Here is a 144179-nt window from a genome sequence, read left to right as displayed (position 1 = left end):
GTCTGCCATAGAGAGGGAGGCATTTGCTGTGATCTGGGCCTTGAAAAAGCTAAGACCATATCTCTTTGGTACTCACTTTATTGTTCAAACAGACCACAAGCCTCTAGTATGGCTTAAACAAATGAAAGGTGAAAACCCTAAATTGTTGAGGTGGTCCATCTCCCTACGGGGAATGGACTATAAGTGGAACATAGACCTGGGAGTACCCACTCCAAAGCAGATGGACTCTCCAGATATTTCCACTTAGACAATCTGGGCAAGGTTAGCCTTATTGTCCCTCGTTTGGCGGGGGTTGTGTAGGAAAGTACCATCTTGCCTGGCATGTTACCCCCATTTTTACATGTATGCAAGTTTGTTTTTGCCTTTCTCACTGGGATCCTGCTAGCCAGGACCCCAGTGCTCATAGTTTGCGGCCTGAATGTGTATACCTGTGTAGTGACTAACTGTGACACTGAGGCTCTCCTAACCAGAACCTCAGTGCTTATTCTCTCTCTGCCTTTAAATTTGTCACTATAGGCTAGTGACCACATTTACCAATTTCAATTGGCACACTGGAACACCCTTATAATTCCCTAGTATATGGTACCTGGGTACCCAGGGTATTGGGGTTCCAAGAGTTCCCTATGGGCTGCAGCATTTCTTTTGCCACCCATAGGGATCCCAGACAAACCTTTACACAGGACTGCCACTCCAGCACGTACACGTTATTTCACAGCCATTTTCACTGCACTGAAGTAACTTACAAGTCACCTATATGTCTAATCTTCACTTGCTGAAGGTTAGGTGCAAAGTTATTGGGTGTGAGGGCACCCTTGCACTAGCAAATGTGCTCCCACATAGTTCAGGGCCATTTCCCTGGACTTTGTGAGTGTGGGGACATCATTACATGCGTGCACTACATATATGTAGCTTCACATTGGAAACTCCGAACATGTCCATGTAACATGTCTAAGATCATGGAAAAGTTCCCCTTGCCAAATCTGGTATTGGGGAGCCAATTCCATGCATTCCTAGGGCTTTGTGAGTGCAGGGACACCATTACACGCGTGCACTACATGTAGGTCAATACCTATATATAGCTTCACAATGGTAACTCTGAACGTGGCCACGTAACATGTCTAAGATTATGGAATTGTCCCCCCATGCCAAATCTGGTAATGGGGAGCCAGTTCCATGCACCCCCGGGCTCCACTATGGACCACAGGTACTGCCAAACCAGCTCTCTGGGGTTTTCTCTGCAGCTACCGCTGCTGCCACCCCACAGACAGGGTTATGCCCTCCTGAGGTCTGGGCAGCCCAGTCCCAGGAAGGCAGAACAAAGAATTTCCTCTGAGAGAAGGTGTTAGACCCTCTCCCTTTGGAAATAGGTGTTAAGGGCTGGGAAGGGGTAGCCTCTCCCAGCCTCTGGAAATGCTTTGAAGGGCACCGATGGTGCCCTCCTTGCATAAACCAGTCTACACCAGTTTAGGGAACCCCCAGTCCCTGCTCTGGTGCGAAACTGGACAAAGGAAAGGGGAGTGACCACTCCCCTGTCCATCACCACCCCAGGGGTTGTGCCCAGAGCTCCTCCAGTGTGTTCCAGACCTCTGACATCTTGTTATCAGAGGTGTTAAGGCACTCTGGAGGCCTCTGAGTGGCCAGTGCTAGCAGGTGACGTCGGAGACCCCTCCTTATAGGTGTTTACCTGACTAGGTGGCCAATCCTCCTCTGAGGGTTATTTAGGGTCTCTCCAGTGGGCTTGTCCTCAGATAATGACTTACAAGAATTCACCAGAGTTCCTCTGCACCTCACAGTTTGACTTCTGCCAAGGATAGACCACTGACTGCTCCAGGATGCCTGCAAAACAGCAAACAAAGTAGCAAGAAGACTACCAGCGACACTGTAGCGCCTAATCCTGCTGGTTTTCTCGACTGTTTCCTGGTGGTGCATGCTTTGGGGGCTGCCTGCCTTCATCCTGCACTGGAAGCCATGAAGAAATCTCCAGTGAGTTGACCGAATCTTCTTCCTGCTTCCGCAGACACCAAATGTCAGCATCACCGGCACACTGGGACCCCTCTCATCCTGAAGAACGTTGCCCCTGGAAAACAGGTGATGGACCCAAGTGACCCAGACTGTCCAGTCGTCCAACTATCCAGATTTGGAGGAGGTAAGTCCTTGCCTCCCCTCTCCAGACAGTAATCCTCTGCACCACATGAACTGCAGCTGCAAGGGCTTCTGTGCGCATTTCCAAGAAATCCTGCATGCACAGCTGAACCTAGGTCCCCAGCACTCTGTCCTGCAATGCTTAGCTCCCTGAGTTGATCTCCGGTGTCGTGGGACCTCCTTTTGCAGTGTTGAGACAACCGCTGTATTCAGACTTCTTGAACCCATGTTCAAGGATTTCTGCGGGTGCTTCCTGCTTGTGCATGGCTCTCTACTTTGCTGAGGGCCCCTCTGTCTCCTCTCCCAAGTGGCAACATCCTGGTCCTTCCTGGGCCCAGGCAGCACCCTTTTTCTCCAACTGTGACTCTTGCAGTTAGCAAGGCTTGTTTGCGGTATTTTGCCAAGAAAACAACTCTGCATCCTCCAGCACTTCGTGGGACATCTTCTGCATGAAGGAGAACTTCCTAGCACCTTTCATTATTGCAGAATCTTCAGCTTCTTCTATCCAGAGGCAGCCATTTTGCACCTTCATCAGGGGTTTAGTAGGCTCCTGCCCCCCTGGACACTTTCGCAACTCTTGGCCTATTGCATCCTATTGTATTCTATTGTGTCCTACAGCAGTGGTTCCCAAACTTTTTCGATCCCCGGCTCCTTTGACCTATTGGCCGTGTTGGCCACGACTCCCCATTATGTTACTTTTTTTTGGCGGGTGGGGGAACGTAATCCCAGCCTGTACCTGTACCTACACTATTTACAGTTTGTCTTCTTTATTCTCTCCTTCAGGTTGCTGAAAACCATTTATTGGAAACTATTTTTGTCATAGGGATATTATTAATGGTACTTTGGCGCCCTCCGCTGGTCACAATAATTAATGCAGGGGGTTTTGTTTCCAATACCACGATGAAAAGCTACCGATTCAAAGCACCTCCGAGTGGTTTCCAGACTGTGCGCGGCGCCCCTGGCTAGTTTTGACGGCGCACCAGGGAGCCGCGGCGCCCTGTTTGGGAACCACTGTCCTACAGTGTTTGCACTACTTTTCTAACTGTTTACTTACCTGATTTTGGTTTGTGTGTATATTTTGTGTATATTACTTACCTCCTAAAGGAGTATATCCTCTGAGATACTTTTGGCATATTGTCACTAAAATAAAGTACCTTTATTTTGAGTAACTCTGAGTATTGTGTTTTCTTATGATATATTGCTAAGTGATATAAGTGGTATAGTAGGAGCTTTGCATGTCTCCTAGTTCAGCCTTGGCTGCGCTGCTATAGCTACCTCTATCCACCTAAGCTGCTAGAACACTACTACTCTACTAATAAGGGATAACTGTATCTGGCACAAGGTGTAAGTACCATTGGTACCCACTATAAGCTAGGCCAGCCTCCTACAATGTTGTTGTGGTGGAATAGGGTGCAGGTAGTGGAATAGGGTGGTCCTTCTTTTCTGTCGGTGGCACACTGGCAGCTCTGACGGGTGCCCCCTTAGACTGCACTGGACTAGCAGGGACCACAGCGGATGCAGATTTGGTGGCTGAGGTGCTGGGCTGGGATCTAGACATCCTGGCCCTAGGGGAAGGACGGGGACGATGTTTAGGAAAGAGGTAAATGTTAGCTAGGAAAAGTTTTTTTGACACACTAGGACGGGAAGATGGAGGTGGTGTGGGATTGGAGGAAGAGGTAGTGCTTGTAGGAGGTGTACGTCTGCTGAGTTTGGGTGAAGGTGCATGGGTTGGAGACTGCTGTGAGGTGGATGGCTGTTGAGTGGGTGTGTGCCTGTGTTTGTGTACTTTGGGAGGAGGGCTTACAGACACACTGGGAGAGGACACAGGGGACCTGTGAATGGTAGTGGGGGTGGTGATTGCACGTGAGCGGTGTGTAGTGATGGGCATGCTCGTGATGGAGGCAGTGGCTAATGATGTAGTGCATGCAGGTGTGAGTGGAGACAAGACTTGGAGGGAGGTGGAGGACATGGAGGAGGGGGACACAGTGGAGGAAGTGGATGTTGGTATGTGCGCATGGGTATGGTGCTTGTGTGAGTGCCTGTGAGATGTGTGGTGCTTATGTTTGCTGAGACACTTTTGTGTGTTGATGTGTGTGCATGCTGGTCTGATGGTGTGCTTGGGATGGGCTGAGGTAGGAGGGATTGGGTCTGGGTAGTGGAAGTTGGAGGGGGAAGGCTGGACACAGGGACAATGGCTGCCATCAATAGTGAGGCCAGAGCCTGAAATGCTCTCTGTTGGGCCGCCACGCCAGAATGAATGCCCTTCAGGTATGCATTTGGTTGCTGCAAACGCCTCTTAACACCCTGGATGGCATTCAGAATGGTTGACTGCCCAACAGTGAGGGATCTCAGAAGGTCAATAGCCTCATCACTGAGGGCAGCAGGACTGACTCGGGCAGGGCCGGAGGTGCCTGGGGCGAAGGAGATGCCCACCCTCCTGGGTGAGTGGGCAAGGGAAACACGCTGAGAGGCTGCTGGGAGGCAGTGCTGGTGGGGGGGTGGTGGCTGTACCTATTGTTGTGGTGGGCACAGAAGTGTCCACCACCACCAGGGAGCTTCCATCAGAGGAGGAGTCGCTGTCACTGGTATCCCTTCCTGTCCCCGTCGCGGAGCTCCCCTCGGCTTTCCGTCCCACTGGTGCCTTCACCCTCCATGGATTCACCCTCCAGGGCCATGTGGGATGCAGCTGTCTCCATTTCGCGGCTGCCTCTGCTCCTCTGCCAGATGATGCTAATGCACAAAAGGACAGGGTGACAAAACAAGAAGGGGGAAAGACAGAAAACACACATGGTCAATGCCAGCAAAACCACTATCGTTGGCGGACACAACACACAGGGAGCAGCCCTATGCACTAGGCCACGCACTAGCAGTTAGTAGGAAATTCACCAGGCCATGGGGTTCAATGCCTAACACCATTTGCTGCACACCTGGAACCCACAGGAGCCTGCCCAGTTGTAGATGCCTGCTAAAAATATTAGGGTTGGAGTGCCTCAGAGCCTGCCCAACAAGGGACCTACCCTGCCAAGTTCGCCCTGGCTTAGGGGAACCCACAGCCCACATCCCCCACACAGACACTTCGTAAAGCACGCAGAGTCAGCTTAATGACACTGTACTCACCCCCTTGTGGCTGCTGTGATGGCCTCAAGTGACCATCCAACTCCGGATATGCCACCGCCAGGATCCGGAACATCAGGGGGGTCATGGTGCGACGGGGACCCCTTCCACGTTGGGAGGCCAGCCCCAGCTGGGCCTCTGCCATCTTCTTGCTCCAGCGGTACAGGTCCTCCCATCTCTGGTGGCAGTGGGTGCTCCGTCTATGATAGACCCCCAGGGTCCGCACTTCCTTTGCAATGGCAACCCAAATACCCTTCTTCTGGTGGGCGCTGATCTAGAGGAAAGGTACAGGAGGAAAGGAAATTACTCACCCGTTCGGACCATCATACTCATTGTCCACCAGTTCCGACCCATGCCCTGACGCACATACACTCACCATCCTCACATGCAGGCCTCAACTCCCACCCACATGTATCTTCCATCCACACCACTCCAAACAGGCATTGCCCATGCATCATGCTCACAGTGTACTCACCTGTTTGTCTTGAGGATCGTAGAGTAGCATGTACTGGGGGAGGACCCCATCACCAGTTTGTCCAACTCCTCCGTGGTGAAGGCAGGGCCATTTCCCCAGACACTGGAGCCATTGTCGCTTCCAGACTCAGCTCACAGCAGCACTTGCAGTGTAGGTCCTCTCCTGTTGAAGGTCAGGTATCAAGTGAGTGAACATATAGAAAATGGAGGTCACGTCCGTGGTGGTGAGTACCGTCACAACCGGCGTACATCGTCATTGGTTCCTGGAACCCATATGGCCCAATGATAACCAATGCTGAATTGCGCAGCGGTCTTTGACCGCCTACCGCGACGCTGCACAATGCCAGCGCAGTTACCTCATTTCCCCTTGTCCCTCCTCACAAGTCAGGCAGCCGACATTTCAGGGGGTCACACGGCATGGCACCTAACTTCATCACAGTACAATTTGGCAGATATGCGGACAAACTACGCCACACACGGATTTACTCACATTACTGCAAACACACTTGTGCAACCTATGTAGTACATGACCCTCTGTTCACCATTCTCCTCCACAGGCCACATCCGCTGGGGAGGATGATGAGATGGCGTCATCCTCCGGTGTACAGACCTGTTGACAATGGAAGACAGACACATCATTATCACCTACAGACTTGATTGTGCCACAATCCAATACCTGTGTGCCCAATTGGAGCCAGACCTGATGTCAGCTATCCGCCATTCAACAGGAATCCCCCCTCTAGTGCAGGTCCTGTCAGTGCTCCATTTCCTGGCAAGTGGGTCCTTTCAAACTACAGTGGCCATGGCATCTGGGATGTCTCAGCCAATGTTTTCTAACGTGTTGACCAGTGTGTTGTCTGCCCTGCTGAAACATGCACAGCTACATCGTGTTTCCCCAGGTGGAGGATTTGCCCACAGTGAAATCTGACTTGTATGCCATTCGACATATCCCCAACATCATTGGTGCCATTGATGGTACACATGTGGCATTTGTCCCCTCCCTCGCATAAATGAACAAGTGTACAGAAATCAAAAAAGATACAGTTCGATGAATGTGCAGATGGTGTGTTTCCTCATCCCTCATGTGAATGCCAAGTATCCTGGCTCTGTGCATGATGCCTACATTGAGGAATAGCAGTATCCCTTATGTGATGGGCCAACTCCAGAGGCACTGTAAGTGACTAATAGGTGAGCCCAAGGTCCCCACTCAGTATGAGTAGGTGTCTGGGTATGGGGTAGTCCCTAAGGGTTAGTGTATGTGTAACAGTTGTCCCTCGACATTTGCAGGTGACTCTGGTTTCCCCAACCTCTCATGGCTACTGACCCCAGTGAGGAATGCCAGGACAAGGGCAGATGAATGCTACAATGAGGCACATGGGCGAACTAGGCCTATTATTGAGAGGACGTTCGGCCTCCGGAAGGCCAGATTCCGGTGCCTCCATCTAACAGGTGGCTCCCTATACTACTCAACGAAGAAGGTGTGCCAGATAATCGTGGCATGCTGCATGTTTCACAACCTGGCATTGCGACGCCAGGTGCCTTTTCTGCAGGAGGATGGGCCTGATGATGGTCTTGTGGCAGTGGTAGAGCCTGTGGACAGTGAGGAAGAGAAGGCAGTGGAAGAAGATATTGACAACCAAACAAACATCATCATGCAGTACATCCAGTGACATACAGGTAAGAGACTGTGGGCCTGATTCTAACTTTGGAGGACGGTGTTAAACCGTCCCAAAAGTGGCGGATATACCACCTACCGTATTACGAGTTCCATAGGATATAATGGACTCGTAATACGGTAGGTGGTATATCCGCCACTTTTGGGACGGTTTAACACCGTCCTCCAAAGTTAGAATCAGGCCCTGTATCTGCTCCTCACATTTCTGAATACTGTAGGACATTGTCGAAGTCAGCCTCTTCACCTCTGTTTATGGACACTGACAGTTCACTTTGGCTTTAACATTTTCAGATCTAGGTACCACATTCTGCCTTCTGCTATATGTACTGCTGCCCAACAACTGTCATACATTGGTACGAGCAAATGAACATTTACATTGATATTTGTTGGTGACTTTGTAATAATACATTTGTGGAAGATCAGATTGACTCCAGATTGGTTTGTGATTCAAGTGTGTTCATTTAGGGGCTAATGTGTATAGTGGTATGTGGAAGGGGCTGGGGTGATGGTGGGGGAAGGTCCATAGTAGAGTCCAGTCTCTTAATATCACAGGTGCATTGTCCAATGGGGCATAGGAAGGAGAGTAATGGCAGTTCAAGGTGGACAGGGTGGCATAGTAGGACAGAAGGGTGACAATCAGGAGGGTCCTATTTCCTGGTGGGGGCCTTGGCAATATTCTCTGTCTTCTGCCTGGATCGCAGGGACCGTTTGCAGGGTGGTTCTCCTTCGATTTGGCTAGTGTCAGGGGCCCTTTGTTGTGCCATTGCCTCCCTCGTGGTCTTTCCTATGTCAGCCAGCACCCCTGCTATGGTGACCAGGATAGTGTAGATGTTGGTGAGGTCCTCCCTGATCCCCATGTATTGTCCCTCCTGCAGCAGCTGGGTCTCCTGAAAGTTGGCCAGTACCGTGACCATGGCCTCCTGGGAATGGTGATTTCTCCCATGATGTTTGGTAGTGCCCCGTGGAGGGTCGGTTCCCTGGGCCTGTCCTCCCCCTGTCACACAGTAGTCCTCCCAGCTTCCCTGTTGTCTTGTGCCTCCGACCCCAGAACCGTGTGCCCACTTCCACTGACCCCATGCCCCTGATCGTCCTGTGTTAGTGGGGTTGCCTGGGGTCCTTGTAGTGGTGGACACACTGCTGATTGACGTGTCCTGGGGACAGTGGCATGGGCCCACTCGGTGGGTGCTGTAGTGGGGTTTCCTGAGGGGAGAGGTTCTGTGGTGGCTTGGGACTGTGGCAGGGGAACCGACTGTCCAGAGGTCCCTGATGGGCCAGACTGGTCATCTTGATCCAGGTGTGCAGAGGTCACTGTGGGCCTCTTCTGTGGGGGGGACTGGATATGGCGGCACCTCCTGTCTGATGATGTTGGCTAGGGGTTCTGTTGGGGTGTAAATGCATTGTTATTTTATCTGTGTGTGACATCTTGTGCAATGGGTGTGTTTCCCTCTATTACTGTGCGTGCACTATCGCCTTGGCCCTTGTGTGAGTGGTGATTGTGTGTCCTAGGTGAGTCTCTCTATTGGACATGCTTTGGTGATGGGTGTCCATGCATGTCTGTGATGGGTGTCCATGCATTGTTGTTGCATGCAGGGCTTGGTTGTGGGAGTGGTGGGGCGTGATGGTGGGGTATGTGGGAGATGGTGGAGTCATGGGAGTGAGGGTGAGGGTGGGAGTATGTGACGGCATGGAGGTAGGGTGGGGGTGATATAGTAGTAAAGATATGACTTACCAGAGTCCAGTCTTCCTGCTACTCTGCGAGGCCCTCAGGATGCATTATTCCCAAGACTTGCTCCTCAAATGTTGTTAGTTGTAGGAGAGGAGGTAGGAATCCACCGCCAGTCCTCTGTACGGCTACCTGGTGTCTGGATACCATGGAACGTACCTTCCCCCATAGGTCGTTCCACCTCTTCCTGAAGTCATCCCTTGTTCTTGGATGCTGTCCCACTGCTTTGACCTTGTCGACAATTCTCCGCCATAGCTCCATCTTCTTTGCAATGGATGTCTGCTGCACCTGTGATCCGAATAGCTGTGGCTCTACCCAGATGATTTCTTCCACCATGACCCTGAGCTCCGCCTCAGAAAACCTGGGGTGTCTTTGAGGTGCCATGATGTGGTGTGAGTGATGTGTGAGGTGATGATTGATGTGATGTGTGGGGTGATGTGTTGGGGTGTGTGATGTGATGTGCGTGGATGGTGTATGAGTGATGGTGTTGTGTGCCTCTGGATTCTGGTGTGGTCTTTGCTTTTCTCTCTCTCGGATTCCTTAAACTTTTCGGTGTAAGGGGTTGTGGGTAATGTGGGTGTATGTTTTATAGTGTTGACATTGTGTGGGTGTGGTGTGTGTATGGGTGTCAGGTGTGTGTAGTTTGAATTGTCCAATGTGGTGTAGTTTTGTAAGTGTGTGTGTATTTTGAGCGCAGCAGTGTGTACCGCCAATGGATTACCACTTGCATGACCACCGCGTTGATTCATGGGTCATGATGCTGTGGGCATATTTCTGTTGGAGTAACGATGTGGGTTTTGCTATTGCCAGTTTATCACTGACCTTTGATCTGGGGGACTTGTGTGGGTGTCTGTATAGCGATGGAATTCTCAGTGTGGGTCATATTACCATTGCGGATTTCCGCAGCGGAAACGGTATGTTGGCGGCCGTCGGCTCAGCGGTCAGCGTGATTTACCGTCAGGGTTGTAATGAGGGCCTATGTGCTTGAAGAAGGAAAGGGTGATCTGATACTGGGGGGGAAGGGCATGTAACTAGTTAGCATAGAGGAGTCTCGTTTGTTATAAGAATTAACTATTAATGCGACCCCCCTGGGCTCCTTATAGTTCTATTTTCTTCTGGTAAGATTCTGTGTTACTTGGTTCCCATTTGACCATTTGTTAAATGTAGTATGCCCATGCAAGATTCCTTGTCATCCAGCTTGTAAGGTTGTTCTCTGTTTTTCTTATCGACTACCTTCCAGGCCAGATCACCCTTCCCTTCTTCACCACATAACCTTTTTTACAGTGACTATAATGGGATGAGTCAGAAATAAAATAGGCTGCAGGATATGTATAGTTATTGATGTTTGTTTCTCCTCGTTGTATTCTTCCTGCCCTTGCTTGTTCTTTTGATATGCTTCCAAATACTATAGTGAATCTCGACATATGTGCACCCCACTGGATTCTGTATGTATTTATATCGTTTTGCTTTTCTTGCAACTTAACACCGACTTGGTACATATATAAATTTATGATATGTCAAGTTAATACCTACATGCTATGTACGTGTCTGTGTGTTATGATTGCTTTGGGATCACTGATAACATGGCACGTTTCTAGCTAATACCAATGTACAATGTGTTACGAGCCTACTATGGATGTCCACTGGTTATTTGCAATTTTTTTGGTGTGAATCTTGCTTTGCCCCTATGTCTTTCTATTTTCATTTGGTGATTTCTACTATCGTTGTGTATATATTACATGTATTTTTCACCTTTATTTACTTCTCCAGCCTTAAAAAAGCTCCGGACCTGCACGTTTAAAAGGGGAAAATACATGTTGGTTGATGTGTTTCTCTTTAAATCTGGTTCAATGTATGAATCTGCAACCTTTGTCATTTATTCTCTAAAAAAGCTGTATGTTTGCAACAGAATGACACTGCCTGAACATATGATTCTCTATGGGTGGTATGACCTCAGGACAATAATAAATCTGACTGGACCTTTAACCCCTCATTAATTATAAGATTGTTGGGTTTATGGGTTTTATTGGATTTTGGGTAGCTAGTGATTTAGAATAATATTTTTTGTTTTAATAATTGAATCCTGATTTATGGTAATTGTATTATTCTATATGAAATGATATATTATTTCTAGTTCTTTGTTTTTATAGGGCTTTTAGGTAGGTAATTTATGTTTTATTTTTTTGAAAAACGTCTTTAAATTTGTAGATAATATTTAAGTAGTAAAACATATTTAGGTTACACATCATTACAGAGATTTTAGATTGTTGCTATTTTAAGATTATGCATGAATATTGTTTTTTTCATTGTTATATATTTATTGTATTCTGAATTATAAAATGCTGTAATCGTATCATTTGTGAAATACATTTTATTTTGGGTTTTTGGGTTCTGTGGGGTTTTTGAGTTGGTAGTATCATAAAAATATTTGTTCACATTTCTTTAATATATTACTTTAGTTGTAAGTTATAATAATTATGAATTGGAAATGTTTATTTTAGTTTTCACATTTTTGGGGTTTATATCGCTTTTGGTTGTGGTGAAAAAAGTATTGTTTAAGAAAATAATGTTTCTAACTGTAAAAAAAGTCTGTTTTTGAGTTGTTGGGTTTTGAAATATTGCTTAAAGCTTTGATATTTTTCACTTGAAATGTTTTAGAGAAAAAGTTTAGATTTATTCTTTGAAATTATTTTTATTTATAATAAATGATATATTTTTATGCTTTAAACATGCATTGGTTAGGAATCATTATAAGGATTACATTTATTTTTTTCCAATGTAAGTTGTTTAAGATTTTATTGTAAAATATTTATATAAAATTATTATTATGTAAAATAGATTATTAAACATGTTAATGCTCAGTTATATGAGAAAATTAGTTTTTAATTATATTTTTTATGTTTTTTTATTTTTCAATTTGTTATGTAACATAAAAATAAAAAAGTAGAGACGAATACTTTAATCAATGTTGTTTAGTGTGAAGTGGAAATAGTAAATCACACATTCACCAGAGTCTAACACTTTTCGCAATTCACTCAGTATGGAGTGGGAATACTAATTTTGAGTTTTCCAGAATGCAAAATTACCCCCATGTAGGTAATTTTTGAGTGGGAATACCATACATACTCTCTTCAGAAGCCAACTCTTTCCCCAGTGTTTTGTTTGTTTGGAGTGGGATAAGTAAATTAACCCTCCCACCACTCAGCATCAAATGCTTGCCCAAGTGTTGCTTGGTTTACAGATGGAATAGTACATCGGGCCCTCCTCCCAAAAAAAAGAGTAGAACACTTTCCCCAGTGCTGCTTAGTTTGGAGAAACAATAGTAACTCTTGCTCCCTTACCCCCAGAGTCCAGTGTTTTCCGCAGAGTTGGTTAGTTGGGAATGGGAATAGTAAATCTGACCGTCCCATTCACCCTAGAGTCCAACACGTTTCCCAGTATTGCTTAATTTACAATGAGAATAGTAAATTTTACCTCCTGGATCCAATGCTTTCCCTGTGTTGTTTAGTTTGGAGTGGCAATATTAACACTGACTGCTGCAGAGTCCAGCACTTTCCCCCTTGACGCTTAGTTTGAAGTAGTAATAGTAAGTATGACCCTGCCCTGAAGCATTATATAATTTATTAAAAATGTAAATGTATTACAATTGTTTCATATGTTATAGATATAAAATAAACTATTAAATACTTCTAGAATAGTTAAAAAGAAATTGATTTTTCAGGATTTTCAATTTTAATTTTGTTTTTGGGTAGAGTGAGATTTACAATAAAATGAACATATTTTATCGAATCTATCTAATGTAAACTAACTATTTGTATGTATAAGTGTTAAATTATTTTATTATACATATTCTAAGAATAATTACAAAATACATGTCAAAGATTGCAACTTAAAATCTTATATTAATTTTAAAGAAATACATTTAATATTTTAAACTTATATTTTCAACACATTCCATACTATATGTATGTTTTGATACTTTTAATGATAAATTTAAAAGACAATTTTATTGTAAGCTGTATTTTTGCTTTAGATGTTTTTATCTTGAGATATTTGTGTAGGACGATATTTTGGAATCAATATTTTTGTTTTTAATTATACGTAGAAGGTGGTCAATATTGTGGTTGTCTTCAATTTGATCTCGATAATAATGTAAGGCAATATTTTTGTAGCTGATATTCAGTACTACAAACCACTGTTAAATACAATATTTCTGACATCAATGAGAGATTTATGTAAGAAGCACAAACAGCAGAACCTGGCAGCAGTGTAGCTCCACTGACGTGTTAGAGAAAAACATTTTGGCCTCCCTGGGCCCTCTTTCTTACCTCAACCGTTGAGCTCCGTGGGCAAGACACTACAAGAAGCTCATTGTATCCCTAAAGTAGGCTCCCCTCACGCTGGACCTTCTGCTGTAGGGAAGTTGAGAATCACATGGTCCTCGGAACCAGACAGCTTCCAAAGAGGTGTGCCTTGAATTTGAAGAGCAGATCACTCACCCATTCATAGCAGCCACCTGTGCCTGCTGCATTACAGAGAGGCGCTCATGGTCAGACACTGTTAGTATGGTCAACATTGTGTCCCTTTAAAAAATGGGCAGTACCTGCCCATAAATTTGTGGTCAGGTTTGAAATTAGAGATGAGAAAATTCCAAAGGTGGTGCACACCGACCTGTGCAAAACACAAACTAGGTACACAGCCCCATGCCTTCAACACACAGGGAGGAGTGGTTTATTTGACCATTTATGAACAGCAAAGTAGCACCGTTCTCTCACATAATCAGCTCTGACTGGGCTATGCCTTTCTGCAGTCTAGAGTCACTAATGGGACCATGGCTGCGGCACCCCAATTACTTACTCTCAGGCCCCTCAACCATGCAAAGAGACCACGAGCTGAAAGGGAGTTATAGCACAGAAAACCAGCCCTCAGGTAAAGAGAATCCCTGACACTGCAGCAAAAGGTTTTGGGCTGCTCTGTGCCAGGCCGATTCTCACTAATAGCAGCTATGGCCCGAACAAAGTACAGCACCCCAGTATTTGTCATGCCAATGCCAGATCCTTGCTGCGTGCTAGTAACAGACGTATGAACATAGTGAAATAAGTATTTACCAGCAATCACAGAGCAGTTCGCAAAATCCCAGCTCCCCTGCTTCCCACATGACCCCGTCAAAATCAGAACCTGAGACCCCACCTGCATAGAACAATAGCGCCCTTTCTACCCAGGATTCCAGGAAGATGATAGTTCTAGACTCCGAGAAAAGTTCAAAACCAGGGTGGTACTGGAAGCCGTAGGCTAATATAAACCTTCAGCTAAGAAGGATGAATTTAAAGGTGGATTGTCCTGATGGAAAAGTGAGAGATGTTGCACCAGGCTGGGACAGACTGACACAGAAAATATGTCTGGGCACCAAATTATAAATGGCCCTCTTTAGAGAATCAGACACATAAAAAGTGGCCCAGATGTGCAAATTTAGGCAGGTTTCAATTTCTAAAGACACGTCGTATAAATGTTTTGTTTGTTTATTTATTTATTGGCTTGGTTAATAAAAGCCATTGCAATAAATATGCACCATGGAACACGTGTAAAAAAACTCTACAAATTAGAAGCAGACATTAAAACTAAGACCACTCAACATTTTCGCTATTAGGCTATTATATATTACATTTTAATGAAAAGGAAGATACAAATAAAATAATAAGAATAGCAGAAGCAATGCCTGTGTGCCCCTATGAGCGTAGCTGTACCAAGAACGTACCCTGTAACTATATTGTATAAGAGTATGTTGGTGCCTCCTAAAAATAGCTATTCATATTGGAAATTATTCAATAGGAAGCTGCACTATGATGGCTTCCAATTTGAACAGGCAGTTCTGCTAAATTTGAAGTAGCAATTAGCAACAAGAGTCGTGCTATAAAAAAAGTAATCCCAAAGTAAAGTGCTATTATGCCAGATGCCAGCCTGTTACTTCTCTTTAGAACTATTCCTAAACGGTGGTGTTCAATGCAATTAGCTAGCGAGTGCCTCTCCTTTGCTGACAAAATGCTAGTGTACCCAATCTCTGCCAGATGCAACTCTCCTAGAATAATCTTAGAATGCTGTTTCCCTAACTTTCAACTGTAGGAAAGAAGCCTCTTTCTAGCCTTGTTGCCGCCCACTTTTGGCCTGTTTGTGACTATATTTCAGGGTGTTTTTACTGTCTCACTGGGATCTTGCTAGTCAGGACCCCAGTGCTCATAGTGAAAACCCTATTTGACAGTGTGTTTTATACGTCTCACTGGGACCCTGCTAGCCAGGGCCCCAGTGCTCATAGTTTGTGGCCTAAATGTGTTCCCTGTGTGGTGCCTAACTGTGTCACTGAGGCTCTGCTAACCAGAACCTCAGTGCTTATGCTCTCTCTGCTTTTAAAATTGTCACTGCAGGTTAGTGACCATTTTCACCAATTCTGATTGGCACACTGGAACACCCTTATAATTCCCTAGTATATGGTACCTAGGTACCCAGGGTATTGGGGTTCCAGGACTTCACTATGGGCTGCAGCATTTCTTTTGACACCCATAAGGAGCTCAGACAATTCTTACACAGGACTGCCACTGCAGCCTGAGTGAAATAACGTCCACATTATTTCACAGCCATTTTACACTGCACTTAAGTAACGTATAAGTCACCTATATGTCTAACCCTCACTTAGTGAAGGTTAGGTGCAAAGTTACTAAGTGTGAGGGCACCCTGGTACTAGCCAAGGTGCCCCCACATTGTTCAGGGCATTTTCCCCGGACTTTGTGAGTGCGGGGACACCATTACACGTGTGCACTACATATAGGTCAATACCTATATGTAGCTTCACAATGGTAACTCCAAATATGGCCATGTAACATGTTTAAGCTCATGGAATTGGCCCCCCATGCCAAATTTGGTATTGGGGTGCCAATCCCATGCATCGCCGGGGTTCCAGCATGGACCCCGGGTACTGCCAAACTAGCTCTCTGGGGTTTTTACTGCAGCTACCGCTGCTGCCAACCCTCAGACAGGTTTCTGCCCTCCAGGGGTCTGGGCAGCCCAGTCCCAGGAAGGCAGAACAAAGGATTTCCTCTGAGAGAGGTTGTTACACCCTCTCCCTTTGGAAATAGGTGTGAAGGGCCTCAGAGGAGTAGCCTCTCCTGGGCTCTGGGAATGCTTTGAAGGACACAGATGGTGCCCTCCTTGCATAAACCAGTCTACACCGGTTCAGGGATCCCCTAAGCCCTGCTCTAGTGCGAAACTGGACAAAGGAAAGGGGAGTGACTGCTCCCCTGTCCATCACCACCCCAGGGGTGGTGCCCAGAGCTCCTCCAGTGTGTCCCAGACCTCTGCCATCTTGAATGCAGAGGTGTGAGGGCACAATGGAGGCCTCTGAGTGGCCAGTGCCAGCAGGTGACATCAGAGACCCCTCATGATAGGCTCTTACCTGGTTAGGTAGCCAATCCTCCTCTGAGGGCTATTTAGGGTCTCTCCTGTTGGTTTCTCTTCAGTTAATGAATGCAAGAGCTCACCAGAGTTCCTCCGCATCTCTCTCTTCAACTTCTGCATAGGATCGACCGCTGACTGCTCCAGGACACCTGCAAAACCTCAACAAAGTAGCAAGACGACTACCAGCAACATTGTAGCGCCTCATCCTGCCAGCGTTCTCGACTGTTTCCTGGTGGTGCATGCTCTGAGGGCTGTCTGCCTTCACCCTGCACTGGAAGACAAGATGAAATCTCCAGTGGGTCGACGGAATCTTCCCCCTGCTAACGCAGGCACCAAACTTCTGCATCACCAGTCCTCTGGGTCCCCTCTCATCTTGACGAGCATGGTCCCTGGAACACAGGAGCGGGATGCAAGTGACCCCGACAGACCAGAGATCCTTCTGTACAAATTTGTTGGAGGAAAGTCCTTGCTTTCCCATGTCAGACAGTAATCCTGTGTACTACGTGATCTGCAGCTGCTGGGGCTTCTGTGCACTTTTGCAAGGAATCCATTGTGCAGAGCATAGCCCAGGCCCCCAGCACTCTGTCCTGCATTGTTCAACTTGCTGAGTTGACCACCGGCTTCGTGGAATTTCGTGAATGCCTGTTCAAGTGCTTCTCCGGGTGCTGCCTGCTTCTGCGTGGGCTCTCTGTGCTGCTGGGCGCCTCCTCTGTCTCCTCCTCCAAGGGCGACTGCCTGGTCCTTCCTGGGCCAAGGCAGCACCCATTTTCTTCAACTGCAACTCTTGCAGCTAGCAAAGCTTGTTTGTGGTCTTTCTGCGTAGAAACAACTCTGTATCCTCCAGCACGCCATGGGACATCTTCTGTGTGAAGGAGAAGTTCCTAGCACCTTCTGTTGTTGCAGAATCTTCAGCTTCTTCCACCCGGAGGCAGCCAATTTGCACCTTCATCCGGAGTTTAGTGGGCTCCTGCCCCCCTGGACACTTGCATGTCTCTTGGACTTTGTCCCCTTCCTTTACAGGTCCTCAGGTCCAGGAATCCATCTTCAGTGCTTTGAAGTCAGTTGTTGTCTTTTCAGAATCCCCTATCTCGACTTTACTGTCTTTCCAGGGTAGTAGGGTCACTTTACTCCTACCTTTCAGGGTCTTGGGGTGGGGTATCTTGGACACCCTTAGTGTTTTCTTACACTCCCAGCGACCCTCTACACACTACACTAGGCCTCCGGTCCATTTGTGGTTCGCATTCCACTTTTGGAGTATAGGGTTTGTGTTGCCCCTAAGCCCCTTGTCTCCTATTGCATCCTATTGTATTCTACAGTGTTTGCACTACTTTTCTAACTGTTTACTTACCTGATTTTGGTTTGTGTGCATATTTTGTGTATATTACTTACCTCCTAAGGGAGTATATCCTCTGAGGTACTTTTGTTATATTGTCACTAAAATAAAGTGCTTTTATTTTTAGTAACTCTGAGTATTGTGATTCTTATGATATAGTGCTATATGATATAAGTGGTATAGTAAGAGCTTTGCATGTCTCCTAGTTCAGCCTAAGCTGCTCTGCTATAGCTACACCTATCAGCCTAAGCTGCTAGAACACTACTAATCTACTAATAAGGGATAACTGGACCTGGCACAAGGTGTATGTACCATCAGGTACCCACTATATGCCAGGCCAGCCTCCTACAAGAAGGAGATCCGAAGAGAGGAGGCAAGAAGTGGAGCCTTCCAGGCAGCACAAGGTGGCTGTCAGGATTTGCATTCAGAGAACCCTCTCCACTTCTTTGTCAGTGTGAGTGTTTATTGCAGTCATTGAACACATTATATCAAATATATTAATTTGGTTCCAATATTATGGACACTGTTTCACTTGTAAGTGGATTATGTGTAAAGCACACCTTCACACTTTTGGGCTTGTGTGCGCTATATGAAACTACTAATAAATAAGTCAATACCAGAAAAAGAAATATTCCTTCCTCTAAGAGTGGATTAACCCCTTACATCTCTTACAACATTGGTGCCTACTGATGGAAAACTCAGTTCCATTTTTTTTTAAATCAGGTTGTTTACCTCTCATGTTGTAAATGCAAGGTCCTAAGTCTTTCATAGTCTCCATGTTGATCTCAATTGTGGACACTTGACTATGTTTTGCTATATCGCAGGGTGCAGCTCCTCCTGTGCACTGCGCAGACACCTTTAGTGATAATAATTTATGTAAAAGACAAAAGCGGCTGGATGAGTGTCTCTTAGGAGGTTTGACTGGAAATGGTAAGTGATATGAGGCTTCCAGTGACAGGCAGTGAGAGAGGCAGCTCCCCCCTTTCCTGTCAGAAATACATTTTCACGCTGCATGGAATGCCTCTCACAAGCTGGGTCCGGTGGAGGCTGAAGTGAAGAGGGAGGCAGCAGTTATGCCTTTGTTATATGATGAGCTCTGCTGTAAGAAAAACATAAAAGGAAAGGAAAAAAAGCAAGATCATAAGTGAAAAGTAACAAATCCAATAAGAAGAGAAGTCCTGAAACCAAAGCGGATGAACACAGTGCTGGGGCCCTGGGACACTGATAAGAACAAACACACTTGGAACAAGCATTGGTAAATGCAAGAAGATAGGGCTTGAGCCAACAGAAATGGAGGAAAAGTAAGTGGCAAGCACAGGAAGCAAGGAAAGCAAGGGTGGCGGGATGCAAGCCCTTTTTAAGATTTATATTGAATACAATTGATTTCACAAACACAGCACCAGCACTGTGCAGGCGAAACCTAAAAATAGTCCATTGCAATATAAAACAGGCTCATAAACAGACAGAAAGCCAGCACATACACTGATCTGTAATGCCAGCCCTTTAGGCACTGGCATACTGCCCTCTTGGCAAGTCTAACCCTGGACCCAGGCTAGAGACATCAAAAAGTGTTTTGTAGCGCTAGTGCTGAATTTGTTTTGAGAACTTCATACACGTTCTAAGCCTTAAATTTATGAAACATTCCGTTCGTTTGAAGTGTACATATATATAGTCTGGGCCATGATCCGAAATAGTGAGGTGAGAGGTCAGTTTTAAATCAACCAGTTTGAGCACAGTCAGCGGATGAAGGGACTTGGAGATTTTTGGGGAAGTAATATTTTTCCCTCAATTGAAGGATATTTCTACCTGAAACAACAGGGCGTTAAATATTAAAAGCATAACAACATATTAAACTCGTAAACTACATGACTAAGAAATGTTCAAAAATTCCTGTTGTTTAAAACGTCCTCAGCTTTACTCAAGCATCGATATGTAGTTAAGGAAAAGCATTGGGTGGCGCCACGGTTGAGGTAAAGGCACAGGCAGGCGCCATAAAATTAACCTTCCCTCATCTCCACCCTGACAGGATGTCAATTTTAACCCTCTATACTCCCTTGTCCATGACTTTGGAGGAGCAACTGTGTTTGTTGTTTCTGGTGCTGAGCACTGGCACTTATTTTTGAGGGCCGGCACTTATTTTTGAGGGCCAGCACTTATTTTCTGCCTCAAGCATTTGCTGCGAGCAAAAGACACATATGGGAAAGACGGAGGAAGAGAAAAACGAAAAAGCGTCACATTGGGAGAAAGCAGCTGCAAGAGTGAGCCGAAGGGACAGGGAGTGGCTGTAAATGAATTGAAGAGGCCCGAGATGGCTTCAGGATCACGCTGCCTCAGTATTCTGTGTTCGCACATTTAATAGCAGCAGCCACGTCTTTCAAAGGAGAGGTTTGAGCACCGGCACATCTTTATTTACAAATTAAGCACTGAACAGGAGTGGCTGTGGTCTCAGTTTGCAGAGATTTTAATTATTTGAGAGCTGTCAGCATGATGTATACTAAATGACTACTAGAGAGGGAGACTTCATGCCAGACCTAGAACTGTTCATCAGTGTTTCGTGTAAATTCAACTCTTTGCTGTAAATAGAGCACTTAAAACTTAAGTTACAGTATTTCGTACCTGACTATTAGTAATACATATCGGGGATACTGTGTGACACTGATTGTTGCAACATTTTTGAGTGCGTATGAACATCTTCAGCCTTTAGCAGGAGCAGCATTTTCCGGGTGAAACAGAGAAAAATTGCCCATACAAAGACTGAATGAATAGTATTTATCTCACAAGAGGTGCAAAGTGGAAGCATGGGTGCAACAAATCCATGTCCATTTTCTTTTTTGTGCCCAACTTGCAATGAGGTTATTGTATTGGCATTCAAGTGTACAAGTGTCTGATAGGCTTGATAAACATGGTATCAGTGTTTTGGAGAACTCAATATGAACAGTACATTTTTGGGGGTAAGACTGCCGGAACATTAGTTCTCTAACGGGACATTTATTGTTAAAATACATTTCTTGGAATGGCATTGGTGGGGCACTTACTTTGGGGTATTTTGCTCAGACAACAGTTCTAATGGGGACAAGTTTATTGATATAAAAACATGATAAAAACTTAAGAGGGACTACATATCTCAAGCTGCTTTGAGGCCCCAGGAGGTGGCCATTTTCACGAGCACCTGCACCCTATTGACACCAACGAGCGCTATAAAGCGCGTGGGGGCACTTTGCGATGCGGGACACGCTATAGACTTGAGAGGGACTACATGGCCCAAGCTGTTTTGAGGCCCCAGGAGGCGGCCATTTTCAGGAGCACCTGCACCCACTTGACACCAATGAGCGCTATAAAGCGCATGGGGGCACTTCGCAGTGCAGGATGCGCTAAAGACTTGAGAGGGACTACATATCCAAAGCTGCTTTGTGGCCCCAGGAGGCGACCATTTTCACGAGCACCTACACCCACCTGACACCAACGAGTGCTATAAAGCGTGTGGGTGCACTTTGGTGCGCGGGACACGACTGGGTGAAGCTCGGGCCAAGGATGGGCCCGTCCCCGTCTGTTGGAGCCTGGAAGAGGCTTGGCTGGGCCACCCCCCTAACATTAACCTTTCAAGTAGGCATCACTGACCCACGCTTTATATAGTATTTTAATACTGTACCACCCTGTAGTTTGGATCGTTATATTAATACTTTACAGAATATTTGATCACCAACCACAGTCCCAGATGGGTAAAAGGAAAGCAATAGAGGCTGGGTCAGCGCTAAAAACTAAGCATAAAAGGCACAAGCATGCAGCTAGTAACTGCGTTATGGACAGAATTGACACTCTTCTTGGTGAATGCGAAGGAATTTTAACCGCTTCTCAGTGAAATGACTCTAACGGAATTGGGGGAGAGTGCTCCCCGACCAAGAGGAGGGCAGGCCCAAAGAAAATTGCTGAGATATTTGTAAACCGTGGACAACAGGACACAGCTACTATAGGGCAGGGAGAGGGCAGGGGTGTCATCACCCATGCTGTTCCATCTTCAATGAACTACTGGGGTCTAACAACTCCATCCAATGGAGCAACCGCTTTAGCCCTTTAATTAATGCCCCAGACCCACATGATGACCCCGACCCAGTCCCAGGGTGGGTGGGCTAGTAGCCGCAAACACACACCTAACTCACATAAACACACAGCACATTAAATGCATACAAGAACTAAAAAGGGAGGTATCAGAACTCAAGCTTATGGTTAACTCCTTAACTGCAACAGTAAAGCAGCTAATTCCTCCAGATGCCACGGCCACCATGAACTACATCCAAAGCCCAATTACAACCCTATCAGGCATCTCAATGAAGTTGCCCAATTTACCAGCACCCAGTTGTGATGGCCTCCTCTCAGCCGGCGCTAAGACCAAGAACTTCTACAGGCCTCCTTCACATAACAGCTTAGGCGCAGGAACCGAATTACACGACTATTACAAAATCCCCAAACTCATGAGCGACGCTGCCCCAAAATACCCTACTTAGCCTGCCATTGATCGGTTTCAATCAGGAAATTTAGTTCTAATGGTCAACGTTCCCAAGTTAAACTCACCGACACAAAGGGAAGGGGCAGACCCTGTTAGAAACAAGGCAATTCACTGGATCCGCCACATAAGAGGCTGTCGCTCTGTAAAACGTGAGGATATAATTAATGTAGCAAGAAGGCCTGACCTGGGGACACATTTTGACATCTTAAAACTGACACTTAGGGACAGTACCATGGTGGACAATTTGGTGGCCCCAGATGCAAGAACAAGTCCACCAGGACACTCGGGCATCCAGTTCAAATACCCTAGGCCACACGCGTACCACGAGGTTTGCCCCAGCCACTGCCTAGCAAACAATTTATCTGCCCTCAGTGAGAACGATTGACTTAAAGCTCCATCTGGAACGTATGCTGAAATACCGTGCAACTCACAAATATCAACTGTCTCTGGGTCGGCTGCAGTCTCCAACACTCTCATTGCAAGTACTCATGTTCCCCCTCATGACATATCCCCTCAGACCTCTGTCGACTTACTGTGCAAACACGACAAAATTGCATCTCTCACCTTGCAGGAATATTATCCACCAAATCAAGAACCGATAGCTAAGCCTGCAAGCACTTCCCCCATCAGGGCCAGGCCAATCCACCAGAGAATAATCACCACTTACCCCAGGTTTCACTGGGCAACAGTGGCATTGATCACCCTCCTCCCACTCAACTTCACCTGCCAAACCAACCCCTGGTAGCCAATCCTGTAAATACTAGGCCATTGGACAGGACAGCTCCTCCACTCACTAGGGTACGACTTGCCTCATGGAACGTGTCTGGTTTGAAATATATCCTCACTCTTCCATCTTTCACCTCTTTTATCGAAGAACACGACATTTGCCTTCTTCAGGAGGCATGGTCAATTGATCCACTTTTCCAAACAGGCTATTCAAATTTCTATATCCCTGCCTTTCCCAGCACCAGGGGCAGGCCTTCTGGGGGCTTGACCACCTGGGACAGAACATCACTTAACTGTCGTATATCACAGTTATCCACTGATTCCTCCGACCTGTTAGGTCTTCGCCTATCATCCGGGCCTGACACAATTGTGAACATTTTTAGCATCTACACCCGAGGGGTCGGGGGGGCCAAGTCTCCAAAACCCTTTGTGTCCTGGCAGCTTTTCTGCAAAAGCATGCACTCCGCCATCATAAAACCATTGTGGCAGGTGACCTTAATGTCACATTCGAACCTCTAGACTGGGACGATAGCAGGTCCAAAGACGAGGAGTATGGAGCTTGGCTTATCCCTGCCCTGACTATCCCACCCATCAAGAGATGGACGCGGGCCGATGTCCAAGTAAGATCGCTGACCATGGAATTTGGGCTCAGGGCATGAAATGGCAGAACCAAATCAGATGCCAAAGGCCATCACACATTTAACAAAACCAACCACACCAGTAGAATCGACTACTGTTTAGTCGATATAAGATTACGGCCCCTAGTCATCGACATGACGATCATTGAGAGAACTGAAAGTGACCACAATCCTCTCTCTGTCCATATGGTAGCTCTGGGTAGCTACCCGGCCATGATTAACTCCTCAGCTACAGCACCAGAGGGCATTAGTCTGGTTAACGACAAACGTCACCTAAAGTGGGACAAGGTTGTGGCTCGGCCCGCACTCATTAATGCAGCTAATAGCACCTCAAAGACTGCATTAATGGTGCTAGAAGAGGGTCCTGCAATCCCCAACCAGGAAATAAGTTTAACCCACACCTCATGCTTCAGGGACATCGCAGCCCACTTCTCAGTATCCACACCCATGATGGCAAGAGACCAAAGGGTAGGCATCGCTGGTTTAATAAATGGGCCGTCCTCAAACAAGCATTTAATCCAAGCTATCAAATCCAAGGATGCCAACGCCATCCGCTTAGCTAGGAAGTCCTACAAGCTAGTCATACGCAAAGCCAAGCATGACCAAGATGATAAGTGGTGGACAGCACTCAGCAACGCTGCACGTGAGAGGAATTGTAGTCTGTTTTGGTCCCTGCCAGCACGAGGCTCAGAAAGCAGTGGATTGAACATAACAACTAACATCGCCCTAAAAGACTGGGTAGACCATTTCAGTGGGCTGTACTCTCACGATCATGATAGCCCCATTCTTGATCACATGGACCCTTGCTTAAACATTACTTCAGCACCCACCACTCAAGTGCCTCAGCTGTTTTCCCAAAAAGACAAAGTATATTCCCTAGGCACTATAAAGCGTGGCAGGGCCCCTGGCTCGGATGGTGTTCCAGCAGTCCTGTTCTCAACTGATATTGCAACCTGGTCTGGATACATCACCATCATAGCGAATACAATAGCATCTGGAGTGCCAATCCCTGAGTCCTGGAAAGGGGCTATTATCCCGATCTTTAAAAAGGGCGACAGATCACTCCCCTGCAACTGCAGGCCAATCAGTCTAATCGATTGTGCGCAAAAAGTGTTCTGCCACAGTCTCTTGGGGAAGATCGAAGACTGGATGACTGAATATGATATCCTTAGTCCCCTCCAAGCTGGTTTCCGGGAAAAAATATCTACCACTGAGCAAGCCCTCAGGTTCCTATTTTTATACTTGAAAACGATGCTCATTGGCTAAGAGAGCTTATATGTAGCTTTTGTGGACCTAAAATCTGCATTTGATCTAGTACTCCGCAATAAACTATGGGACACTCTTTCCCGAATGGGAATTCCCGAGCACATCCTAGCACTATTGATACGGCTCCATGAGGGCAACTATGCACGCATCAGGTGGGACAACAAGGGGCAACTAACTGATAGAATCCAGGTATCAAGGGGTGTGCGTCAAGGGTGTGTCCTTGCCCCTACCCTCTTCTCCTTGTATATCAATAACATCGTCCCCTCTCTATGCTTAGAGTGGAGGCTGACGCACCATCACTTGCCACACAAAAAATCCCTGTATTGCTCTTTGCAGATGACACTCTCCTGATATCCAAGACCCCTAGTGGATTAAGGAAACTCCTCACGTGCTTTGAGGAATTGTGCTCCATGTGGGGACTTGAAATCAACGCCTCAAAAACGAAATTAATGACCCTCAATCCCCATAGATCCTTTAGAGGGAAGTTCACACTAGAGGGCACCATGCTTGAGAAGGTGGGCACCTTCAGCTACCTGGGTATAGCATTGACTGGTAACATGTCTTGGAAACCACACATAGGAAAGCAAGCTTTAAAACTAAAGCAAACAACGGGGGTACTAATAAAGGATTTTCACCTCTCACATACAAAACCAATTTGCCCAGCAATCCAGATATACTAAGCCCAGGCCTGTGACCTCATCGCTTTACAGGGCTGAACTATGGGGCTATGCTAAAATCCAAGATATAACCATCCCCGAAAACAACTTCCTAAAAAACCTTGTGTCCCTCCCGCCAAGCACCCCACTGGTCCCCCTTTTTAAGGATCTTGGTATGAAACGCATTGGTCACAAAGCCCGCCTATGCCCTCTTCTGTACTGGCGGCGTCTCTGGACTACCCCAGAGCTCGAATCCTTTACTGCAGCCCTGCAGGTCACTTTAGAAGCTGACCATCTTCATAGCATCCCCTGGTTTAGATGCATCAAGGGGTTACTCTACTCACTTGGGCTTAGAGAACTCTGGAATTCACAAACTACCTCCTCCTTTCCCTCAAAAAGCGAACTTAAAAAACTGTATTGGCACATGGTAGACTCTGAAGATCTGGGGGCCGCACTTCACACTACATTATCTTGGGACTTTGTCAACCTAAAAGAGACATGCAAGTACGAGGCTTTCTGGGATATAATCATGGTACCAAGGGAAAGGAAACTGTACTTTCAGTACTGCATTGGCACACTGCCACTAAGACCGTTTACCAGCTGCTGGTCACACAAAGAATCAACCACTCGCCCAGCCTGCAAAGCCCCCATTGAGAACCTCCCTCATGTCCTATTTGCTTGCCCGGCGTACACTGCCTGACGTAAGAAATGGCTGGCCCCGGCATGCAGACTGCTGGGAGTCCGCAGTTCTAAAATAGCTCTCTGAATCCTCCAATCAGACACTCGGCCAAAGTTAGTGATCACCGTCGCCAAGTTCCTCGGAGCCAGTTGGATTGTTAGAGGAAATTTGTTATCTGTTTAATGGTTCCAATAAGATTGTTCCATCACACTATGTGAGTGTATTTTATCTTTATTTCATTCTTATTTTATCAGCCATACGTATTGTTATATTTATGTAAAAAGTGTATTTATTTGTATTTATTGCTGCTATGTGCTTTTATGGCTCTTGTAGCCGAAATAAAGTTCTTTTGACTGACTGACTGACTGATATAAAATCCTTCACGAAAAATTGTGCCAGTTATAAGCATACTATGTAGAAATAGCTATCAGGAGAAAAACTTCCATATTAGCCTGATCACTGGAGTAGTACCAATCAATCAAAACATGATTCTATTATAAGATATATGATTATAAAAGAACAAGTGCAGTAATCATACGATAGTTGTATGCATTTCTAAATTTAAATGTATTGAAGTAAGGTCGGTAGACCACTATAAACCCCCATGCTATTATTGGAGTCACATAGGTTTCTCAGTGCATGATTACTGGCACAATACTGACTTTCAGCATCATAACATGAATTAATATTAATTCGAACAGGCGCAAAATAATCCATTGAAATAAAATGTCTTGCTTCCTAATGACAGACGCACATGTTCCTTACAAGAAAAGTAGATGAGAATATAAACATTGGTACGGTAAGTATATTTGGTACGGTAAGCATATTTCAGTATGACAATAGGTATGAGAACACAAGTGGAGGAATGGTTACTGGAAAAATTACTTTTGGTGCATGATTCCTGGCACAGCACTGTATCCTATACAAAAGATAACATGCATGTCCACTGACAGTTGTAGTGGTGTACTAACCTGCGAGTCATTTAGGTACATCAAGAGTTTTGGTAGGTTGGACTTTCTGAATTATTAAAGTGCAGTTGACGGGTGTGAAGTGATTATAGTCTCTATATGTGTGTGTTTGAAAGAGCTTGCAATTTCTTGAATAAATTGCTAATGTTGAGGTCTTGGAACTAGCCTCCACACAAGGAGACTTATAATGCGCAGTGTGTGAAATCTCATAATTGTTTTACCAAATTTCTAGAAATTCCATGAAAATTTCCAAAAATTACATCTTCAGAGCAAAATGTGGTTTGCAGGACTCCCATGTGGCTTTTTTTCAGTTGAGCACTCTATTTTCATAAAATGTCTCGCAAGATACCAACACGGAAGTAAATGGATCAGAAAATGACTGTGAGATATTCCCATTCATGAACGAGTCTCCTACATACAAAAATGACATCCAAAATTTCACATAATGTAAAATTCAAGCCCATGCCACCTATAAACCCTATCAATGGTTATCCTCTTTCGTATCATTGTGGAGAGTGGAGCTGAAAGTGTTTACAACCCACTGCAGAAAGATGGTGCAAAAGCCCAGCTCAAAATGGCATTTGACGATCACCACTGAAGCCATAATCATGGCCACGAGCTAAAGAAAATAACCAGGAAATATTAAGGCCCATATTTATACTTTTTGACGCTAAACTGCGCTAACGCAGTTTAGCGTCAAAAAATTTTGCGCCGTCTAACGCCATTCTGAAGCGCCATGCGGGCGCCGTATTTATGGAATGGCGTTAGCCGGCGCAAGCAGACCGGCGCTGCCTGGTGTGCGTGGAAAAAAACCACGTAGACCAGGCAGCGCCGGCGTTGGGCAAAAATGACGTTAGGGCGTCTTAAAATGGGGCAAGTCAGGTTGAGGCAAAAAAATCATCTTAACCCGACTTGCGCCATTTTTTAACGACGCCCATCCCCCATCAACATGACTCCTATCATTGTAAAGACAGGAGTCATGCCCCCTTGCCCAATGGCCATGCCCAGGGGACTTCTGTCCCCTGGGCATGGTCATTGGGCATAGTGGCATGTAGGGGGGCACAAATCAGGCCCCCCTATGCCAAAAAAAATTATAAAAAAAAAAAAAAAAATACTTACCTGAACTTACCTGAATGTCCCTGGGGTGGGTCCCTCCAGCCTTGGGTGTCCTCCTGGGGTGGGCAAGGGTGGCAGGGGGGGTCCCTGGGGGCAGGGGAGGGCACTCTGGGCTCATTTTGAGCCCACTTGTCCCTTAACGCCATGCCTGACCCAGGCGTTAAAAAGCGGCGCAAATGCGCCGTTTTTAGCCACGCCCACTCCCGGGCGTCTCTTTTGCCCGGGAGTATAAATACCACGTAAAGGCCTGGGAGTCATTTTTTAAGACGGGAACGCCTCCCTTGCATATCATTAACGCAAGGAAGGGGTTCACGCTAAAAAATGACGCACATTCCGGGAACTTTGGCGCTAGACGCCTCTAACGCCATAGTATAAATATGGCGTTAGTTGGCGTTAGTTTAGCGTCGAATTTGCGTCGAAAAAAACGACGCAAATTCGGCGCAAACGGAGTATAAATACGGGCCTAAGCCACCTAGTCATAATTGTTCTTTTTCTGCTCAGAGAACATGAGCCAGAATTCCTTCAACCTCGCCATTCATAAACCTGTAATTGCAGTTGTTATTAGTCACTTTTCCATTTACGATACAAACTCATCATGTATGCTACAATGATCACAGCCAGATCCATGAAAAATCTGAATTGTTTGTTTTTCTTTGGCCACATCCAGTTGGACCTATTAAATTTCTGATGTAACAGCATTGGCATACTGGCTCAACATATAATCCAGGAGTATTTTCCATTCAGTTTTGGGTATCTACAAAACATCTATACAATATGTCAGAATTGAAACAGGAAGGACCTGTGAGTTTGATCAGAAAGTTATCTGCTTTAAGCCTGACTGCTTTTCTGCCAGGCTATCAGAGGGTTGAGCACAGATTTATTCAGTGGCTTTTGGTGGTTCACTCTGACACGAATCGAATCGTAGTTGTTTCCTGAGTGGGGCTTTCAACCACCTCAACCAATATACCAATTTCCCACAGTCAGCTAGCTGGTTAACACATTCTACCTGTGACTTCGCTGATGTAACATTGATGGCAGCACCCTCTTTCTGAAAATTGTTCTGGCACCACTGTGAATGAACTGCGACTTATTGTTATCCTCAGACGTTGACCAAGTGCAAGACAGACAAAGGCAGAAAAGAGAGGAAGCTAAAGATTGCGTAACATGCAAAAGAAGGAAAACAGGGATAAAATGGAATGTGCTAGAGTGGGATAAAGACAGGAAGTGTAGGATGGTGGCAGAAAGGGACACGAGCCAGAAAGAATCTAGACAAACTTCGTGTTCAGTAACTATGGCATATGGCGCCCCAACTTTGGGTTACTAAAAAAATGTTTGGGCGTTTGCACTTATATTTACACACATTAAGCACTGTCGAAGTGACAGACGTTATTTGACATATTTTAATGTCAACTTCACAATCAGTCAAGTCTCACAGTTTGAGGTGACAGCCATTGCCTTTGTTCTGGCACTGAAGGCTACTCTCCCTCATTCCTCTGTTCTCTTGGCTGTCTCACAAAGAACACACCGAGAAACCCAGGTAATGAGCTGGCAGTGTGCTTCTTTTGTTAAATTGTCATTTAGTGGTCTGACACGCCTCAAAAGACATACAGTACATTGCTTCCCTCAGCAACAGAGATGTCATTTGCTGTTTCTGCTGGTTCAGCAGGTTGGGTGGTTCAAGGGGTTGTATTACACCTGGTTGGATGTCGTTTTACCAAATAAATGCAGACATCTTACTAATCTTTTGAAGCCTAAAGCACACTAACGTCTGCTAGATTCCTACAAATAGTAGGTGATTCATAGCAACGGGTCGCAGTTCGCAATCATCCTCTAACAATACAATATAACATTACAGGCAGAGTTTTCCAGGAACTTCCAATGTGATGCAATAGGTGCAATAAAGACATCGTTAGGATATATTTGCATTGCTACCACATTAGTAACATCCCTCCAAACATGATAAAAGACATGCATGTCGTATTTTATCATTTTTGGATGGATGTTACTAATGTGGTAGCAATGAAAATCATACTGATGTCTTTATTGCACTTCTTGGTTTTAAAATTATATGTACTGACTTTGGTATATGGGTTACATGTATGTTTTTTGTATGTTTGCAGCCCTGAGGAAGCCTTTGAGAAGGTGAAACGCATAGGCTGCACTTGTGCTTTTGGATGAAGAATTTGAATAAAAAACATAAACAAATGAAAGGATCTACTCGTCCTATTTTGGATGATCCTTGATATTTACACAATTATCTGTTCTCTCTCTTTTTTTGTGTTTAAGGGGATCCAAAGATCACTGCTTACTTTCTCTAACGTTTTTGCTAACAAGAAACATTTTATACAGCAGCGCCTATCCCTTTCAATGGACACAAGTTGCTTTCTGTTTGAGAAAGCAAATAAATGAAAAACGGCCTGCTATCCTTTGCATGTCTCCAGACTTAATCACAACCACCCACAGGGGGTTGGAAATTGTGATCCACCTACTTTTCGTTTGTCAGGTGATTTTACAACGACCTGCAAATATACAATTTGGGAGGTGAGCTCTTTGTATTTAGGTTGCATCAAAAATGTCATGCCCATTCACAACCCTGTTGCTGTCAGGCACATTGCACATCTCTGGTTTATAAATGCGTATGGTATAATGGGTCGTTAGTCATTTATAATGTTAAGCAATTTATACTACAGGCCTGACCATGAAAATAAGCCACTGTTGATGCTGAGGCACAATAATATTGACCTAATGATTACTGTTAGCCCACGACGTTGCTAAGCTAATGATTTTACTGGATCCAGGTGTAGCTTGTGTGTTTTTGTAGAGTTGGCTGTATATAACATTTCTATTGGAAAAAATATCAACTGAAAACGCTAAATCCCATCGGACAACAAACACCAGTTAAAAAAACTGCATTCAAATGGATTTTCTTTTGAAGCAGTTCATTGAGCGTTGAAACTTACAGATGGTGGAATTTTCACAAGAAATGGTACTACTTACAAGGAAGCATTTAATGGTAGTTCCAAAGGCTTCTGGGTATTGTTGCCCTTAATCCCCACCCCACTTCAGACATTCCTCGTAATGATTACTTTCTATGCTCCACACACTATATCTGTGCCAAACGTTAAGAGTTATGCTCAGTCTCTAACACCCGACCCCTTATGGTGGCTCCAAAGGGGTTCAGGCATAGTTACTCTTCATTCGTTACCCTATAGAAGTTCAAAGGGGTCGTTTTAAGGTTGTCCTCTATTCCAAAGCCCTCGAAGTTGTTCCAAAACTTCCAAGCATGATTGTTTCTATTCCCACTCATCGTTGTGACCTCAATTGTTCCTGAGCAGGATCGGTTTCTGTGCCCTAAGAGTCATGGTGGCACCAAAGGTTTCTGTGTAGACTCACTCTGTATATGGCCACTTGGTGACCCTAAAGCTTTCTGGGTATGATTACTCTCTATCTAAATTCCTCATAATAACATTTAGATTTAATAACACAAGAGGCACCCTAGCTCCCAGGATGGCACCATTTCTCCATGCAGGATCCCTTTATATCACCCCACACACTCATTGTGCATCCAATGATTGCTAGGTGTGATCACTCCTTGTCCCAACTACTCATAGTGACACGTAAGGCACCTAGGTCCATTCACTCCCTATCTCCTATCCCTCATGGTGGCACTGCAGGTTCCAAAGTGTGGTAATCTCCTTAATCCTCGACTCACTTAGGTACAGCTCCTCTGGTTACCATCACTCTCTGTCTCCCATTTTGGTGTAGAAGCAAGGGTTCTGGTGCACGGTCCCTCTCTATCTCCTCACCTCCCATGGTCACAACAATGTTTCTGGTGCATATTCACTCTGTGTCCCTGCCCAAGGGTTAACACGGAAGATTCCTAACTATACCCCCGCTCCTGCCTCTCTACACTGGTAGACGGCCACTGAAGATGCTGTATGGTTTTTTTCAGGTGTGAGCCAGGGGTGGATATGAAGGCGCTGCTGGGCCTCGCGCTGCTCTTCGCCTGCTTTGGAGACTCGAATCCAGACAGTAAGTGCCAAGCTCAATAATGCACCCTGACCAACTGTGCCTCTGGGATGCCAAGGGTAAGGGTGGTGCATGTGACTATTAACTGACGTGACCTTCGAGAGGTACGTGACACCTGAAATATAATAGGTGCCCCATAAATACACATACATTAACATACAAGATGGGCACATGTGCTTGACATTAGACCGACTCTGCCACGTCCCGCAAATGCCTTTCACAAGGTTGCCGGACAAATACCTGAACTACCACAGCGCCTACCAACCTACCAGACCTGTGATATGTACTAATTGCCCTAGCACTACTGTCCTTTCACAAGTGTCTGAAAGTGACTGACGCTGCTCCAGCTCGTGCTCTCCTCTCAGAGGTGCACCTGACTTGACTGATCTGTCCTGTTCCCGCCGACCTTAAAAGTATCACAGAAGTAGCACACTATCTTGCCCTCACCTTTTAAGAAAATGGCTTACATGTCTCCGTGTGACTAAGACCTACTTAGCTTTTGCCTGTCTGACACGGTTTCTACTCCACCCCTGCATCACTGCCTTCTTGTCCGTGCTCTTCACATTGGAGTGTCTAATGCAGCCCTGCAGCTATTCAAAAATACTCGATCTATAAATTACTCCAATACAGCCCAGCACGACTTTCTGTCCTGCTCCTGACATATGATGTAACTGTTGCAGACGACTAGGGATCTAGGCAACCCTAACTTTTCACTACTGTGGTCCTGCTGCTTCTCGAATGCGTGCCTGATATGATGCTACCTACTCCCTCTCCACTGACCTTTCAGTGCTGCGACTGGCAGGTATCTGGCTCTAGCCCATGGGTACTCACAAACATTTTCACAGGGGCCAAAAAGTTTGGTCTGTGATGTGCCCGAGGGCCGCATGGATTGCCAGAGGAAAGGCGGTCAAGCGAGGGAATTAGGGGGATTGGCTGCTAGCTATGGGTAGGCGAAGTGAAGGATATACGCTTAGTGACTGATTTGAGCAATATGAAACTACGAAACCTGAGATTAATCTCCTCTTCCCCACTTTTACAAATTGTGTGATCCTAGACAATTGCTTACTTTCACTTTCCCTCCTTTTTGTCATTATCACATATGAGGACAGCAAAATATCAGCATCTACACTGTAAAAATATGCTCCTGTGCTTGATTTAAAAACTATAACATTGTTCATGTACAGTAGGAACCCAGGCCACTCAAAAAGTGCACAGAACATCTGACTTGCCTCTTTAATTCACTAAGGCATATTTGTCAGGGTAGGGTAAGAATTAATATTTCTGAATTCATGTTTGAAAACTATCACTTTTAAATTAATACTTCTCATTGCAATGATAAATTAATTTGTACTTAGGTTGAAAGGTTCATCATGTTAACATAATAAACTTTTGAGTTTTGAAGCAACTGTTGTATTTTTATACTTTTCCTGCAAGATGTCTTTAAAAATGAACCTGTTTCTTAAGTGAAGCTAAGGACTCTCTAGTTACTTCCTTTCCACCAGTTAACCACAAAATATTTAAGATCTTTTATTTTTAGAGCTGGATCCAATGAACAGCAGCCCTTTACTCCTGTTGCCCAGGGGGCCGCATGTAAAGGTCAGGGGGGCCACATGCGGCCCCAGGCCCTACTTTGAATATCCATGCTCTAGCCCATCCCTTCCTACCAGCCTTTTGGTAATTCGATCCTCTGAACAAATCTTTTGTTTTACTGTCTTCCACGGTACTCGTTTCATCAAACTTAAAATGATGAAAGGTGATGCTGTGGCCGACACATGATTGAATCTTTCATGTTCCCTAATGGCCTTCCAGCGGCCCTGGCATTAAACCAGATGACATTGTATGCATATCACTATGTCTAAAAATTCTCATAAACTTTATTCAAATATTAATTGGTTAATAAAGAGTACAAAAACAATTGGGCGCTGGAAAAATTGGTATAAAGTGGTGAAACAATATTGGGTCCATTTAGAGGTTGGAATACTAAACCTAAAAGATGACTTTTTTTTTTTTTTTAAATGTGTCCTAAGTTCAAAGTCTAGCATTTCCAGCACATGTTTTCAAAGAAATCTAGATGAAAAACGTATTTGCCCTTCACCAGCAGTGGATGGGAGTGGCCATCACCAACCTTTTTCTTATTTTTTTCTCTCCCCTCTAGATGCACTGAGAGCCAGTGACTGCCACCCAATCCTTGCTAATATTTACGAAAATAAGGGGTATGTGACATGTATATGCAAACCTGGATATTTTGGTGATGGCTTTAAATGCACCGCTAGGTCCAACTGCAAGAATGACGACTGCTGTGCCTCGGGGTACAAATGGGATAAGAAGAGTAAGGACTGCGTGGATGTTCAGGAGTGTAATGACGTCACCATGAACAAGTGCGCCCCCAGAAACACCTGCATAGACTTCAGGGGCAACCACCTGTGCATGCAAACTCACCCAGCAGCATGCGGCTCCACCATCTGTAACCCTGACCAGGACTGTCTCCTTGTTAACGAGATCCCTCAGTGTGTTGATCCCTGCAGTAACTACCAGGAGATATATGGCCCCAGTCGGCTTTCTACAACTAAATCCAAAGGCCAGTTCTCCACTGACCGCTACCTTTTTGGCTGGTTCCGGTACATCGGTGGAGAGGGAGTGAGAATGCAGGAAGGTTGTGTGGCTGGCGGCCTTAAATGTGGCTCAGCAGAGCCCTATACTCTGCAAGTTGGAAGCCATCCAGCTTTGGGAGATGGGATTCGGTCTGTGCCGATGTTCAAGAATACAGTGTGGTCAAATTCAACAAACTGCACAAGAAGTGATTTGATCAAAGTCAAAGCCTGTCCAGTGCCCTCATCCAAATCGAGCCACAACGGATTCTTCATCTACAAGTTCAGCGGGATGCTCCACTTTGACGTTTACTGTACAGGTAAGAGCCCTCTCTCCTAACCTTCTGATTCTACGGCAGAAGGGCACTAGAAGACCGTCTCAAGGAGTATAAAGCAAAGTAGTGCAGTCAGATCTTCTGAACAAGATAGTGCATTGTAGATAAAGACAGGTAAAAGCTGTGGGTCAAATGTACAAAGATCCCTAGATCAGCATCTATCAGAACAAAAATCACCAAAGAGACTTGGCAATTTGTAGGGTGTTTTAGGGGGTAGGCTCTGATGTGTAAAATTTGCAAAGCTCATTGGAGCAGGCGGATATCTGACTATAGTGAGTGTTGATATTGTGAATGCCAAACCTCTGTAGGCTCGTATTTCGACTGTTATATTTTAGACTCCCTGAAAAAAGTTCATATTTTGTTTTTTTCACAAGGGTATGGCATGGTTGTCACTAATAAACATCCCCACATCGTCTTCTTATATTCCATATTACTGCATCCTCAGATACTCTGTAGGACACCCCTAAAACCATATAAGCACCATTTGATTTACCCACGCACGCTAAACACCCAAACAGAGCTTCAAATACTTAGATCTCAGCCATAGGGAACACTCTGAATTTTTCTGCCAAGGGAATGAAGGAACAGTCTGCAATAAAGCTTTCAGCATAACCAATTATTTTGATTCCTACAGTCCACTTTTACACTTTACAGCAATCATGGATTGACCCTATACACTTGCTGCTCCAACCACCCTGCACATCTACTGTGCCTCCTTCATTCAAACACCACGAAAGCAACCCTCAGTCTCTTCCACCACTCTGCTTACATTCTTTGAAATTCGTTCCACTCCTATATTTCTCCATTCAAAGAAAACATTGTAGCTCTCTATCACTTACCAGACACAATTGGCCCATCCTTTGAATACCTTAACACTGTCAGTGGCCCATTTCAACTTGCTCTCCTTCTCATGCTACTTGGCAATTCAATATCTACCTAAACTTCACCATTCAACAGCAAAAAATCACCTCTCACAGCGACTCTGAGACCACTCACTACTGATGACAAACACCACACTTACACAAAAAAAGTGGAAATCATTGTACCTCATCCTTATAGTTGATAATCTTTCTTGGTGAATATAGCTTGTCACCAAACAATCACAAAAGATGATGGAGAGAGCACTTGCAATTTGTCTAACTACTGACAATCGCTTGGTGCAGCATTCCAACTCAAGCTACAGTTGTCTGACGTACCCAATGACATCAAAACCGATCTTGAGTTGTTTGTGTTCTGGTTCAGGCAGGACCCGGCCTGGCAGTTTGGGTGACTGTTTCTATTAAACCAAGGTTAAGACTGATTTGTATATGGCTGGGTCCAAACTGAGGATGTATGCTGGGCAAAAGAATGATGAGTTGGATTGTAACTCTGAGTGATTACCAATGGTTGGACTCATTGCAAGGATTTCTCCCTTCAGCTTCTGTGTGTTTGAATATACTGTCTCCCCACACACGCATCACTCACTCTGCTTTACCAAAAAGAAAGCATTCCTCACACTTTCTACCTTTCATCTTATAAGTTACCTTACACCACTCCAGCACTCCACATCCTTTGCTTTGTTCAACAAAACAAATAAACAAGTATTTGGTACACTCAGTCCCCTGTATAAATTCTCTCCAACTGTCCATGTCCACAGCCCTGGTGCACACATGTGCACGCTGAAAACCAAGATGAGGACACTCCTACTCAAAAGGCATGAACATATTCTTCACCCATAAAACCTTGATATCTACGGACTTTCTTTGAACAGTCTCTAACTCTGGGCAATGCCAGATCTGCATACTCTGAAAGCCTAATCGCATCACTACATTCACATCCCCACTTCATTCATGCTTTATTAATAAATTCATCCCCTCATAATGTTCTTCCACCATACACTCCACACTGTCGGCCACAGATTTTGCATTATGCTTTGTCTCCAAGATAACCAAAATCAGAGACACCCTTTCTACTTTACTTACTCATCTTCTACCTCCATCCTTCACCCCACCGTACTCCATCACTCTCTTACACTTCCCTCCATCGTCTCCTTTGAAACTCTTCAATAGTCTGAAATAAGCTAAGTCATCTTGTGCAACATCCAATCTCTTCATCTCTCAAAATGGTAACTATTTAGCTCTTTCCCGGATAGCACTCCTCTGTCCAACAATGTATTTCAATTGCTCCCTCCTAACTACCATATGCCCATAGTGTTTTAAATCTACTCTGAGCCTGATTCACAAAGAACTCCTCACATGAAAGAAAATGGCATGCCTATATTTGTATGTGCGGAGTTCTCCGCCCCGACTGCGGAGTCTCTGAACTCGTAAATGTACAATTAAAATGTAGTTTCATAAATTGCAAACAATGTAAACTCAAGCAAAACTGTAACTTTACCTTTGTAAATCAGTTCCTCTGTTTTTACCTCTACCAAAACACTTCTGAACCTTACTCACATATAACACCCAGGTTTACTTTCCAATCTGGATTCTTGCCATTGATTCTACAGAAACAGCATTCTCCCACATTGCCAACTTAATCTTCTCTGCTTACCACAACCACTTATCTTCCATCCTTTTTCTTTTTAACCTGCAGTTGTTTGTACTGTGGATCATTCCACACTGTCCTGTTGCTTCAAAGCCATTGGTGTCAATTATACAGTTCTTCAGCAGTTTTCCTCCTACATATCTAGTCACTCATTCATCATGCAGTGGGACTTCAAAAGAGCCACACTGACAAATCTTCACTAAAAGTTCCCCACTAATCGTTAGAGTCCTCTCCTATTGTGTTTCTTCATCGCCTCACTTGGTGACATAATTTTCTCTTGTGGTTGCTCATGCCTTCTCTGTGCTGAAGACATACAAATATTCATTTTATTCCCTACTTCCAATCTTGCACTTATGACTACCGTTCTACTACTAAACAAAAGATGGCCTTTCAGTCTCTTATTCCTGACTCTTTCAAGATGGAAGTAAGTCCTCAATTTTGCCTTCTTCTCTACTCTCATCACATATCTAACCTCTGTGTTCTACCTCCTGAGAGCTTGACCTTTGCCTTGACAGGTAGGAATTGAGGCATAGTGTTTAACCATTTAATGCACATGAAAGAATTCATTACCATAAGCAACACAGCAGTACAATACCGGGTCATAAACAATCAAAAAACACAACCATACCTTCTTTCCATAAATTGCCTACTACTTAGAAACTAGACTGCAACAGTCTGTTGATGGGCTTGCCTCAGTATCCCTTAACTCTGCCAGATGAGGTGCCTAATTGTATAACTAGGGCCATTTCCGACTTGCTAAGACACCCACCCTAAACTGCCTTGTCACCATAAGCTTGATAGTTGACATCTACAAACATGGCTCTTTCCAAGTTTTGCAAGCTAGTGAAAATTGTGTTAAAATTGGCTCATGCCACTTACTTTTACTACCTCACTGACAGTGGCCTACTACACATGTTAGTTTAGGTCACACCTAAACTACCATGTGGAGCCTCGAGATGCTAGTCTCTTTATTTGGTATAACCCTATCACATCAATTCCCTATGTCCTGATATATGAGCCACATCCACATTCAACAAGTTTAAAACCAGTCTCAAGAGCCATCTTATGAAATCGTAAAGGAAGAATGTATAAAAATTTACATTGCATCCAAAATAAAACAAATATATCTTGGGAACATTCAACCCAATCAAGACTAGAGAGAAAACTGTACCCTAAATATATGATTGAGTTATTGTGGGCTTTGAGCCTTACCACAGAAAAAAATATTTATACAATGTAGCAAAGGTGGGATACCACAATATAATTGCCAGGATATTGTCGGACATACATCTTGTGCCCTTAATATCATCTAGAAAATATTTCCCCAAGAGAGTTAATAATGACTATTCTACCAAACACATTAGCAACACCAGTAGTTCCCACCTATGCAAGATCCATTGGCTTTGCCAATATGTTTTAGCCATGTTGCACACCAGTATGGCTGCTGTTCAGCATGGCTAAATGTTAGAGAGTGAAAGGAGAGTGGAGTGGAATGGAGAGTCATAAAGAGGAGTAGAGTGGAGTGGCGTACAGTGGCGTAGAGTGGAGAGGAGTGAAGTGGTGTGTCATGAAGTGGCATAAAGTAGTGTGTTGGTGTAGAGGGTTGTGGATGTCACAGGAGTTGAGTGTCAGAGTGGGAGGGCATAGAGTTGAGTGGCATAGAGTGGACTAAAGTGTCAAAGTGGAGTACAGTGTCTTAGATTGTTGTGGCATAGAGTGTTGAGTCGTGTAGAGAAGAATGAGGGGCATAGAGGGTGTTGTGTAAAGTGGAGTAGAGTGTTGCAAAGAAGAGTGATGTAGAGCAGAGTAGAATGTCGGAGAGTGAAGTGGCATAGAGTGGAGTAGAGTGTTTTAGAGTCAAGTGGCATAGAGTGAAGTGACATAGAATGTCAGAGAGGGGAGTGGTGTAGAGTAGAGTGGCTTAGAGTGTAATAGTGGAGAGGATTAGAGTGGAGTAGTGTGTCATAGATGAGAGTGGAGCAAAGTGATATGGAGTGGCATAGAGGGAGTTGGATAGAGCACAGTAGAGTGGAGGAGTTTGTAGAGTGACATAGAGTGTTGTGGAGTGAACTGGCATAGAGTGGAACAGAGTGGAGTGAAGTTTAATGGAGTAGAGCTTCACAGAGTGGAGTATCATAGAGTGTAGTGCCGTAGAGCAGCCTAGAGTGAAGTGGTGTAAAGTACAGTAGGGCAGAGTAGATTTATGTAGAGTCCAGTGGCTTAGAGTGCATTGGTTGTAAGTGAAGTGGTGTAGAGCACATTGGCATAGTGGTGCAGAGTAAATTGCATTTACGTAGAGTGCAGTGGCGGAGGGTAGATTGTTTCAGAGTAGACTGAAATGTTGTAGAGTGGAGTGGCCCAGGGTAGAGTGCAGTGGCATAGAGTAGAGAGGTAGACTTTATTGGTGTAGAGAACAGTAGAGCAGCATAAACCGGAGTGGTGTGGACTAGATTGGAGTGGCCTTGACCGGGGAGGTGTAGACTGCGGTTGTGAAGAGTAGTGGTACATAGTAGAGGGGATAGAGTGCACTATCATAGAGCAGAGTGGTGAAGAGTAGAGTAAAGAGCAGTAGAGTGCAGTGGCATAGAGTACAGTGTCATAGGGTGCAGTGGTGCACAGTAGATTATAGTAAAGTAGAGTGTAGTGGCATAGAGTACACTGGAATAGGGTCCACTGGAATAGAGTGCATTCGTGTAGAGTGAAGTAGAGTGATACAGAGTAGAGTGCAGTGGCATACAGTGAAGTGGTACAGAGTAGAATGTTACAGGGTAGATGGGCATAGAGTTTTGGTGGTAGAGTTTGGTGGTAGAGAGTAGAGTGCATTGGTGTAGAGTGCAGAGGCTAGAGTGGTGCAGACTACAGTGACAGAGTGCAATGCTGTATATTAGAGTGGCATAGAGTGCAGTGGCATGGAGTAGAGTGTTGAGAGTATAGTGGTGTATAATGCAGTGGTGCAGAGTAGATTGGTGTAGAGTGCTGTAGCGGAGCATAGGGACTTTGGGTAAAGTGTTGTAGAGTGCATTTGCCTTGAGTGCAGTGGCATAGAATAGAGTGGCATGGAGTGGGGGGGTGCAGGGTAGATTGCAGTGGGCTGGAGCAGAGTGGTATAGAGTAGAATAGTGCAGAGCGGAATAGAGATGTGTAAATTAAATTGTTTAAAAGTAGAGTGTGTAGGAGGCTGACCCGCAATGTAGTGCACAAAACTAGGTACACTGTGAAGGGGGTCCAGGCAAACACACTTTGGTTTCCAGAGGCAACAACTAGATCACCTAATGCTCTAATGTCTGGGGTAGCTTGGTCAAGCAGTTAGGCTAATCTTGGAGAAGTGCTAAGCATTTGTTGTACTCACACTATCAATTATGCACCACACACACTCAAGGAATAACTTGAGACCAATTTTATAAAAATACTTCACATTTTTATATAATTTTTAAAGTTAAGATGGTCAAGATACATTAAGTACTTTTTGAGCTATGAGTTATCATTTTTAAAAGTTTAAATAAAGTTAGTCTTTCTGTGCGTTTTTACCCACCATAGGAATCAATAGGCAGTCACTTTTAAAATGCATTAAAAAATGGTACAATTGGGTTCCACTTTATTCTTTTGCAGAATGGTCAAAGTAGTCAGTGGGCACCTTGTGCCAGTTGGAGAGCCTCTGACGGCTCCCGGTTGGGTGGGAGCAGACCAGGAAAGTCTCTTAGAACAGGCACAGGGCCACTTGGAGGGGCCGCCTGGAAAAGGAGATGGTTTGCAAACTTAAAGGTGGTTCCCTGGGGTCCCCTTGGGCTGTTGAGGTCGCAAGGGGTTAGGGACCCGTTGAGCACAGCTGGTTCCTCATTGCAAGGGGCAGGGCGGCTGGATGCAGGGTGAGTTGGTGATCCAGGAGCTGTGTGCAATGGAGCCCTTTGGAGCTGGAGGTAAGGTTCTTTGGGGGGGGGGCTCACAGGACAACTGTGCCACTCTAGTGGAAGATCTAGGTGTTCCTGAAGTCCCTTGACTGGGGCTTCCTCTTGCTCCATTTGCAGCTCTGGGGGAGCTAGTTTTCCTGGAGTCCGATGTGCACTGGCCAGTACCTGGGGTATTGGCACAACTCAACCACTGGAGGGCACAGTGCCACCAAAGCTGGCACACTTGTAGGTCTTGTGTGGGCTGTTGTCGGTGTTTTGTTGGGTCTGGCCACAACTTCTATTTGCAGAGATATCAGCCAGTCAGTGAAGTGACCCTCACTTGCTTGTTGGTTCTTGCTGCTTTCTTGAGTGGTGCCTCCACTCAGGAGGGAGATCTCAGGCTATTTGCAAATCCTGGAGGTCCCTGGGGTCTTTTGAGGTCAGTCCAGTGGTCAGCTCCTCTGCAGCGGTGATTGTCGGGACACAGAGGCAGGGTTTTAGCTCTTCTTCTGATGCAGCAGGTCCTCAGTTCTCTTGCTATGGTCTTCTTAGGAGCTGTTTTCTTCTTTGTCCTTTTGAATCTAATTTCTTGGTCTAGGGATGCCCACTAAATATTGAATTTAGTGGGTGTTTTAGGGGAAAACTAGCAGTGTCCAATGGGACACTTCCGTTTGGGTGGCTACACCAACTATAGTGACCACTTCCTGTGGGAAGGGTAACTTCCCTGAACTTTATTGGTAAATTTCCTCCATTCGAAGATGGAGGAAACTGAAAAAGAGGGTCTACCTCGCAGGCAACACCCTGGGGTGGTGTTTGCCAGATGAGGCCACTCCTCCTAGCCTTTGTCGGCTTTACCACCTTTGCTCCCTCTAAAAGTGGTAGTTTGCAAGGGGGAAGGCCATCCACTGCTAGCAGCAGGTCTGGAGGTTGAGTTTCAAGGGCGATAGCCCTTTGAAGCTCACTGCCAGGGCGATATACATTCCTGAGGGAGGGGGTGTTAGCTCCTCCACCCAGGAAGGGCATTGTTTTACAAACCAGAGAGCCAGGGCTCTCCCCGAAGGTTTGTATATTAGTTGCCTGGAGGTGGCAGGCTGGTTGGAAGCAGTCAGCTTCCATGCCAGGTTAGTTAGCCTTTGCAGGGGGCACCTCTAAGGTGGCCCCTGGGTACATTTCATAATAAATCCAGTACTGGTTCCAGTTTGGATTTATAATTCTGAGTTGTTTGAAACCAAACAACCCATGGTTCAGAGTAGCCATTATGTAGCTGGGAAACTCGTGTTGACCAGTGTCCAGCACATATATTAAAATGGCTGTTCTGGCAGGGACACAGTGGGGGCATATTGCTCATGTAGCTATGCCCTCACATATAATATGGAGCACCCTGCCTTAGGGCTGTAAGGCCTGCTGGAGGGGTATCTTACCCATAGTAAGTGCAGTGTATGGTGGACAGGGCACACAGGTACTGTTCCAAGTTGAGTTTGTGTTTTAGGTTTGCACCAGGACACCCAGCCTGCAGTGAAAGGGCTGGGTGTGTCTGGATGCATGGCCCTAGGAGGTGGCACAATCAGTGATGCCGCCCTCAGGGGCCTACTCATACTACCCATGGTACCTCAGTACCTTTTACTAGGGACTTATAAAGGTAGATAAAGGTGTATCCAATTACCTCTACAATGTTTTAGGGAAAGAACATTGGCACTGGGAACCTGGTTAGCAGGATCCCAGTGCACTCTAGTTCAAGTTGCATTCAGAAATTAGGCAAACAGTGTGCGTGGGGGGTACTGCAACAAGGTGCCGATTTCCCACAGAGTGAAGTGGCTTGGAGTGGATTGACATAGAGTGTGGTGGTGTAGAGTGGGATGATGCAAAGCAGAGTGGTGTAGAGTGCAGTGGCATATAGTGCATTAGTGTAGAGTGACAGTAGAGTTGGATAGAGTAGATTGGTGTAGAGTAGAGTGCAGCGGCATAGAGCACAGTGATGCAGAGAAGGGTGGCATAGGATTCAGTGGTGGAGACTGCAGTGTTGCAAACTAGAGAGGTGTAGAGTGAAGTAGCATAGAGTGGAGTTGTGCATAGTAGAGTGGGGTGGTGTAGGGTAGAGTGCAGTGGCACAGAGTGGAGTGATTCAGAGTGTATGATGTAGAGTGGAGTGGCATAGATTGCATTGGCATAGTAACATAGAATAGAGTGCTGTAGAGTAGGGTACAGTGACTTAAGGTGCAGTGGCTCAGAATGGCAGAGAAGGGGTGTAGAGTACACCGTCGTAGAATGCAGAGGTGCATATTTGAGTGATGTAGAGTGCATTGGGTTGGAGTTCAGTGGTGTAGAGTGGTGCAGGGTAGAGTGGGGTAGAGAGCTGTAGCATAGAGTACAATGGTGCACAGTAGACTAGAATGGTGTAGAGTGCAGTGACATAGAGTACAAAGCCATAGAGCGCAGTGGTATATAGTGCTGTGGCATAAAGTGTTCCAGAGTAGAGTACAGTGGCATAGAGTAAAGTGGTGTAGAGTGCATTGGCATAGAGTGCAGTGATGCAAAGCAGAGTGCAGTGGCACAGAGTAGAGTAGAGTGATGCAGAGTGGAGTAGCACAGAGTGGAGTGCTGCCCAGTGCAGTGGCACTAAGAGCAGTATTCTAGAGTAGACTGTTTCACAGTAGAGTGGGGTGGTACATAGTAAAGTACAGTGGGGTAGCGTAGAGAGGCATCGAGTAGATTAGGGTAGATTAGAGTGGCTCAGAGTGGATTGGTATAGAGTGACCCAGCAAACAGTGGAGTGGTACAGAGTGCATTGGCATAGAGTGCAGTGACATAGAGTGCAGTGCTGCAGAGTAGAGTGGCATAGAGTGGAATAGCACAGAGCGGAGTGGTGTAGAGTGCAGTGGCAAACAGTGCAGTGGTACATAGTAGAGTAGTGTGTGGTAGAGTGCACTGGCATAGAGTACAGCGGTATAGAGTAGAGCTGCATAGAATTAAGTGGCATAGAGTGGAGTAGTGCAGAGTGGAGTGTAATGATGCAGTTTGTAATGGCATGGAGTGGATTGGCGTTCTGTGGAATGTTACAGAGTGCACTGCAGTGGTGTGGAATGGTGCAGAGTAGAGTGAGTGAGGTAAAGTAAAACATGCATGGTGTGGTAGTGTACTGCCATTACAGGCACAACATTACATTGACTCCCTTGCACACTCCACCTGGAGATTCCCTTATATGATGGATTCAAGGACATTTTAACCAGGCGAGACTCTATGTCAAAATTTGTTGTAACAGCGAGTGATGCATTGGATGAAACACAACGATTGGCATTAGGAGGAGCAATCTAGGAAATACCAAGCTGGCCAGAGCGTTGATTTTGTTCAAAGGGAAGGCTTGACTGATTCTCCAATCTGAGGTCGCTGAGTGATGTTCTCTGTGAAGGCTTGTATACGAGCTCGTGAAAACTGGCTATGGGGTTGCTCCTGGGTTCTTCATCAGAGATGCTTACTTGAGGTTGATTTAGTACAGAAATAGAGCTAGACTGGTTCTCCAATTTAGCAGGACTGGGCGATGTTCTCTGGGAGGGCTTTGTCATCAACACTTGAGGATTGGCTGAGGTGCTGCCCTTGATTTCTGCATAAGGGGTGCATGCTTAAATAAGAGATGTTTTTAACAAGGCAGTCCCGCTTTGGCCATCCAGATAACCTATCTGTGACCCTGTCTGTGACCCTGGGGGTGAGCTGGATGGCATTTTAGTCCGCCCGCTTGGTTGTTAAAGGAGATAATTGCCTTCTTCTCGAGTGCTTTCAACCTGTGCTTTCGCCCTTTCCATTGGCATGTAACCCGGGGTGTAGATGTCAAACAATTTATGACTGCAGTGCCACTTGTGATAGGGAGAGAGGCCCCAGAGCTGATAACTGGACCTGAATACTGTTTGTCAGAAGGACTACTCGATGAGTTAGAGACCTGTGTCTCAAGGTGTTTTAGGGGACTCTTCTTTTTGGTTGATTGCTGGGGTTCGATGCCCATGTATAGGTTCCTGTTCATGTGACTTAGGGGACCCGGAATGCTCCCCGCAGAGGGAATCGAGTGGGAGGGCATGTTGTTTGAGGCTGCGGTGAATTGCCGCTCCTGATATCGCTAGCAAACCTGGAGTTGGCTACCACATTTTGGGTCAGAGCTTTTTTCATATCCTCAAAGCCGCTACTTAAGATTTCTGGTAAGGATCTTAGCTTATCTAGGATTGGAGAACAAGTGCAAGAACAGACTGGTAGTCAGGAGTCAGCAGATTTCTGGGCTCTGACTATCAGGTTATTAAGGTCTACAATTGTTGAGTTAGTTCCTGAAGTAAAAATTGCCAGTGTGTTTAACAGTTTGATTTGAGTGTCCATTTTTGTAGGCTGGGAGTTAAGGGCTTCAGCGGTGAGCTGGAATGTGCTTTGTATAATGTTCAGAACCGTTGGTATATCTGGATCTGTGGTAGTACCAATGTGTGTGCAGATGCCAAGTCGGTTCCTGGTGCCGGAGCAAGATACTGCAGGTGAGAGCGGAGTGGAACAGGTACGGTTCTGCCCTAAGGCTCCGTCTCTGCCACCATAATTTGCCACTATTGCCTCTGATTCCAGGGAAGTGAGCAAAGAAGGATTCTGCTGTGTGTGGGTCACTAGTTAACCTTGGGGTGCCGAGCTGTCGAGAAGGGGCTTGCTTAGTCAAGATCTGTCCATTGAATACTTTAGCAAATGTTGGCAGGCACTAGGTCTACTTGATCTGTGCTGGGAGTAATATAATTGAGGCAGACTCTCAATCAGTAGTCTTGATTCAGGCCTGGTGATAGAGAGTGATTTGAACTTGCCAAATTTGCTGGCTGCCTTGGTTCCAATGAGACCAGGGAGGAGGGAGAAAAATTAGTGGATTTTGCTACTATGGGTTTTTCTGCCCAACTGCCAGCTTCGCCTGCACATGGGAACTCTATTCCAGGGCCATTTGGATGCACCTGTGTCACTGTAGAAGACTTAGGGGGTCATTTTGACCCTGGCGGTCCGAGACCGCCAGGGCTAAAAGGACGGAAGTACCGCCAACAGGCTGGCGGTGCTTCCAGCCCTATTACGACCGCGGGGCCGGCAGTTTCCCGCCATTTTAGCCATGGCGGTGATAATCCGCCAGGGCAGCGCTGCAAGCAGCGCTGCCCTGGGGATTATGACACCCCTACCGCCAGCCTGTTTCTGGCGGTTTGCACTGCCAGGAAGAGGCTGGCAGTAAGGGGTGTGCTGGGGGCCCTGGGGGCCCCTGCACTGCCCATGCCACTGGCATGGGCAGTGCAGGGGTCCCCTAACAGGGCACCGGCCAGCTTTTCACTGTCTGCATTGCAGACAGTGAAAAGCGCGACAAGTGCAACTGCCGGCTCCTATGTTGCGGCCTCATCCCCGCTGGGCCGGCGGGCGAAAACTTGGTTTGCGCCCGCCGGCCCAGCGGGAATGTCATAATGGGGGCCGCATGAGTGCGGCTGCATTGGCGGCCGCACGACGGTTACCGCCTGGCAGGCGGCGGTAGCCGTCCGCCAAGGTCGTAATGACCCCCTTAGTTGCTGCTTGAAAAGCCAATGACTTAACTCAGGTAGTGAGAGAGTTAGTGGGCTTGGTTGATATCCAGTGGTCTTTAAGGCTACATCATATGTTTGCAGCTAAACCGAAGGCAGCTACTTGACTAATAATAGTTGGCTCCAGAGGAGATGGGAGGCCAGCAATACGTGAGTCTGCTGCGTAGGTAGTTGAAACCGGATCCTTGAGAAAAATACATTTTGCATCAATTTTAGACTGACGCTTAGTAGCTGTGAGGATTTCTTGCACAGACCTGGAGCCTAATTGATTAGTCCTGGTGTGTGGCTCCACCTGAGTTGCTGTGATTGAGCTACTGCCCTGCGAAGGCCCAGCTGGATCAATGATGTTTGCTAGGGCTTCAGGTATTTCAGCCCCCCTTCCCTGACTTGGCTTCTTTCTCTGACGGGAGTTTGGGGAGGGTGCTAGTTTTTTCAGACCACATTTTAGCCGATTCGGCCAGATGTCTTCCTTTCTGCTATCCTTCATCTTTCTGGTCCTTACCACCTTGTTGAACTCTTGCCATGTAATTGCTAGGTCAGTGATTTCAACGGATAGCAGGGTTAGGTAACCTGGTAGGACTCTGCTGTCTGCAATCTTTCAATGGGTATCCTGGAGAGGACCTGGAGGACCTGGAGTAGTGCAGACATGCATTTGGACAGGCAATTGGAAGAAAATGGTTCACAAGCAGGTCTCACCGGGACCCCACAAGCCACACCCAGACCTAGCTGGGCTGCCTCCGTGAGAACCCCGGGACGCGCTCTCAGCAGCAGCCCACTACTACTGCAGCGCTCGTGAATTACCCTTTGCAGACACAGAGCACAAGCAGGTTTCCCAAGCTGCACGGGGCTATAGTGGACTGCACTACTGCTAGGAGGCGTAGAAGGATGCTGGGTTCCTTTTAGACCCTTAACCACCATCCTACCTGCCCACCTACTCACCGACCCACCCAGACCACAGCCAAGGCAGCCTGAGCAGCAGCGGCCGGCAGCACGGGCAAAGGCAAGGGCAAAGACAAGGCAAAGGCAAAGGTGAGAGCTGGTTTTGATGGCAGCGGATAGGGGGAGGTGGAAGGGGGGAAGCAAGGGAGGCAAGGAGGAAAGCAAAGGAGGGAGCAATAGTATGGTGGACAAGAAAGAGAGGGAGCAGAGGGCCGGAGAGCAGGCCATAGCCTCAGCCCTATCAAGCCCTATCCAGCCTCCACCTTGTCCCTGCCTCGCTGAACTCTCCCCTCACAGCTCTGATGATCAACCGACCTCACCCTCGAAACTAAACACTGTACCCCATCTCTCCCCACTTCCTGGCCACTCCCCAACGCCGTACCGCCACTCACCTCTGGCACATCGTGCAAGCAGACCACGCAGAGCAGCGCAGCTTCGCGGAGCAGCTTCAATATCCCAGTCTCCCAACTCATTTGTCCTCACGTCTCTGCTCCTCACTCACTCCCCGCCCTCTCGCTCGTCCATCCGAAATGCGAGATGCAAAACCCCAAAAAACTCTGCAGTGCTTGTAAAAATTGTTTGGTAGGAAAAAGGTGACCTACTTTGTTGTGGCATAACAGGAAACCTCCAGGTGAAATGTGCAGGGCAGCAACCATACATTTTCAGTGCCAGCAAATCAGGAGGTTACTAGATTTCAAACAAAGACTTGCAGCAAGATGCCCTCCCCTTAGGCCACCCCCGCGGTTCCAGCACCGACTTTCTGTAACTGTGGCATAAGCACTAAAGCGTCTTTGATGCCCCTGGAATATAAATCGAGGGGAACATTCGACCTGCTGAACCGGGAGAACATTCTCTGTCTACTGAGTCTGTTACTTTCAGATATGGTATCAGTGAATTCATTCCGCCTTCTGCTTCCCAGATAAATGAAGCAACCAGAGTGACATGGATCTCTGCTGAAGTAGCAGAGCAAGTACTTCGACAATTGAGAGCGTACTCGCTCGGCATCAATTCAGACGTTGGCAGGAGATAAATAACAAATTGAAATTAAACTCTAATACAACCTGTAAAGATTGGACAAGTGCAGAATTTATTATGTGAACATTAAAGATAACTGAAATACTTTTCAAGGAGGTCCTGAGGAAATCCAGGGGTACTCCCCGGATCATGTTGACGGACGGACCAATAAATATATTAGTGGTCTGTTTGTTTGGAAGAATTGGAATGCAAAAAGAACTCTTGAGATAAGTTCGGACCTGACGGACGGACGAACTAACGTACTAGTGGCCTGTTTGCTTGGAAGAATTGGAATGCAAAAAGAACTTTTGAGATAAGTTCGGACCTTCATCTGGATTCTACATGAGATATTATTTAATGATTTAATTTATGGACACTAAGAACATTGAACTCTGGTACAAGTTTGAATGTGTATGACAATATTTGTTGTAAGAAAGGATAACAAACTGGATTTGAATATAATTTTCCCTTGTTTTTAAGAAAACACACTGAGTTTAATTTGTTTACATGTGCGATTACTTCATGTGTATGTTGTGGTAACATTGTGTTACTAAGTTAGGGTTATTGGAAGGTGTAACCTCAGTAATTGCACTGTACACCATAATACATATTATATAGCTATTTATGAGAGTGGAAGCGCCGTGCACTCAGTAATCACCTCCTCTTTTTCTTAGTACTTGGAGTTGGAGGGTCTTTCAGGAACTGGGGAATTCACATCTCCCTCGTAATTGACCCTGTCTATCCATATCTTCTACTGTCACGAAAGGATAGCAGGGGGACTCAGGCACTGCCCCGTGTCCCTAGAGACATTTCAAGGAACTCTCAAAGCAAGTTGTTATCCCTCAAACAGCACGGGCAACCCAAGCACCCTTGCCTTGCTCCAAAGCTCCCTCACCCTTTGATGACTGGAGCTGGCTACCTGGTACCCTGAGCACAGTACCAAGACAATTATGAGGGAGCAGGCCAACTCCCAGCAGCTCAAAAGATAAAACCAACCCCGCAATATGCTCCTGAAATATCAATGGGCTGCCAGAAAAATAGGATATGAACCTGTTGAACTACCTAACATCCCTTCCAAATAATAATGCTGCAGGAGACCTGGACAGAAACTCCGCCTGCAATCCCAGGATTCGTGAGTTATCAAATTCCGGCAACAAGGAGAGCCCGCTTCAGGCGTTTGAGTGGTGGGCTCATCATATATCTCAGCTCAGCTATGAAGGGGCACCACTATATGTCCCCAGTCATGTACGAAAATTTAATGACAATCTTTCTCTCCATGTCACAAGGCCCCTCCATCCTCCATCTAGCTCTAATGATTATCTGTATTCCCCCAGAGAAAAGCTTGTAAACTGTAGGGTGCACAGCAACTTAAAGAGAAAGTAGAAACGCTTCTAGGTAATGTTCCTTGTCCCGAGCTGATTCTATTTGGTGACTTAAACATGAATCTATTGGGTACGGAGCTTCCTGAAGAGGCCATTATGGCACAGAACACTTTTTGGCAGGTCCCTGATCAACTCTTGCCCAGAACATACAAAAGTGACAGGTTATGGAAATTTCTAATAAAAGACCTCTAAGCAATGGGTGTTCGATCCACTAATGGCCATTACAGCACGGGTCAACCTCCCTCATTTATGTTTTTTAATCAGAAAGCAAGAGTGCTAGTAGACTTCATGATTCTATCATCCTCCTTGTTCCGCTGAATATCGAAATTCCAGGTAGCAAACAGAGGCAAAAGCGATCATCTAGCACAAGAGCTACACTTTACTCATCCAATTGACCATCATGACCCTACAGACCCGCTGCAGGGTTCAAGGTATACAAACAAAAGGAGGAAACTCAAATGGTCACCAGATACCATAGCAGGCCTGGCAAGAAAAGCCAAGCGAATGTGGTCTTTTAAACTGAATCACACTGACCTTGAAGAAACAGCACAAGTAGCCTGGGATGAGTGTGCACATAAATTTCTGGCTTCTTGTCAACAACGATCTCAAGGCACAAAACATTGCAGTACTCAAGCAACTCCATTCAGGTGGCAAACAAAGATACTTAAATGCAACTTAAATAGCGCCCTCTGCCTCCTTCAGGAAGGGCCCAGAGATGAGGCATTGAGAGCGCAGGTGTCCATTTCCAGAGCTGCCTACAGAGACCACCTCCGGGTGTAAAAAAGAGACATGGCAGCCAGGTTAGCAGCAAAGCTCCTGTCTGCACTGAAGTCAAATAGGCATGAGCAGTTTTGGAAACATATAAAAAGCTTAAATTCTGTAACGTACCCTCACTCCACAATTAACATTCTCAGAGTCTACCTTTTATCAATATCTCTCCTGTCACTTTGGCCCCCGACTCAGGGGACGCAAGTGAGGGTCTTCAAACTCAGGAAAACAGTCAAGTTCAGGCCCAAAGTATTGCTCACTTTTTTTCACAGCCACGCAGCTGCCCTCAAATTCTCTCAGACACAGTGAGAAAGGGAATCATTAAGTGACGGAGGGAGAGAGCCCCAGGACCTAATTGTGTCCCTACTGTGTAACACAAAGAGGAATTGGACTTTCTGGGAAAAACATTTAGGAACTCTATAACAGCATAATTGCCACCAATATCATTCCGCAATCTTGGAGAGGCTTAATCATCTCCCCAATTTTCAAGGGGGCTCAACTAACAATCCATCAAACTACTAACTGTAGTTAGTAGACGTTGAGTCCAAAATCTTTGCGGGGATCCTGTTGGAGGAACTTGAAACCTGGGCTGCTGACAATAACTTGATCCCGTTCATTTAAACGGGCTTCTCCAAAGGGGTAGGCACAACTGCTAACCCTCTGGCTGTATCGTTATTTTTCGACAAATGTCAGTGTAAAGCCTCTCTTCCTCTCTTTCATAGACTATAAAGTAGCATTTGATTGTGTAGACAGAAGAAAATTATGGTCTAAGCTTGCAAAATGGGGCATCCCGGGTCACCTGTTAAAAGCAATAACCCTTCTGCATACAAATACTTGAGTGAGGGCCAAATTAGTGACCTACCAGGGTCTGCGGCAGGGATGCGTGCTCGCACTTCTTTTCAACCTCTTTCTGGCTGATTTACCAACAAGACTGGACAAGGTGAACTGTCACCCACCAAGATTAAGAAAAACGGCTACGGCATGCTTGATGTATGCTGACGATCTTATTCTTTTTAGCCACACCAGAATAGGACTCCAGAGGCTACTTAATGCAACAGCTGAATTCTCAGACAAAAATGCTCTTCTCAATTTGAGGAAATCAAAAATCATGGCCTTTAGGTTGACAGCGCGGCCGAGGCACCTGTGGTACCTGGGCAACAGCAAAATTGAATTTGTGCGCGATAACAAATACCTAGGTGTCCTTCTTGATTGCAATGGCTCCTTTAAGACCCATCTGGAAAGTCTCAGCCAGAAATCCATCTCTCTTACTTTTGCATTTAAGCACGTTAAAAACGCCACTGGTTGTTCAACATACCTCCCCTACAGAAGGTCATTCAAGCCAAACTAGTACCCACAATAACATACGGCATTAAAGCATTGAGATGTAGAGTCCTTTCTGTCTTTATTTTGAGTCCTCTCTGGTGGCACTGGGCTTGGCAGACCAACTATTCCAACTCAGCTCATATCAATTCAAGCGTGTGATGAAAGAAAGTGCCAAATCTTTTTCACAGTTCATGGACAAAGAAGCCCTATCAAAACGAAGCCAAGCGTGGCTCGTCTTGTCATCGTATGACAGCCTTGCCCGACAGTTTTACCTGGGAGTAGCAGTCAATCCACAGATTAAAACAACCCTTATGAAATACCGAATGGGCTGTCTTCCAACGTATGCTCATCTCCCCAGGTGGACGCAAAGCAATATGACGTGTATCTGCCGGCTCTGCGGGCTGGCCTAGGAAAAACTGATCCATCAGATATGCCTCTGGAAAAGTACTATGGTGGACCGTGAAAGGCTCCAACCAGCAGCATAGCTTCAAAGGGGGCTACACAGGTGCAGGCTGGTGCTTTTGGCTGGATTTAAAGGGGACTATGTACAGTTCAGTTGCAGATTTGTGAAATTTTTGGTCAAACTACAGAGCCAGCTCCCAGAGATTGGGAACTTACGACATGCATGCATAATTACTTGGTTATTGTTTGGTTTTAATCAACCGAACACTGTTAAATAGATAAACTGAAACTGAAACAGGCACAACATTTTCAACTCAAATTACCATTACATTTACACAAACATAAAGTTGTATTGATAAAAGTATAACTCACAAAGACAAGTGGAAATGTCTTCACCTATTGTATTGATTTGTTTTGATTGTATTAAAATACATGTTTTCACCACACTTCAAGATGACCAAAAATGGGCTTCATTTGTGTTTCTCTAATTCTGATGCTTTCTGACGTATATGCACAGTTGATTTCCAAACATTTACATTGTTTTTGAGTGCTGGAAAAAAATAACATTGTACAGCCTTCTTCAAGTACACCTCTAATATCCAGCATGATTGTAAAATAAATCCTCTCACTTTTACGTCAGAGAAAGAAGTGAACACCAAGCTTCCTTGAAGACATAGGCCCTCATTCTGACCTTGGCGGGCGGCGGAGGCCGCCCGCCAAAGTCCCGCCGTCAGATTACCGTTCCGCGGTCGAAAGACCGCGGCGGTAATTCTGACTTTCTCGCTGGGCTGGCGGGCGGTCGCCTTCAGACCGCCCGCCAGCCCAGCGGGAAAGAGGCTTCCACGATGAAGCCGGCTCGGAATCGAGCCGGCGGAGTGGAAGCTGTGCGACGGGTGCAGTTGCACCCGTCGCGTATTTCACTGTCTGCGCAGCAGACAGTGAAATACATGTAGGGGCCCTCTTACGGGGGCCCCTGCAATGCCCATGCCAGTGGCATGGGCACTGCAGGGGCCCCCAGGGGCCCCGCGACCCCCCCTACCGCCATCCGGATCCCGGCGGTCCGACCGCCGGGATCTGGATGGCGGTAGGGGGGGTCGGAATCCCCGCGGCGGTGCAGCAAGCTGCGCCGCCGCGGAGGATTCAATGGGGCGGCGGTACACTGGCGGGACCCCGCCAGTGGTGCCGGTCCGACCGCGGCTTTACCGCCGCGGTCGGAATCCCCATTGGAGCACCGCCGGCCTGTCGGCGGTGCTCCCGCGGTCCTCCGCCCTGGCGGTCAAAGACCGCCAGGGTCAGAATGACCACCATAGTCTGATCTTCTGTTTTAGAATGCACAGGAAATGTGACAAGATAAAATAGGATTTAACTGCCTGGTTTCAGAAATCTAGTATTGTTGGAAGAATACAGTAGACAGAACAAAAGCAAATGTGAGTTATAAATGAAAAAGCCAATGGTAAGCAATGGGCAAAATGCATTCCCAGGGAAACTTCCATAATGTCACCAAGACATCTTTAGAAACCTGACAGCTGCACTTTCTTGAAGACATTTGTTGGACATGGCCATTTTTGCAGGGTTATCTCCAAACTTTTTGCCTTTTTCTTCCTATTTTTTTTTAACCTGTTTTTGTTGTATTTAGGACTCTGGGCACTTAACCACTGCTAACCAGAACTTGTCCTTTCTTTTACACACCTTGCACCCTGCCCATGTGGGAGCCTTGGGCATACTTTAGGGATGATGTGCAGGTAGTAAAAGGAAAGATTTGGGCCTGGCAAGAGGGTGCACCTGCCAGGTCTTAATGGCAGTTTAGAACTACCCACAAAGGCACTGCAGTGGCAGGATTTATAAATTTTTTAAGGGCTGCTCATATGAGTGGCACAATCGGTGCTGCAGTGCCACTGGTAGTATTTGATTTAAAAGCCCTGGGCACACACTGTGCACTGTATTAGGGACTTACTACTAAATCAAATATGCCAATCATGGAGAAACCAATCACCAATATAATTTAGACAGAGAACATATGCACTTTAACACTGGTTAGCAGTGGTAAAGTGCCCAGAGTCCTAAAGCCAACAAAGACAGGTAGGAAGGAGCAGCTGCAAAAGTTGCTGAGGTCTTGGTTGGCTGCAAGAAAGGTTGGTGAGCACACAGAGGGTGGGAATAAAGTTGTGGGGAAGTAGGAACAAAGTCTGCACCTGGGAGGACTGGTGGGACCGCCATCGCCTGTGGGATGGGGGCCAGCCTGCATGGTGGAAGAGCTCCCTCCAGAGCTGCCAGCAGTGTCTCCTCTCAAGGTCAGTCGTCAGAGAAGCAAGAAGCAAAAGCACCATGTCCAGTACTGAAGAAAAGGTTGACATACCTGCAGACTTGATTTCTAAGGAGGGGGTTGAAATACACCAGTGGACTCAGGCATATGAAGTAGCTCCAGAGGTGTGTAGGGACCTACGGAGAATTTGGGAACTGACACGGGAAGCCATATTCCTGATTGTGGGAGGGACTATCTACTGGCTCTAAAAGGGAGTGACAGGGAGAGGTTCCCCCCCATGGAGAAAGCCTTTATTAGGGAGTACAGAGTTGCCCCAGAGGAGGGTAGGCTGAGTTTGGGGAGCAGTCAGCTCCTGTCTCACCATATGAAGGATGATTTGAGGTACCGCTTCAAGGAACTGGATGGTTGATGGCAGTATGGCAAACACACATGAGGGGCTGTACAATTTGATTGCTGGAGAGCATATTGTTAGTCATGGTTTTGCAGAGCTATGGCAACACCTGGGGGAGAGTAAATTCTCTGCCCCTAGGGAACTTGCACTGGAGGCAGAAATCTGAGTGGTGCCAGATGGTCTGAAGAGGCACTGGGGAAAAATCCTGAGGGGAGTGGCTCAACGTTAGGAATTGGGTATCTAGTTGGCAGTGGTTTGCACCCTGTCCAATTAGGGACCCTTAATGTAGTCGGAGTAAGGGATTCACACGGCTAAGATGACCTTTTCTCACCCCCTTGGTTACTTGGCACGGGGAGTGTAGGACGCTGGCCTGGCTTATAGTGGGTACCTTGTGGTACTTACACCTTGTGCCAGGTCCAGTTATCCCTTATTAGTAGAATAGAGGTCTTCTAGCAGCTTAGGCTGATAGAGGTAGCTATAGAAGAGCAGCTTAGGCTGAACTAGGAGACATGCAAAGCTCCTACTATACCACTTATATCATAGAGCACTATATCATAAGAAAACACAATACTCAGACTTACCAAAAATAAAGGTACTTTATTTTAGTGACAATATGCCAAAAGTATCTCAGAGGATACACTCCCTTAGGAGGTAAGTAATATACACAAAATATATAGAAACAAACCAAAATCAGGTAAGTAACAGTTAGAAAAGTAGTGCAAACAATGTAGAACACAATAGAATGCAATAGGGAGATATAGGGCTAGGGGCAACACAAACCATATACTCCAAAAATGGAATGCAAACCACAAATGGACCCCAGGCCTAGTGTAGTGTGTAGAGGGTTGCTGGGAGTGTAAGAAAACACTAAGAGTGTCCACGATACCCCACCCAGACCATGAAAAGTAGAAGTAAATTTACCCTACTACCCCAGAAAGACAGTAAAGTCGAGATAGGGGATTCTGCAAGGACAACTGACTGCAAAACACTGAAGACGGATTCCTGGACCTGAGGACCTGTAAAGGAAGGGGACCAAGTCCAAGAGTCACGCAAGTGTCCGGGGGGCAGGAGCCCACTAAACCCCAGATGAAGCTGCAAAAGGGCTGCCTCTGGGTGGAAGAAGCCGAAGATTCTTCAACAACGGAACAAGCCAGGAACTTCTCCTTTGGTCAGAAGATGTCCCACGGCGTGCTGGAGGATGCAGAGTTATATCCATGCAGAAAGACTGCAAACAAGCCTTGCTAGCTGCAAGAGTCGTGGTTGAGGATTTTGGGTGCTGCCAGGGCCCAGAAAGGATCAGGAGGCCGCCCTTTGGAGGAGGAGACAGAGGGGGTGCTCAGCAACACAGAGAGCCCATGCAGAAGCAGGCAGTACCCACAGAAGCACCTGAACAGGCACTTAGAAGATCCGAGGACAGCGGTCAACTCAGAGTCACAGAAGAGGGTCCCACAACGTCGGAGTCCAACTCAGCGGGTTGGGCAATGCAGGAAGGAGTGCTGGGGACCTGGGCTAGGCTGTGCACGAAGGAAGTCTTGCAGAGGTGCACAGAAGCCCGAGCAGCTGCAGTTCATGCAGTACACAGGATTACTGTCTAGCATGGGGAGGCAAGGACTTACTTTCACCAAATTTGGACAGAAGGGCCACTGGACTGTCGAAGACACTTGGACTCAGCTCCTGTGTTCCAGGGACCACGCTCGTCAGGATGAGAGGGGACCCAGAGGACCGGTGATGCAGAAGTTTGGTGCCTGCGTTGGCAGCGGGAAGATTCCGTCGACCCACAGGAGATTTCTTATTGGCTTCCAGTGCACGGTGAAAGCAGACAGCCCTCCGTAGGAAAGTACCATCTTGTCTGGCATGTTACCCCCTTATTTAACTGTATATATGTTGTTTTAGTCTATGTGTCACTGGGACCCTGTCAGGCAGGGCCCCAGTGCTCATAAGTGTGTGCCCTGTATGTGTTTCCTGTGTGATGACTAACTGTCTCACTGAGGCTCTGCTAACCAGAACCTCAGTGGTTATGCTCTCTCTGCTTTCCAAATTGTCACTAACAGGCTAGCGTCCAATTTCACCAATTCACATTGGCATATTGGAACACTCTTATAATTCCCTAGTATATGGTACTGAGGTACCCAGGGTATTGGGGTTCCAGGACATCCCTATGGGCTGCAGCATTTCTTTTGCCACCCATAGGGAGATCTGACAAATCTTACACAGGCCTGCCAGTGCAGCCTGCGTGAAATAATGTCCATGTTATTTCACAGCCATTTACCACTGCACTTAAGTAACTTATAAGTCACCTATATGTCTAACCTTCACCTGGTGAAGGTTGGGTGCAAAGTTACTTAGTGTGTGGGCACCCTGGCACTAGCCAAGGTTCCCCCACATCGTTCAGAGCAAATTCCCCGGACTTTGTGAGTGAGGGGACACCATTACATGCGTGCACTATACATAGGACAGTACCTATGTATAGCGTCACAATGGTAACTCCGAACATGGCCATGTAACATGTCTAAGATCATGGAATTGTCACCCCAATGCCATTCTGGCATTGGGGAGACAATTCCATGATCCCCGGGTCTCTAGCACAGAACCCGGGTACTACCAAACTGCCTTTCTGGGGTCTCCACTGCAGCTGCTGCTGCTGCCAACCCCTCAGACAGGTTTCTGCCCTCCTGGGGTCCAGGCAGCCCTGGCCCAGGAAGGCAGAACAAAGGATTCCCCCTGAGAGAGGGTGTGAAACCTCTCCCTTTGGAAATAGGTGCGATGGCTGGGGAGGAGTAGCCTCCCCCAGCCTCTGGAAATGCTTTGATGGGCACAGATGCTGCCCATCTCTGCATAAGCCAGTCTACACCGGTTTAGGGATCCCCCAGCCCTGCTCTGGTGCAAAACTGGACAAAGGAAAGGGGAGTGACCACTCCCCACTCCCCTGACCTGCACCTCCCAGGGGAGGTGCCCAGAGCTCCTCCAGTGTGCCCCAGACCTCTGCCATCTTGGAAACAGAGGTGTTGCTGGCACACTGGACTGCTCTGAGTGGCCAGTGCCAGCAGGTGACGTCAGAGGCTCCTTCTGATAGGCTCTTACCTCTCTTGGTAGCCAATCCTCCTTCCTAGGTAGCCAAACCTCCTTTTCTGGCTATTTAGGGTCTCTGCTTTGGGGAATTCTTCAAATACCGAATGCAAGAGCTCACCAGAGTTCCTCTGCATCTCCCTCTTCACCTTCTGCCAAAGGATCGACCGCTGACTGCTCAGGACGCCTGCAAAACTGCAACAAAGTAGCAAAGACGACTACTGCAACCTTGTATCGCTTCATCCTGCCGGCTTTCTCGACTGTTTCTTGGTGGTGCATGCTCTGGGGGTAGCCTGCCTCCTTTCTGCACCAGGAGGCAACAATAGACTGCATCACCGGTCCTCTGGGTCCCCTCTCAGCACGACGAGCGTGGTCCCTGGAACTCAGCAACTCTGTCCAAGTGACTCCCACAGTCCAGTGACTCTTCAGTCCAAGTTTGGTGGAGGTAAGTCCTTGCCTCCCCACGCTAGACTGCATTGCTGGGTACCGGGTTATTTGCAGCTGCTCCGGCTCCTGTGCACTCTTCCAGGATTTCCTTCATGCACAGCCAAGCCTGGGTCCCCAACACTCAAACCTGCAGTGTACAACCTTCTGAGTTGTCCTCCGGCTTCGTGGGACTCCCTTTTGTGACTTTGTGTGGACTCCGGTTCACTCCTCTTCTAAGTGCCTGTTCCGGTACTTCTGCGGGTGCTGCCTGCTTCTTTGAGGGCGCCCTGACTTGCTGGGTGCCCCCTCTGTCTCCTCATCCAAGTGGCGACATCCTGGTCCCTCCTGGGCCACAGCAGCACCCAAAAACCCTAACCGCGACCCTTGCAACTAGCAAGGCTTGTTTGTGGTCTTTCTGCGTGGGAACACCTCTGCAAGCTTTTTCACGATGTGGGACATCCATCCTCCAAAGGGTAAGTTCCTAGTCCTCTTCGTTCTTGCAAAACACCAAGCTTCTTCCATCCGGTGGCAGCTTCCTTGCACCCTCAGCTGGCATTTCCTAGGCTCCTGCCCACTCTCGACACTGTCGCGACTCTTGGACTTGGTCCCCTTGTCTTACAGGTACTTAGGTCCAGAAATCCACTGTTGTTGCATTGCTGGTGTTGGTTTTCCTCGCAGAATCCCCCTATCACGGCTTCTGTGCTCTCTGGGGGTTGTAGGTGCACTTTACACCTACCTTACGGGGTCTTTGGGTGGGCTATTTTCCTAACCCTCACTGTTTTCTTACAGTCCCAGTGACCCTCTACAAGCTCACATAGGTTTGGGGTCCATTCGTGGTTCGCATTCCACTTTTGGAGTATATGGTTTGTGTTGCCCCTATACCTAAGTGCTCCTATTGCAATCTATTGTAACTTTACACTGCTTGCATTACTTCCTTTTGTTATTACTGCATATTTTTGGTATTGTGTACATATATCTTGTGTATATTTGGCATCCTCATACTGAGGGTACTCACTGAGATACTTTTGTCATATTTTCATAAAAATAAAGTACCTTTATTTTTAGTATATCTGTGTATTGTGTTTTCTTATGATATTGTGCATATGACACCAGTGGTATAGTAGGAGCTTTACATGTCTCCTAGTTCAGCCTAAGCTGCTTTGCTATAGCTACCTTCTATCAGCCTTAGCTGCTAGAAACACCTCTTCTACACTAAGAAGCGATATCTGGACCTGGCACAAGGTGTAAGTACCCCTGGTACCCACTACAAGCCAGGCCAGCCTCCTACACCCTCAGAGCATGCACCACCAGGAAACAGTCGAGAAAGCCGGCAGGATGAGGCGCTACCATGTTGCTGGTAGCCTTCTTGCTACTACTTTGTTGCGGTTATGCAGGTGTCCTGGAGCAGTCAGCGGTCGATCCTTGGCAGAAGTCGAAGAGGGAAGTGCAGAGGAACTCTGGTGAGCTCTTGCATTCCTTATCTGGTGAGATACCCACAGGAAAGACCCTAAATAGCCCACAGAGGAGGATTGACTACTGAGAAAGGTAAGCACCTATCAGGAGGGGTCTCTGACGTCACCTGCTGGCACTGGCCACTCAGAGCTGTCCAAGATGGCAGCGGTCTGGGACACACTGGAGGAGTTATGGGCACCTCCCCTGGGAGGTGCTGGTCAGGGGAGTGGCCACTCCCCTTTCCTTTGTCCAGTTTCACTCCAGAGCAGGGCTGGGGGGATCCCTGAACTGATATAGACTGGCTTATGCAAGGAGGGCACCATCTGTGCCCTTCAAAGCATTTCCAGAGGCCAGGAGAGGCTACCCCTCCCAGGCCCTTCACGCCTATTTCCAAAGGGAGAGGATGTAACACCCTGTCTCAGAGGAAATCCTTTGTTCTGCCTTCCTGGGACCAGGCTGCCCAGGCCCCAGGGGGGCAGAAACCTGTCTGAGGGGTTGGCAGCAGCAGTACCTGCAGTGGAGACCCTGGAAAGTTAGTTTGGCAGTACCCAGGCTCTATGCTGGAGACCCAGGGATGCATGGAATTGTCCCCCCAATGATAATTCCATGATCCTAGACATGTTACATGGCCATGTTCGGAGTTACCATTGTGACGCTACATATAGGTAGTGACCTATATATAGTGCACACGTGTAATGGTGTCCCCGCACTCACAAAGTCTGTGGAATTTGCCCTGAACAATGTGGGAGCACCTTGGCTAGTGCCTGGGTGCCCACACACTAAGTAACTTTGCACCTAACCTTCACCAATTGAGGGTTAGACATATAGGTGACTTATAAGTTACTTAAGTGCAGTGTAAAATGGCTGTGAAATAACGTGGACGTTATTTCACTCAGGCTGCAGTGGCAGTCCTGTGTAAGAATTGTCTGAGCTCCCTATGGGTGGCAAAAGAAATGCTGCAGCCCATAGGCATCCACTGGAACCCCAATGCCCTGGGTACCTAGGTACCATATACTAGGGCCTTATAAGGGGGCACCAGTATGCCAATTTTAGGTGAAATACTGAGTTAACAGTATGCAACAACAAAATTTAGAGGAGAGAAAGCATAATCATTGGGTCCTAGTTAGCAGGATCCCAGTGAACACAGTCAAGCACACTGACATCAGGCAGAAAATGAGGGTATCCATGGCAAAAAGAGGGTACTTTCCTGCAAGCACTTCCTTTAATTCTGCAAACCAGCTCCTTTTCCAGTTGGCCCCTCCAAGTGGCCCTTTGCCTGAGCCAAGACTTTCCAGCACTGTTCCCGCCGGAACTGGGAGCCGCCCGAGACCCTCCATCCTGGCACGGGGTGTCACCAACCTCATTGGTGATCCTGAAAAAGAAAAGACCGCTAACTCATCTGTTTAATTTTATATGCAGTTTTATAGGTGGCCTCCCATTGATTCCTATGGTGCATAACTACGCACAGAAAGACTAACTTTATTAAAACTTTGAAAAATCATAACTCAAAAAGTACTTAACGTATCTTTACCATTTTGTCTTAAAAATTATATAAAAATCGGAAGTATTTTTATAAAATTGGTCTTGAGTTATTCATTGAGTGTGTGTGGATGCATGATGGATACTGTGAGTACAACAAATGCTTAGCACATCTCCTGGATTAGCCTAACTGCTCGACCAGCTACCTCAAAAATTGGAGCATTAGGTGATCTGATTTTTACCTCTGGAAACCAACATGTGGTTGGTTGCCTGGAACCCCTGCACAGTATGCCTAACTTTGAACACTACATAGAGGGCCATCAGCAGTGGGATAAAGACTTTGCATTTGCTGATACAATTTTTTTCAATTGTGTAAACACATGAATTTCTATCTAAATTTTCTTTAGGTAATTACTATTAATTTTCTAATTGACTAACAATTTTTTACAAATTTGTAAAATAATTGTTAGGGCCCTGGTTAGGTCCCCACAACTCTAGAAAAAAGTTTTACAAGTCTTTGCTTTAGTTGGTTATCCAAAAAGGGGAATTCTAAATTCTAAAAAGGTCCCAACTTTAGTATGATAAAAATGTCAAAAGTATTGCAGAACCCAGGAGCTTAACCTGGCACCTTATGAGGCATATAGCTATGACCAATTAACTCTGAAACTCTGCAAGCTGTACAAGATTCATACTGGTAAAAGCCCCAAAACAGAGAACCTTAGGTTTCTGATGGCCCAGCATGAAAGAGATCATCCCCAGGTGAGGATGAAGATGATGGTTCTGAGGTGGATGAAATCCTGTAGACGATAGGGATGAGGGTAGCTCGTCTCCCCTCAGAACCTCTAGAGCACCCACAGACACAGACCTGGACATTAAAAGGCTGAACAAAAGACTGGCTTTACAAGGTCGGCTTTTGGAGATAGAAAAGCAAAGAAGAGTTGGGCTTGGCGCCTATCTCTAATGGCAGCATTCAAGTATTGAAATAAAAAGCTTTCAACATCAAACTCCGAAAAGGAGTTGTCCCTCCCTTCACTGAAGGGGGTAGTGAAATTGTTTTCTGCCTTCGAAAGAGCCGGCATTGGTTGGGAAATTGAGAAGAAACACTGGTGCACACTTCTGTGGGAGTTATTCTCAGGAAAGTGAAGGGGTAGGCTCCTGAAACTGAATGAGGCAGATTCTAAATCGTATGACCTCATGAAGGGTACCCTGATTGAAGGCTTTGACTTCACAATTGTAGATTACAGAATAAGGTCCAGGGAGGCTTGAAAATCCCAGAGTCAGATCTGGGATGACTTTGTGGACTTTTCAGTAAAAATGCTGGGTGGTTGGTTATCTGGGAACAAGGTACAAGACTATGATGGACTGTATAATGTATTTATGAAAGAGCATTTGTTGCGTAATTGTTCCAATGATAGGCTACATCAATATCTGGTAGACCTGGGTCCACTTTCCCCTCAAGAGTTGGGGAGGAAGGCAGGCCACTGGGTCAAGACAAGGGTGACCAAAACTACCACTGGTTGGGGAGACCAAAAGAAAGAGGCCAAAAAGCCCCTCCAATGGAAAGATAGGGGCCAGGGTAAAAAAACTAAGAGTCTTATCAAGGCCCCTAAAAATCTGCACAGGAGGGTGGGCCCAGAGACTACTGACAGTCCAGGGGTGGGTAAACAGGGAAACATTTGACCCCAGCAAGCCTCAGTGCTAAGGTTGTAGAATCAAAGGGCACCAAACTGGAGACTCTCGCTGTAGAAACAAAAAGAATTCCTCAAGCCAACCTGCAGTAAATACAGTTTCCAATATCCAGATGGGGCCAAAGGTGTGGCCTGACCATGTCAGTATCCCCACAGAGTCACTGAGGGAGGGGCACATTTATTCTGTGCTGCCTGGCCAAGTAACATGAAAAAATACAGGCAGCACTCTGTGATTAATGGGGAGAAAACAGAAGCCTTGAGGGATACAGGGGCTAGTATCACTACGGTATCTCAGCACCTGACTCCCTGAACTCAGTTCCTGGTAGGGAGGTCGTATCCTGTCACCAGTGCTGACAATGAGATCAAGTTCTACCCCATGGCTATGGTAAACTTTGAATGGGGAGGAGTAGCAGGGATAAAATAAGTGATTGTGTCCTCATCCATCCCTGTAGATTGCCTGCTTGGAAACAACATGGAGGATTCGCCCTGGGCTGAGGTAGAGCTAAAGACCCATGCAACAATGCTAGGGATCCCTGAGTGGGTATGTGTCAAGATTAGAGCACAGAGAAAACTTCAGAAAGAAAAAGGAGAGCTGGATCCTGAAGTAGTGGACCAGCCTCCCAAGTGAAACAGCAAGAAGACTGGGGGTACCAGCTTCAAAACAGATCCCAAGTCTAGACCTCTCTCCTTAGGGAGAAGAGTCACCCACCTTGGAGGGAACTGAGCCTGAAGAGCTTGGGCCTTACTACCCACCCACAGCTCTTGGGCCCAGGGGGACCCTCTAGGGAAGATCTGTGCCAGGGCCAAAAAGAGTGTCCCACTCTTGAAGGCCCGAGACAGCAAGCTGCTCAGGAGGCGCTAGGAAATGTCATTAGTATCCACCGGGTCTACTGGGAAAAGGGGCTCCTGTATACTGAGGCCAGAGAGCTCAAGCCTGGTGCAACCAGGAGGGTGGTAATACCATAGATGTGCAGGGACTTCCTTCTCACTTTAGCCCATGATATCCCCCTAGCAGGGCATCTGGGCCAGAATAAAACATGGAGTAGGTTGGTTAACCTCTTCTACTGGCCAGGTATGTCTCAAAAGGTGAATGGTGATGGACTTTTGTCAGTCCTGTCTCTCCTTCTAAGGCAGTGGCAAGGCAGGTGGGCACTTAAAGGTCCCCTTAATACCACTACCTGTGGTTGGGGTTCCCTTTGAAAGGGTAGGGGTTGACATTGCTGGCCCCCTTGACCCTCCAACAGAATCAGGACATAGATATATCTTAGTGGTAGTGGATCATGCCACTAGGTATCCTGAGGCTATTCCTATTAAGACAATCACTGCACCTCCAGATGCAAAAGTCCTCCTGGGTATCTTTACAAGGGTTGGGTTCCCTAAGGAAGTAGTATCAGACAGGGGGTCAAACTTCATGTCTGCATACTTAAAACACATGTGGCAGGAAAGTATAGTGACTTTTAAATTCACTACCCCATACTATCCACAAACCAATGGGCTGGTAGAAAGTTTCAACCTGACACTAAAAGGTATGATTGCAGGACTGCCTGAAAAACTCAGAAGGAGATGGGATGTCCTACTTCCTTGTCTGCTGTTTGCATACGGTGAATAGTCACAAAAGGGGGTAGGTTTTTCTCCTTTTCAACTTTGTTTGGGAACCTTGTTCGGGGACCACTAAGTCTTGTACGGCAAGGCTGGGAGAGTCCTCTCAAAGAGCCCAAACAAGATATTGTGGACTATGTGCTTGGCCTACGTTCTAGAATGGCTGAGTACTTTGAGAAAGCCAGCAACAATCTTCAGGCAAGCCAAGAGCTTCAAATGCTTTGGTATGACTAGAAAGCTGCTATGGTGGAATTCCAACCAGGGCAGAAAGTTTGGGTGTTGGAGCCTGTTGCTCCAAGGGCCCTCCAGGACAAATGGTCTGGGCTCTATCCCTTTCTTGAAAAGAATGGGGAGGTCACTTATCTAGAAGACCGAGGTAGTTGCAAGAACCCCAAAAGAACCATACATGTCAACCACCTAAAACCCTTTTATGAAAATGATGATGTGGCCATGCTCATGCTTACAGGTGAGGGATAGGAAGATGAGAGTGACCTCTCCCTGATCTCCTCTCTAGCAATCCCTAAGATGGTTCTGTAGATGGAGTTGTCTTGTCAGACACCCTCTCAGAATAACAGAGGACTGATTGCAGACAAGTCCTCAACCAGTATCCTGGGTTATTTTCTCTGACCCCTGGGAAGACAAAACGGTGTACCCATGATGTGGACACTGGTGACAGCCTGCCTGTCAAGAAGAAAATGTACAGACATTCTGACCATGCAAGAGAAAACAGAGAAGCTGAAGTCAAGAAAATGTTGGATTCGGGTGTCATTGAACCCTCAGAGAGCCCCTGGACTAGCCCATAGTGTTATTCCCCAAGCCTCATTTCAAGGGTGACAAGAAAGAAAGGAGGTTTTGTGTGGACTATAGGGGCCTCGACTCAGTAACCAAGACAGATGTACACCCAATCCCAAGAGCTGATGAGCTCATTGACAGATTAAGGGCAGCCAAGTATTTGAGTACTTTTGATTTAACATCAGAGTACTGGCAGATTGGTCTGATCCCAGGAGCAAAAGAGAGTTTAGCTTTTTCTATTCCTAGTGACCATTATCAGTTCAATGTTATGACCTTTGGACTAAAGAATGCACCTACCACATTCCAGAGGTTGGTGAATCAAGTACTTGCTAGACTGGAAACTTTTAGTGCAGCTTACCTAGATGAAATAGTATTCTATAGTTCCACCTGGCAGGCTCACCTGATCCACCTTGGCAAGGTTCTTGAGGCACTACAAAAGGCAGGCCTCACTATCAAGGCCAGTAAGTGCAGGATAGGGCAGGGAAAAGCTGTGTACTTGGGCCACCTACTTGGTGGAGGACAAGTGCAACCCCTCTAACCCAAGATTAAGACTATTCTGGCTTGGGAAGCTCCCACAACATAGACACAAGTGAGGGCATTCCTTGGCTTAACTGGATATTACAGGAGGTTTGTGAAGAACAGTGGCACAATAGTTGTTCCCCTCACAGAGCTTACCTCCAAGAAGATGCCCAGAAACATCAACTGGACATTGAGTTGTCAAGAGGCCTTTGATACTCTGAAGAAAGCTGTGTGTCCTGCTCCAGTTCTACAGCTCCAGCCTGCTCCAGGGAATTCATAGTCCAAACTGATGCATCTGAAATGGGGATAGGAGTGATCCTTTCCCAAAGGAATGATGATGGACATGACCAGCCTGTTGCTTTTTTCTTTTTTAGCAAAATGCTACTCCCAAGGGAACAAAAATGGAGTGCAGTCCAGAGGGAAGCCTTTGCTGTGGTTTGAGCTCTGAAAAAGTTGAGGCCATACTTGTTTGGCTTTCACTTCACTGTTCAGACTGATCACAGGCCTCTCAGATGGCTACAAAAAATGAAAGATGAGAACCCCAATCTGCTTAGGTGGTCAATTTCTCTACAGGGAATGAACTTTATAGTGGAACACAGACCTGGGACTGTCCATGCCAATGCAGTTGGCCTCTCCAGGTTCTTCCACTTAGGAACCAGAACCGGGACTCACCCGAGACTCTCCAGCTGGCAGGGGATGCCCAGCAACCTTATCGACCATCCTGCAAAAGAAGAGGCTGGTAACTTACCTGTGTGATTTTATATGCATTTTCTAGGTGGCCTTCTATTGATTCCTATGGTGTGTAATTACACACAGAAAGACTCATTTATTAAAAATTGAAAAATCATAACTCAAAAATTACTTAGCGTATCTAAACCATTTTGGTCTTAAAAATTAAATAAAAGTCTGAAGAATTTTTTTTTATTCTGGTCTTGAGTTATTCATTGAGTGTGTGTGGTGCACGATTGGACTTGTGAGTACAACAAATGCTTAGCACATCTTTTGGATTAGCCTAACTGCTCGACCAGCTACCTCAAATATTGGAGCATTGGGTGATCTAATTTTTCCCTCTGGAAGCCAAAGTGTGGTTGCCTAGACTCCCTGCACAGTGTGCCTACGTTTGCACACTACATATAGGGCCAGCCTCCTACTTATTCTGGCCATACTAAACATGACAGGGCAACTCCTTCCAGATCAGAATCTACTACTTTGTGCACTTTACTAGGTACTTACAAGTAAATTAAATATGCTAATTTGGTATGAGCCAATATATCTATGTTTTAGGAAGAGAACACATGCTTTAGCACTGGTGAAGTGTCCAGAATCCTAAAGCCAACAAAAATGAGGTCAAGAAAAGGAGAGGAGGAAGGCAAAACATTTGGGATGACCCTTCAAAGAGGGCCATTTTGCAACAGTCCCTCCATGGACAGGGTGCAAAACACTGCCAACTAGAGGCCCCATTTCAAAAAGCGTTGACGTAAAACTGAGATATTTTGGTAAATGGTAATTCGTCCTTAACATTTTGACAGAGAGTATTTCTCTATACAATATTCTGCTATAAATCTGCAACAAAAGATATACATAGATTAGAGGATGACTCCATTTGCAGGCAACAGACATGGCAAATTATTACAGCAGGTACTGTGGATTATTTGAGAACAGCTGTGCGGAGCTAAACAACTGTGCAGCACTCTAAAGTGCATGACAATTTACACCAGTGAGGAATGTGGGAATAATAATCTACTTGCGTTACTCTAATCCATGAAGAGTAACTCTTGGCAGAGCTTTAGAGGTTAAAAAAAGAACTGCATTGATTTGTGGATGAAACATATTGAGTGTTCCCCTGTACACGCTGCTCAAGTTCGCCTACTTTTTGGATTTCCACTCTCTATTTTGGTTTGTATATAATAGCCTTTGTGTTTGGTATCAATATGTTAGGTAATGCAAAACGAATTCCTTGATATGACCGCATTCATTTATGGATGAACCATATCAAAACTTTCAATGTACGTGCTTCTCAGGTTTACACAGTCTTTGGTTTCCACATACTATATTGTTCTGTATATAATTTCTAAGATTTGTAGTGTCAACGTTTTGGTCAATATATAAATAAACTATTCGCACATATATCACCCATCTTAGGTGTCTAATAAGCACATGGTTCAGAGCAAAAATCATCAAGCAAGTCCATTCCACAACAAAGAAACACAAAGCTTGGCAGGTTTTTTCCTATTTACTGAGGTGATCAGAAGCAAAAGCAACTACCTGTGTGAACAGACCGTAGTCTTACTGATTTACAGTGATGAGTTTATCACTGTCATTGTGTGAGCTAAGCTTGTCTCAGACTTCCTTTTAAGAATAATTAGGCTTTAGTCTAGTAAAACATCACTCCTCCTCTCAACAGACTACTATTAAAGGCTGGGTCCAGGCACTGCGTTGAGGAGAGGCAGGACATAGATAAGTTGAAGGAAGGCAACTCAAACTAAAGTTATGGTGAGTGTACTTAATGCAGTCTGATAGTGCCAAGAAAGTGCATACTTGATTGCCTCTATCCCAGCATTGGCAACATTTCAGAGGCACCAGATGCTGGGTAACAATTAGAGAGGGGGCTCTAATAGGAAGAGGGAGTGGCAGGAATGGTAGTAGGCAGCTATATAAATGAGTCATTCGAAAGTGAGACGGGTAATGATGAGGAGGTGGACAATGACAAGAAACAGGGAAGCAGTAGAAGTGGTGTTGAGTAAATGATACGAGAGGACAATTGAAATGATAAGTAGGGGACTAGGAATAGAGAGGACATGATGGGAGAGTTGAGCTTGACAAGAGAAACTCCTGTGACGAACAGTGACAAACAGACTTTGGTTGAAGAGGGGGGCATTGACCCAAGACACAAGACATTGGCAGTGATGGAGGAGGTGGGTTTTATGAGATCTTATGGATATGGAGGCATAATTTGAGAGGAACAGTGATAAAGGACACCGTAAAACATGCATAAGGGTGTGCAGTGACAGAAATGGTAATCTCTGAAGGCAATGTGGACAATGCCTTTAAAGAGGAGCAGTGAAAGCAGAGAGGGGCAGTAACAGGAACGGTGGTCAATTATTTGTGATTTGGTCTGTGACAGGTGAGGCGGATACTGTTGGTATTGAGGGACATTGTCAGGACAAGTGTGGACACTAATGGGAGAGAGGCTTTGTAGGAGGCTGGCCTGGTGTGTGGTGGGCACCTATGATACTTACACCTTATACCAGGTCCAGGTATCCCTTATTAGTGCAGAGTAGTCAGTGTCTAGATACCAGGCTTTCTAGACGTAGCTGTGGATGAACAGCCAAGGCTTATCTAGGAGACATGAAAAGCTCATGCAATACCACTGTAGTCACACTTGATACTTACACACATGAAAGAAAACACTCAGTGTAAAAACAATTAAAGGTACTTTATTTTGGTGACAAAACTACCAAAATACAATAGAGGCTATACTTCTTTAGGAGGTAAGTAATACACAAATTATATACACTAGTATGCAGAAATGGGCATAAAAACAGTTAGAAAACAGTGCAATTAGTGAAAATCACAATAGTTAGAAATGGGCCTAGGAGGTGCACAAACCATATACTAAGAAAGTGGAATGCGAAATTTGGTCCCCCACCTAGCCAAATGTAGTGTGTAGAGGGGAGCTGGGAGTACTAGAAAAGGTAAGTACCACAACCCACCCATGTGACCAGGAAAGCAGTAGTAAATCACAGTAAGTTTCACAGAACATACACAGAGAAGTAAAGAAGAATATTTCAAAACCCCAAAGAGATTGCAAGACTCCAACAGTGGATTCCTGGACAAGAAGACCTGTGGAAGAAGGGGACCAAGTCCAAGAAGCACAGAAGAGTCCAGGAAGAGCAGGAGCCCTGCTAACCAGGATGAAGGTGGAAAAGGAGAATCCACGGTGAAGAAGAAAAGTCATCACTGCACTCAAGAAGACAAAGTCGGGTTCCTGGAGAGTGCAAGTGATGTCCCATGCCGGATAGATCATTGCAGTTGGGTCTGCGTCATTGGAGTCTACAACAACCCTTGCCAGAAGCAAAACTCGTAATTAACAGAAAATGGCACTGCCGGGGACCAGGAAGAACCACCTGGTGTTAGAGGACAGTTCTGACCATCAGGTCTGCCCTGATTTTTCGATTTTTGACCACCTGGTTTTTGACTGTTTACTGTGAGGAAGCATCCTATGAGGTGACTCCCGCACAATAAACACATGGTAAAATGGACTGCGCGTGTTTACCACTGGTGCCGCCGTGCTAAGGAAAGGCTGCTGTGGCGCAGCAAGGGCAGGAGGTCCCGGGCAGGTTACATGTGATCATGTGTGCGCATGGATGTGTACCCATGTGAGGGCTGTGGGAGGAGGATTCCTGGTGGGCGCAGCCCAAGAACTGCGCTTAGGTAGTCCTGGTGCAGGAGGAACTATGCAGAGTGGGTGGTGACCTGGAGTAGGTCTCATGAGAGGGGTGTATACATGTGAGGGAGAGTCAGTGTGCTTACTGTCTTTTCACTGTAGGGACACCCAGTTCAATGCCAATGTCAGGGTGCTTAAGATATTTGCATTGGGGGATACTCCATTGAATGTCAATGGGAAAGGAGGGCCTAGGATGCAACTCCAGTTCTCTGGGGTCCACCGATACCAGAGTCACACCAAAAGTACACTGTAACCTGTAAGAAAAGAGTGATGTAGTAGGTTACAAGAGAATAGTTGTACAACTTATGGGTCATCCAGGGATGTCATGTTTCTCTGGCTCAGCTCAGGATTAGAGCCAATTACTGCTCTGTCCAGTTGCTGGAGCAGGGCCTTGCATCAATCAGCCAGCTGTCATTCTGTGCCAGGAGCAGGCTGGAGAAGCCCTGCGAGGAATGTCAGGGAGGAGGGGCTGAGGCTTTCAGAGCACATGTGGCAACTAACTCCTGGAGGATGCCATCTTGAGCTATCCCAGAAGACTGTGCAAGAAGGAGGGGACGGGGGCAAGGAAGTGATGTGGCACATTTGGATAGGCCAGAGGTGCAGACCTGCTGGACACTTCCGCCCCCACTTAAAAGGTCCTGCACAGGGGAGAGCTCTCTCTCTTGGCTGTGCTTCACTGCTGGAAACTGGGACTGCAGACGGGCGTCATGGACAACTGGAAGGAAGAACCTCCTGACTGCCCTTGGGGCAGGGACTCTGCCCCTGAAGGATTCCAGGCCAGCGAGGCGAATGCCAGGGCCAGGCAAGCTACCCCTACCCCCCAGAGGACTAGTTGGGGGAAGGACTGGGCTAGCGCAAGGCGAGAGCGCTGCCCAGAAGGAAAAGAGGGAACTCAGAGGAAAGGCTGGCGCAGGGAGTCAGTGGGACTGGCTCCCTGAGGATCTGCGACCCTTCCAGGCCAGGAGGCCTAAGGAGAGTGCTCCTGGTGGCAAGGGCTTGTCACCAGGAGCGGAACGACACAAGGATGATAAAAATCGGCCCTTGGGGGCCGAGATATCACAGGACAAAGGATGGTGACCTTTGACCTTTGGGAAAGCAGCTACGAAGCGCATGGAGCTCTGCAGCTGCTTGAGACTGTGCCCCCAGGGTGGGCCAGAGCCTGGGGGCTGCCCAGGAGGAAGAGGAGCAAAGGGGAGTGCCATCGCACTCCCACTCTCTGCAGAGGAAGGGGGCCCCGGACCCCATCCCGGGGCCCGTGAAGCCTGGTCCATTGTTTGTCATCAGCTGGGGAGGGTGCCGTCGCGCACCCCCCTGCCGCTGTTGGAAGGGACCCCAAACCCCAACCCCGCGAAGAAGTGAGGAATGGGGGGGGCGCTGTCACGCACCACTCAGCAGAAGGGAAGTCGGGGAGAGCCGTTGCGCTCCCCGTGAAGATGGCCAAAAGGTGCCCCGGACCCCATCCCGGGGCCCCGTGAAGAGGCAGGAGTGGGGGTGCGCCGTCGCGCACCCCCAGCTGAAGTGGAAGTTGGGGAGCGCCATCGCGCTCCCCGTGAAGGTGGCCAGCAAGGGCCCTGGACCCCATCCATCCCTGAGCAGGGGAGGGCCTCGGGGAGCACCGTCGCGCTCCCCACCAAGGAGAGGAGGGGCCCCGGACCCCATCCCGGGGCCCCGAGAAGAAGACGACCTTGGGGAGCGCCGACGCGCTCCCTGCCACGAGGAGGAGGGGCCCGGACCCCATCCCAGGGCCCCAAAGATGCCTGGAGGAAGGGGGGAGTGCCGCTGCACTCCCCCGCGTGGCCCATCCGGCCGCAAGCATTTCTGTGTCTGCCCGCTGGAGCGCTCAAAGCAGCAGGCCGGCACCTGCGGCAGCACCCGGAGGTGCTGGCCGTGTGGGGAGCCTGCAGGGTGCGGCCAGGGGTGGGCTCCCTGGCCCGCCCTCCAACGAGGGACTCCATGTTTGGTGTGGGGGTGTCCGGGTGGGACTGGCACCCCCAAAAAGAATTATCACAGAGCAAGGCACAGCCGCTCTCCCTAGCTCAACAGGAGAGCTGCTCATCATGTATGCGGCTGCCCCAGCATGCTTTGCGGGGCAGGGGCCGCAATTGGAGCCCCAGAAACGGCTGTGGTGGTCCCAGGGAGATGGGGCCACCACCAAAGGAGTACCAGGAGACAGGGGGAGCTACAGGAGCAGCACAGCCTTCCCCCAACATCGGTTGGTGTCCCCACCCTAGGTAGGGTGGGACACATGAGAGATAATCCCTCAAGGGTTAAACTGGTATATGAAGCACAAGCTTCAGTGAACTTTTGTTCCTGTTTGTGCAAGGGTGCCTCCCATAGGTGTAGGTTGGTATGGCCCCCATGTACTGTTCTGTTATTTTATGGTCAATTAGAAGTAATCCTGATGGTTATAGTGCTAGAATTTGGTCTCATATGTTCTCTGATTGTACTAATTTGAATAATGATATTGACAGCCAAGATGGATGTATTTAATCACAAATGTAGGTGTCATCATTGCACTGTACTGTTGAATACCTTCAAATGTTGCAAAGGGTGGGCACTAGGATTGTGGATTGTTGGATTATACTCTCCCTTGAGGAGACCTGAGAGATTACATAATGTTTGCCCACAGTGATTCTATCACTTTGTATATATTTGTAGATTGTTGCATAGTACTGAGTAGTGTGTGTGAATAATAAATGTACTTTTACTTTATCAAAAGAAAAAGCACAGACTGGACATTCATTTATTGAGAGTCATGCTTGTGTGCTCGTGAATGGGAATTACTAGCCCACACCACCTCCCTTGAGTAAGCCTTGGACTGCTCAGCAATGCTACCCTATGAGAGTCAAGCGCTATAATTGGGTGTTTGGTTCCCTGCGGCGGTCGTGTGCGGACTCGTTACTTGTGCAGGCCACACAACTAATGACCCACCTTCCAACACCTTGACTCTATTGAGGAGGGCCCTCCGCGACACTGATAGCCCACAGAACACTAGGAAGTGCAGACAGGAGTCAAAACAAAAATTGCGGGAAGAGGCCCATGCAGCACCACAAGAAATGCTCCCATGCTTCCGGAGAACAACTCAGGGAGTTGTCCATCACAGGATAGAGTGCTGGGGGCCGGAGCTTTAAGATGCATGAAGATCTTGGAGGAAGGATTCCTACAAGCCTTGGCAGCTGCAAAAGACAAGGTGCATGGGGGTACTGTCTTGCGTGGGGAGGCAAGGTCTTACATCCACCAAAGTTGGACAGTTGGAACAGAGGACCGCCGGGACCACTTCAGTCTATCACCTGTGATGCAGAATCCACGCAGCCTGTCGTTATCACAGTTGGTGCCTGCAGAAGCAGGGGAGTGACTCCTTCTCCCCAAGGGAGATTCCTTCTTCCTTCTGATGCAGGCTGAAGACGGGCTGTCCTCAGAGGATGCACAACTGCAGAAATGTTGCAGTTGCTAGAAGAAGGAGTTGGAGATACAATGTTGCAGAAGGTGCCTTGCTTCTTTGTTGCAGCTTGTAGGGTCCTGGAGAGTCCAGATGCAGTTTCTTAGGTCAGAAGTCGAAGTGGAGGGTGCAGAGGATTTGTGCCGGAGTCTTGCAATCCGAATCTGAGGAACCAGAAGGAGAGACCCTAAATATCCCTGAAAGGGGGATTGGCCACCTACCTGGGTGACTACCTATCAGGAGGGGGCTTTGACATCACCTGCTGGCACTGGCCACACCGATGCTCCCAGATTTTCCTGCCAACCCTGAATCCAAGATGGCAAAACCCAGGGATCCTCTGGAGGAGTTCTAAGCACCAACCCTAGGGTGATGATGGACAGGGGAGTGGTCACTCCCCTTTCCTTTGTCCAGTTTCACACCCGAGCAGGGACTGGGGGTCCCTGAACGAATGTAGACTGGTTTGTGCAAGGAGGGCACCAAATGTGCCAAAGCATTTCCAGTGGCTCTGGGAGGCTAAGCCCCCCCCAGCCTATAACACCTATTTCCAAAGGGAGAGGGTGTAACACCCCTCTCTCAAAGGAAATTCTTAGTTCTGCCTTTCTGGGCTTGTGCTTCTGAAGCAACAGGAGGGCAGAAACCTGTCTGGGGGGTGGAAGCAGCTTGGGCTGCCTGGAAACCCTGTTTGATACCAAGCATGCCTATGTTCTGAGTTACCATTATGTAGCTGGACATAGGTAGTGACCTATGTCCAGTACACGTGTAAAATGGCATCCCCGCCCTCACACACATTTACTTTGCACCCAGCTCTCTGGGCTAGAAGGCCTACCATAGGGGTGACTTATAATTGACCTGGTGTAGTGAAACATGGCAGTGAAAGGGTGCTTGCACCTTTTCACGCAGACTGCAATTGAAGTCCTGCATAAGCGTTTGCATGGGCTCCCTATGGGTGGCAAAATATATGCTGCAGCCCATAGGGATCCCCTGGAACCCCAATGTCCTGGGTAATCAGGTTCCATATACTAGGGACTTGTAAGGGAGCACCAGTGTGTGGCTATTGTGGGTGAAATACAGAATTTTGGGAGGGAGAACATAATCACTGGGGTCCTGATTAGCAAGATCCCAATGAACACAGTCAAACACACTGACATCATGAAGAAAAAGAGGGTAACCATGCCAAGATAGAGAGTACTTTCCTACAGGCTTATGCTTTAAATGGGCACCAGTAATGGGAGTTCTCAATAGGTTTGGTAAAGGTTCACAGTGACTGAATGTGGACATGACATCCAAGCTGGATGTTTATGAGAGAAATGAAGAGTGAGGGGAGAGAAAGAGACACTGTGAGATATCTGGGCAGTGACATAGACAATGTCAGGAGACGTGTGCTGTAACTTATGTTGGGACTGTGACTGGAGAGGGGGCCATGAGGGCCATGACCAACAGACTGAAGGGACAAGATGATAAGAGAGCAGTAGAGGGACAAACCTCATTACTTATAGTACCCAGTACAATCTCTACTTGGTCAGAATTGTGTTATGCTTTTTTTATCACATCACCATCTGCCTTCCCCATCTGCTAAAGCTAGAGGGTGGCACAACACAAAACATTTCTGTGCAGGGGGATTGGTCTATAAAGTTGGGAGACCACTGGTTGATCATGTACCTTTTCATACACAACATATCTGTTTCTGTTCCCGGTGTACTTCTATATATCATTAGCACTTTGCTTTGTCATGAAGTGCATTGTTGTAAAAATAGACAAAATAATTATGTGTATTATAGTAAATGGGCTCTGCCCATTTTATCTCCATGGATTTTTCACTTTTTAGTTACCTAGTTTTGGAGTTTGTGAGCGATATTCACTAACAGAGTCTTACGATAAACTGATGGTAAGTGGACTGAGAGTGCTAACGGCCAGTGTCCACCCTGCTGGTGTGCAGCTAGGGTAAGAGGATCCCGGCTGATTACATGTGAGTATGTCACATAGGTTCTCATTATGCTAATGAGGCTACTGGATTAGGGCGGCAGAATCGCATAGATTGTGGGCACTTAGTACAATTCAACATCATGTGACGCCTGTTGGCCTAATCCGGGTTTTCCAGCTAACTAGTAGCGCCTCATCTCTACCCAAGATCAGGGATGATTGTAGCAAACAGGAGCAGGACAAGGAAGACTCCTCAGGGGAATCGTAGTCGATCAGATCTCATCCCTTTCTCTCAGTTACATTAGTCTCACACAGGCAAAGACAACAAAGGCAGAATATAGTGCAATCAGCGTTTCTTGAAGTAAATACATCTTAGATAAAATGGCATGTATTGCAATAACTAGGATGATAAAACACAATAAAAGCACGTAGATGACAAGGAGATTGAAACACAAAAACAGTCCCACCATACCGTTACTAGGAGTGATATATATATAGTTCTCCTACCTACGCTATGTTCGAGCAGAGCTAAATAAGCCTAATCTGCCCTTCAGGTTTTCCCCTGGGAAAAAATCATCCCTCATGCCTGAGTAAGGAGGCCTGTAGTCTAGAAAGACACCGTCCCCATGTAGGTCAGGGAGTTGGCAGTCTAAGCAATCATCTGTAGCAAGGCAATCAGCAGGCAGTTGTGGTCATCTGGTTGGAATCTCTCTCTAACGTATATGGGACAAAGGAGTGTTTTTTTAATAAAACAGTTGACGTTCTAATAAATGGTCCCCACGTATGAGTGTGTGTGTTTCTGTGAATGTTGGACCCACAGCGTACCACTTTGCCGGCAACCCTATCTAATTGTAGCCTTGAAGAAAGCACAAAGTGAAATCAATGTCCTACTGAGAACATATTGCTTTCCTAGGCAAAAGAACAATTAGATAGAGAGAAATAAAACAACACCGCAAATGTGGCTATTGCTAGAAAAATAAAGCAATGGGGAATAAAATTGAACTGGGCTAAAGTGCACAACATCAGGCCTAGCTTGCTCAATTAACGTGTCTAAAATATGGCTAAAATAGCTGTACAACACCCTCCCCTTGCCAGTTTAAAGGTGGTTTAAAAACAAAAAAATAAATCCTAATGCAATCCTATCAATAAAACCATGTAAACATAAATGTCGATAGTGCCAAGTTAAAAGATGCTTGAGCAGGAATAAAAAGGACAATTTAAAAGCCAATAGTGGCACCAAGAAAGCCAAATTCAAAGTTCAATGACGTTTTGAAAATTGCCAATTATATCCGGGACAACTGAAGCCAGGAAATATTCTACTTTGGCAGGTGGTAAGATATCCAGATCGTTTCCAAGGAAAACCATAAAACACTTGTGTTCTAAAGTCTGAGCTCCAGCTGAGGCAGCAACATTCCGTGTAGTGCCCAAATTGAGTTAAGAGTCGCAGTATCGACAAAGGGCAACTCATAGATGGCTTCCCGTAGTAAATGCACCCTCCAGGTGCAGGTCTGCTAATGAGCCCTCAACTGATCAGCATCCAATGAAAATAAGTGCTGCGTTAAAAGACAGACTTTCAGTGCACCTTCAAAAAGGCACCAAAGGCATCGAAACACGGGCTGCACACAATCCAAAACCGGTCGGAATGACAAAGACTAGTCACACTCCACTTGTTTCAGGAGGGGTGCTCCGCAATACAGCATCATGTGCTCACGACACAATTGCGTTGGTGGAATCGCTTTCAGTCCTCCTTGCAGTGAAGGGACAGCCATTGCGCAGAAAATGTAGCAACAGCAAAATGCCACCTATTATAGCCAACGTAATTGGAAATCCCCTGAAAATACTTGAAAATATTGAGTGTATGGCTGAAGGTATAAAGCTGAATATAGAGGAGAAGGTATGAACGAAATCAGAACCAACAGTCATAAAGAATGTGCGATTCCAGTAGTACTGGACGCGTTGAATATTCATCCCACGAGTTCACCAAAGTGTCTTGGAAAATATGGGGGTTATTCCAAGTCTGGCGGGCGGCGGAGGCCGCCCGCCAGACTTCCCCCCTCCGAAATACCGCTCCGCGGTCGAAATACCGCTCCGCGGTCGAAATACCTATTCTAAGTTTTTCCCTGGGCTGGCGGGCGGTCGCCAAAAGACCGCCCGCCAGCCCAGGGAAAAACTCCCTTCCCACGAGGATGCCGGCTCGTAATCGAGCCGGCGGAGTGGGAAGGTGCGACAGGTGCTGTTGCACCCGTCGCGTATTTCACTGTCTGCCAAGCAGACAGTGAAATACTTGTAGGGGCCCTCTTACGGGGGCCCCTGTAGTGCCCATGCCAGTGGCATGGGCACTGCAGGGGCCCCCAGGGGCCCCGCGACCCCCCCTACCGCCATCCGGTTCCCGGCGGGGGGACCGCCGGGAACTGGATGGCGGTAGGGGGGGTCGGAATCCCCTCGGCGGCGCAGCTAGCTGCGCCGCCTTGGAGGATTCCAAAGGGCGGCGGTACACTGGCGGGAGACCGCCAGTGTTGCCGGTCCGACCGCGGCTTTACCGCCGCGGTCGGTATGCCCTTGGGAGCACCGCCGGCCTGTCGGCGGTGCTCCCGCGGTCCTCCAACCCGGCGGTCATTGACCGCCAGGGTTGGAATGACCGCCTATGTGTTTAAAAAATCACTGCCGATGACCTCACAACTTGAAGCTCATATGTCTCACGTGCAGATGTAAGCACCACATGTTTTTGAAACAATAAAGCATTGAGTCTGCTCAGCTTGTCAAAATTCACATCAGAAGTAGCAATATGAGGCAAAATGTCTGCTACTCCTTTTTGTTCGGTAGGGGGAAAGAGGACATTCCTGCAACACGTAACAATTTGGGAGACTGAAACGACATAAGCAATTCTGGCTCACATTCCACAACAACTCTCACTGTTAAGGGTCACATAGCTACCATTGGCGAGCACCTGGAATGCAGGTCTAATCAAGGGGACTGGAACTCCCTTCAGATAACAAGCTACATTTGCCGCCGTGGCATTACATACCCCATGCAACGGCAGCTGTTTAAAAGCCATTCAATGGCTCACAGAAGTCTCGCATTCACTACCTCTAAGAAAGACCTCTTTCATGCCATTGAAACATTTGTGCGAAATGGGAAGCTCCCACACCTCGCATATATAAGTATCTTCCAGCCTTTCATATCTGCCTACTGGAATGTTTTTCAAAAGAATGTGAATTGAAGTGCTGAAGTAGGCAGATTTTTAACCCCATGTATTAGCCATTCAGCAGATGGTATTTCAGCCACAGTAAAAGGCAACTTTTCTAATTTCTCATTGTTTAGATGACGTAAGTTACCTTCTTCTTAGCCATTATTTGTTGTTGTCGTGTTAAAATGAATGTTGAAAAAATATCTCTTGCGCTAACGTATTTACATGGAATGCGACCTGCTTTCAGCGTTTGTAGTGTCCAACCTAACTGCATAACAGACCATAGCTGACTCTGTCCATGATGTAAAGATGACATGTCACTCTGTACTATATCTATTGCAGAAGATACAATGTTATTTATAGTGTATATCCGGTTGGACAAGGTGTCAATCCCATTATCTATAATGACTAATGTTTTCTGTAAATTTTCCTGATCAATTTGCCTCAGACCGGCAGCTGCTTCTTGTTGGGAAAGCTTTCAAATCTCATTATATGCTGCATATAAGAAGCATTTTCTGCATTGTCTTCTGGTGCCTAACAGGAATTCCTGTAAATCTGTTTCATTGGACAGGAGACTGAGGTGTTCTTTAACAGCATCTAATGAGGAACTCTTCAACCATTGCTGGCATAATTTTCCTACACTATGGGGGTCATTACGACCTTGGCGGGCGGCATTAGCCGCCCGCCAAGATCGGACCGCCGGGCGGCTGCCAATGCAGCCGCATTCCCGCCGTCCCATTTGGAGATCCCCACTGGGCCGGCGGGTGGAAACCTGGTTTCCGCCCGCCGGCCCAGCGGGGATCTCGGCCGCAACACAGGAGCCGGCTCCCAATGGAGCCTGCGGTGTTGCAGCTGTGCGACGGGTGCAGTTGCACCCATCGCGCTTTTCACTGTCTGCTGTACAGACAGTGAAAAGCTCCATGGGGCCCTGTCAGGGGGCCCTGCACTGCCCCTTTCCACCAGCCTTTTCCTGGCGGTTTAAACCGCTAGGAAAAGGCTGGCGGGAGGGGGACTCGTAATCCCCTGGGCAGCGCTGCTAGCTGCGTTGCCCAGGTGGATTATCACCACCGGGGCAAATGTGGCGGACTACCGCCGGCCCCGGCGGTGCGACCGCAGCACTTCCGCCGCGGTCGTAATAGCCCAGGAAGCACCGCCAGCCTGTTGGCGGTGCTTCTGTCATTTTAGCCCTGGCAGTCTTGTACCGCCAGGGTCAAAATGACCCCCTATATGTTGTCACTATACCCGATTGTTCCGAGGACACATAGCGAGGGTCCGGCCCATTTGTTCTAAAACCCCCGTGTGGAATTTATAAAAGGTGCAAGGCATCCATTGGTGTCTACTGGCCACTATAACAACCCGCCTGGACATGAAAGTGATATGTTAAATGTTCCATTCTGGACCCATTCATCGAGCTGTTGTTCAGAAGCATGTATATATGTTTGCCATTTGTAAAGGTTTGCAAGGTTACAAATGCTGAACGCATTCAATTCCTTAATTTTTGCTAAGCCTAAACAACTAGTTTGTTGTACAGTTTAATTTAAAAATATCATTTGAACAGGTATCAGGCATGCTCTAAATAAAGCTTCCTTTCATTTGTCAATTTTTAGTTCCCCACACACTTTTCAAGACTATCAAGTATAACCAGTGCTGATAGCCTTTTATAGCCAATCAGGAAACAAAGGAATCAGAATAAATTAATTTTGCGTCTGTCAATAAGATATGTCGACTTTCCATCACAGGCAATTTGAAATATTGCGACTCAGCATGTTTAACATTGTGTCCAGAAAAATATGCAAACTTTTCAGTATACGTTTTGGAACTCCCTACTGGTGGAGTCGGACCGTGTTCCCACTGTGAATAATTAGAAAAAGGCATTTGTATGAGGTACACCCCCCCAGGGTCCTTCTAGGCAGATTGTTGAGTGCTCTCTGGACTCCATACAGGTGTGTAAGCCAACTATGACCCGTGCCTAATACTCTGGCTGGTAAGGAATTCTCTAAATCTTGGTTTCATCATTAATCAACAACATTTCCCTTGGGAGGAAATGAAGATGAGTAATGCAGTTGGACACCCTAACGAACCCCTATTGAAGCCAAGGCATCCCTGAAAGCCCTTGAGGCAAAAGCAGGGCCCTGGTCTGAGTGAAAAGCCACATCAACATATGTGCTGATAAAGACTTGCAAATCTTTAATAAGAGTTTGAGCATCAGCTGAGTATTGTTGCCAAATTAATAGAAATCTGGAGCATGAATCAACAGCGACTAACATGTATTTGTATGCACTATCAGCTGTCAGAGGACCACAATGGTCCAAGTACACACATTGTAATGGTTTGTTAGGAGGGGTGTCTGCAGTGGACATTTGACTGTGGATCCTTTAATTTGCTGGCAGATTGTACAACAAAGGACATACTGCTTGATCTGTTTATAAAGACCAGGCCACAAGTAACGTGCATGTAACAATTAAATTGTAGCCGCCACACCAGCATGAGCAGATGCAACTGCCTCATGCGTTGCTTTGATCAATTCTGGTCTTTGGTCTTCATTAGGAATCCCACGATTTCCCACCCCTGGTATCACTACTAGGGCTGTAGTGAGGCATGATATGTGGTAAAAGTATTTAGCAGGATATGCTTTTGGTTAGGGCGTCCCCTTAGCCGAAGTTTCATTCTAGAACAAGTTGCTGCAACAACAGAAGCTGTAGCTAGTGCTGATTTTGCTGCATCATCAGCCAAAGTGTTGCTAGCAACGTGTATTCCAAAACGCTGATGTCCAAGTGTATTGTAGTGAATCTTAGTTTGTTTTAATGGGATAACAGGAGTTAGCTTAGCCTTTGGCTTGCAGACTCGTGCCCCCGTCACCTAGTGACGTTTAACCTACTTAGCTTGCTCTGTCTTAACCCATTTCATTATTTAATTCATCTAAAATGGCTGCCTTGTTTATAGCTAGGCCTCTTGTTATGCTTTGCATTATCAGTGCCACCGCGCTAAGGCGTCAAGATCAAGCGACAAAGACAAACAAGCAGTGGGTGTTCACACTTAGGGACCTTCCCTCTCAATACTTTCGAGGGATTTGTTTATAATAAATTGCCGTCCCAAGCATGTCTGTTCTGTATTGTTTGGGAACACAGCTACGTCAGGGGTCCTGGTAGATCTGTATGAATACATTGCACTTTAGACAGAAAATCAGAGCGATTCCGACCAGAGGGCATCGCCACCATCACTGATATCGATGCTGCACATCGTCTTGACGCTGACCCAGTCTTTGTGTCCCTGTGGAGTATGAGATAGAGGCCCCATTCCAAGGTAACGAGGGTTGGAAGCTCCTCTCATGGATATGGCATTGGCAGATTAGGTTTAACAAACCCATCTCTCCTTTAAGTAGGAGGTTAGGCCTATCATGTTAGGATATTAACGCATATTACACCTCTTATGTCTTTTACATGCTATTGCAAGATGGTGGGGGTCTTTGTAATAATGACTCTCATCTTCACAATTCTGTTTCTTGCACTGTTCATTATCCTAATCATTGCAGCGCATGCAAACATATCGCAAATTGCAGTTGTGTTAAATAAAAACTATTAAACTTTACTGCATCTTCATTATTGCCTGTGTTGGGTTGAGACATAATGTATCTGTGAGAAAGGGGTAATGTCCATTCAACCACGACACTCCCTTAGATGTCTTGTTCTTGAGTCCATGCATAAAGGCTGCCACAAATCACCTTTTGCTATTGTTTTTGGTGAGGTGCTGCTAGTGAGCCGGAAGGGTTGGGACGACAGTTGCGACTTGTTGAAGGATAGGCATAGTCACCATAAACAAAGTACTGTCATCCTTAAACCAGCAGTCTTGCCCAGAGCAAGAGTCCAAACTACGACAGTATGTACAACATGGACGTTGGGTAGCGTTTCCTTGAGATCCACTACTTTCCTCCACAGAAGTCTGTGTTTAATGGTGTTTCCATGGAATCTCTGAACCCATTTTGGCGCCACTAATGCAGATATTCATTGAATGACTAGATACAATAGTATGAATCACAGACAATCAGCATCATCTGCTCAGGATCCGTATGCTCCAGTGCCATCACCAGAGCCTTGAGCTCTGCACATTTTGCAGTGCAGCCCCCTAGGGTCTGCGTGTAAGTATGTTGTGGATGGAACTCGCCATCTTTCATGTATCCACTCACGACTGCGCAAGCAGCAGAATATTGATGTTTGATGCCTATGGCTGCTTTGGCTGAACCATCAGTGTACAAAATTGTCTGATATTGTTCAATAGGCAATGTGTTTGCTGGAACTGGATATTCAAGTTCATATAGCAAAAACTCTTGGATTTGTAATTTTGAGTCAAAAATATAATCTACATCAGTGGCTATCAGAGACGTTACCCATTGGATCCAACGTGGATGTAATGATTTAGTGTTAGGAACTCTAACTTTGGTAACAGCCTCGAGGGCTGGAATGGGGGATATGACAATGATATGTTTCCCCTGGGTCAGAGGTCTCTCTTTTATGAGAAGCATCTGAACAACAGTGATAATTTTTCTCAGTGGGAGCAAAGCATTGTTCAGCTGTAGAACACAAATGTGATTTGTATGCAATTGGGACGTCTGACCCTCATTGAATGTCACATAGGTGGAACCAATGGCACTAGCAATTACTCTGATGAGTGTAGGCGGCTGTCCTGGCTTAAAGTGGGTACCCTGTGGTACTTACACCTTGTGCCAGGTCTAGTTATCCCTTATTAGTAGAATAGAGGTGTTTCTAGCAGCTTAGGCTGATAGAAGGTAGCTATGGCAAAGCAGCTTAGGATGAACTAGAAGACATGCAAAGCTCCTACTATACCACTTTTATCATATAGCACAATATCATAAGAAAGCACAATACTCAGAGTTACTAAAAATAAAGGTACTTTATTTTAGTGACAATATGCCAAAAGTATCTCAGAGAATACCCTCACTTAGGAGGTAAGTAATATACACAAGTTATATGTACACAAACCCAAAACAGGTAAGTAACAGTAGAAAAGTAGTGCAAACAATGTAGAATCGCAATAGGATGCAATAGGTAAACATAGGTCTAGGGGCAACACAAACCATATACTCCAAAAGTGGAATGCAAATCACGAATGGACCCCAGACCTATGGGAGATTGTAGAGGGTCGCTGGGACTGTGAGAAAACAGTAAGGGTGTCCAAAATACCCCACCCCAAGACCCTAGAAAGTAGGAGTAAAGTTACCCTACTACCTCAGAAAGACACAAGGGTCGTGATAGAGAGATTCTGCAAGAACCACAAGCACCAGAAAAACACTGAAGATGGATTCCTGGACCTGAGGACCTGAAATGGAAGGGGACCAAGTCCAAGAGTCGCAATAGTGTCCGGGGGGGGCAGGAGCCCAGAAAACCCCAGATGAAGGTGCAAAAGGGCTGCCTCCAGGTGGAGGAAACCAAAGATTCTGCAACAACGAAAAGGGCTAGGAACTTCTCCTTTGGATGAAAGATGTATCACGGCGTGCTGGATGTTGCAGAAGTGTTTCCAAGCAGAAATACTGCAAACAAGCCTTGCTAGCTGCAAGGGATGCAGTAGAGATTTTTGGGTGCTGCTGGGGACCAGGAAGGACCAGGATGTCGCTACTTGGAGGAGGATACAGAGAGGGTGCTCAGCAATTCAGAGAGCTCCCACAGAAGCAGGCAGCACCCGCAGAAGTACCAAAGCAGGCACTTTGAAGTTCTGTGAACTCAGAGTCACAAAAGGAGGGTCCCACGGCGTCGGAGTCCAACTCAGTGGGTTGAGCAATGCAGGATGGACTGCTCGGGCCCAGGCTAGGCTGCGCACCAAGGAATCCTTGGAGAAAAGCACAGAAGCTGGAGCAACTGCAAATTACGCAGTACACAGGTTTGCTGTCTGGAGTGGGGAGGCAAGGACTTACCTCCACCAAATTTGGACAGAAGGGCCACTGGACTGTGGGAGGCAATAGGACCCAGCTCCTGAGTTCCAGTGACCACGCTCGTCAGGATGAGAGGGGTCCCAGAGGACCGGTGATGCAGTCTTTTGGTGCCTGCGTTAGCAGGGGGAAGATTCCGTCGACCCACTGGAGATTTCTTCTTGGCTTCCAGTGCAGGGTAAAGGCAGACAGCCCTCAGAGCATGCACCACCAGGAAACAGTCGAGAAAGCAGGCAGGATGAGGTGCTAAAATGTTGCTGGTAGTCATCTTGCTACTTTGTTGCGGTTTTGCAGGTGTCCTGGAGCAGTCAGTGGTCGATCCTTGGCAGAAGTCGAAGAGGGAAGTGCAGAGGAACTCTGGTGAGCTCTTGCATTCGTTATCTGAGGAATAGCCCAGAGGAGAGACCCTAAATATCCAGAAAAGGAGGTTTGGCTACCAAGAAAGGAGGTTTGGCTACCAAGAGAGGTAAGAACCTATCAGGAGGGGGTCTCTGATGTCACCTGCTGGCACTGGCCACTCAGAGCAGTCCAGTGCGCCCCCAACACCTCTGAATCCTAGATGGCAGAGGTCTGGGACACACTGGAAGAGCTCTGGGCACCTTCCCTGGGAGGTACTGGTCAGGGGAGTGGTCACTCACCTTTCCTTTGTCCAGTTTCGCGCCAGAGCAGGGCTGGGGGATCCCTGAACCGGTGTAGACTGGCTTATGCAGAGATGGGCATCATCTGTGCCCATCAAAGCAATTCCAGAGCCTGGGGAGGCTACTCCTCCCCAGCCTTTCACACCTATTTCCAAAGGGAGAGGGTGTAACACCCTCTCTCAGAGGAAATCCTTTGTTCTGCCTTCCTGGGACTGGGCTGCCCAGACCCCAGGAGGGCAGAATCCTGTCTGAGGGGTTGGCAGCAGCAGCAGCTGCAGTGGAAACCCCGGAAAGGCAGTTTGGCAGTACCCAGGTTCTGTGCTAAAGACCCGGGGATCATGGAATTGTCCCCCCAATACCAGAATGGTACTGGGGTGACAATTCCATGGTCTTAGACATGTTACATGGCCATGTTCGGAGTTACCATTGTGACGCTACATATAGGTAGTGACCTATGTGCAGTGCACGCATGTAATGGCGTCCCCGCACTCACAAAGTTCGGGGAATTTGCCCTGAACAATGTTGGGGCACCTTGGCTAGTGCTAGGGTGCCCACACACTAAGTAACTTGGCACCTAACCTTCACCAAGTGAGGGTTAGACATATAGGTGACTTATAAGTTACTTATGTGCAGTGAAAAATGGCTGTGAAATGACGTGGACGTTATTTCACTCAGGCTGCAGTGGCAGTCCTGTGTAAGAATTGTCTGAGCTCCCTATGGGTGGCAAAAGAAATACTGCAGTCCATAGGAATCTCCTGGAACCCCAATACCCTGGGTACCTAGGTACCATATACAAGGGAATTATATGGGTGTACCAGTGTTCCAATGAGAATTGGTCAAATTAGTCACTAGCCTGCTGTGACAATTTTAGAAAGCAGAGAGAGCATAAACACAGAGGTTCTGGTTAGCAGAGCCTCAGTGATACAGTTAGGCACCACACAGGGAACACATACAGGGCATATATTATGAGCACTGGGGTCCTGCCTGGCAGGATCCCAATGACACATGGGCAAAAACAAACATACATACAGTGAAAATGGGGGTAACATGCCAGGCAAGATGGTACTTTCCTACTATGAGCAGATGTTTTTTGTTGTCCCTTGTATGTAGGTGTTTTACTTCAAACATGTCTTTTTGTAATTCTCCAAGAATGCCTGTTTGTTTGACTGTTCAGTAGTTATTGATAAAGCCAGGACATATTAAGTCATTCAATGGTTTAATGCATTCTTGTAGGAAGTTGGTTCTGTATGTACTATTTCAAAGTAAGAAATAGCATGCACAGAGTCCAAGGGTTCCCCTTAGAGGTAAGATAGTGGCAAAAAGAGATAGTTCTAATGCTCTATTTTGTGGTAGTGTGGTCGAGCAGTAGGCTTATCAGAGGGTAGTGTTAAGCATTTGTTGTACACACACAGGCAATAAATGAGGAACACACACTCAAAGACAATTCCAGGCCCAAAGGTTTTTAAATAGAAAAATATATTTTCTTAGTTTATTTTAAGAACCACAGGTTCAAGATTTACAAACAATACTTTAAATGAATGGTATTTCACTCAGGTATCTTAGGAACATTGAATCATCACAATAGCATGTACAGTTTTGGCAAAAATGCCAATAAGCTATTTTAAAATTGGACACAGTGCAAAATTCAACCTTTCCTGGGGGAGGTAAGTATTTGTTAGTTTCACAGGTAAGTAAAGCACTTACAGAGTTCAACGTTGGGTCCAAGGTAGCCCACCGTTGGGGGTTCAGGGCAACTCCAAAGTTACCACACCAGCAGCTCAGGGCCGGTCAGGTGCAGAGGTCAAAGTGGTGCCCAAAACACATAGACTTCAATGGAGAAGGGGTGCCCCAGTTCCAGTCTGCCAGCAGGTAAGTACCCACGACTTCAGAGGGCAGACCAGTGGGGTTTTGTAGGGCACCAGGGGGGACACAAGTCAGCACAAAAAGTACACCCTCAGCCACACGGGGCGGTCGGGTGCAGTTTTCAAACAGGCGTCGGGTTCGCAATAGGTTTCAATGGGAGACCCAGGGGTCTCTTCAGCGATGCAGGCAGGCAAGGGGGGGGGGCTCCTCGGGGTAGCCACCACCTGAGCTAGGGAGAGGGCCTCCTGGGGGTCACTCCTGCACTGGAAGTCAGATCCTTCAAGTCCTGGGAGCTGCGGGTGCAGTGTGTTTACCAGGCGTCGGGTTCTTTGAAGCAGGCAGTCGCGGTCAGGGGGAGACTCTGGATTCCCTCTGCAGATGTCGCTGTGGGAGCTCAGGGGGGTCAACTCTGGCTACTCACGGGCTCACAGTCACCGGGGAGTCTTCCCTGAGGAGTTAGTTTTCCACAGGTCGAGCCGGTGCGTTGGGTGCAGAGTGGAAAGTCTCACGCTTCCAGGGCGAAACGTGTGGTCTTGAACAGTTGCTTCTTTGTTGCAAAGTTGCAGTTTCTTTGGAACAGGGGTGCTGTCCTCAGGAGTTCTTGGTCCTTTTAGATGCAGGGTAGTCCTCTGAGGCTTCAGAGGTCGCTGGACCCTGGGGGACGCGTCGCAGTTGCAGTTTTTCTTGAAGTGGGGAGGCAGGCCGGTAGGGCTGGGGCCAAAGCAGTTTGTGTCTCCGTCTTCTCTGCAGGGCTTCAGGTCAGTAGTCCTTCTTCGTCTTCAGGTTGCAGGAATCTATCTTCCTCGGTTCTGGGAGCCCCTAAATACTGAATTTAGGGGTGTGTTTAGGTCTGGGGGGTTAGTAGGCAATGGCTACTAGCCCTGAGGGTGGCTACACCCTCTTTGTGCCTCCTCCCTGGGGGGAGGGGGGCACATCCCTAATCCTATTGGGGGAATCCTCCATCTGCAAGATGGAGGATTTCTAAAAGTCAGAGTCACCTCAGCTCAGGGCACCTTAGGGGTTGTCCTGACTGGCCAGTGACTCCTCCTTGTTTTTCTCATTATCTCCTCCGGCATTGCCGCCAAAAGTGGGGCCGTGGCCGGAGGGGGCGGGCATCTCCACTAGCTGGGATGCCCTGTGGCGCTGTAACAAAGGGGGTGAGCCTTTGAGGCTCACCGCCAGGTGTTACAGTTCCTGCAGGGGGAGGTGAGAAGCACCTCCACCCAGTACAGGCTTTGTTACTAGCCACAGAGTGACAAAGGCACTCTCCCCATGTGGCCAGCAACATTTCTGGTGTGTGGCAGGCTGGCAAAACTAGTCAGCCCACACTGGAAGTCGGGTATGTTTTTAGGGGGCATCTCTAAGATGCCCTCTGGGTGTATTTCACAATAAAATGTACACTGGCATCAGTGTGCATTTATTGTGCTGAGAAGCTTGATACCAAACTTCCCAGTTTTCAGTGTAGCCATTATGGTGCTGTGGAGTTAGTGTATGACAGACTCCCAGACCATATACTCCTATGGCTACCCTGCACTTACAATGTCTAAGGTTTTGCTTAGACACTGTAGGGGCATAATGCTCATGCACCTATGCCCTCACCTGTGGTATACTGCACCCTGCCTTAGGGCTGTAAGGCCTGCTAGAGGGGTGACTTACCTATGCCATAGGCAGTGTGAGGTTGGCATGGCACTCTGAGAGGAGTGCCATGTCGACTTAGTCATTTTCTCCCCACCAGCACACACAAGCTAGCAAGCAGTGTGTATGTGCTGAGTGAGGGGTCCCCAGGGTGGCATAAGACATGCTGCAGCCCTTAGAGACCTTCCCTGGCATCAGGGCCCTTGGTACCATATGCACCAGTTACAAGGGACTTACCTGGACGCCAGGGTGTGCCAATTGTGGAGACAAAGGTACAGGTTAGGGAAAGAACACTGGTGCTGGGGCCTGGTTAGCAGGCCTCAGCACACTTTCAAATCATAACTTGGCATCAGCAAAGGCAAAAAGTCAGGGGGTACCCATGCCAAGGAGGCATTTCCTTACAATTATGCATAATCAGGAATATATGTTCTACCAAAATTTTAAAAGTCAAATAAGAACTGAAGATTTTTTATTGTGTTTGGTGGTCCTAATTGTGTGCATTTTTCTAAACATTGTTGTGTTTTAACCCAGCGCTTTTTGAAACCTTCAGGTGCTTGCTTAGAATAACCTTTATTAGATCTACCTTGAACTTGTGGTTCAATTGGGTTGGCCCCAAGACCATCTTGACCAATACTAGAGAAGGTCTCTAGCTCTTGGTCCTGTACAGGAATGTCCTGGAGCCGCATGCGCACTGCTAGTGTAACTGCTTTCCCTTTAAGGTTACTTAATATGATTGAAGACACAGTAGCAAAGTTGCCCATTAATTCCATCTCCAAATGCAGGGCCAGGGGAGCCCCGTATTCATCTTGAATTTGCTTTAACACCTCCAGAAGATTGGCAAGTGTTGATGTACCCTGTGCAGTAGTATAGATCGTGGCAAATACCGTGCTCCTTGTGTTGCAGTGATTTACTATGGGAACCATCCAAAATGGCAAGCGCATAGTGAGTATTCTATGTTTGTCCTGAGAACTCTATGGGGAAAACCTACATCCAGCGCGTTTATTTTTTGAGCTATACAACAAGCATGGAGAACACATCTGACAGTACAGTCTAGTATCTGCTCACAGATAGCCTGTTGCAAAAGGGACACTTCAGGGATTGGTAGTGACGTGGGGTAGGCCTTATAATGGAGTAGCAGACATCCATAGTGTAGGTCTGTAGTGCTTGTTAAATATCTGTGGTGCATATCTGAATGGCACATTGTGAGAAATTGGGTTGTTTGGTTGCATAGAGTGTTAACCCTGCCCAAGCAACATCCAAAGTCACTATCAAGGTGAACCACAAAAGTCACTAAATTAACCTGTGCCTAACCCACTGTTACCTTGGCACAAATTCAGTCAGTCTTAACATGGAGGCAATGTGTACAGTATTTATGCAGCACACAAACAGTAATAGGATGAAAATTACACCACAATAAAAATCCGTCACCAATTTAGAAAAATAGAGTAGATTTAACGAAATTATTAAACACCAAAACAACAAATATCCAATAAGTAGAACCTGATCTAAGAACTTTTGAAGTTTAAAGTGAAAACTAGTGCCTAAAAGATCAAAGTGCCAGCCACAGACATCTAGTCACGTATGGTCTGGTCAAAGTCAAAACATATGGCTAACCGCAATGGAGCACGAGTTGAATACAAAAAGTGGATTGGGCCTGGTCGTCGCTTACCTTCGGGCCTAGAAGAAATTTAGTGAAAAAGTGTCTCCGAAGGGAGAAATTATTCAAGGCAACGCTACGGGTGGTGTCCCAGGAGTAGATGCATCATCAGGGATCCACTGGACAAAATTGCATTGAAGATTTCACATCTGGACTTAAAACCTGATTTTGATTTTGAAGGCTGGGTTACCCTGTCACAACGGAGATGAATATCCCATCCGCCAAAATAATAATCCCATTATTTCTTATGGGATTTAAATTTTGACTAAGTAACCCATCCCCAACACTTAAATCGGGCCCTTAGTCTCTTTTTTGGAAATAAGAAATGTCTAGCTGGATGAGGCTGGAGGTAATAGCTGATGAGGGCTCCATTAGGCCAGGTATCCCTTCCATGAAGAACTGCTGAACAGCATTTGTTGCTGCAGAGAAGAAAGTAGCAGAGGTGCTGTGAAGTTAGACAGGCCAGCAATGCATCTTGCGCAGGCAGATGAGCAGGTTGGTCCCAGTCTCCTCTCAATTCTCAGAGCACTTTTTAGCCAAACATTTTCAAAGTCGCAACTTTTGATATTTTGGCGTATCAGTGCTTCTTTAGCACTACTTCCAAGGGTCCACAAGTGGAGAGGTATCACTTGGAGGGTTAGGACTCAATCAGGCTGGGTGAAGGTGTGGGTTCAAGATGATTGGAGCCATTGCTTTCCCTGAGCCCCTTATTAGGACGTCATCCAGCTAGTCCTTGTAGTCTCTCTGGTAGTCCTGGATTCAAGAAGTGGAATAGGGCTCAATCAGCAGGTCAGGCCTCTGAAGGTTCAAGGCAGGCTTCAGGTAGCTGAGCAATCCTTTCAGGTGCAGAAAAACAGTCTTCTGAAGTGCACAGCAAGCCACAGCACCAGGCAGTCTACTGAGAGTCTGTCTGCAGGTCCGAAATGTAATCATTCTGATGTCACATGTTCTTAGTACAAGAAAACAAGGGGTTTATTTTAGAAAAAAGAGAAATTACTGAAGTTAGAGAACTCTTGTAGGAGGCTGGTCTGGCTTATAGTGGGTACCTTGTGGTACTTACACCTTGTGCCAGGTGGTCCAGTTATCCTTTATTAGTAAATTAGTAGTGTTCTAGCAGCTTAGGCTGATAGAGGTAGCTATAGCAGAGCAGCTTAGGCATAGGAGACTGCAAAGCTCCTACTATACCACTTAAATCATATACCACTATTTCACAAGAAAACACAATGCTCAGAGTTACCAAAAATAAAGGTACTTTATTTTAGTGACAATATGCCAAAAGCATCTCAGAGGACATACTCCCTTAGGAGGTAAGTAATATACACAAAATATACACACAAACCAAAATCAGGTAAGTAAACAGTTTGAAAAGTAGTACAAACACTGTAGAACACAATAGAATGCAATAGGAGATAATAGATCTGGGGCAACACAAACCATATACTCCAAAAGTGGAATGCGAACCACGAATGGACCCCAGGCCTAGTTTAGTGTGTAGAGGCTCCCTGGGAGTGTAAGAAAACACTAAGGGTGTCCAAGATACCCCACCCCAAGACCCTGAAAGGTAGGAGTAAAATTACCCTAGTACCCCAGAAAGACAGTAAAGTCGAGAGAGGGGATTCTGCAAAGACAACAACTGACTGCAAAGCACTGAAGACAGATTCCTAGACATGAGGACCTGCAAAGGAAGGGGACCAAGTCAAAGAGTCATGCAAGTGTCCGGAGGGGGGGAGGGGCAGGAGCCAACTAAACCCCGGATGAAGGTGCAAAAGGGCTGTCTCCTGGTGGAAGAAGCCAAAGATTCTGTAACAACGGAAGGCGCCAGGAACTTCTCCTTTGGTCAGAAGATGTCCCACGGTGTGCTGGAGGATGCAGAGTTGTTTCCACGCAGAAAGGCCGTAAACAAGCCTTGCTAGCTGCAAGAGTCGCGGTTGATGATTTTGGGTGCTGCCAGGGCCCATATAGGACCGGGAGGTTGCCCATTGGAGGAGGAGACAGAGGGTCGCTGAGCAACACAGAGAGCCCATGCAGAAGCAGGCAGCACCTGCAGAAGTACCTGAACAGGCGTTCAGAAGATCTGAGCATGGCGGTCATCTCATCACAACAAAAGGGGGTCCCACGAAGTTGGAGTCCAACTCAGTGAGTTGGTCAATGCAGGCCGGAGTGCTGGGGACCTGGGCTATGCTGTGCATGAAGGAAGTCTTGCAAAAGTGCACAGAAGCCCTACCAGTTGCAGTTCACACAGTGCACAGGATTACTGTCTGGCATAGGGAGGCAAGGACTTACCTCCACCAACTTTGGACAGAAGGGCCACTGGACTGTCGGGGACACTTGGATCCAGCTCCTGTGTCCCAGGGACCACGCTCGTCAAGATGAGAGGGGACCAAGAGGAGCGGTGATGCAGAAGTTTGGTGCCTGCGTTGGCAGGAGGAAGATTCCGTTGACCCACGGAGATTTCTTCTTGGTTTCCAGTGCAGGGTGAAGGCAGACAGCCCTCAGAGCATGCACCACCAGGAAACAGTTGAGAAAGACGTCAGGATGAGGCGCTACAATATTGCTGGTAGTCTTCTTGCTAGTGATCCTTCAGTCCAAGTTTGGTGGAGGTAAGTCCTTGCCTCCCCACGCTAGACTGCAAACCTGTGTAGTGCGTGATTTGCAGCTGCTGCGGCTTCCTTGCACTTCTCCAAGGATTCCTTTCTGCACAGCCTAGCCTGCGTCCCCAGCACTCTGTCCTGCATTGCCCAACTCGCTGAGTTGGACTCCGACGTCGTGGGACCCTCCTTTGAGACTGTGAGTTGACCGCTGTCCTCAGAACTTCCAAGTGCCTGCTCTGGTACTTCTGCGGGTGCTGCCTGCTTCTGTCGGGGCTCTCTGAGTTGCTGAGCACCCCCTCTGTCTCCTCCTCCAAGGGGTGACATCCTGGTCCTTCCTGGTCCCCAGCAGCACCCAAAAACCTCTACTGCGACCCTTGCAGCTAGCAGGGCTTGTTTGCGGTATTTTCTGCGTGGAAACACTTCTGCAACATCCAGCACGCCAAAGGAGAAGTTCCTAGCCCTTTTCGTTGTTGCAGAATCTGCGGCTTCTTCCACCCGGAGGCAGCCCTTTTGCACCTTCATCCGGGGTTTCCTGGGCTCCTGCCCCCCCTGGACACTATCGCGACTTTTGAACTTGGTCCCCTTGCCTTGCAGGTCCTCACATCCAGTAATCCATCTTCAGTGTTTTACTGGTGTTTGTGGTTCTTGCAGAATTCCCCTATCACGACTATTGTGTCCTTTTGGGTAGTAGGGGAACTTTACTGCTACTTTTCAGGGTCTTGGGGTGTGGCATCTTGGACACCCTGAATGTTTTCTTACAGTACCAGCAACCCTCTACAAGCTCCCATAGGTCTGGGGTCCATTTGTGATTCGCATTCCACTTTTGGAGTATATGGTTTGTGTTGCTCCTAGACCTATGTTCACCTATTGCATCCTATTGTAATTCTACACTGTGTGCATTACTTTTCTTACTATTACTTACCTGTTTTGGGTTTGTGTACATATAATTTCTGTATATTACTTACCTTCTAACTGAGGGTACTCACTGAGATACTTGTGGCATATTGTCATAAAAATAAAGTACCTTTATTTTTAGTAACTGTGAGTGGTTTGCTGCACTTGAGAGGGCCTGTATGGTGCAGTTGGTCCCTCAAAGGCAGTGGGCTGCTATTTTGCGGATATCTTTCACTGAAAAGTGTAGGGATAGGCTCCTTACTGTCAGAGAAAGTGATGCCAATAATTTCAAAGTTTTGAAAGATGCACTCTTGGATAGATTTGGCTTAACCACTGAACAATACACGATTAAGTTCAGAGACACCAGAAAAGAGTCCTCTCAAGACTGGACAGACTTTGTAGACTGTTCAGTGAAGGCCTTGGAGGGTTGGTTATATGGCAGTAAGGTGACTGACTATGAAAGCCTGTATAATCTGAACCTGAGAGAGCATATTTTGAAGAATTGTGTGTCTGATTTGTTGCACCAGTAGTTGGTAGACTCAGATCTGACTTCTCCCCAAGAATTGGGAAAGAAGGCAGACAAATGGGTCAGAACAAGGGTGAACAGAAAAGTTAATACAGGGGGTGACAAGGATGGCAAGAAGAAGGATGGTAAGTCTTCTGAGAAGGGTGGGGACAAAAGTAAACATTCTGAGTCTTGATCAGGCCCACATAAATCCTCTGGGGGTGGTGGGTCCAAATCCTCTTTAAACTATCAGAAAAAGCCTTGGTGTTATTTGTGTAAAGTCAATGGCCATTGGGCAAGTGATTCCACTTGTCCAAAGAGAAACACCAAACCTCCCACCTCCACAACCCCTGCTGCAAACTCTAGTGCCCCTAGTAATAGCAGTGGTGGTGGGAAGTCTACTACTAATAGCCAATCCAAGGGTGTAGCTGGGCTCACTATTGGCAGTGTAGTTGGGGTTGGTCTTGTTAGGGAGACCACAAAGGCTGTTTTAGTCTCTGATGGTGGCATTGATTTTGCCACCTTGGTTGCTTGTCCCCTTAATATGGGTAAGTACAAGCAACTTTCCCTAATCAACGGTGTTGAGGTTCAGGCCTATAGGGACACAGGAGCCAGTGTAACTATGGTGATAGAGAAACTAATTCACCCTGATCAACACCTACTTGGTCATCAGTACCAAGTAACCGATGCTCATAATAACACACTTAGCCACCGCATGGCTGTTGTGAATCTCAACTGGGGGGTTACTGGTTGAAAGAAAGTTGTGGTAGCCACTGAATTACCTCTAGATAGCTTACTAGGCAATGATTTGGAGACATCAGCTTGGGCTGAAGTGGAGTTGGAGGCTCATGCAGCAATGCTGGGCATTCCTGGGCATATTTTTGCTTTGACAAGGGTTCAGGCCAAAAAGCAAAAAGGACAGGGAAACTTGGATCCTGGAACAATGGACCAAGTGCTCCCTAAAGCTAGGGGTAGAAAGGGTAACTCCCTACCCACTATCCCTCCCTCTACAGATGATTCCCCTTTTGAGGAAGAGGAATCCTCTCCCTGTGTAGAACATACACCAGATGAGCTGGCAGCAGAAACTGCTGAGCTTTTGGGTGCAGGGGGAGGCTGCTAGGGAAGAGCTGAGTGTGGCACAGCATACCTGTCCCACATTAGAGGATTTGAGACAGCAAGCTGTCAAACAGCAGAATGGGGATGTCAGTGACAGTCATAGGGTGTACTGTGAAGAAAACCTCTTGTATACTAAGTCAAGGGACCCAACACCTGGAGCTGACAGGAGATTGGTCATTCCCCTGCAGTACAGAGAGTTTCTTCTCACCCTAGCACATGGCATTCCTTTGACTGGGCATTTGAGCCAGACGAAAACTTGGGAAAGACTTGTCCCCTTGCTTCACTGGCCTCATATATCAGAGGACACAAAATACTTTTGTAAATCTTGTGTGACCTGCCAAGCCAGTGGCAAGACTGGTGGAACTCCAAAGGTCCCTCTAATTCCACGTCCAGTGGTTGGGGTGCCCTTTGAAAGGGTAGGGGTTGACATAGTTTGCCCCCTTGACCCTCCAACAGCTTCAGGCAATATATTTATCTTGGTGGTAGTGGACCATGCCACAAGATATCCTTAAGCCATACCTTTAAGGACCACTATAGCTCCTGCAGTGGCAATGGCCCTCCTGGAATCTTTTCCAGAGTGGGTTTTCCTAAAGAGGTGGTATCAGACAGAGGTAGCAACTTCATGTCTGCATACCTAAAAGCAATGTGGAAGCAGTGTGGTGTTCCCTACAAGTTCACCACCCCTTACCATCCACAAACAAATGGTCTGGTTGAGAGGTTAAATACAACTCTCAAAGGTATGATAATGGGACTCCCTGAAAATCTCAGGAGGAGATGGGATGTCCTCTTACCTTGCCTCTTTTTTGCTTACAGGGAGGTACCTCAGAAAGGAGTGGGCTTCAGCCCCTTTGAACTCCTCTTTGGGCACCCTGTAAGAGGTCCACTTGCTCTTGCGAAGGAGGGTTTGGAACAACCTTTAAAAACTCCTAAACAGGACACAGTAGACTATGTACTTGGCCTAAGATCCAGAATGGCTAAGTACATGAAAAAGGCCAGTAAAAACCTTCAGGCCAGCATAGAGCTGCAAAAGCAATGGCATGACCAGAAGGCTGTTCTGATCCAGTACCAACCAGGACAGAAGGTGTGGGTATTGGAGCCTGTGGCCCCAAGAGCACTCCAGGACAAATGGAGTGGGCCCCATCTCATTGTTGAAAAGAAGGGTGAGGTTACCTGTTTGGTAGACCTGGGCACTGCCAGGAGTCCCCTTAGGGTGATTCATGTCAACTGCCTAAAACCCTACTATGACAGGGCTGATCTCACCCTGCTCATGGCAACAGATGAGGGACAGGAAGAAGAGAGTGACCCTCTCCCTGATCTCTTCTCACCACTGAAGCAGATGCCTTAGTGGGGGAGTAGTCTTAGCAGATTGTCTGAGTGCAGAACAGAAAGACAACTGCATCTCCTAAGCCAGTTTTCAGACCTCTTTTCACTTGTAACAGGTACAACATCCTGGTGTGAACATACAAATGACAATGGAGACAGTCTGCCTCTCAAAAGTACAATTTATAGGCAGCCTGACCATGTCAGAGACTGCATTAAACAAGAGGTGCAGAACATGTTGGACTTAGGGGTGATTGAATCTTCTGAAAGCCCCTGGGCTAGCCCAGTTGTGGTTGTACCTAAACCTCACACCAAAGATGGAAAGAGAGAGATGAGGTTTTGTGTAGATTACAGAGGGCTCAATCAGGTAACCAAAACTGATGCTCACCCTATACCCAGGGCAGATGAGCTCATTGATACACTGGCTTCTGGCAAGTATCTTAGCACTTTTGATCTAACTGTAGGGTATTGGCAGATTAGAATGGCAGAAGATGCTAAACCCAAGACTGCATTTTCTACCATTTGGAGGGCACTACCAATTCACAGTAATGCCCTTTGGTTTGAAAAATGCACCTGCCACTTTTCAGAGGTTGGTGAACATAGTCCTGCAAGGGTTGGAGGTTTTCAGTGCAGCATATCTAGCTGAAATTGCTGTCTTTAGCTCAACCTGGGATGAACACCTGGTCCACCTATGGAAAGTTTTGGAGGCCCTGCAAAAGGCAGGCCTCACTATCAAGGCCTCAAAGTGCCAGATAAGGCAGGGGAAAGTGGTTTATCTGGGCCACCTGGTTGGCGGAGAACAGATTGCACCACTACAGGGGAAAATCCAAACTATCATGGATTGGGTGCTCCCTGCAACACAGACCCAGCTGAGAGTCTTTTTAGGCCTCACAGGATACTATAGTAGATTCATCAAGAATTATGGTTCCATATCAGCCCCTCTTAATGATCTCACTAGCAAGAAAATGCCTAAGAAGGTGTTATGGACAGCCAGCTGTCAGAAAGCTTTTGAGGGGCTCAAACAGGCCATGTGCTCAGCACCTGTCATTAAAAGCCCATGTTACTCCAATAAATTCATTGTTCAAACTGATGCTTCTGAATTAGGGGTAGGGGCAGTACTATCACAACTGAATTCTGAGGGCCAGGATCAACCAGTTGCTTTTATCAGCAGAAGGTTGACCCCTAGAGAAAAGCATTGGTCTGCCATAGAGAGGGAGGTCTTTGCTGTGGTCTGGGCACTGAAAAAGTTGAGACCATACCTGTTTGGTGCTTACTTTATTGTTCAGACAGACCACAAACCTCTACTTTGGCTAAAACAAATGAAAGGCGAAAACCCTAAATTGTTGAGGTGGTCCATATCCCTACAGGGAATGGACTATACAGTGAAACATAGACCTGGGAGTACCCAGTCCAATGCAGATGGACTCTCCAGATCTTTCCACTTAGACAATGAAGACTCATCTGGACAAGGCCAGTCTCATTGTCCTTCGTTTGGGGGGAGTTGTGTAAGAAAGTACCATCGTGCCTGGCATGTTACCCCCATTTTCACTGTATGTATGTTTGTTTTTGCCCTTGTGTCACTGGGATCCTGCTAGGCAGGACCCCAGTGCTCATAGTGTATGCCCTGTATGTGTTTCCTGTGTGGTACCTAACTGTATCACTGAGGCTCTGCGAACCAGAACCTCAGTGTTTATGCTCTCTCTGCTTTCTAAAATTGCCATTGCTGGCTAGTGACTAATTTTACCAATTCTCATTGGCACACTGCTACACCCATATAATTCCCTTGTATAATGTACTTAGGTACCCAGGGTATTGGGGTTCCAGGAGATCCCTATGGGCTGCAGCATTTCTTTTGCCACCCCTAGGGAGCTCAGACAATTCTTACACAGGTCTGACACTGCAGCCTGAGTGAAATAACATCCACGTTATATCACAGCCAATTTACACTGCACTTAAGAAACTTATAAGTCACCTCTGTGTCTAACCCTCACTTAGTGATGTTTAGGCGCAAAGTTACTAAGTGTGAGGGCACCCTGGCACTATCCAGGGTACCCCCACATAGTTCAGGGTAATTTCCCTTGACTTTGTCAGAGAGGATGGTGCAGATAATTACCATGTTCTTGTGCGGGGACACCATTACACGCTTGCACTACATATAGGTCAATACCCATATGTGGCTTTACAAATGTAACTCCGAATATGGCCATGTAACATGTCTAAGGTCATGGAATTGTCCGCCCATGCCAAACTGTTATTGGGGTGCCAATCCATGCATCCCCGGGGCTCCAGCATGGACCCCGGGTACTGCCAAACCAGCTCTCTGGGGTTTTCACCGCAGCTACCGCTGCTACCAACCCACAGACAGGCTTCTGCCCTCCTGGGGTCTGGGCAGCCCAGTCCCTGGAAGGCAGAACAAAGGATTTCCTCTGAGAGAGGGTGTTACACCCTCTCCCTTTGGAAATAGGTGTTAAGGTCCTGAGAGGAGTAGCCTCTCCTGGCCTCTGGAAATGCTTTGAAAGGCACAGATGGTGCCCTCCTTGCATAAACCAGTCCACACTTGTGGGATACCCCCAGCCCCTTCTCTGGCACGAAACTGGACAATGGAAAGGAGAGTGACCACTCCCCTGTCCATCACCACCCCAGGGGTGGTGCCCAGAGCTCCTCCAGTGTGTCCCAGACCTCTGCCATCTTGATTGCAGAGGTGTGAGGGCACAATGGAGACCTCTGAGTGGTCAGTGCCAGCAGGTGACGTCAGAGACCCATCCTGATAGGTGCATACCTGACTAGGTGGCCAATCTTTCTCTGAGGGCTATTTAGGGTCTCTCCTGTGGGCTTCTCAGCAGATAACGAATGCAAGAGCTCACCAGAGTTCCTCTGCATCTCCCTCTTTGACTTCTGTCAAGGATTGACCGCTGACTGCTCCAGGACGCCTGCCAAATTGCAACAAAGTAGCAAGAAGACTACCAGCGACATTGTAGCGCCTAATCCTGCCAGCTTTCTCAACTGTTTCCTGGTGGTGCATGTTCTGGGGGCTGTCTGCCTTCACCCGGCACTGGAAGCCAAGAAGAAATCTCCTGTGGGTCGACAAAATCTTCCCCCTGCTAACGCAGGCACCAAACTTCTGCATCACCGGTCCTCTGGGTCCCCTATCATCCTGATGAGCGTGGTCCCTGGAGCACAGGAGCTGGATCCAAATGACCATGACAGTCCAGAGGTCCTTCTGTCCAAATTTGTTGGAGGTAAGTCCTTGCCTCCCCACACCAGACAGTAATCCTGTTTACTGTGTGAGCTGCAGCTGCTAGGGCTTCTGTGCACTTTTGCAAGGAATCACTTGTGCACAACATAGCCCAGGTCCCCAGCACTCTGTCCTGCATTGCTCAACTTGCTGAGTTGACTACTGCCTTTGTGGGACCCTCCTTTGTAGTGTTGAGACGACTACCATGCTCAGATTTCTTGAACGCCTGTTCAAGTGCTTCTGCGGGTGCTGCCTACTTCTGCATGGGCTCTTTGTGCTGCAGAGCGACCCCTCTGTTCCCTCCTCCAAGGGGCTACCTACTGGTCCTTCCTAGGCCCAGGCAGCACCCATTTTCTTCAACCTCGACCTTTGCAGCTAGCAAGGCTTGTTTGCCGTCTTTCTGCGTGGAAACAACTCTGCATCCTCCAGCACGCCGTGGGACATCTTCTGTGCAAAGGAGAAATCCTGGCATCTTTTGTTGTTTCAGAGTCTTCAGCTTCTTCCACCCAGAGGCAGCCATTTTGCACCTTCATCTGGGCTTTAGTGAGCTCCTGACCCCCTGGACACTTTTGTGACTCTTGGACTTGGTCCCTTTCCATCGCAGGTCCTCAGGTCCAGGAATCCGTCTTCAGTGCTTTGAAGTCAGTTGTTGTCTTTTCAGAATCTCCTATCACAACTTTAGTGTGTTTCTGGGGAAGTAGAGTAACTTTATTCCTACTTTTCAGGGTCTTGGGGTGGGGTATCCTGACACCCTTAGTGTTTTTTTACACTCCCAGCGACCCTATACAGACTATACTAGGCCTGGGGTCCCTAAGTGGTTCAAATTCCCCTTTCTTAGTATATGGTTTGTGTTGCCCCTAGGCCTATTGCATCCTATTGTATTGTGATTCTTATGATATAGTGCTATATGACATAAGTGGTATAGTAGGAGCTTTGCATGTCTCCTACTTCAGCCTATGATGCTCAGCTATAGCTACCTCTATCAGCCTAAGCTTCTAGAACACTACTAATCTACTAATAAGGGATAACAGGACCTGGCACGAGGTGTAAGTACCATCAGGTACCCACTTTAAGCCAGGCCAGCCTCCTACAGTTCTGCACAGGGAGAGGATTCCTCTTCCTCAAAAGGGGAATCTTCTGGAGAGGGAGGGATAGTGGGCAAGGATTTACCCTTTCTACCCCTTGCTTTTGGGAGCACTTGGTCCATTGTTCCAGGATCCAGGCTTTCCTGTCCTCTTTGCTTCTAGGCCTGAGCCCTTGTGAGAGCAAAGATATATCCTCGAATGCTCAGCATTGCTGCATGACCCTCCAACTCCACTTCAACCACTGCTGATGTCTCCAAATCATTGCCTAGTAAGCAGTCCACAGGTAATTCAGTGTCTACCACAACTTTCTTTGGACCAGTAACCCTTCCCCCCCAGTTGAGATTCACAACAGCCATTGGGTGACTAAGAGTGTTGTTATGAGCATCAGTCACTTGGTACTGCTGACCAAGTAGGTGTTGATCAGGGTAAACCAGTTTCTCAATCACCATAGTAACACTGGCTCCTGTATCCTTGTAGGCGTCAACCTAAACACCATTTATTAGGGGAAGTTGCTTGTACTTACCCATATTAAGGGGACAAGCAACCAAGGTGGCAAAGTCAATAGCACCATCAGAGACTAAAACAGCCCCTGTGGTCTCCCTAACAAGACCACCCCAACTACATTACCAATGGTGAGTCCAGCTATGCCCTTTGATTGGCTAATTGTAGTAGACTTCCTACCACAACTGCTATTAATAGGGGCACTAGAGGACACAGTTGGGTTTGTGGTAGTGGGAGCCTTGGTGTTTTTCTTTGGACAAGTGGAGTCACTTGCAGAATGGCCTTTACTTTTACATATATCACACCATGGCTTCTTTTGATTGTTAGAAGAGAATTTGGACCCACCTCCCCCAGAGGATTTTTGTGGGTCTGATGAAGACTCAGAATGCTTTTTATCTTTGTCCCCACCCTTGTCAGAAGACTTACCATCCTTGTTCTTGCCATCCTTGTCACCACCTGCATGAGCTTTTCTGCTCACTATTGTTTCGACCCATTTGTTTGCATTCTTTCCCAATTTTTGGGGAGAGGTCAGATCTGAGTCTACCAAGTACAGATGTAACACGTCAGACACACAATTATTCAAAATATGCTCTCTCAAAATGTGATTTTATAGGCTTTCATAGTCAGTCACCTTACTGCCATGTAACCATCCCCCCAAGGCCTTTACTGAACAATCTACAAAGTCTGTTGAGTCTTGAGAGAACTTTCTTCTGGTTTCTCTGAACTTAAGTCTGTACTGTTCAGTGGTTAAGCCCAGACCATCTAAGAGTGAATGTTTAAGAACATGGTAATTATCTGCACCATCCTCTCTGACAATAAGAAGTCTGTCTCTCCCCTTGCCAGAGAAGGATAACCAAAGGATAGCAGCCCACTGTACATGAGGGACCCTCTGAACTTTACAGGCCCTCTCAAGTGCAGCAAACCACTTGTTGATGTCATCACTATCCTTGTAAGGAAGGACAACTTTATGCAGATTTCTAGAATCAAATGAAGGTTCCCGAACATTTGTATTCCTAAAACTGCTCCTGCCACCATGGGGAACTAACCCCAAACCCTGACTCTCTTTCTCCACAGCCAGGGATTCCCTGTCTAAGTCCAACTGTTGCTGCATTAGCCTCAGTCTGGCCTCCTCTAACCTCAGCTGTCTGAGCTCCCTATCTAGGGACTGGTGCTCAGGGTTAGAATTATGTGAAGCCTCTGAAACAGAGGTAAGATGAGAGTGTGCAGAGGCAGACCTATCTCTAACTGGGGCTACTCTAGTGACCTGGCCTCTAGGGGTAAAGGGAGCCCTACTTGAGTGTGAACCCTTACCACTACCAGTTAAACTGGGGGTCTTAGTGCCAGATAGGTTTGTGGAAGGACCCTCCCCAGAATTGTCATCTTGCTTCTCTGAGCTTTCCTGGTTGGAGTTATCCTCTACCTCTTCATCAGTGCTGATTCCCTGGTCATCCTGGAGGAGGATATTTAAGAGGTTCTCCTTATTAGAGTTCTTCCCAATCCCTAAATTTCTTTCAATGCAGAGCCCCTTCAAGCTTTTATAGTTTAAATTGTCATAGGTAGTCATGACAGCTCTAGGAGTGGTTTCGACAGAAGACATATTGAAAGAAAAAAGTTTAGGAAAGTGAGTAAAAAGTTGGTAGAATAACAGAGCTAACTTTTTAGAGAAAAGAAGAAAACTTTTCAGAACTTTGTAAAAACTTTTGCAAAGTTTAAAGAACTTTTAAGAAAGTTAGAAAATTGATTCCAGATATATATTATATATGCTCTAGTATTGGAGCAAGCTTTTCTTGTGAAAAGCACAGGTAACAAAGTGATAAAGCAATTGCAAGTACTTATCCCATTACTGCACCACCAATGTAGGAGGCTGGCCTGGTTTGTAGTGGGAACCTTGGGTACTTACACCTTATACCAGGTCCAGTTATCCCTTATTAGTGAAGTAGTAGTGTTCTAGCAGATTAGGCTGATAGAGGTAGCTATAGCAGAGCAGCTTAGGCTGAACTAGGAGGCATGCCAAGCTCATGCAATACCACTTAAAGTTACACAGTACTAATACACAAAAAAGGACAATATTCAGAGTTACCAAAAATAAAGGTATTTAATTGGGTGACACAGTTGCAAAGATATATTAGAGACAATACTCCGTCTGGAGGTAAGTATTATACACAATATATACATTAGACACCAAAATTAGACAAGTAAATAGTCATAGAACAATGCAAACAGTAGGAAATCCTATACAATGCAATGGGAGAAAATAGGGCTAGGGGCAACACAAACCATTTACTAAAAAAGTGGAATGTGAATCACAAATTTCCCCCTAGACAAGTGTAGTGTGTGCAGAATTGCTGGGAGAGTAAGAATTCAGTAAAGGTAGGTCAATTACCCCATCCCAGAGCCCAGAAAAGAAGGAGTAAAGTACTGCAAGTTTCCTTAGGACACACTACACCTCGTTTTGGGGATTTTGCAGCAGCCAACCAAGTCTGCAAAGAACAATTGCGGTATTATTGGACCTGAGGACCTGCAAAGGAAGTGGACGAAGTCCAGAAGTCAAAAGAAGTTCCAGGAAGGACAGGAGCCCCTGCCAACTCAAAGGAGGGTGCAAAAGAAGAGTCACCAATTAATAGAAGACTGTAGAAATCCACCCTAGGAAGATGCTAGTGGGTTCCTCCATAATGCAAAAGATGTCCCACGGAGTACTGATTGTTGCAGATGAGATTTCCTGTTGGAAAGCTCCAACAGGCCTTGGTTACGACAAAAGTGCATTTTTCATCAAAATGGCACTTGATGGACCCAGGAGGCACCTGGGTGCCTCAACTCTATGTGAGGAGGAAGAGGGTGCTCTCAGCACCTTAGAGAGCCCTCAGGATGCCAACCAGCACCCCCCAGAAGCCACAGGATCTGGGTTCAAAGGAGGTGCAAAATGCAGATGATTCAGCACAACAAAAGAAGGTCCCACGCAGCCGGAGAACAACTCAGTGAGTTGTGCATCACAGGGTAGAGTGCTGGGTACGTGGGCCAGGCTGTACATGAAGGAATTCTGCAAAGAGTGCAGAGGACTCAAGAGGCAAAGAAAACACAATTCAAAGGGGTACCATCGTTCTCAGGGTAGACAAGGTCTTACCTCCTCCAAATTGTGTCAGCAGGACCTCAGGACAGTCTATGTCGAAGATGTCTACCCTCTGTGTCCTTAGGAGTATGCTCATCACCATGAGAGGAGTCCCAGGATACCAGTCGTCACCTTGGAAGGTGGCTGCTTCGAGCAGGGGAGTGACTCCGTCACTCCACGGGAGATTTCTTTGGTCCTTCTGGTGCAGGATGAAGACAGGGAGTCCCCAGAGCATGCACACCGTGAAAACTGTTGCAGTTGCTGACTTGGAGCTGAGGTTGCTGATGAAAAGTGTCTCTTGTAGACACTTTGTTGCAGTTATAGTGTTTCTTGGAGCAGGCTGCGGTTGATCCGAGGTCAGAAGAGTCTGAAGGAAACTTGCAAGCAGAATCTGAAGAGAACCCAAAGAAGAGACCCTAAATAGCCCTGAGAGGGGGATTGGCTACCTTTTCAGGTATGGACCTATCAGGAGGGGTCTATGACATCACCTGCTGGCACTGGCCACTCACAGCCCTCCAGGGTGCCCCCACACCTTGCAAAGCAAGATGGCTGAAGTCTGGGACACACTGGAGGAGCTCTGGGCACCCACCCTGGGGTGGTGATGAACAGGGGCGTGGTCACTCCCCTTTCCTTTGTCCAGTTTCCCACCAGAGCAGGGGAGAATGGGTCCCTAAACCGGTGTAGATTGGTTTATGCAAGGATGGCTCCATCTGTGCCCTTCAAAGCATTTCCAGAGGCTGGGGGAGGCTACTCCTCCCCAGCCCTTAACACCTATTTCCAAAGGGAGAGGGTGTAACACCCTCTCTCAGAGGAAATTCTTTGTTCTGCCTTCCTGGGACTGGGCTGCCCAAACCCCAGGAGCGCAGAACCCTGTCTGTGAGGTGGCAGGAGCTGCAGTGTAAGCCCCAGAGAGCTGGTTTGGCAGCCCTGGGGATCCATGGTGGAGCCCCTAGGATGCATGGGATTGGGCCCCCAAAACCAGATTTGGAATGGGGGGACAATTCCATGATCTTAGACACCTTACATGGCCATATTCGGAGTTACCATTGTAAAGTTACATATATGTATTGACCTATATGTGGTGCACGTGTGTAATGGTGTCCCCGCACTCATGAAGTCCGGGGATTTTGCCCTTGCCAGCGTGGGGGCACCTTTGCTAGTGCAAGGCTGTCCTCACACTTAGGACCTTTGCAGCTAGCCTTCAGTATATGGAGGTTAGGCATATGGGTGACTTATAAGTTACTTGAGTGGAGTGAAAATGGCTGTGAAATAGTGTGTGCACTATTTCACTGAGGCTTTAGTGGCAGTCCTGTGAAAGGAATTGTGTGAGCGCCTTATGGGTGGCAAAAGAAATTCTGCAGGTCATAAGGATCTCCTGAAACCCCCAATGCCCTGGGTACCTAGGTGCCATATACTAGGGACTTATAAGGGGGGGTCCAGTGTGCCAATTGGAATTGGAATATGAAGTCACTAAACTATAGTGACTTATTTGGAAGCAGAGAGAGCATAAGCACTGAAGTCTGGTTAGCAGAACTTCAGTGACACAGTTAAGCACTACTGACAACACACACATTAGGCCACAAACTATGAGCACTGGGGTCCTGACCAGTAGGATCCCAGTGAGACAGGTAAAACATACTGACATACAGGTAAAAATTGGAGGTAACATGCTAAGAAAGATGGTACTTTCCTACAGGAAGAATTTAATTTCCCTGTATGTATATGATAAATTGCACACCTGTCATTTATGAGGGTGGTGGTTTTCCTGATGGAGGAGTTGCTCAAAGCTCTACATGTGGGAAAACACTGTCTGCACGGCAAGCACCAATGTACATGGAGTTGGTTGCTTGCCTTATTTCAAATGGCCCTTCCAAATCCATTTAGATCAGGACTGGGTCTGACATGTATATCATTGCCATACTGAACAGGATCAGAAAAGAATACATTTGGCTGACCTTTTTCACATAAATTCATGGTCTAGTTCTGCAATGCTGAGGCATTTAATAGTGTAATTCTGTTATGTGAATGGGCCAAAGACACTCCTTTTGTTTAATCTAACCTTGTCTTTACCTTTCAGATCCACACAGTACTACACTTAATCCTATACCTACTGTACCTGTGGCAACAACAACCACGCCAGAACCAACAACAACAACAACAACAAAAAAGCCAATACCCACAACAATACGAGAGCCAACAACAACCACAACAAGAAAGCCAACAACAACACCAAAAAAAACCACTACGCGTCCACCTATCCCAACCACTAAAGAATCTCACCTAACTAAGCTAACAACAACACTGCCTCATGAGCAAAGCACTATTGCAACATCTTTACCAAAGTTAGTCAGTAGATTGATTCCAACAACCAACTCAATGACAACAACAAAACCAACAACAAAGTCAGTGCCAGCTGCTATCGAAACAACCCCATTACCATCAAAATCTATTACAACATACCCAACAACAAGCTCAAAGGCACCCACAATGCCACACCAAGCAACGATTATGCCACAGCAAACAAGAACCACTACAGAGCTGCCACGTCTTACAATGACTAAAGCCTCTCCGAGACCTCAACTTACCACAACAGCATCTCCACCTAAGACAAGCACAACTGTTGCACTATCTCATTTCAAAACAATCCCTGTGTCAAAAACAACACCAGCAACAGCTACAACAATGCCAGTGCCAATACCCACAACAAAGGCCACAGAGCCACTAACAACCACAACAACATCATCAGAACTGAACCAATCAATACCACTACCAGTGACCACCACAAAAGTACCACTACCTGTGCTGACCACTAAGTCATCTGCACTGCCTAAGCTTACAACAACACCACTGAACCCAAGCACTACTGTAACACTACCACCTGAGCCAAGTACTACAGTGTCAACACATTCTCATACAAGCACAACAATAACACCAAAAGTGTCCACAGCAGCAACAATGCCAAACATTGATCCAACAACTGTAGCAGTTCCAGAGCCACCCAAAACATTAGGCCCACTGCCTAAGCCTAACACAACATCAGCAGTCCTGTTTCTGTCGAACATCACATCAGCAGTACCGTCAGAGGAAACAACTACAGCATCACTATCACCACCTCATCCAGCCACCACAGCAGCACCATCACCTAAACAAACTCCCAAAGCAGCATCCCCGCTGGTGCAAACTACCACAATATCACCACCATCACAGTCAACCGTGACAGCACCACCTCAACCACCATCTGAGCGCACCACAGCACAGCATTTACATAAAATGACAACCACAGTAGCACTCCCCCCTGATCCCATTACTACGTTATTACCACCTGGACAAACCACTTCAATACCACAACCAAGACAAGAGTCAACAACTAAAGAAGCACCACTACTTAGGCCATTCACTACAGAAATACCATCATCAGTCACGCTGATACCTACAGCAGCCTCCCCTATAGTTGAGTCACTCAATACTGTGCCAGGATCTACACCAACAGCAACCACTACGGAAAAATTGTCACCATCTAATACAGCCACAACGGCAGCATCACCTGCTGGGCTAATCACTAAAACATCAGCCCCACCACCTACACAAAACACTGAGGGACCAAAATTGCTTAAGTCAACCACACAAATGGCCCTTTCACCTGAGTCACCTACTAAAACAATACAGCAACTTGATGCAACAACTACAATCTCACAACCCAATGAATTCACTAAAACTGCAGCGCAACCTGAGCCAGCCACAGCTTTAGCTACACCACTGAAGCAAACAATTATAGTAGAAGCATCACAAACACATGAAAAAACCACAGAAGCACAACTGCAAACACTGGCTGAGCTTACCGCAACAGCACAACCACCACAAAAAACAATAACCAGAGCAGCAACATTCCCACCACATGAGAAAGCTACTACATTACCACCACCACCTGAGTTAAACACACCATTGGCCCCACCGCCTGAGCAAACAACTACAACAAAACAACCATCTGAGGTAATTACTACAATTAGTCAACCAAATGAATTAACTACTGCAGCAGTACAACCTAGGACAACGGCTAAATTAGCTCTAACAGTGGAGCCAACTAATAAAGCAGAAACACCAGCACAACCAACCACAATTGCAGTGCTATCCCAAGGGATGATCTCCACAGCTCCATCCTCACCAGCTCATCAAACCACTTCAACACTACCAAATTATAAGTTAACCACCCCAGCAGCACTTTTACCTGAGCTAATCACCACATCAATACCACAGATGCCTGAGTCAGCATCCATAGTACCATCAATTACTACTGCAGTACAGCCTGAGCCAACCACTACATTAGTGCTAGCACTGAAGTCAACAACTAAAACAGCATCTCTGCCACCACATGAAGAAATCACAACAGCAATGCTGCAAACACTGGTTGAGCTTAGCATCACAGCACAACCCCCACAAACAACAAAAACCAGAGTGGCATCGCCCCCACCACCTAAACAAACCGCAACAGTACCACATTCACTTGAGTCAACCATATCAACGACTCCACCAACTAAATTAACAACTACAATAAAGCCATCTGACACAGGGACTACAGGCCCACAACCAAATGAATTGATTACTACAGAAGCACAAACTAAGCAAACAGCTACGTTAGCACCATCACCAAAGTCAACCAGTTCAGTAGCATCACCATGGCCACATGAAGAAACCACAACAACAGAGCTGAAAATACTGACTGAGCTTATCATCACAGCAGCACCACCACAAGAAACAGCAACCAGTGCTGCATCATCCCCATCACCTCATCAAACCACTATGTTACCACCACCAATCGAGTTAACCACACCAGAAGCCGCAACACCGCAACCAACTACTTCAACAAAAAAAACACCTGACTCTACAACTGTAGTCCGAAAACCAAATGGGTTCACTACTATGGGAGCACACACTAGAGTAACCACTATATTAGCTCCAACACTGGAGCCAACTACTAAAGCAGACACACCAGCACAACCACTTGAACATACCACGATGACAGTACCAACCCCTGGGCTAATTTCTACAGGTCCATTCTCACCAGCTAAGACTACAACACCTCCATTACTTAAGTTAACCACACCAGCAGTATCACCACCTGAACAAACCACCAGAGGAACATCACAACCACCTGAGTCAACCACTACAGTACCGCTACCTCATGAATCAACAGCAGGAACAGCACAACCTGAGTCAAAAACTATGGTAGCTCCATCAGAGAGACCAATAACTATAGCAGAATCCACACCACAACCTGAAGAAGTCACAACAGCATTGCTGCAAACACTGGCTGAGATAACTTCTGCGGGATCACAACCACAAGAAGCAACAACCAGAGCAGCAGCATCGAAGCAACATGAGGAAACTACAATAGTACCAGTATCACTTAAGTCAACCACACCAGCAGCCCCACCACCTAAGTCAACAAGTACAATACAACCTCTTGATGCAACCAATACAGTCCAACAACAACATGAATTGACTACTACAGCAGAACAACCTAAGCCGACTACAACATTTGCTGGATCAATGAAGCCAACAACTACAGTAGCATCACCACAGCCACATGAAGAAACCACAACAGTACAGCTGCAAACACTGTCTGAGCTTACCATAACACCACCAAAACCACAAGATGCAACAACCAGATCTGCATCATCCCCACCAACTCAGCAAATCACTACGGTACCACCATCAATTGAGTCTACCACTCCAGAGGCACCATCACCTGAGCCAACTACTACAACCATACAACCACCTGACTCAACCACTGCAGTCCCACAACCAAATGACGTCACTACTACAGCAGAACAACCTGATCCAACCACTACGTTAGGTCTATCACTGACATCAGCAGCTAAAACAGCATCTCTACCACCTCATGAAGAAATCACAACAACACTGCTGCAAACACTGGCTGAGCTTAGCACACCACTACCACCACAAAAAACAACAACCAGGGTAGCATCACCCCCACCACCTGAGCAAACCGCAACAGTACAACATTCACTTGAGTCAACCATATCAGGGACCCCACCACCTAAGTCAACAGCTACAATAAAACCATCTGACACAGGGACTACAGTCCCACAACCAAATGAATCGACTACTACAGAAGTACAACCTAAGCAAACAGCCACATTAGCACCATCACCAAAGTCAACAAGTTCAGTAGCATCACCATGGCCACATGAAGAAACCACAACAACAGAGCTGAAAATACTGACTGAGCTTATCATCACAGCACCGCCACCACAAGAAACAGCAACTAGTGCTGCATCATCCCCACCACCTCATCAAACCACTATGTTACCACCATCAATTGAGTTAACCACACCAGAATCCGCAACACTGGAACCAACTATTTCAACAAAAAAAACACCTGACTCTACAACTGTAGTCCGACAACCAAATGGGTTCACTACTATGGGAGCACACACTAGAGTAACCACTATATTAGCTCCAACACTGGAGCCAACTACTAAAGTAGACACACCAGCACAACCACTTGAACATACCACAATGACAGTACCACCCACTGGGCTAATTTCTACAGCTTCATTCTCACCAGCTAAGACTACAACTACAACACCTCCATTACATAAGTTAACCACACCAGCAGCATCACCACCTGAACAAACCACCAGAAGAACATCTCAACCACCTGAGTCAACCACTACAGTACCGCTACCTCATGAATCAACAGCAGGAACAGCACAACCTGAGTCAAAAACTATGGTAGCTCCATCAGTGAGACCAATAACTATAGCAGCATCCACAACACAACATGACGAAGTCACAACAGCATTGCTGCAAACACTGGCTGAGATAACCTCTGCATCATCACAACCACAAGAAGCAACAACCAGAGCAGCAGCATCGAAGCAACATGAGGAAACTACAATAGTACCAGTATCACTTAAGTCAACCACAGCAGCAGCCCCACCACCTGAGTCAACAAGTACAATAGAACCTCTTGAAGCAACAAATACAGGCCAACAACCAAATGAATTGACTGCTACAGCAGCACAACCTAGGCCGACTACAACATTTGTTCGATCAATGAAGCCAACAACTACAGTAGCATCACCACAGCCACATGAAGAAACCACAACAGTACAGCTGCAAACACTGTCTGAGCTTACCACGACACCACCAAAACCACAAGAAGCAACAACCAGATCTGCATCATCCCCACCAACTCAGCAAATCACTACAGTACCGCCATCAATTGAGTCACCCACACCAGAGGCACCACCACCTGAGCCAACTACTATAACCATACAACCACCTGACTCAACCACTGCAGTCTCACAACCAAATGACGTCACTACTACAGCAGAACAACCTGATCCAACCACTACATTAGGTCTATCACTGACGTCAACAACTAAAGCAGCATCTCTACCACCTCATGAAGAAATCACAACAACACTGCTGCAAACTCTCGCTGAGCTTAGCACAACACAACCACCACAAAAAACAACAATCAGAGTAGCATCCCCCCCACCACCTGAGCAAACCGCAACAGTACAACATTCACTTGAGTCAGCCATATCATGGACCCCACCACCTAAGTCAACAACTACAATAAAACCATCTGACACAGGGACTACAGTCCCACATCCAAATGAATCTACTACTACAGAAGCACAACCTAAGCAAACAGTAACGTTAGCGCCATCACCAAAGTCAACCAGTACACTAGCATCACCATGGCCACATGAAGAAACCACAACAACAGAGCTGAAAAAACGGACTGATCTTATCATCACAGCACCACCACCACAAGAAACAGCAACCAGTGCTGCATCATCCCCACCACCTCATCAAACCACTATGTTACCACCATCAATTGAGTTAACCACACCAGAAGCCGCAACACTAGAACCAACTACTTCAACAAAAAAAACACCTGACTCTACAACTGTAGTCCGACAACCAAATGGGTTCACTACTATGGGAGCACAAACTAGAGTAACCACTATATTAGCTCCAACACTGGAGCCAACTACTAAAGTAGACACACCAGCACAACCACTTGAACATACCACAATGACAGTACCACCCACTGGGCTAATTTCTATAGCTCCATTCTCACCAGCTAAGACTACAACTACAACACCTCCATTACTTAAGTTAACCACACCAGCAGCATCACCACCTGAAGAAACCACCAGAAGAACATCTCAACCACCTGAGTCAACCACTACAGTACCGCTACCTCATGAATCAACAGCAGGAACAGCACAACCTGAGTCAAAAACTATGGTAGCTCCATCAGTGAGACCAATAACTATAGCAGCATCCACAACACAACATGAGGAAGTCACAACAGCATTGCTGCAAACACTGGCTGAGATAACCTCTGCAGCATCACAACCACAAGAAGCAACAATCAGAGCAGCAGCATTGAAGCAACATGAGGAAACTACAATAGTACCAGTATCACTTAAGTCAACCACAGCAGCAGCCCCACCACCTAAGTCAACAAGTACAATAGAACCTCTCGAAGCAACAAATACAGGCCAACAACCAAATGAATTGACTGCTACAGCAGCACAACCTAGGCCGACTACAACATTTGTTCGATCAATGAAGCCAACAACCACAGTAGCATCACCACAACCACATGAAGAAACCACAACAGTACAGCTGCAAACACTGTCTGAGCTTACCACGACACTACCAAAACCACAAGAAGCAACAACCAGATCTACATCATCTCCACCAACTCAGCAAATCATTACAGTACCACCATCAATTGAGTCACCCACACCAGAGGCACCACCACCTGAGCCACCTACTATTACCATACAACCACCTGACTCAACCACTGCAGTCTCACAACCAAATGACGTCACTACTACAGCAGAACAACCTGATCCAGCCACTACATTAGGTCTATCACTGACGTCAACAACTAAAGCAGCATCTATACCACCTCATGAAGAAATCTCAACAACACTGCTGCAAACTCTCGCTGAGCTTAGCACAACACAACCACCACAAAAAACAACAACCAGAGTAGCATCACCCCCACCACCTGAGCAAACCGCAACAGTACAACATTCACTTGAGTCAGCCATATCATGGACCCCACCACCTAAGTCAACAACTACAATAAAACCATCTGACACAGGGACTACAGTCACACTTCCTAATGAATCGACTACTACAGAAGCACAACCTAAGCAAACAGTAACGTTAGCGCCATCACCAAAGTCAACCAGTACACTAGCATCACCATGGCCACATGAAGAAACCACAACAACAGAGCTGAAAAAACAGACTGATCTTATCATCACAGCACCACCACCACAAGAAACAGCAACCAGTGCTGCATCATCCCCACCACCTCATCAAACCACTATGTTACCACCATCAATTGAGTTAACCACACCAGAAGCCGCAAGACTAGAACCAACTACTTCAACAAAAAAAACACCTGACTCTACAACTGTAGTCCGACAACCAAATGGGTTCACTACTATGGGAGCACAAACTAGAGTAACCACTATATTAGCTCCAACACTGGAGCCAACTACTAAAGTAGACACACCAGCACAACCACTTGAACATACCACAATGACAGTACAACCGACTGGGCTAATTTCTACAGCTCCATTCTCACCAGCTAAGACTACAACTACAACACCTCCATTACTTAAGTTAACCACACCAGCAGCATCACCACCTGAACAAACCACCAGAAGAACATCTCAACCACCTGAGTCAACCACTACAGTACCGCTACCTCATGAATCAACAGCAGGAACAGCACAACCTGAGTCAAAAACTATGGTAGCTCCATCAGTGAGACCAATAACTATTGCAGCATCCACAACACAACATGAGGAAGTCACAACAGCATTGCTGCAAACACTGGCTGAGATAACCTCTGCAGCATCACAACCACAAGAAGCAACAACCAGAGCAGCAGCATCGAAGCAACATGAGGAAACTACAATAGTACCAGTATCACTTAAGTCAACCACAGCAGCAGCCCCACCACCTAAGTCAACAAGTACAATAGAACCTCTTGAAGCAACAAATACAGGCCAACAACCAAATGAATTGACTGCTACAGCAGCACAACCTAGGCCGACTACAACATTTGTTCGATCAATGAAGCCAACAACCACAGTAGCATCACCACAGCCACATGAAGAAACCACAACAGTACAGCTGCAAACACTGTCTGAGCTTACCACGACACTACCAAAACCACAAGAAGCAACAACCAGATCTGCATCATCCCCACCAACTCAGCAAATCATTACAGTACCGCCATCAATTGAGTCACCCACACCAGAGGCACCACCACCTGAGCCAACTACTATAACCATACAACCACCTGACTCAACCACTGCAGTCCCACAACCAAATGACGTCACTACTACAGCAGAACAACCTGATCCAACCACTACATTAGGTCTATCACTGACGTCAACAACTAAAACAGCATCTCTACCACCTCATGAAGAAATCACAACAACACTGCTGCAAACTCTGGCTGAGCTTAGCACAACACAACCACCACAAAAAACAACAACCCGAGTAGCATCACCCTCACCACCTGAGCAAACCGCAACACTACAACATTCACTGGAGTCAGCCATATCATGGACCCCACCACCTAAGTCAACAACTACAATAAAACCATCTGACACACTGACTACAGTCCCACAACCAAATGAATCGACTACTACAGAAGCACAACCTAAGCAAACAGCAACGTTAGCGCCATCACCAAAGTCAACCAGTACACTAGCATCACCATGGCCACATGAAGAAACCACAACAACAGAGCTGAAAAAACTGACTGATCTTATCATCACAGCACCACCACCACAAGAAACAGCAACCAGTGCTGAATCATCCCCTCCACCTCATCAAACCACTATGTTACCACCATCAATTGAGTTAACCACACCAGAAGCCGCAACACTAGAACCAACTACTTCAACAAAAGAAACACGTGACTCTACAACTGTAGTCCGACAACCAAATGGTTTCATTACTATGGGAGCACAAACTAGAGTAACCACTATATTAGCTCCAACACTGGAGCCAACTGCTAAAGCAGACACACCAGCACAACCACTTGAACATACCACAATGACAGTACCACCCCCTGGGCTAATTTCTACAGCTCCATTCTCACCAGCTAAGAGTACAACTACAATACCTCTATTACTTAAGTTAACCACACCAGCAGTACCATCACCCGAACAAACCACCAGAACAACATCACAACCACCTGAGTCAACCACTGCAGTACCACTATCACATGAATCAACTGCAGGAGCAGCACAACCTGAGCCACAAACTACGGTAGCTCCATTTGTGAGACCAAAAACTATAGCAGCTTCAACACCACAATATGAAGAAGTCACAACAACACTGCTGCAAACACAGGCTGAGTTAACTTCTGCAGAATCACAACCACAAGAAACAACAACCAGAGCAGCAGCATCAAAGCAACATGAGGAAACTACAATAGTACCAGTATCACTTAAGTCAACCACACCAGCAGCCCCACCACCTAAGTCAACAAGTACAATACAACCTCTTGATGCAACAAATACAGTCCAACAACCACATGAATTGACTACTACAGCAGAACAACCTAAGCCGACTACAACATTTGCTGGATCAATTAAGCCAACAACTACAGTAGCATCATCACAGCCACATGAAGAAACCACAACAGTACAGCTGCAAACACTGTCTGAGCTTACCATGACACCACCTAAACCACAAGAAGCAACAACCAGTGCTGAATCATCCCCACCACCTCATCAAACCACTATGTTACCATCATCAATTGAGTTAACCACACCAGAAGCCGCAACACTAGAACCAACTACTTCAACAAAAAAAACACCTGACTCTACAACTGTAGTCCGACAACCAAATGGGTTCATTACTATGGGAGCACAAACTAGAGTAACCACTATATTAGCTCCAACACTGGAGCCAACTGCTAAAGCAGACACACCAGTGCAACCAGTTGAACATACCACAATGACAGTACCATCCCCTGGGCTAATTTCTACAGCTTCATTCTCACCAGCTAAGAGTGCAACTACAATACCTCTATTACTTAAGTTAACCACACCAGCAGCATCACCACCTGAACAAACCACCAGAAGAACATCTCAACCACCTGAGTCAACCACTACAGTACCGCTACCTCATGAATCAACAGCAGGAACAGCACAACCTGAGTCAAAAACTATGGTAGCTCCATCAGTGAGACCAATAACTATAGCAGCATCCACAACACAACATGCGGAAGTCACTACAGCATTGCTGCAAACACTGGCTGAGATAACCTCTGCATCATCACAACCACAAGAAGCAACAACCAGAGCAGCAGCATCGAAGCAACATGAGGAAACTACAATAGTACCTGTATCACTTAGGTCAACCACAGCAGCAGCCCCACCACCTAAGTCAACAAGTACAATAGAACCTCTCGAAGCAACAAATACAGGCCAACAACCAAATGAATTGACTGCAACAGCAGCACAACCTAGGCCGACTACAACATTTGTTCGATCAATGAAGCCAACAACTACAGTAGCATCACCACAGCCACATGAAGAAACCACAACAGTACAGCTGCAAACACTGTCTGAGCTTACCACAACACTACCAAAACCACAAGAAGCAACAACCAGATCTGCATCATCCCCACCAACTGAGCAAATCATTACAGTACCACCATCAATTGAGTCACCCACACCAGAGGCACCACCACCTGAGCCAACTACTATAACCATACAACCACCTGACTCAACCACTGCAGTCCCACAACCAAATGATGTCACTACTACAGCAGAACAACCTGATCCAACCACTACATTAGGTCTATCACTGACGTCAACAACTAAAGCAGCATCTCTACCACCTCATGAAGAAATCACAACAACACTGCTGCAAACTCTGGCTGAGCTTAGCACAACACAACCACCACAAAAAACAACAACCAGAGTAGCATCACCCCCACCACCTGAGCAAACCGCAACACTACAACATTCACTTGAGTCAGCCATATCATGGACCCCACCACCTAACTCAACAACTACAATAAAACCATCTGACACAGAGACTACAGTCCCACAACCAAATGAATCGACTACTACAGAAGCACAACCTAAGCAAACAGCAACGTTAGCGCCATCACCAAAGTCAACCAGTACACTAGCATCACCATGGCCACATGAAGAAACCACAACAACAGAGCTGAAAAAACTGACTGATCTTATCATCACAGCACCACCACCAGAAGAAACAGCAACCAGTGCTGAATCATCCCCACCACCTCATCAAACCACTATGTTACCACCGTCAATTGAGTTAACCACACCAGAAGCCGCAAGACTAGAACCAACTACTTCAACAAAAAAAACACCTGACTCTACAACTGTAGTCCGACAACCAAATGGGTTCACTACTATGGGAGCACAAACTAGAGTAACCACTATATTAGCTCCAACACTGGAGCCAACTACTAAAGTAGACACACCAGCACAACCACTTGAACATACCACAATGACAGTACCACCCCCTGGGCTAATTTCTACAGCTCCATTCTCACCAGCTAAGAGTACAACTACAATACCTCTATTACTTAAGTTAACCACACCAGCAGTACCATCACCCGAACAAACCACCAGAACAACATCACAACCACCTGAGTCAACCACTGCAGTACCACTATCACATGAATCAACTGCAGGAGCAGCACAACCTGAGCCACAAACTACGGTAGCTCCATTTGTGAGACCAAAAACTATAGCAGCTTCAACACCACAATATGAAGAAGTCACAACAACACTGCTGCAAACACAGGCTGAGTTAACTTCTGCAGAATCACAACCACAAGAAACAACAACCAGAGCAGCAGCATCAAAGCAACATGAGGAAACTACAATAGTACCAGTATCACTTAAGTCAACCACACCAGCAGCCCCACCACCTAAGTCAACAAGTACAATACAACCTCTTGATGCAACAAATACAGTCCAACAACCACATGAATTGACTACTACAGCAGAACAACCTAAGCCGACTACAACATTTGCTGGATCAATTAAGCCAACAACTACAGTAGCATCATCACAGCCACATGAAGAAACCACAACAGTACAGCTGCAAACACTGTCTGAGCTTACCATGACACCACCTAAACCACAAGAAGCAACAACCAGTGCTGAATCATCCCCACCACCTCATCAAACCACTATGTTACCATCATCAATTGAGTTAACCACACCAGAAGCCGCAACACTAGAACCAACTACTTCAACAAAAAAAACACCTGACTCTACAACTGTAGTCCGACAACCAAATGGGTTCATTACTATGGGAGCACAAACTAGAGTAACCACTATATTAGCTCCAACACTGGAGCCAACTGCTAAAGCAGACACACCAGTGCAACCAGTTGAACATACCACAATGACAGTACCACCCCCTGGGCTAATTTCTACAGCTTCATTCTCACCAGCTAAGAGTGCAACTACAATACCTCTATTACTTAAGTTAACCACACCAGCAGCATCACCACCTGAACAAACCACCAGAAGAACATCTCAACCACCTGAGTCAACCACTACAGTACCGCTACCTCATGAATCAACAGCAGGAACAGCACAACCTGAGTCAAAAACTATGGTAGCTCCATCAGTGAGACCAATAACTATAGCAGCATCCACAACACAACATGCGGAAGTCACTACAGCATTGCTGCAAACACTGGCTGAGATAACCTCTGCATCATCACAACCACAAGAAGCAACAACCAGAGCAGCAGCATCGAAGCAACATGAGGAAACTACAATAGTACCTGTATCACTTAGGTCAACCACAGCAGCAGCCCCACCACCTAAGTCAACAAGTACAATAGAACCTCTCGAAGCAACAAATACAGGCCAACAACCAAATGAATTGACTGCAACAGCAGCACAACCTAGGCCGACTACAACATTTGTTCGATCAATGAAGCCAACAACTACAGTAGCATCACCACAGCCACATGAAGAAACCACAACAGTACAGCTGCAAACACTGTCTGAGCTTACCACAACACTACCAAAACCACAAGAAGCAACAACCAGATCTGCATCATCCCCACCAACTGAGCAAATCATTACAGTACCACCATCAATTGAGTCACCCACACCAGAGGCACCACCACCTGAGCCAACTACTATAACCATACAACCACCTGACTCAACCACTGCAGTCCCACAACCAAATGATGTCACTACTACAGCAGAACAACCTGATCCAACCACTACATTAGGTCTATCACTGACGTCAACAACTAAAGCAGCATCTCTACCACCTCATGAAGAAATCACAACAACACTGCTGCAAACTCTGGCTGAGCTTAGCACAACACAACCACCACAAAAAACAACAACCAGAGTAGCATCACCCCCACCACCTGAGCAAACCGCAACACTACAACATTCACTTGAGTCAGCCATATCATGGACCCCACCACCTAACTCAACAACTACAATAAAACCATCTGACACAGAGACTACAGTCCCACAACCAAATGAATCGACTACTACAGAAGCACAACCTAAGCAAACAGCAACGTTAGCGCCATCACCAAAGTCAACCAGTACACTAGCATCACCATGGCCACATGAAGAAACCACAACAGAGCTGAAAAAACTGACTGATCTTATCATCACAGCACCACCACCAGAAGAAACAGCAACCAGTGCTGAATCATCCCCACCACCTCATCAAACCACTATGTTACCACCATCAATTGAGTTAACCACACCAGAAGCCGCAACACTAGAACCAACTACTTCAACAAAAAAAACACCTGACTCTACAACTGTAGTCCGACAACCAAATGGTTTCATTACTATGGGAGCACAAACTAGAGTAACCACTATATTAGCTCCAACACTGGAGCCAACTGCAAAAGCAGACACACCAGCACAACCACTTGAACATACCACAATGACAGTACCACCCCCAGGGCTAATTTCTACCGCTCCATTCTCACCAACTAAGAGTGCAACTACAATACCTCCATTACTTAAGTTAACCACACCAGCAGTACCATCACCCGAACAAACCACCAGAACAACATCACAACCACCTGAGTCAACCACTGCAGTACCACTATCACATGAATCAACTGCAGGAACAGTACAACCTGAGCTACAAACTACGGTAGCTCCATCACTGAGACCAAAAACTATAGCAGCTTCAACACCACAATATGAAGAAGTCACAACAGCACTGCTGCAAACACAGGCTGAGTTAACTTCTGCAGGATCACAACCACAAGGAGCAACAACCAGAGCAGCAGCATCGAAGCAACATGAGGAAACTACAATAGTACCAGTATCACTTAAGTCAACCACAGCAGCAGCCCCACCACCTAAGTCAACAAGTACAATAGAACCTCTTGAAGCAACAAATACAGGCCAACAACCAAATGAATTGACTGCTACAGCAGCACAACCTAGGCCGACTACAACATTTGTTCGATCAATGAAGCCAACAACCACAGTAGCATCACCACAGCCACATGAAGAAACCACAACAGTACAGCTGCAAACACTGTCTGAGCTTACCACGACACTACCAAAACCACAAGAAGCAACAACCAGATCTGCATCATCCCCACCAACTCAGCAAATCATTACAGTACCGCCATCAATTGAGTCACCCACACCAGAGGCACCACCACCTGAGCCAACTACTATAACCATACAACCACCTGACTCAACCACTGCAGTCCCACAACCAAATGACGTCACTACTACAGCAGAACAACCTGATCCAACCACTACATTAGGTCTATCACTGACGTCAACAACTAAAACAGCATCTCTACCACCTCATGAAGAAATCACAACAACACTGCTGCAAACTCTGGCTGAGCTTAGCACAACACAACCACCACAAAAAACAACAACCCGAGTAGCATCACCCTCACCACCTGAGCAAACCGCAACACTACAACATTCACTGGAGTCAGCCATATCATGGACCCCACCACCTAAGTCAACAACTACAATAAAACCATCTGACACAGTGACTACAGTCCCACAACCAAATGAATCGACTACTACAGAAGCACAACCTAAGCAAACAGCAACGTTAGCGCCATCACCAAAGTCAACCAGTACACTAGCATCACCATGGCCACATGAAGAAACCACAACAACAGAGCTGAAAAAACTGACTGATCTTATCATCACAGCACCACCACCACAAGAAACAGCAACCAGTGCTGAATCATCCCCTCCACCTCATCAAACCACTATGTTACCACCATCAATTGAGTTAACCACACCAGAAGCCGCAACACTAGAACCAACTACTTCAACAAAAAAAACACGTGACTCTACAACTGTAGTCCGACAACCAAATGGTTTCATTACTATGGGAGCACAAACTAGAATAACCACTATATTAGCTCCAACACTGGAGCCAACTGCTAAAGCAGACACACCAGCACAACCACTTGAACATACCACAATGACAGTACCACCCCCTGGGCTAATTTCTACAGCTCCATTCTCACCAGCTAAGAGTACAACTACAATACCTCTATTACTTAAGTTAACCACACCAGCAGTACCATCACCCGAACAAACCACCAGAACAACATCACAACCACCTGAGTCAACCACTGCAGTACCACTATCACATGAATCAACTGCAGGAGCAGCACAACCTGAGCCACAAACTACGGTAGCTCCATTTGTGAGACCAAAAACTATAGCAGCTTCAACACCACAATATGAAGAAGTCACAACAACACTGCTGCAAACACAGGCTGAGTTAACTTCTGCAGAATCACAACCACAAGAAACAACAACCAGAGCAGCAGCATCAAAGCAACATGAGGAAACTACAATAGTACCAGTATCACTTAAGTCAACCACACCAGCAGCCCCACCACCTAAGTCAACAAGTACAATACAACCTCTTGATGCAACAAATACAGTCCAACAACCACATGAATTGACTACTACAGCAGAACAACCTAAGCCGACTACAACATTTGCTGGATCAATTAAGCCAACAACTACAGTAGCATCATCACAGCCACATGAAGAAACCACAACAGTACAGCTGCAAACACTGTCTGAGCTTACCATGACACCACCTAAACCACAAGAAGCAACAACCAGTGCTGAATCATCCCCACCACCTCATCAAACCACTATGTTACCATCATCAATTGAGTTAACCACACCAGAAGCCGCAACACTAGAACCAACTACTTCAACAAAAAAAACACCTGACTCTACAACTGTAGTCCGACAACCAAATGGGTTCATTACTATGGGAGCACAAACTAGAGTAACCACTATATTAGCTCCAACACTGGAGCCAACTGCTAAAGCAGACACACCAGTGCAACCAGTTGAACATACCACAATGACAGTACCACCCCCTGGGCTAATTTCTACAGCTTCATTCTCACCAGCTAAGAGTGCAACTACAATACCTCTATTACTTAAGTTAACCACACCAGCAGCATCACCACCTGAACAAACCACCAGAAGAACATCTCAACCACCTGAGTCAACCACTACAGTACCGCTACCTCATGAATCAACAGCAGGAACAGCACAACCTGAGTCAAAAACTATGGTAGCTCCATCAGTGAGACCAATAACTATAGCAGCATCCACAACACAACATGCGGAAGTCACTACAGCATTGCTGCAAACACTGGCTGAGATAACCTCTGCATCATCACAACCACAAGAAGCAACAACCAGAGCAGCAGCATCGAAGCAACATGAGGAAACTACAATAGTACCTGTATCACTTAGGTCAACCACAGCAGCAGCCCCACCACCTAAGTCAACAAGTACAATAGAACCTCTCGAAGCAACAAATACAGGCCAACAACCAAATGAATTGACTGCAACAGCAGCACAACCTAGGCCGACTACAACATTTGTTCGATCAATGAAGCCAACAACTACAGTAGCATCACCACAGCCACATGAAGAAACCACAACAGTACAGCTGCAAACACTGTCTGAGCTTACCACAACACTACCAAAACCACAAGAAGCAACAACCAGATCTGCATCATCCCCACCAACTGAGCAAATCATTACAGTACCACCATCAATTGAGTCACCCACACCAGAGGCACCACCACCTGAGCCAACTACTATAACCATACAACCACCTGACTCAACCACTGCAGTCCCACAACCAAATGATGTCACTACTACAGCAGAACAACCTGATCCAACCACTACATTAGGTCTATCACTGACGTCAACAACTAAAGCAGCATCTCTACCACCTCATGAAGAAATCACAACAACACTGCTGCAAACTCTGGCTGAGCTTAGCACAACACAACCACCACAAAAAACAACAACCAGAGTAGCATCACCCCCACCACCTGAGCAAACCGCAACACTACAACATTCACTTGAGTCAGCCATATCATGGACCCCACCACCTAACTCAACAACTACAATAAAACCATCTGACACAGAGACTACAGTCCCACAACCAAATGAATCGACTACTACAGAAGCACAACCTAAGCAAACAGCAACGTTAGCGCCATCACCAAAGTCAACCAGTACACTAGCATCACCATGGCCACATGAAGAAACCACAACAACAGAGCTGAAAAAACTGACTGATCTTATCATCACAGCACCACCACCAGAAGAAACAGCAACCAGTGCTGAATCATCCCCACCACCTCATCAAACCACTATGTTACCACCATCAATTGAGTTAACCACACCAGAAGCCGCAACACTAGAACCAACTACTTCAACAAAAAAAACACCTGACTCTACAACTGTAGTCCGACAACCAAATGGTTTCATTACTATGGGAGCACAAACTAGAGTAACCACTATATTAGCTCCAACACTGGAGCCAACTGCTAAAGCAGACACACCAGCACAACCACTTGAACATACCACAATGACAGTACCACCCCCAGGGCTAATTTCTACCGCTCCATTCTCACCAACTAAGAGTGCAACTACAATACCTCCATTACTTAAGTTAACCACACCAGCAGTACCATCACCCGAACAAACCACCAGAACAACATCACAACCACCTGAGTCAACCACTGCAGTACCACTATCACATGAATCAACTGCAGGAACAGTACAACCTGAGCTACAAACTACGGTAGCTCCATCACTGAGACCAAAAACTATAGCAGCTTCAACACCACAATATGAAGAAGTCACAACAGCACTGCTGCAAACACAGGCTGAGTTAACTTCTGCAGGATCACAACCACAAGAAACAACAACCAGAGCAGCAGCATCGAAGCAACATGAGGAAACTACAATAGTACCAGTATCACTTAAGTCAACCACATCAGCAGCCCCACCACCTAAGTCAACAAGTACAATACAACCTCTTGATGCAACAAATACAGTCCAACAACCACATGAATTGACTACTACAGCAGAACAACCTAAGCCGACTACAACATTTGCTGGATCAATTAAGCCAACAACTACAGTAGCATCATCACAGCCACATGAAGAAACCACAACAATACAGCTGCAAACATTGTCTGAGCTTACCATGACACCACCAAAACCACAAGAAGCAACAACCAGATCTGGATCACCCCCACCAACTCAGCAAATCACTACGGTACCACCATCAATTGAGTCTACCAAACCAGAGGCACCACCACCTGAGCCAGCTACCACAACCATACAACCACCTGACTCAACCACTGCAGTCCCACAACCAAATGACGTCACTACTACAGCAGAACAACCTGATCCAACCACTATGTTAGGTCTATCACTGACGTCAGCAACTAAAACAGCATCTCTACCACCTCATGAAGAAATCACAACAACACTGCTGCAAACACTGGCTGAGCTTAGCACATCACAACCACCACAAAACACAACAACCAGAGTAGCATCACCCCCACCACCTGAGCAAACCGCAACAGTACAACATTCACATGAGTCAACCATATCAGGGACCCCACCACCTAAGTCAACAGCTACAATAAAACCATCTGACACAGAGACTACAGTCCCACAACCAAATGAATCGACTACTACAGAAGCACAACCTAAGCAAACAGCTACGTTAGCACCATCACCAAAGTCAACAAGTTCAGTGGCATCACCATTTCCACATGAAGAAACCACAACAGAGCTGAAAATACTGACTGAGCTTATCATCACAGCACCACCACCACAAGAAACAGCAACCAGTGCTGCATCATCCCCACCACCTCATCAAACCACTATGTTACCACCATCAATTGAGTTAACCACACCAGAAGCCGCAACACTGGAACCAACTATTTCAACAAAAAAAACATCTGACTCTACAACTGTAGTCTGACAACCAAATGGGTTCACTACTATGGGAGCACAAACTAGAGTAACCACTATATTAGCTCCAACACTCGAGCCAACTACTAAAGTAGACACACCAGCACAACCACTTGAACATACCACAATGACAGTACCACCCACTGGGCTAATTTCTACAGCTCCATTCTCACGAGCTAAGACTACAACTACAACACCTCCATTACTTAAGTTAACCACACCAGCAGCATCACCACCTGAACAAACCACCAGAAGAACATCACAACCACCTGAGTCAACCACTACAGTACCGCTACCTCATGAATCAACAGCAGGAACAGCACAACCTGAGTCAAAAACTATGGTAGCTCCATCAGTGAGACCAATAACTATAGCAGCATCCACACCACAACATGAGGAAGTCACTACAGCATTGCTGCAAACACTGGCTGAGATAACCTCGGCAGCATCACAACCACGAAAAGCAACAACCAGAGCAGCAGCATCGAAGCAACATGAGGAAACTTCAATAGTACCAGTATCACTTAAGTCAAGCACAGCAGCAGCCCCACCACCTAAGTCAACAAGTACAATACAACCTCTTGATGCAACAAATACAGGCCAACAACCAAATGAATTGAGTGCTACAGCAGCACAACCTAAGCAGACTACAACATTTGTTCGATCAATGAAGCCAACAACTAGAGTAGCATCACCAAAGCCACATGAAGAAACCACAACAGTACAGCTGCAAACACTGTCTGAGCTTACCACGACACCACCAAAACCACAAGAAACAACAACCAGATCTGTATCATCCCCACCAACTCAGCAAATCACTACAGTACCACCATCAATTGAGTCACCCACACCAGAGGCACCACCACCTGAGCCAACTACTACAACCATACAACCACCTGACTCAACCACTGCAGTCCCACAACCAGATGGCGTCACTACTACAGTAGAACAACCTGATCCAACCACTACATTCGGTCTATCACTGACGTCAACAACTAAAGCAGCATCTCTACCACCTCATGGAGAAATCACAACAACACTGCTGCAAAATCTGGCTGAGCTTAGCACAACACAACCACCACAAAAAACAACAACCAGAGTAGCATCACCCCCACCACCTGAGCAAACCGCAACAGTACAACATTCACTTGACTCAGCCATATCATGGACCCCACCACCTAAGTCAACAACTACAATAAAACCATCTGACACAGGGACTACAGTCCCACAACCAAATGAATCGACTACTACAGAAGCACAACCTAAGCAAACAGCAATGTTAGCGCCATCACCGAAGTCAACCAGTACACTAACATCACCATGGCCACATGAAGAAACCACAACAGAGCTGAAAATACTGACTGATCTTATTATCACAGCACCACCACCACAAGAAACAGCTACCAGTGCTGCATCATCCCCACCACCTCACCAAACCACTGTGTTACCACCATCAATTGAGTTAACCACACCAGAAGCCGCAACACTAGAACCAACTACTTCAACAAAAAAAACACCTGACTCTACAACTGTAGTCCGACAACCAAATGGGTTCATTACTATGGGAGCACAAACTAGAGTAACCACCATATTAAGTCCAACACTGGAGCCAACTGCTAAAGCAGACACACCAGCACAACCACTTGAACATACCACAATGACAGTACCACCCCCTGGGCTAATTTCCACAGCCCCATTCTCACCAGATAAGACTCCAACTCCAACACCTCCATTACTTAAGTTAACCACACCAGCAGCATCACCACCTGAAGAAACCACCAGAAGAACATCTCAACCACCTGAGTCAACCACTACAGTACCGCCTCCTCATGAATCAACTGCAGGAACAGCACAACCTGAGTCAAAAACTACAGTAGCTCCATCAGTGAGACCAATAACTATAGGATCATCCACACCACAACATGAAGAAGTCACCACAGCACTGCTGCAAACACTGGCTGAGATAACTTCTGCAGGATCACAACCACAAGACGCATCAACCAGAGCAGCAGCATCAAAGCAACATGAGGAAACTACAGTAGTACCAGTATCACTTAAGTCAACCACACCAGCAGCCCCACCACCTAAGTCAACAACTACAACACAACCTCTTGATGCAACAAATACAGGCCAACAACCAAATGAATTGACTACTACAGCAGCACAACCTAAGCCGACTACAACATTTGCTGGATCAATTAAGCTAACAACTACAGTAGCATCACCACAGCCACATGAAGAAACCACAACAGTACAGCTGCAAACACTGTCTGAGCTTACCATGACACCACCAAAACCACAAGAAGCAACAACCAGATCTGCATCATCCCCACCACCTCAGCAAATCACTACAGTACCACCATCAATTGAGTCTCCCACACCAGAGGCACCACCACCTGAGCAAACTACCACAACCATACAACCACCTGACTCAACCACTGCAGTCCCACAACCAAATTACGTCACTACTACAGCAGAACAACCTGATCCAACCACTACATTAGGTCTATCACTGAAGTCAACAACTAAAACAGCATCTCTACCACCTCATGAAGAAATCACAACAACACTTCTGCAAACATTGGCTGAGCTTAGCACAACACAACCACCACAAAAAACAACTACCAGAGAAGAATCACCCCCACCACCTGAGCAAACCGCAACAGTACAACATTCACTTGAGTCATCCATATCAGGGACCCCACCACCTAAGTCAACAGCTACAATAAAACCATCTGACACAGGGACTACAGTCCCACAACCAAATAAATCGACTACTACAGAAGCACAACCTAAGCAAACATCACCAAAGTCAACCAGTACACTAGCATCACCATGGTCACATGAAGAAACCACAACAAAAGAGCTGAACATACTGACTGATCTTATCATCACAGCACCACCACCACAAGAAACAGCAACCAGTGCTGCATCATCCCCACCACCTCATCAAACCACTATGTTACCACCATCAATTGAGTTAACCACACCAGAAGCCGCAACACTAGAACCAACTACTTCAACAAAAAAAACACCTGACTCTACAACTGTATTTCGACAACCAAATGGGTTCACTACTATGGGAGCACAAACTAGAGTAACCACTATATTAGCTCCAACACTCGAGCCAACTACTAAAGTAGACACACCAGCACAACCACTTGAACATACCACAATGACAGTACCACCCACTGGGCTAATTTCTACAGCTCCATTCTCACCAGCTAAGACTACAACTACAACACCTCCATTACTTAAGTTAACCACACCAGCAGCATCACCACCTGAACAAACCACCAGAACAACTTCACAACCACCTGAGTCAACCACTACAGTACCGCTACCTCATGAATCAACTGCAGGAACAGCACAACCTGAGTCAAAAACTATGGTAGCTCCATCAGTGAGACCAATAAGTGTAGCAGCATCTACACCAGAAAATGAGGAAGTCACAACAGTATTGCTGCAAACACTGGCTGAGATAACCTCGGCAGAATCACAACCACAAGAAGCAACAACCAGATCTGCATCATCCAAGCCACTTGAGGAAACTAAAATAGTACAAGTATCACTTAAGTCAACCACACCAGCAGCCCCATCACCTAAGTCAACTTCTACAATACAACCACGGGATGCAACAAATACAGTCCAACAACCACATGAATTCACTACTGCAACAGCACAACCTAAGCTAACTGCTACATTGGTTCGATCAATGAGGCCAACAACTACAATAGCATCACCACAGCCACATGAAGAAACCTCAACAGTACAGCTGCAATCACTGTCTGAGCTCTACACCACAGCTCCAAAACCACAAGAAGCAACAACCAGAATGGCATCATTACCACAAACTCAGCAAATCACTACAATACCACCATCAACTGAGTCAACCACACCAGCGGCCCCACCACCTGGGCCAACTACTACAACCATAAAACCACCTGCCTCAACCACTACAGTGTTACAGTCAAGTGACTTCATTACTACAGCAGCACAACCTGAGCCAACCACTACATTAGCTCTATCACTGAAGTCAACAACTAAAATAGAATCCCCACCACCTCATGAAGAAATCACAACACTGCTGCGAACACTGGCTGAGTTAAGCATTACACAACCACCACAAAAAACAACAACCAGAGTAGCATCACCCCAACCACCTGAGCAAACTGCAACAATCCCATCTTCACTTGAGTCAACCATATCAGCGACCCCACCACCTAAGTCAACAACTACAATAAAACAATCTGACACAGGAACTACAGTCCCACAAGCAAATGAATTGACTACTACAGCAGCACAAGCTAAGAAAACAACTACATTAGCACCATCCCCAACGTCTGCCACTACAGTAGCATCACCATGGCCACATGAAGAAACCACAACAGCACAGGTGCAAACACTGGCTGAGCTTGCCACCACAGCACCACCTCAAGAAGAGAAAACAACCAGAGAATCATCACCCCCACCACCTCAGGAATCTACTACTGTACCACCATCAGTTGGGTCAACCGCCGTAGCATCCCCACCAACTGAGGCAACTAATACAACCATACAACCACCTGACTCAAATACTGCAGTTCCTCAGCCAAATGAGTTCACTACTACAGCAACAGAACACAAGCAAATCACTACATTAGCTCCACCATGGGAGTCAACTACTAAAGCAGAAACACCAGCACAACAACTTGAACATACCAAGATGACAGTAGCACCTCCCAGGCTAATTTCTACAGTTCTGACCTCACAGGCTATGCAAACCACCATATCAACATCGCAACCCCCTGAATCAACCCTTACAGTACCTCAACCACATGAATCAAGTACTACAGGAACACAACCCGTGCCAACCACTACATTAGCTCCATCACTGAAGCGAATAACTACATCAGCATCACCACCACCACATGACGAAATCACAACAGCACTGCTGCAAACACTGGCTGAGATTACCACCACAACACCACCACCACAAAAAACAACTACCAAAGCAGCAGCATCCCCACCATTTGAGAAAGTCACCACAGTACCACTATCACTTGAGTCAATCACACCAGCAGCCCAACCACCTAAGCACACTACTACAATGCTATCACTTGAGGCAGCCAGTGCAGTCCCACAACCAAATGAATTGACTACTACAGCAGTACAACCTATAGCAACCACTACATTTGCTCCATCACCGAAGCCAACTGTTACAATTGAATCCCCATGGCCACATGAAGAAACCACAACAGCACCGCTGCTAACATTGGCTGAGATTTCCACCACAGCACCGCACCCGCAAGAAACAGCATTCAGAGGAGCATCATCCCATCCACCTCAGCAATCTAATATGGTACCGCCATCAATTGAATCAACTGCATCAGATGCCCCACCACCTGAGCCAACTACTGCAACAATACAACCGCCTGAGTCAATAACTACAGTCATACAATCGACTGAATTTACTATTTCGGCAAAATCTCAACCAACCACTACATCAGCTCCACCATTGGAGCCAACTAGTAAAGCAGAAACACCAGCACTACTGCTTGAACCAACTATAATGACAGTACTGCCCTCTGGGCTAATTGCTACAACTCCATCTCTTCCAGCTGAGCAAACCACTACATCACAATTATTTAATTCAACCACAGCAACAGAACCACCACTTGATCCAACAACCAGATCAAAACCACAACAACCTGAGTCAACTACTACAGCACCACAACATGAATCAGCTACTACAGAAGTATAACCTGAGGGAATCACTACATAAGCTCTTCATTGAAGCCAACAACTATAGCAGCATCACCACTGTCACATGAATAAACCACAAAAGCACTTGTGCAGTCACTGGCTGAGTTTAGCACAACAGCATATCCAGCACCAAAACCAGCCATCTTCTGAGCCAAATGTCACAATACCACAATTACATGAGCTGACAACCACAAGTGCTTCATCCCCTGGACCAGTCAGTAGAGCATAAACACCACCACTACTACCAGAATAAGCAGCTAACCTTCCCTATCAACATAAATATGTATGCCAAATGAACCACTGACAAAACAAGAAAGTCTTCTGGAAATATACGGTGCACCTGACAAAACAGAAAATCAGGGCAGAATACCTCAGCCATTAACTAGCAGTGAAAACGATACAACAAAAAATCTGTACACAACACTGGATGCAGAAAGCAGTGGTGGCGTTGAGGCAACATAAAAGCAAGTCATATCACTGGAGCTATAAAGTGGTGTTAAGCCTGATAATACTGAAGGGAAAGTTACGACACCTAAGCCAGAACATAGTGGGAAGCCTGAGTCAATAGAAGGTCAAATCACATCTAAACCCAAAGGTAGTGGGTAACTTGATACTCTAGAAGAGCAAGTCACAACATCTGAACCTAAAGCTGGATACAAGTAAAGATGCAATCACAACATGTTAAAACACAGCACCTGTGTAGATTATTATTACCCATGTTTTAGGCTATAGTGACCATTAAGGAGATGGTTTTAGTGGTTTGTCTGGATTTAGTCATCTTTGATCGTATCCTCATATACTTTCCCCTTGCAATGCATCCAGAACCTGGAATACCACCTCTTTCTAGCTTCACAGTTTATAATAATTAGCCAACAGATTTTTCCACAAGAGTGTGCTAAATAGTACTATTCGAAGCTTTTAGTATTCAATTCCCAACAACCTTGTAGCAGGTACATTCTCTTCTTTACTCACTCATTAGCAACAAACACACCAGAACAAACCTCACATTGCCTTTACCATATCTTCTTCATTTCCAATGTAATACTTAAAAAGAACAGCAGCTGTAGAATTTCCTTGGTACCTATGACAGTGAAAATTAGAGCTTCAAATCCTAGGAACTGGTGAGCAACTCTGTTCTGAAATTCCTACTGAAGAGTAAATTGTTTGTTAGAATCAAATAAAGATGATCTGGTAAGCTCAGCTTCCATACCCTTAGCCAACCAGCCATGATCTCTAACACTGTCTCTAATCCTTGGCCTTTTTAACTGTCGGTTACTGTCTCTCATTTGAGCGTATCATACTAGTTTTCTGTTAAAATTGACAGCCTGCTAGCTAGAAAAAGGAACTACTATAATATGCATCAATGTTTGAGCCTATATCACAACCCCAGAGGAGCAAACCCAAAATGCACCCCATTTTCCATTCCAATATTTGTCTTCTTAGAAACAGTACCTACCAACTGGAATATTCCCTTCGCATCAACAAAACCTCACAACCGAATCATCATTACCTCAATATCAATAGCAATATCCACCTACAGTCACCTCACAATTTTTACTGTTAATGCCTAGAATCAGGAACCTCATCATTTCACTCATACAACCTAAGTATTGCCATCTCTTCTTCTCAGAAACAATACCCACCAGAAATTATCTCTTGGGCTCACTAATAGTATCCATTACAATTACCTCACCATCTCACTCAACAACTACCAAAATACACCTCCTAAAAATACTGACTGATAGGAATCATCCCTATTTCCAACAATATTTAGCTGAAATTGGATCCACTTTTTTCAGCAATATCTACCAACCATCTCATCACCTTCTCACCAGCAAAACATGGAGGTACCTTGCTTTCAAATCCAGAAAAAAACTGATAACAGATCCTTCAGCATCTCACCTCAGTACTGACCAATGGGCATGTAGATTTCTCAATGGCAAGAAACACTATCATAGTCCTTAGTTTCTTAGTTTTCTCTAACGAGTAATCTGGAAGGAAAATTCATCCCAACAAAACCTTCTCTTCAGCAGTTGCATGGAACTGTTAAGGTTTCTAGAAAGGCTCATCCCACCTAACCTTGCCACCTTCCCAAGTTCTTGTGAATGTTCCCAAGTGCACCACCTTGATATGATTTCTCATATTTTTCTTTTCTCTTTGGGTTATATTTTACTGTAAACTGCAAATATGAAATAAATGGTAGATTAGAATAACCTCTCTGTCTCGTTTTCTATGTGACACACTAACATTGATTCCCCAATTATGCATTTCTGACACAGCAACCAAATGGTTTATGGTTTAGTTTCTGAAGAGAATGATGGTCCTCCTTTGCCTTTCCCACTCTTCTTTGCCATTCACCTCTATTAAAAGAAGAGCAATGTGATGTTTTGTATACATTGAGGTATGTACTAAGTACACGTGTTTTTCTTGGTAGTTGAAGATATTATAAACAAACATACACATGTAGGTTCATAAAACGTAAACAGTAAGCTATCAACACCAAACAGCAAACAATCCTCAATAAAATCCCGGTGACACATAACATTGTTTTATAAACTAACTAATATTGCCCTTTTTCTTTTTCCAGAGGTTAAGAAATTGATTTATTGGATGAGCGGGGTGAAAGCACCACCACTCAGCCAACAACCACAATCCTTGTCAGGATGAATGTCAAAACTCACTAAAGTAACTTGTGCTTAATCCTCTGGTAGCTTGGCACAAAGCAGTCAGGCTTAACACAGAGGCAATGTGTAAAGTGTAACAGTAATAAAGTGAAAACACAGCACAAGATAAGTCCCAAACCAATAAACCAATAAACCAATAAAAAAATTAGAAAACATTTCAATAAATAACACAATACCAGAAAAGCAAAGAATCCAACCAGTAGAACTGCCAATGTGCAATTTTAAATCATTGAGTCGATATAGCACCTAAAAGAACAAAGTGCCACTCATAGTCACCTGGGTGTACTAGACCAGGGCAAAGTCACAAGTTCAGCAGATACAAAGACCAGTTTAGTCCTCTGAATAAAAAAAAATTCTGGTGCAATAGTTCAGTTTGCAGTGGAGGAGGCCACAAGGAGTATGGATAGCATTATGGATGGCTGACACTGTAGTGCGAAGAGTAGGCCTAGCATAACAGATGTTTGTTGCTGTAGTGCAAAGATCCATTCAGATGTCAAGGGCGGTTGTTGATGGAGCTTCATATTGCCTGTCACTGTGGGCTGTCGTTGCTGTAGCTCGAAGTGCAGATATTGTGTCGCCAGTCACCACCGGTGGTTACTGTAGGGTGAATTTTTGAGTTCTCCAGAGCTTCACATTGGCAGTCATAGTGGATGGAAGAGTATCAGCACAAATGGGACCATTTGTAGCCGGGAAGAGCCAAAAAAGTCAGGATTTCTTCTTTTCTTGAAGAGGAGTACACTTTGTACACTTTTATGCAAGTCAAGGGTTCAGGACCTAGGGAGACACTTCTAGGGGATCAGCGACTTACTCTAGCAGAGGCCAGCAGGGCTCGTACTGGTCTATTTGCCAGTCCAAGCAAGTCCAGTGCAGCAGGTTAGCTGAGCAGTTGCAAGGAGGCCTCTGCAGCTTGTTGTGTTCCTGAAGCTCAGAACAGGAGGTCAGCCAACTGACCCTTTGAGTCACCCAGATTAGTCTGGGATGGATGAAGCATGTCCAGTCTTCCATCTAAGTAAGCAGGGCAGGCCTCAGGCAGGAGGGCAGTCTTCTGTGGAACAAGGCAGGTCTCAATCATCAAGGCAATTCTCTGGTATCAGCAGGGCAGTCTTCTAGGGAACCAGGAAGGCCTAAAGCATTAGGGCAGACCTCTGTGGAACAAGGCAGTCCTTCTTCTGTAATGTCAGATGTCCTGGAGTGCACCTATGAGTAGCTCAGGAGATCCACTATTATTACCTGGTGCCAACCTTTGAAGTGGGGGGATTCCCCCATAGTACCCCACATCTGGTTCTGTAAAGCTGTCAAGGCTCCAAGACGTCTGGGGTGGCAAAAGACTAGTTTTAGAATGGTGACTTAAAATCCGACTTTACCATTAATGAAAATATTAAACTACAATTCATTTGAGAATAAACATATGTCTACCTTCTCCCAATCAAAGGTTACCACATGTACTGCAGTGCACTGTGCCCTTTCTTGGTGACTAATATGTATTAAAAAGAAAGGTTTAGACCTGGAAAAAGGTTTATTTTGCAACGGAAATTGGTAGTTTAATACTACACTACAGGCTGCAGTGGCAGGCCTGAGATATTTTAAAATGTTACTATTGTGGGTACCACAATGAGTCCTTCATTCAACAGAAATTAGCTGATTAAACAAAACTTTGTGAACTTTGTGAATTTGTTTATTCCACAGCAATTGTGTTAAGCTTTTTTGTTCAACGCATATTCAACTTAAGATGAGTTTTGGTTCTGTGATCTAAGCCTATTAGCACCACTGAGTTGCTATCCTCTAGAGAACAGCCATGTCCTCAAGCCTTTACCAATGGTAAGGGGAGAAAGAGAAGGGTGAAGGAATCGTCTGAAGTTTCAGAGGGATGGAATTCAAGCTTCAAACTCTAAGTTCAAATTAACATTTAGGAACAGACAATGAACAAACATAAGATTTTCTAAGTAATGAACTCGCAATGAATGCATGCATAAGTGTAAAAGGCTGGCCTGGCTTCTAGTGGGTACCTGATGGTACTTACACCTTGTGCCAAGTCCAGTTATCCCTTATTAGTAGATTAGTAGTGTTCTAGCAGCTTAGGCTGATAGAGGTAGCTATAGCAGAGCAGCTTAGGCTGAACTAGGAGACATGCAAAGCTCCTACTATACCATTATATCATATAGGTACTATATCATAAGAAACACAATACTCAGAGTTACTAAAAATAAAGGTACTTTATTTTAGTGACAATGTGCAAAAAATATCTCAGAGGATATACTCCCTCAGGGGGTAAGTAAAATACACAAAATGTACACACAAACCAAAATCAGCTAAGTAAAACAGTCAGAAAGTAGTGCAAACACTGTAGAATACAATAGGATGCAGTAGGCCTAGGGGCAACACACACCATATATTAAGAAAGTGGAATGCAAACCACCAATGGACCCCCTACGCTAGTGTAATGTGTTAAGGGTCTCTGGGAGAGTAAGAAAACCCTAAGGGTGTCCAAGATACCCCACCCCAAGTCCCTGGAAAGTAGGAGTAAAGTACTACTATTTCTCCAGAAACACACCAGAGTCGTGATAGAGGATTTTGCAAAGACCACAACAGACTGCAAAACACTGAAGGTGGATTTCTGGACATGAGGACCTGCAAAGGAAGGGGACCAAGTCCAAGAGTTGCAGAAGTGTCCAGGGGGGCAGGAGCCCACTAAACCCCGGGTGAAGGTGCAAAATGGCTGCCTCCAGATGAAAGAAGATGAAGATTCTGCAACAACAAAAGGTGCTAGGAACTTCTCCTTCATGCAGAAGATGTCCCACGGAGTGCTGGAGGATGCAGAGTTGTTTCTTTGGCAAAAGACCGCAAACAGGCCTTGCTAGCTGCAAGTGTTGTTGTTAAAGAAAAAGGGTGCTGCCCGGACCCAGGAAGGACCAGAATGTCACCACTTGGGAGAGGAGACAGGGGGGCCCTCAGCAACGTAGAGAGCCCATGCACAAGAAGATAGCACCCGCAGAAGTCCTTGAACACGGGTTCAAGAAGTCTGAACATTGTGGTTATCTCAACACTGCAAAAGAGGGTCCCACAAAGCCGGAGAACAACTCAGGGAGTTGAGCAATACAGGACAGAATACTGGGGATATAGGCTTGGCTGTGTATGAAGGATTTTGTGGAAATGTGCACAGAAGCCCTAGCAGCTGCAGTTCACGCAGTGCACAGGATTACTGTCTTGAGAGGGGAGGCAAGGAACTTACCTCCTCCAAATTTGGACAGTTGGACCACTGGACAGTCTGGGTCACTTGGGTCCACCACCTGTGTTCCAGGGGCCACGCTCATCAGGATGAGAGGGATCCCAGAGTACCTGTGACACTGAAGTGTGGTGCCTGCTGAAGCAGGGGGAAGATTACGTCGACCCACCGGAGATTTCTTCATGACGTCCAGTGCAGGATGAAGGCAGGCAGTCATCAAAGCATGCACCACCAGGAAACAGTCGATAAAGCCGGCAGGGTAAGGTGCTACAATGTCGCTGGTAGTCTTCTTGCTATTTTGTTGCAGTTTTGCAGGCGTCCTGGAGCAGTCAGCGGTCGATCCTTGGCAGAAGTCGAAGAGAGAGGTGCAGAGGTACTCTGGTGAATTCTTGCAAGTCGTTATCTGAGGAATAGCCCAGAGGAGAGACCCTAAATAGCCGGAAAAGGAGGTTTGGCTACTAAGAAAGGAGGCTTGGCTACTGAAAGAGGTAAGCACCTATCAGGAGGGGTCTCTGACGTCATCTGCTGGCAATGGCCACTCAGAGAAGTCCATTGTGCAATAACACCTCTGAATCCAAGATGGCAGAGGTCTGGGACACACCGGAGGAGCTCTGGGCACCTCCCCTGGGAGGTACTGGTCAGGGGAGTGGTCACTCCCCTTTCCTTTGTCCAGTTTCGAGCCAGAGCAGGGCTGGGGGATCCCTGAACCGGTGTAGACTGGCTTATGCAGAGATGGGCACCATCTGTGCCCATCAAAGCATTTCCAGAGGCTGGTGGAGGCTACTCCTCCCCATCCCTTCACACCTATTTCCCAAGGGAGAGGGTGTAACACCCTCTCTCAGAGGAAATCCTTTGTTCTGCCTTCCTGGGACTGGGCTGCCCAGACCCCAGGGGGCAGAAACCTGTCTGAGGGGTTGGCAGCAGCAGCAGCTGCAGTGGAAACCCCAGAAAGGCAGTTTGGCAGTACCCAGGGTGCCCACACACTAAGTAACTTTGCACCCAACCTTCACCAGGTGAAGGTTAGACATATAGGTGACTTATAAGTTACTTAAGTGCAGTGGTAAATGGCTGTGAAATAATGTGGACGTTACTTCACTCAGGCTGCACTGGCAGGCCTGTGTAAGAATTGTCAGAGCTCCCTATGGGTGGAAAAAGAAATGCTGCAGCCCATAGGGATCTCCTGGAACCCCAATACCCTGGGTACCTCAGTACCATATAATAGGAAATTATATGGGTGTACCAGTATGCCAAGGTAAATTGGTGAAATTGGTCACTAGCCTGTTAGTGACAAATTTGGAAAGCAGAGAGAGCATAACCACTGAGGTTCTGTTTAGTAGAGCCTCAGTGAGACAGTTAGTCATCACACAGGGAACACATACAGGGCACATACTTATGAGCACTGGGGCCCTGCCTGGCAGGGTCCCAGTGACACATAGACTACAACAAAATATATATACAGTGAAATATGGGGGTAACATGCCAGGCAAGATGGTACTTTCCTACACAACCCCCCCCAAACGAAGGACAATAAGACTAGCCATGACCTGATGAGTCTTCATTGTCTAAGCGGAAAGATCTGGAGAGTCCATCTGCATTGGAGTGGGTACTCCGAGGTCTATGTTCCACTGTATAGTCCATCCCCTGTAGAGATATGGACCACCTCAACAATTGAGGATTTTCATCATTCATTTCTTTTAGCCAAAGTAGAGGTTTGTGGTCTGTCTGAACAATGAAGTGAGTGCCAAACAGGTATGGCCTCAACTTCTTCAGTGCCCAGACCACAGCAAAGGCCTCCCTCTCTATGGCAGACCAACGCTTTTCTCTAGGGGTCAACCTTCTTCTGATAAAAGCAACTGTTTGATCCTGGCCCTCAGAATTCAGTTGTGATAAGACTGCCCCTACCCCTAATTCAGATGCATCAGTTTGAACAATGAATTTCTTGGAGTAACATGGGCTTTTTAGGACAGGTGCAGTGCACATGGCCTGTTTGAGCTCCTCAAAAGCTTTCTGACAGCTAGCTGTCCACAATACCTTTTTAGGCATCTTCTTGCTAGTGAGATCATTAAGTGGGGCTGCAATGGAGCCATAGTTTTTAGGGAATCTCCTGTAATACCCAGTGAGGCCTAGGAAGGCTCTCACCTGGGTCTGTGTTGTAGGGGGAACCCAATCCATGATTTTCCGGATTTTCCCCTGAAGTGGTTCAATCTGTTCTCCACCTACCAGGTGTCCCAGATAAACCACCTTTCCCTGCCCTATCTGGCACTTTGAGGCCTTGATAGTGAGGCCTGCCTTCTGCAGGGCCTCCAAAACTTTCCAAAGGTGGACCAGGTGATCATTCCAGGTGGAGCTAAAGACAGCTATATCATCTAGATATGCTGCAGTAAAAGCCTCCAACCCTTGCAGGACTGTGTTCACCAACCTCTGAAAAGTGGCAGGTGCATTTTTCAAACCAAAGGGCATCACTGTAAATTGGTAGTGCCCTCCTATAGTTGAAAATGCAGTTTTAGGTGTAGCATCCTCAGCCAATTTGATCTGCCAATATCCTGCAGTCAAATCAAAGTTGCTTAGATACTTGGCAGATGCCAGTGTATCTATGAGCTCATCTGCCCTGGGTATAGGGTGAGCATCAGTTTTTGTTACCTGGTTGAGACCTCTGTAATCTACACAAAACCTCATCTCCCTTTTTCCATCTTTTGAGTGAGGCTTTGGTACAAGCACCACAGGACTCGCCCATGGGCTTTCAGAAGGTTCAAGCACTCCTAGATCAAGCATTTTCTTAACCTCTTGCTTTATTCAGTCCCTGACATGGTCACGCTGCCTATAGATTTTACTTTTGACAGGCATGCTGTTTCCAGTATCAATTGTGTGTTCACACCAAGATGTGGTGCCTGGCACAGTTGAAAAGAGTTCAGAAAACTGTCCAAAGAGATTTATGCAGTTGTCTTTCTGCAGTAAGACAGTCTGCCAAAACTACACCTTCCACTAGAGCATCCTCATCAGTGGAGGAGAAGAGATCAGGGAGAGGGTCACTCTCTTCTTCCTGTCCCTCATCTGTTGCCATGAGCAGGGTGAGATCAGCCCTGTCATAGTAGGGTTTTAGGTGGTTGACATGAATCACCCGAAGGGGACTCCTGGCAGTGCCCAGGTCAACCAAGTAGGTGACCTCGCCCTTTTTCTCAACAATGAGATGGGGTCCACTACATTTGTCTTGGAGTGCTCTTGGGGCCACAGGCTCCAATACCCACACCTTCTGTCCTGGTTGGTACTGAATCAGAACAGCCTTCTGGTCATGCCATTGCTTCTGGAGCTCTTGGCTGGCCTGAAGGTTTTTACCGGCCTTCTTGATGTACTCAGCCATTCTGGATCTTAGGCCAAGTACATAGTCCACTATGTCCTGTTTGGGAGCTTTCAGAGGTTGTCTCCAACCCTCCTTCACAAGTGTTACTGGACCTCTTACAGGGTGCCCAAATAGGAGTTCAAAGGGGCTGAAGCCCACTCCTTGCTGGGGTACCTCCCTGTAAGCAAAAAGGAGGCAACGTAACAGGACATCCCATCTCCTCCTGAGTATTTCAGGGAGTCCCATTATCATTCATTTGAGAGTTTTATTAAACCTCTCTACCAGTCCATTAGTCTGTGGATGATAAGGTGTGGTGAATTTGTATGTTACAGCACATCCCCTCCACATAGCCTTCAAGTATGCAGACATAAAGTTGCTACCCCTGTCTGACACAACCTCTTTTGGGAAACCCACCCTGGAAAAGATTCCCAGGAGGGCTTTTGCCACTGCAGGAGCTGTAGTGGTCCTTAGAGGAATTGCTTCAGGATATCTTGTGGCATGGTCCACAACCACCAAGATAAACCTATTGCCTGAAGCAGTAGGAAGGTCAAGGGGGCCAACTATGTCAACCCCTACCCTTTCAAAGGGAACCCCAACCACAGGTAGTAGAATAAGGGGAGCCTTTGGTGTGCCACCAGTCTTGCCACTGGATTGGCAGGTCACACAAGACTTACAAAAATCTTTTGTGTCCTCTGACATCCTAGGCCAGTGAAACAGGGGGACATGCCTTTCCCATGTTTTGATCTGGCCCAAATGCCCAGCCAAAGGAATGTCATGTGCCAGAGTTAGGAGGAACTCTCTGTACTGCAGGGGAATGACCAATCTCCAGGCTGCTCCAGGTTTTGGGTCCCTTGCCTCTGTGTACAAGAGGTTGTCCTCCCAGTAAACTCTATGTGAGTCACTGACATCCCCATTTTGCTGCTTGACAGCTTGCTGTCTGAAACCCTCTAATATGGGACAGGATTGCTGTGCCACACTCAGCTCTTCCCTGGCAAGCTCCCCTCCACCCAAAAGCTCAGCAGTGTCTGCTGCCAGATCATCTGGTGAAGGTTCTGCACAGGGAGGAAATTCTTCTTCCTCAGAAGGAGAATCATCTGTAGAGGGAGGGATAGTGGGTAGGGATTTACCCTTGCTACCCCTAGCTTTAGGGAGCACTTGGTCCATTGTTCCAGGATCCAAGTTACCCTGTCCTTTTTGCTGTTTGGCCTGAGCCCTTGTCAAAGCAAAAATATGCCCAGGAATGCCCAGCATTGCTGCTTGAGCCTCCAACTCCACTTCTGTCCAAGCTGATGTCTCTAAATCATTCCCTAGTAGACACTCTACAGGTAAATCTGAGGCAACCACAACTTGACCAGTAACCCCCCAGTAGAGATTCACAACAGCCATGGGGTGGCTAAGAGTGTTGTTATGAGCGTCTGTCACTTGGTACTGGTGACCAAGTAGGTGTTGCTCAGGGTGTACCAGTTTCTCTATTATCATGGTACATTGGCACCTGTGTCCCTGTAGGCCTGAAACTCAACACCATTTACTAGGGGAAGTTGCTTGTACTTATCCATATTAAGGGGACAAACAACCAAGGTGGCCAAATCAATGGCACCTTCAGAGACTAACACAGCCTCTGTGGTCTCCCTAACAAGACCAACCCCAACTAAATTACCAAAAGTGAGTCCAGCTACTCCCTTGGATTGGCTATTAGTAGGTTTACTCCCACCACCACTGCTATTACTAGGGGCACTAGAGTTTGCAGTAGTGGTTGTGGTAGTGGGAGGTTTGGTGTTTTTCTTTGGACAACTGGCATCAGTTGTCCAATGGCCTTTGACTTT

The 144179-nt window shown here is 46.4% G+C and overlaps 2 protein-coding genes across 2 annotated transcripts; both read left to right on the top strand.

Moving 5' to 3' along the window:
• Window positions 1-32415: 32415 nt before the first annotated feature.
• Window positions 32416-127378, top strand: LOC138284827 (mucin-17-like). Its single transcript, XM_069224013.1, has 3 exons — window positions 32416-32492; window positions 34645-35397; window positions 108047-127378. The coding sequence occupies exons 1-3, from the start codon at window positions 32432-32434 to the stop codon at window positions 127375-127377; spliced, it is 20145 nt and encodes a 6714-aa protein (XP_069080114.1). The 5' UTR covers window positions 32416-32431; the 3' UTR covers window position 127378.
• A 20-nt stretch (window positions 127379-127398) lies between these two features.
• LOC138284828 (mucin-2-like) lies at window positions 127399-135326 on the top strand. The gene has a single exon (XM_069224015.1). It carries the CDS (start codon window positions 127399-127401, stop codon window positions 133108-133110), a length of 5712 nt encoding a protein of 1903 aa, XP_069080116.1. The 3' UTR covers window positions 133111-135326.
• Window positions 135327-144179: the final 8853 nt, after the last annotated feature.

This window comes from Pleurodeles waltl, chromosome 3_1 (genome assembly GCF_031143425.1).
Source record: "Pleurodeles waltl isolate 20211129_DDA chromosome 3_1, aPleWal1.hap1.20221129, whole genome shotgun sequence".
In the NCBI taxonomy this organism is placed as follows: Eukaryota; Metazoa; Chordata; class Amphibia; order Caudata; family Salamandridae; genus Pleurodeles; species Pleurodeles waltl.
This window is presented reverse-complemented; position numbering and strand designations above follow the sequence as displayed.

Bases quoted from the DNA above. Each gene is read 5' to 3' on its own strand.
- LOC138284827 (XM_069224013.1), top strand. From the start codon at position 32,432: ATGAAGGCGCTGCTGGGCCTCGCGCTGCTCTTCGCCTGCTTTGGAGAC. The intron at 32,493-34,644 runs GTAAGTGCCAAG...TCTCCCCTCTAG, and splicing joins TGGAGACTCGAATCCAGACA to ATGCACTGAGAGCCAGTGAC. The intron at 35,398-108,046 runs GTAAGAGCCCTC...TTTACCTTTCAG, and splicing joins CTTTGACGTTTACTGTACAG to ATCCACACAGTACTACACTT.
- LOC138284828 (XM_069224015.1), top strand. From the start codon at position 127,399: ATGGGAGCACAAACTAGAGTAACCACTATATTAGCTCCAACACTCGAG.